General features: G+C 44.2%; 1 protein-coding gene across 3 annotated transcripts; it reads right to left on the reverse strand.

Moving 5' to 3' along the window:
- Positions 1 to 39168: 39168 nt before the first annotated feature.
- Positions 39169 to 96117, reverse strand: Znf652 (zinc finger protein 652). 3 transcript variants are annotated; one of them, XM_076935926.1, is made up of 6 exons: positions 96044 to 96117; positions 58838 to 59981; positions 55815 to 55962; positions 55364 to 55479; positions 54774 to 54918; positions 39169 to 48151 (listed from the first exon to the last, which is right to left on the reverse strand). In XM_076935926.1, exons 2-6 carry the CDS (start codon positions 59729 to 59731, stop codon positions 47631 to 47633), a joined length of 1824 nt encoding a protein of 607 aa, XP_076792041.1. In that variant the 5' UTR covers positions 59732 to 59981; positions 96044 to 96117; the 3' UTR covers positions 39169 to 47630. The 3 variants fall into 3 exon arrangements, with proteins under 3 accessions (XP_076792041.1, XP_034363905.1, XP_076792040.1); XM_034508014.2 differs by lacking the exon at positions 96044 to 96117 and adding an exon at positions 95585 to 95910; XM_076935925.1 differs by lacking the exon at positions 96044 to 96117 and adding an exon at positions 94662 to 94682.
- Positions 96118 to 119074: the final 22957 nt, after the last annotated feature.

Raw genomic sequence — 119074 nt, forward strand, 5'->3', positions numbered from 1 at the left:
GGCATTGGTGAAGGTACAGCCTCAGTTGGAGTTGATGACCCAGGACTGAAAGGGTCATGCAAAAGATGTAAGGCTTGGCACCATGAAGAGAGGCTATTGGTGAAGTCTAGTTGCAACAGAAGACTCCAGTGTATTGAAGATGCCAGTGCCATGGGATGATCACCAAGAACAACAGCAACAGTGGATTGAGCTTAGAGCACTACAGACGGCAGAGCTGGGGAAGTGATACAGGCCCTTTGGAGAGCCCAGAAGATCATGTGTGGATCCCAGACATTGAAACAAGAAGCTGTAACACTGAAGTTGCCTCAGAGACCTCAAGATGTTTGAGATGTCAGAGCCGTGGGCTATCTGCTGAGGAAAGCTGCTAACAGGGAGTGGAACTACCTCAGGAGAAAGAAGTTTGTTGCAGTCAACAAAGATGAAAAAGGAGTTAGAGACCTGAAGACTGCTTCTACATCAGACGTGGACATGCAAAGTTTGGAGTTTGTGCAGCTGGTTTCCTGTCTTGCTTTGGGGATTACAGTTAAGTGATTGGATGAATCTTAGAAGAGACTTTGAACTTTGGACTTTTAACATTGTTGAGACTATGGTGACTTTTGAAGTTGGACTAAATGTATTTTGAATTATGCTACATTTAGGTTTGATTCCCATAGACTCATATGTCTGAACAAGTCTATGGGGGCCAGAAAGTGAAATGTGATGCTTTGTATATGCTTGGCTTAGGGAGTGGCACTATTAGGAGGTGTGACCTTGTTGGAGTAGGTGTGTCTCTGTGGGCATGGGTTTAAGACCCTCACCCTAGCTGCCTGGAAGTCAGTCTTCCACTAGTAGCCTTCAGATGAAGATGTAGAACTCTCAGCTCTGCCTGCACCTTGCCTGCCTGGATGCTGCCATGCTCCCACCTTGATGGTAATGGACTGAACCTCTGAACCTGTAAGCCAGCCCCAGTTAAATATTTTTCTTTATAAGACTTGCCTTGGTCATGGTGTCTGTTCACAGCAGTAAAACCCTAACTAAGACACTGTGTATATATTAATATATATATGTATATACATATATATTGTATATATATAAAATCTATATATGTGTATATAATTTTGTTATTAGTGTATATAAAATATACATATATACTTGAAGACAGGATCTCATATAGCTGAGGCTGGCCTTGAACTCCTCAGCCTCTTCCCTCTCCCTTTCAAGTGAAAAGATTGGTGTGTACTACCACACCCAGCCAGCAAATCAGTTATCTTGTAAATTTTTTTCACTACAAAAAGTTTAAAAACTGATAGGTAAGTCAGGCTTGAGAAAAAAACAAAAACAAAAACAAAACAAAACCCCTGCTGGGTAATACAGGCTCTGTAGGAAAAACAGAAAACAGTCTTTGTGCACTGTCCTCTGCCTGCAAGGTCCTAGAGCATATGACCATCTCTGGCCCAAATGATAAACCTGATATCTAGGCCATGTGACCCAGCTAGGCACTGCCACCCCAGGGTGGCTTCTCTGGTTAGGCTAAGCAACACTCTAGGAAGACTGGCCGTGCACTCAGTCACTCCACGTCATAGCCCCCCCCACACTGTGATATCAGGGGGATGTGTGGGTCGTCCCCAGGGTGTGAGCAAACACTACTGAGCACGGTGGTTCCATCTGGAGGTGGGTGTGCCCTGCACTGTGGTTCTTGTTTACATCTGTGTGTATTTCCATCTACACAATAGGCCAGTGTGTTTCGGAACGTGCCTGCAGTCACACAGCTGGCTGGGTTGGTGTGGACTATAAGAGCACGTGGGGAGAACACTGGGTGCTTTAAGGTCCTTTGGGGATAAGTTCGGCTGCCAAGTCCCCAAGAGAACTAAAAATTAAACTACATATGATGATGCTAAAATGCTTCTGTCTGTCTGTCTGTCTGTCTGTCTGTCTGTCTGTCTGTCTGCCTTTCCATTGTCCCTGGCTAACCGCAAATTCTGCAAGCCAGACTTTGACCTTCTCATTCTCCTTTGGAATCCACGGGTCACAGATGTGAGTTACAGTAACAACAACTGTTTTCATTCTTTTTCTACCCATTTCCAGAGAGCCCTCACTGTGCCTATTGCATGATGCTGACAGAGGTGATAGTCTCCCAGAGGCCCTGGCATGCCCATTTTCTGGTGTCCATTCCAGCATGAAGTGAAGGTCCATCACTCCCAAGGCTGAGTTAGAAGGCTGTGGCTCTGCCTTAGCAGGCCCTGGGCCTCGGGCAAGCAAGCAGCTGCAGCCATGAGAGAAGCCCTCGTCAGAGAGGACCAGAGCTTGCTGGGTCTTCATGAATGAGCCTGGCCACAACTCCACCCAAGCTGGCCTTGAGAGGGTCATAATCCTAGGGGGACTCACACACCTTAGAGATAAATACTTGCTGGTGTGAGCTGCGAAATTTGGGGTTCCATTTGTGGTACAATAATAGAAAACTACATCAGAGTTCCATCTAAACGGAGTTGACTGAGCTCTGAGAGGAACTGAAAAGGAGATAACATGCAAGGGACACTCATCTAGGTCAACCCAGTGTGCCAGTCAGCAGCAAGCCTGGGCTATGTGTGTGAGACCTGTCTCAAACACACACACACTTACATGGGACGGGGGTGATGGCTTCAAGTGTGGTGATCCAGGAACACCAGGGAACATTTAAACAAAGACTTGGGCCCAACGAGATGCCTCATCCGGTTAAAGTCCTTGTTTCACAGTAGATCTGCTTAGATAGATTTAATTCCCAGAAGCCACAGTGGAAAGAGAGAACTGACACTGGGCGTTGTCCTCTGACTCCTACGTGTGCATCATAGCCCGGGTGAGTCTGTACTCATACACGCAGATATAACACGCACGAAAGGGTGATAGCATAAATGAATTCATAAACACCTGAAATGGTAGAATCAGTGCCCTGTGCCTGGGGTCCCAGCGTCTTAGAAGCTGAGGCCGTGGGATCCCTAAATTGAATTGCTTGGGGACAACATAAAAAGACCCTGTCAAACAGAAAGAATTAAAAAAAAAAAAAAGAAAGAAAGAAAGAAAGGCTACACAGAGAAACTGTCTTGAAAGATAAAAACAAAAAAGAAAAAAAGAGGGAAGGGGGGGGCAAGAAAGGAGCAGTCAGGAAAGGAGCGTGCTGGTGTCAGAAACAGCAAGGACAGAGGTCCTGAGATGCAGACATGGCTGGGTCACATGGCTCTTCTCACCTTATTTTGCCATCAGACTTATTGTCCTCAGTGGGCTTAGCTCTGACCGTCTCCCACCAGAAGTGGGAGGCAGGTGGCGTGCACAGGCCTTGTTACCCTTGTGCCGTTTCCCTAAAAGGCCTACATCTTGGCTCCTTGACTTTATTCCCAGCGTCTCATGGTCATAAACTGAGCAGAGTGGTGTCCACCTGCCCTCCTAGCACACAGGCGGGTACAGGAGGATCGTAGATCATTATACTTTTCATGGCAAAGCAAATTTGAGGTCAGCCTGAGCTAAATGAGACCCTGTCTCATGAAACAAACAGGCATATGAACATGGAAGTTTGGGATTTCCTAGAAAATGGAGGGTACAAAGTAACCCAGAGCCACCCCAAGTCTCCATCCCTGAGAGCCTCCTAAGAGACTCACACAGCCAAGAGTGGCCAGAGGAATCATTTATTTATTAATTTATACATATTCTTTCAAGATGTTCCTTGAAGGCCTATCGTATGCCAAGCACTAGGAAACAAAAGAAACACAAAAGAGGCGTCATCCGGGGCTGTTCTTAGTTGCCCAGGGAGACAGACCAGGGCACAGATGAGGCCACTGTGCCTCTGGGGAGCTTAGAAGGGATGCCCATCCCAGGTCAGGCTAGATGTGTGCATGTGCTGTGACGTCAGGCTAGAAGACTCCCATGAGAAGCAGCTTCTAAGCTGAGCTCCAGAGAGCAAGGGAGAGTTAGGTGAGGGAAGAGTGCTGAGGAGAGCGAGAGATTGTGGAGGGTGGTGGAGGACACACATATGAACACACATACTCACACATACACTCACATTCACACACACTCATACACACATATGCTCACTCTCATACACATACTTGTTTACACACCCACTCATTCATATGCCTGTCAAACACACATACACTCACACATACCTGTCACATACTCACACACTGACACGCCCATCACACACTCATACCCAAATATGCTCACTCTCACACACATACTTGTCATACACACGCTCATATACCAATCACACACTCATTCATATACACACACTCAGACTTGCTCACACACACACACCTGTCACACTCTCTCACACACTCACATACAATTATACACACTCATAAACACATATGTTCACTTTTATACACATACATGTCACACACTCATTCACACACATGTCACACATACACTCATTCACACATATGTCACACACTCATATACCAATCACACACTCATTCATATACACACACTCAGACTCACTCACACACACACACATACCTGTCACACACTCTCTCACACACTCACATACAATCACACACACTCATACACACATATGTTCACTTTTATACACATACATGTCACACACTCATTCACACACATGTCACACATACACACACTCATTCACATATACACTCACACCCATCACACACTCATTCATATACACACACTCAGACTTGCTCACACACACACACATACCTGTCACACACTCTCTCACACACTCACATACAATCACACACACTCATACACACATATGTTCACTTTTATACACATACATGTCACACACTCATTCACACACATGTCACACATACACACACTCATTCACATATACACTCACACCCATCACACACTCATTCATACACACACGCTCAGACTCACACCTGTCACACACACATACACACACTCACTTATTCACACATATTCATTCTCTCTCACACACACTCATGCACATACTCATATCCATCACACAAACACACTCACACACACAAATTTCTCTATTTCTCTGTCTCTCTCTGTCTCTCTCTCTGTCTCTCTCTGTCTCTCTCTGTCTCTCTCTCTCTCTTTTCTCCCTCCCTCCCTCCCTCTCTCTTCTCTCTGTCTCTCTCTCTCTTTGCCCATGACCCCATGGCTGAGCAAGCTGGAACTCTAGAGCATGGGCAGGGTGACCCAGTTCCTAGGGTGTGGGGTGTACATGTGTGCTGGGGTGGGGGCAGGTAATGACAGGTTCTCAGTTGCTCTGCACCCCACCCAGCCCAGCAGACATTGGGGTCAGACTTTGAGGATGCTATCCTTGTCTCTTGTGGGTAAGGACTCCTCAATGCAGCCCACACTGAGGCAGCTTCTCCCCGGGATCCTCCCAGGGAGGCAGGCCTCTTCCCAGAGCCCTAGTGTCTAAGATAGCAGGACAGCTTGAAAGCTGTTTATGCAAGGCCAGTTAGCTGAGGATGGGCAGGGCCCTTGGGAGCTGTGACTGTGGCTTCAGATAGCAAGTAGGGTGGGGGAGCGTGTGTAAATTACAGCTCCCAGAATAGAGGGGCCCACAGGGAGTGGCAGGGCCTCTTACCAAGGAAGTCCTGGCAGCCTGCCTGGCATGTCTGGGCTCTAGGCACTGCTGGAGGCTGAGTCCAGTGACCACATGATAGGCTTGCAGTATGTATGAAGAGCTGTCCCCTCATCCAGCCAGGTCATGGCAGGGAGACTTGTATGGGTAGAGAGAGACCTACCAGGTGTGAGCTTCTGGTGGAGGGATGAGTGGTGGGAGAGGGGAGGTCTAGGATGCAGGTGTGATGATGTCTTGCCTGCCCTGGGAGGTGAGGAGACTGTCCCTCAAATGTCCCTGTGGATACTTCATCGAAGTGTGAGATCCTCTAAGAGTAACAGGAATGACAGGCAGGCTACTAGTCACGTGTCAGGCTATTCTCCACAGTAACACACATCACAGTCTGTCCCCAGTTCTGCTGATGTGAGTGTTATTCTTATTTACAGACATGGACACCAAAGCCCTAGAAATTAAAAAAAAAAAAATGTATCAAGTGACCTAGGGTGGTAACTCAGACCGGAGCCCAGGTATGACAGCTGTTTACCATGCAGAGTCTCAGCTTTCTGCTGTCTCATAGGATCATGGTCACTTTCCTCATACTGGCCTTGGTGGTTTGAATGGGGATAGCCCCCATAGGCTCAAATATTTGAGTGCTTAGTCAACCACACAGTGGAGCTGTTTGAAAGGATTAGAAGGATTAGGAGGTGTGGTCTTGCTGGAGGAAGTGTGTTACTGGGGGGTGGGCTTTGAGGTTTCATAAGCCCATGCCAGGGCTAGAGTCTTTCTGCTTGCTGCAGATCAGGATGTAGCTCTCAGCTGTTGTTCCAACCCAAGTATGTCACCATGCTTCTCACCACGATGATCATGGACCACATCTCTGTAACTGTGAGCAAGCCCCCAGTTAAATGCTTTCTTTTACTAGAGTCATTATGGTCATGGTGTCTCTTCACAGCAATAGTACAATGACTAAGGCATTGACCTTCCAGAGCTGTGGCCATGCCAGGACAGTAGCAAGGAGGGCTACTGCTGAACAAGTCTGAACAGCAGTCTAAGACACATCTAACTCAGTCCAAGTCTGTTTCGCCATTGTAAGCCGAGGGAATTGTGGGTCTTCATAGAATCCTCTGGGAGTCTGATGTCATGCATGCTTTAACTATTTAAGTACTTTGTTGTTTTGAGATAGGGTCACATGTAGCCCAGGCTAGCTTCAAGTTTATTATATAGCCAAGTATAACCTTGAACTCGCAGTCCTTCTGCCTGTACCTCAGAGTGCTGGGATTACAGGTATGGACCACTACACTTGGTTTACGAAGTGCTGGAGCTTGAACCAAAGGCTTTGTACCTGCCAGGAAAGCACTGTGTCACCTGAGCTACACCCTTAGTCAAGGTACTGGAGTCTTTGAAGGTGGCCTATTCACAGTGCAACTTATGAGGAAGATAAATATTTTAGACTTATTGTTTCCTAAGTATGGGTGTGTTGTCTGTATGTACACCACATGTGTGCCTAGCACCTGTGGAAACCAGAAGAGGGCATCAGATCCCCCAAACTAGCATTGCAGATGGTTGTGAGCTCCCACATTGGTGCTGGGAATCAAACCAGGTCCTCTGGAAGAGCAGTCAGTGCTCTTAATTGTGGAGCCATCTCTCCACCCATGGAAGTTGAATATGAAAAGGGGCAATGATGCCAAGCTTCCCAGGGGAGCTCACCTAGGCCCCCAAGCAGCATCTTTAAAATGAGAAATGATTGCCTTTGTGTATCCTTATTTTAAACATTTTTATTATTTCATGTATGTATTTATTTAGTGTGTATGTATGTGCCTATGTGTGCGAAAGTGAGCCATGGTCACTTTCATGGTATCTGGATCGGAGTTGGTTCGATCCTTCTACTGTGTGGGTCCCAGGGTTTGAACTCAGGTTGTCAAGGTTTGGCAGCAAGCCCCTTTACCCACTACACCATCTCGCTGTCCTCTTCCCTTGTTATTTTTGGGAGATATTTGGGAGGTAGTTTCAAGCAGGGTACACACCTGTTTTCATTCTCTTTGAAGTTTTGTTTTGTTTTTTGCCTCTTAGCCAAGCTGCCGGGTTTCAGCTGAGCTTTGGGTTTTTTTGTTTGTTTGTTTGTTTGTTTGTTTTCTAGACTGGAGGCTTCACAGGCAACGACTGGGCCCTGGGTAACTCTCATCCTTGCTGCTGATGGCTTTAGAACCTCCTGCCCTCCTATGTGTATTTCTTAATGTCATATGTGAGCCGTTCAACTTCCCCTAGGGATGTGCTGCAAGAAACCCTAGGGGCTGGAACTTGCTGATTCATCTGGGGAACCAAGGACAGGTTAAGGGCACGGAGCCCGGAAATGGGCGGGGACACCAGGTCTGAAGCTTTGCCGATACTGGGTTCTGACAGCTGTTGCTGTTCTCTCATCCCCAGGTTGGTACCTGCGGTAAGTTGGCAGCAGAGGGCAGGACCACACCCTCTCAGTACTTGCTCCTCAGGAGCCCTGTGGCCCTCCCTTTCTGCAGTCAGCCTTCCTTCCCCCTCCCGCTGGGCTCCCTATCAGCCTCTTGGTGAGGAACTGTTTCAACCTGGCACCTGACACTGTCCTGTGAGATTTACCCTTGTGCCTTTCTAACTGCCTGCAGCCCAGTAACATATACCAGGAGTGCCAAGGTCCCTGAGACCAAGCTCCTGGAGCCTTGAGTGCCCGGGAAGAGTCTCTGTGTATGTGTTGGGGGAGGGGGCTTTTAAGGGGAGTCACTCATGTTATTCATGAGCCGGTTGTCAGAGTGAACCACCTGTATCTGGTTCTATCCTGGACACCAGGGAGCTCCTGTCCAAAGGAAAGTGCTTGGAGAGTAAGTAGATACCACATGATCACAGATACCGTGGGAACACGAGGCAGCCAAAGGCACAGGTGACCCTTACCTATCGGGAAGTAGAGGAACCTACCCTGACAGGATGCTGGGCGCAGGGGAGAAGTGGATGCAATCTTGCAGACATGAAGGGAGGTGGCTTTCTGCAAAGGGAAGTGCAAAGACTCAGGCAGGAACCCTCCAGGGGTGCTCAAGAGCCATGAGGACCCAGCCTGGATTTCAGAGAGTCATGGGGACACTGGAGGGATGGAGTTGTCACTTAGAGGAGATGGTGTGAGATCATTGTGAACTCTGACCCTTCTCCTCAAACCAGTTAGAAGCTTTGAGCTGGGGTGAAGGCTCAGACTCCAATCTGAGATCCAAAAGGGCTGGGCCATATCTTCTCTGCTTCTCATTTGGCCCAGCCTCTCTCTCCTCTCCTGTCAGAGCATCAGAGAACTTTCCTGCTTCTGTCTCTCTCTGGCCATGTTCTGACACCTGCAAAGATCATCGGTCACTTCTTTGTAGCTCTTCTCTCTCCAGCTAAACTGAGAACAGGAGGGGAGGCTGCAAATGGAACTTTTATTCTCCTGTATCATTTGTTATCTCCGAGGCTTACTGCTTCCACCTGCTAACCTAGGTCTAGGCCTGGAAGCTTCTGCCCTCTGTTCAAGCTTTTCTAGGCCTAGGATGTTTTCAGCCTCTGAGACCTGCTGCTGAATACCCTCACCCTTTCTTGTTCTTTCTGAACTCTGGCTGGCTGGTTCAACTCAGTTGTTCTGGCTCAAACTTCTCTCCAAGCTGACTGGTTCAATCTGGCTTCTCTCAGCCTCTGAATTGCTCTGCTTGGCTTCAAACTAACTCTGGCAGTCTTTTTTTCTAGTCTTCTGGCACCTGCTCATTCTCTTGCTCGTTCTGTCTTCACCCGTGTCTAGCTTGTTCTCTCTTCAGTCTGTCTCTGTAAAACTCTCCTGGTAACACTCCCTCTCTGCTGCCCTACTTTCCCTCTCAACTCCACTGCACTGCTCTCCATGAACTTTACTGCATTCCTGTGCTGCAGTCTCTTCTACCTGTACCATCTGTCTCTCCCTTAAGTAGCCTCCCTTTCCTCTTTCTCTTTGTGAGAGTTGGGCATATCCTATTTTGTCAAATCTTTCTCTAATTTGTCTCTCTGTCTGCCACTCAAATAGACATCACTTTCAAACATGGCTGCTTTCTTCTACAAACTAACTTTACCTTCATTATTTGGGATTAAAGGTGTGTGCTAAGGCTGAGCCATGCCCTAACTAAAAACAGCTTCAAATATCCTATAACAGGAGGAACTACTTTTAAACTTCTTCCTGAAGAAGAGTGGGGGAAAGGCAGTGCTTTGAGGACGATTGTCCACCCTGGTCACTGCAACAGAAGTGACTCTGCTCTGCTTTATTTCACACGTGTGTTACCAGGTCAACTCCATTTGGAAGAGGGGTTTGTTAATAAGGACCCCCCCCCCACAGGCATACACAGGGTTTTAATTGCTGTGAAGTGACACCATGACCATGGCAACACTTATAAAGGAAGACATTTACTTGGGGCTGGCTTACAGTTCAGAGGTTTAGTCCATTATCGCTGTGGTGGGAAACTTGGTGACATGCAGAAGGACATGGTGCTGGAGAGGAGCTGAGAGTTCTACATCCACATCAGAAAGCAGCAGGAAGAGAGAGACAGTGGGCCTGGTTTGAGCTTCTGAAACCTCAAAGCCCATCCCTTGTGACACAACAAGGCCTCACCTCTAATAATACCAGTCCCTCTGAGTCTATGGTGGCCATTTTTATTCAAACCACATTGATCAGGTGCAAAGTGCCAGTAACTTGGGTTCTAGAACAAGCATGAGTTTGAGCAGAGTTGGCTTCAGTCACCTTATGTAGAAATGGGGACCTCCAGAAATCTCTCCCTCTCTTCCCTACTGTAAAAAACCCAGCTGGCAAATTCTTTAAAGCAGAGTCTCTCTCCTTCTAGTGTTTGTGATATAGATGATTCTGACCCTGGTGCTCTGTGAACCACACACATACACAGTGATTGATATATATCTCACTCTAAAAGAGGGCCAGAGAGATGGCCCATGAGATAAACATACCTGCTAATAAGTTTGGGATCCCTAGGACCCACAGGATAAGAGAGGACAGACTCCAGAAATTGTCATCTTATCCACACAAGTATGCTGTGGCATGTGTACACACACACACACATACACACGAAATAAATATAATTTTTAAAACTTAAAAAAAAATCTCTAAAAAAGAGTATTTTTGGTTCTGCAGGGTCATTTAAGAAACCAGTAAGAATTATTACCTAATGGGAGTGTCGACCGGAGGCTGAGGGGAGAGTTAACTTTCCGTGTATTTATCCTTTGTACTGTTAGAGGGTTTTTGTTTTTTTTGTTTTTTTGTTTTTTTTTTTTGTTGTTGTTGTTGTTGTTGTTGTTGTTTTGTCTTACATGCCTCAATATTTTGCCAATAATAACATTGTCAATTTAGGGCTGGAAAGATTGATGAACAGTTTAGAACACTTGTTCTTCCAGAAGACCTCGGTTTGGCTCCCAGCACCCATGCTAGGCAGCTCAGAACCGCCTGTGACTGCAGCTCTAGGGCATCTGGCATCCTCCTCCGGCCTCCCCTCCTCAGGTCTTCCCTCCTCGGGCCTCCCAGGCAATGCTCAATCGTGGTGCACAGATGTAAACCACCGAAAAGAAATAAACCTTTATAACTGTAGATTTACTTCAATAATAAATTTGAAACTTTAAAATAGCTATTTATTTAATGGACCGGTGAGATGGCTCAGCAGGTAAGGGCACTTGTCACCCAGCCCCATGTGACTGAGTTCAATCCCAGGGACTCATACGATAGAAGGTGGGAATTGCTTCCTGAAAATTGTCCTTTAGCTTCCAGATACCCACTGTGCCGTGGCATGTACATCCCTGCACACACACAAATCAGTAAAAGAGAAATTATTTTTGTCAGTGTGCAAACTTGGGTATGTGTGTGTGTGTGCATGTGCGTGTGCGTGTGTGTGTGCGTGTGTGTGTGTGTGTCAATGTGTGGAGGTCATAAAGCAACTTTTAGGTATTGGTTGTTTCCTCCCACGAGGCATTCCAAGGTTTGAAGTGAAGTCATCGGATTTGCATGACAAATGCCTTTATCCACTGAGTTGTTTTGCTGGAGAAACTTTTTTTTTTTTTTTTTTTTTTAAATAGGATATCAAGTAGCCCTAGATGACCTCAAATCTGCTCTGTAGCAGCATCCTCTTACCTCGGCCACTTTTGGGATTATGAGTCTACACCATTTTATCTGGCTTACACAATCCAACCTAGAGCCTCACCCAAGTCAGGCCAACATTCTGCCAATGATCTACATTCGCAATCCCCACCCAACCCCATTTAAAAAAATATGTATCTTATTTTTGAGACAGGGTCTCATTGTGTTGCCTTGGCTAGCCTGGAACTTACTCCATAGATCAGGCTGGCTTCAAACCAGAGAACCACTGTCTCTGCCTCCCAAGTGCTAGGATTAAGGCATGTATCACCCACCATGCCTGGCAGTTTGTTAAATTGGTTCGTCTTACTATTTAGTCTAGGCTGGCTTGAAACTTGGTATGTAACTCAGGCCAGCCTCAAACTCATAGCAATCCTCCTGCCTGAGACTCTAGAGCACAGGGATTACAGGTGTGTATGAGTACATGGATATCATTTGAAACGCAGAGCTTTGTCCCAATCCAAAGCTCTCGACTTACTTCCAGGCGGTTGCTGTATTTATTCCTTTTTTTAACCTCTGTACACAGATAGAGAAGCTGAACTACAGGAGAACCAGTGAATATGCTCCCAAGACTTGGCCTGAGTCATGCAGAGTCATCCTACTGCACAAGGAGAAGAAGCTGGAGTGTCACCCAGTTGGCCACTGTCTCAGATAGGACATGCTGAGCCACGATGAATGAGGCTGTCAGTATCTCGTATCATATCTTGTGGCCTGTTCTTAGCCAAGTCAGGTACTTAGACTTCCTTATCTCTCAGACATAAGCCATTGTTCCTCTGCATTGTTCCCAACAAATCAGGGGACAATAAAGAACCAGGATTTCAAGTGGCCGTTGTGACAAGAGGCAATGAAGAAGAAACGGAGAGATTCTAGTACCCACCAGCCTCAGGAAACATCCTCCTGGCCTCCTCACCCCCACCCCCAGAGACTCATAGGGTCTTTCATATGGTTGATGGTGGTGGTGGTGGGGGGTGTCTCACTTTGTAGCCTGGCTGGCCTAGGATTCATGGAGACCAAACTGGCCTCAAACTCACAGAGATCTGCCTGCCTCTGCTGCCCAAGTGCTGGGATTAAAGGTGTGCACCATCTTGTTTTTGGTCATCTCTAGAAATTTGCTAACAGAAAAGGGATGGCCCAAGCGACCTTTGGCCTTCATTAGATACCTTCTATGAAGCTGGGCCTTGTGGTACAGGGCTGTAACGCCAGCTGTTCAGAAAGCCTAGGCAAAAGAATGGAAAGACAATAGGCTGGTTTGAAAAACTTAATGGTGAGACCTTGTCTTAAAAAAGATCTCTCATGCCACTGCCTCCCAAGGGCTGGGATTACAGGCGTGCTCCATCACAGCCAGTTTAATGATCACAATCCTAATCCCTCCCATTATAACCAGTAACAGACCCATTTGTCCCCTAGTCCTGTGAGCTCCTCAGAGAAAGAAAATTGACTTGGGCAGTGGTGGCGCACGCCTTTAATCCCAGCACTTGGGAGGCAGAGGCAGGTGGATTTCTGAGTTCGAGGCCAGCCTGGTCTACAGAGTGAGTTCCAGGACAGCCAGGGCTACACAGAGAAACCCTGTCTCGAGAAACAAAAAAAAAAAAAAAAAAAAAAAAAAAAAAGATATCTCTCTCTCTCTCTCTCTCTCTCTCTCTCTCTCTCACACACACACACACATACATGAGAGAGAGAAAGAGAGAGAGAGAGAGAGAGAGAGAGAGAGAGAGAGAGAGAGAGAGAGACTAGAGAGACGGTTCAGTGCTTGAGAGCACTGGTTGCTTTTCCAGAGGCCCCAGCTTCCAATCCCAACACTAACATGGCACCCTCACATGGCACCTCACAACCTTTGTTTTTTGGTTTTTGGGTTTTTTTTTTTTTTTTTTTTTTTTTTTTTTTTTTTTTTTTTGTTTGTTTATCGAGACAGGGTTTCTCTGTGTAGCCCTGGCTGTCCTGGAACTCACTCTGTAGACCAGGCTGGCCTCGAACTCAGAAATCTGCCTGCCTCTCCTCACAACCTTTGTAACTTCAGTTCTGGGGGATCTGATGCTCTCTTCTGGCCTCCACAGACCCAGATGTGCACAGACATAGAAGCAAACAAAACATTCATGGGCAGAGGCAAGGTGGATTTCTGTGAATTTGAAGCCAGCCTAGTCTACATAATGAATCCCAGTGTAGCCTGGGCTGCAAGGCAAGTGAGATTCTGTCTCAAACAAACAAACAAACAAACAAACAACAAATCCATACAAATAAGATAAGAAATGCAATAATAAAATATTTTTAAGAATACAGAAATCACTGGTACTTGCCTCGTATTCACAAAGTATAGGTCCAATCCCCAGTGTCCCAAAATCCTTATGCATTCATGTATGTGTGTAATTGCACATGTGGGTACAGGCACACAGTCACACTGCACATGGGGGGCAAGGGACAATCTTTGGTGGTGATGTTCGGTGCTCACCATTTTTATTCTTTATTTATATATTTTTTTGATTTATTTATTTTATGCATGTGAGTGGGGTCATTTTTGTTTTCTGAGACAGGGTTTCTCTGTGTAGCCCTGGCTTGCTCTGTAAACCAGGCTGGCCTCAAACTCAGAGATCCTGCCCCTGCCCCTGCCCCTGCCCCTGCCCCTGCCCCTGCCCCTGCCCCTGCCCCTGCCCCTGCCCCTGCCCCTGCCCCTGCCCCTGCCCCTGCCCCTGCCCCTGCCCCTGCCCCTGCCCCTGCCCCTGCCCCTGCCCCTGCCCCTGCCCCTGCCCCTGCCCCTGCCCCTGCCCCTGCCCCTGCCCCTGCCCCTGCCCCTGCCCCTGCCCCTGCCCCTGCCCCTGCCCCTGCCCCTGCCCCTGCCCCTGCCCCTGCCCCTGCCCCTGCCCCTGCCCCTGCCCCTGCCCCTGCCCCTGCCCCTGCCCCTGCCCCTGCCCGAGTGTTGGGATTAAAGACATGCACCACCACCACCTGGTTTCATGTACATACGAGGTCAGAAGATAGTTTCCAGTCTCCTGAAACTGATAGTTTTAAGCTGTCATGTGGCTTTTGCTAACCAAACCCAGGTTCTCTGCAAGAGCAATAGTTGCTCTTAACCACTGAGCTATCTCTCCAGCCCCTTATGGATCTTTCTGATACAGGCTCTCCCTCTGTCTGGAACTCACTAAGAATGCTAAGCTGTCTGATAAACTAGCAAGCCCCAGGGATCCAACTGTCTCTCCTTCACCAGAACGGGGATTACAAGTGTTAACCAGGCATGATGGTGCAGGCCTTTAATCCTAGCACTCTGGAGGCTGAGGTCAGCAGATCTCTGTAAATTGTGGGTCAGTTTATCGAGTTCCCAGCCAGCAAGAGCTAGATAGTGAGACCCTGTCAAAAAAAAAAAAAAAAAAAAAAAAAAAGAGGCAGGTTGAGTTGACTCATGGTTAAGAAAACTTGATTGTTCTTGCAGAGGACCCAGCTTTAGTTCCCAATGGCCACATGGTGGGTAGCTCACAACTGCTTGTAATTCCAGCTCCAAGTCATCTAACATGTCCTCTGACCTCCTCAGACTCCTGCACACAATGTGTGGTACACCTACATACACTCAGGCACACACATGCACATAGAATTTTTTTTTTTTCTGAGACAGGGTTTCTCTGTGTAGTCCTGGCTGTCCTGGAACTCACTCTGTAGACCAGGCTGGCCTGGAACTCAGAAACCCGCCTGTCTCTGCCTCCCAAGTGCTGGGATTAAAGGCATGCACCACCACTGCCCAGACAAATCTCTCTCTCTCTCTCTCTCTCTCTCTCTCTCTCTCTCTCTCTCTCTCTCTCTCTCTCTCTGTGTGTGTGTACAGGTCATGTCATGTATAGAGGTCAGAGGAAAACTTGAAGGAGTTGGCTCATTTCTAACACCACTGGGTCCTGAGACTCCAGCTCAGCCCATCAGCCTCGGTGGTACTAGCATCCTGAGGGCAGACAGCCTCCTGGGAGCCTCTGCTGTCAGCCTTTATTTGCTGAACCCCCCCCCCCCAAATCTTTTACTGAGTACAATAGGTGCACTGTGCTGGGGAAGTGAACCTAATCATGATAGAGCAGAAACGAAAAGAGAACCCCTTGCTTACGCCTGCAGAGAAAATTAGTGAATGTTAGTATCTTGGAATAACAGCGTTGGGAGGCATCTTAAGGGGTTAATCTAGTCCCTACATAGAAAGGGAAACTGAGACCTAACATACATCGCGTGCTTGGGATGCGTAAGCATCAAAAACAAAACAAAAAGATCCCACAAGAGAGAAGGGGCTCGCTCAAGTAATACACTCCGAGGCACTTAAATCGTTTTTAATTAGACTTATTAAAGAGAAACCAAGAACTTTGGTCCTTGGCTTCCAATTCTGGTAGGATGAAAGGGGAAACTGAGACCTAGGAAAGCTATGGACGTCCACCACCACATGCCAAGTGTTTTGTAGCCAAGCTATGGGTTCTGAGGAGTATTGGGGGAAGTCAGGGCAGGGGAGGGGGAGTCTTTTCCTAAACCTCTTCAGTATGCTCCAACAGGGGTCAGAGACCCTTGAAGCCTGCTCTCCCCTCCCCAGAGGCCACTGCCAGGTAGTTGGAGAGAGTTGACCCTATCATCCTGAGGACCGAGGGCATCCTGGGACCACCTGCTGTGAGCCCCACGCTTTGCCGTCTGTGAAATGGGGCTCCCCCTGCCACGTGTGCAGGCCCGCGCGGTTTAAGAACATCCAAAAGGCAGCAGGGTTATTATGCCTGGCTTTTCCTAAGCACAGATTCCTCCTCTCCTCCCCCAGGACCACGGAGGCGTCTGGAAATTGAGCAGAGCCAGCCAGTCTCGGGTGAACAATCAGCAGCCCCAACGCGGGGCTCCACCGAGACAGCGGCAGACGCGGGGGTGGCGCGGGGGCCAGGCGGTGCGCGCCGGGGTTGCCATGGCCCCGGCCCCGCTGCACGTGCCGTGGCTTCCCGGGGCGTTCCCGCGGTGGCCTCTATGGGCGGGCCAGTGCTGAGCGCCGCTAGTCGAGAAGAGCCCTGGATCCGTGGCGAGGACCCTCGTCCCTTGGGCAGCGGCCTCCGCCCAGCCCCGGTCACGCCTCGGAAGGCGCCAGGTCTCTGCCCGGCGCGTCGGGGCCACCGCGGCTGCCAGAGCGCCGGGGTTTGGGGCTGGACAGGGCGGGGACCAGGATCTCTGAGCCCGGAGCCCCTACCGCCAGGGACTAGAACTTGCTGTTGGACCTGGATGAAGATTCTAGACACTTGCTCAACTATGAGTTGGCAACGAGGTGGGGTGGGGTGGGGGTGGGGGTGAGTATCCCAGAACCCAGCAAGTGTGACCTCAGCTACAGTCCTCTGTACCCAACTGGGTCTGTTCTAAAGGATTTCTGGGTTATTATTCTCCTGTCTCAAGAGGATGGGATGTGGAATGCTTGGCCCTGTCACCCTTTGCCCAGGGATACACAGAGTCTACAGCTCGACCAATTCATTGTGTCTTGCTGAGGAGGAAACTGAGGCCCGGACATGCTTGGACTGAAGTCCCCCTGCTTTTGCCTCGAATTGCTGTCCCTTTTCTCAACACTCCACAACCCACCTTGCATTAAATCAGGAGTGGCCCGAGGCTAAGGACAACCAGACCTTCGCCAAGACTAAATTAGAAAAAAATGTCTGGGAAAAAAAAAAAAAACACGAAAGGTTTCTAATAAAAGCCATCTTCTTGGGCCTGCTCACCCACCGACACCCCGACTCACCTGCACAACCTTGCTTGACATTGCAGCCTGGCAGCTCCGTACACACACACAATGATACTTTCATTGGCATCTAGAGGTAGGCATGCCCAGAGACCTGATGTGACCTTACTCCAGGAGGGACCTTTTTCCTGTTCTCAGAATAGCTGCACCGTAGGGGCCTGGGAGGCTCCTGTGGTATCTCCTGACAGACTTAGTGTCTCTAAGAGGACCCGTTCCTAAGGTTCATTTATCTGTGCTACATTTGTGAGGGTTGCCAGGCAGGTGACTGTGCTCTTGTGTCAAGCCACAGAGCCTTCCCCCTCCCACCCCCTCCCACCCCCTCTCATACACCCCCACCCCTGCTTTTAGACAGGGTCTTTTGTAGCCGAGGCTGGCTGTAAATTCCCTATGTACTCAAGGATAACCATGAACCCCTTCACCTCTCGAGTGCTAGAATAAAAGCAAGTAACCCCATGCGCCGTGTATGGGATGCTGGAGTTTGAGCCTAAGACTTTGCTGTGTTGGGTAAGCACTGTATTAACTGAGTTAAGACTCTGCTGGTGTTGGGTAAGCACTGTATTAACTGAGCTAAGACTTTGCTGTGTTGGGTAAGCACTGTATTAACTGAGCTAAGACTGTATTAACTGAGCTAAGACTCTGCTGTGTTGGGTAAGCACTGTATTAACTGAGCCACATCCCTGGTCCATTATTGATTTCGTTGTTTTGGCTGAAGCCCAAAGCATCTCTCCATTGCAGCTTACACGAATCCTACAAGAGGCAGTGGTGGCACAAGCTGTTCATCCCAGCACTTAGGAGGCAGAGGCAGGCTCATCTCTTGAGTTCGAGGCCAGCCTGGTTTACAGAGCGAGTTCCAGGACAGCCAGGGCTACACAGTGAAACTCTGTCTAAACAAAACAAAAAAGCAAAGACAAACTAACCCCGACTTCAAAAAACAAACAAACAAACAAACAAACAACAAACACTCAACTCACCGCAGCCCATGTTTCTCCTCCTCCTTAAAAGAAATACTTAGCATGTGAAGATGTTCACACATAGTAGAAGTGAGTCCTGTAAGTTGTCTTCTGATTTCCATGTGCATACGGTGTGAAACACACACACACACTGCACATAAAGTGCCCAGCGTTGGAAGGTAAAGATGAGAGAGGGGAATTTTACTGTTTTCCTTCCTGTCTTCTGCTTCTAGATGACATTTTCTCCTTTCTTGCTTAAACATTGAATTGTGAATATGTACAAACGCCTGAGGAGCCCAGAGCACTGGATCAAGGAGCCCAGAGCACTGGATCAAGCCGAGGCTGGAGTCACAGGCAGTTATGAGTTGCCAGCTATGGGTGCTGGAAACCAAACCAAGGCCCTCTGCTCCCAATCACTGTGGCTCTCCAGCCTGCTAAGCCTCTTTATTTAGCCACTGATGGCCCTTATATTGTCCCATGTGCTGATTTGTTATTTCTCTCTTCTGCCTCGTGTGTGTGTGTGTGTGTGTGTGTGTGTGTGTGTGTGTGGTGCCGGTTGAAGGCAGAGACATTGTCTGCAACAGGGACGGTTTTTGCTTTTGCAAAGCAGGGTGTGATCGCTGTTTTCTTTGGCAGAATTAAGTCCATTCTGCCTTATGGCCTGGAATTGCCATCTTGCTCCTGTCTCCAACTGCAAAGGTCCTCCACGGTTATATTTAGACACAGCTTCATTTCCAGTTTCTATGGAGGGCTGAATTCCGCCATTACCCAAACACACTGGCAGTGTTCCAAACCACACCAAGGAGGATCCTCTACTTCCATGGCACTCAACAATAACTCTTTCTACATCCCTGCTCTGCCCACAAACAGTGCCCCATGGGAAGAGCTGCTCGATTTTGCGGTGGCTAATTGCCAACCCTAGGGTACTTAGGGTGACCTAGAGAGAAGCTAGGGTACCAGAGGAAGACTTGGGGTCTTTATATATGTGAGCCTGACTGAGCTATTGGTCACTCTTATTGTTTGAATGATATATTTTGGGGTGTGGGGGAGGGACAGAGTCTCACATAGGCCATGATGGCCTCGAACTCTCTAAGTCAAGGGTGACCGTAAACCCAATCCTCCTTCCACCTCCCAGTGTTGGGGTAATAGGTGTGAGTACTGCATTCAGATTTATACAGTATAGAAGACTAAATTGAGGACTAAGAGGCTGGAGCGATGACTCAGTGGTCAAGCATGCTTGTTATTCTTACAGATCTTTCAGAGGACCCGAGTTAGGTTCCCAGAACCCACACAATGGCTCACTATCATCTGCAATTTCAGTTCCAGGCATCTAATACACTCTTTGGAATTCCAATGGCACACACATCCACACAGGCAATATATTCACAGACATGAAATAGATACTAAATACTTCCCCCCTTTTGATTTTTCAAGATGAGGTTTTTCTGTGTAGCTCTGGCTATCCTGGAACTTGCTCTGAAGACCAGACTCTTAGTCTTTTGTTTTGTTTTGTTTTTGTTTGTTTGTTTTTTTTGTTCGTTTGTTTTTGTTTTTCGAGACAGGGTTTCTCTGTGTAGCCCTGGCTGTCCTGGAACTAACTCTGTAGACTAGGCTGGCCTCGAACTCAGAAATCCACCTGCCTCTGCCTCCCAAGTGCTGGGATTAAAGGTGTGCGCCACCACTGCCCGGCCAGACTCTTAGTCTTGAACTAAGAGATCCACCAACCTCTGCCTCCTGAGTGCTGGGATTAAAGGCATGTAGTACTGTCACGTTGCTATGGCTAGACTAAGGGACCACGAAGTCAATTTTCTTTCTCTGAGGAGCTCACAGGACTAGGGGACAAATGGGTCTGTTACTGGTTATAATGGGAGGGATTAGGATTGTGATCATTAAACTGGCTGTGATGGAGCACGCCTGTAATCCCAGCCCTTGGGAGGCAGTGGCAGGAGGATCAGGAGTTCGAGGCCAACCTGGACGACACGAGACTCTGTCTCAAAACAGACAGCTTGCACAAAACTGTGACAATTATACATAGAGCGAGGGGTGGCAGAGGAGGTACCATCTCTGCTCGGGAAAGAATCATCCGGACCTTGAGCTGAGCAGAGAAGGATGAATTGTTGACCCAGGAAGATGAAGTGGGATTCAGGATGAGAGCCCGTTTCCAGGCTACCATTCCTTCAGTACATGGTCTGTGCTGGCTAGTTTTATATCAGCTGGACACAAGTTAGAGTCATCAGAGAGGAGGAAACCTCAATTAAGAAATGCCTCCATAAGATGGGGCTGTAGGGAAGCCTGTAGGGCATTTTCTTAATTAGCGATTGATGGGGCCAGGCAGAGCCCATTGAGTGAATGCTAACCCTGGGCTGGTGGTCCTGGGTTCTATAAGAAAGCAGGTCAAACAAGCCATAAGGAGCAAGCCAGGAAACAGCACTCCTTCATGGCTTCTGCATCAGTGCCTGCCTCCAGGTTCCTGCTCTGGTTGAATTCCTGTCCTGACTTTTTTTTTTTTTTTTTTTTTTTTTGATGATGAACAGTGATACGCAAGTGTAAGCTGAATAAACCCTTTCCTCTTCCACTTGCTTTTTGGTCATGGTGTTTCATTACAGCCCTAGAAACTCTAACTAAGATACAGTCTTTTCCTAACACCTTGAGATGGCTTTCTGGGGAAGCCTCGGTGGAAAGGAGATACCGGCCAGGTGGAGAGACTTTCAGAGGCACTAGTGGGACAATGAGAGTTCTTTCAGCCCTGGCACAGCCTGATGGGAACCAGGGTGTTGGTGGTCTGGTTGCTCCATTTGTCCCAGGCAAGAGGAGGGGGGATTTCCACCTAATTCTCCGTCTGTAGGCGCCAGAAGTGTAGCCTGGCCAATCTGAACATTTGCTTCCTGACTGTGTGTGGTTCACTCAGGGGCAGAGAAAGCTCTTTCCTGACTTGCTGGTTCCTGCCATCTGGCACGGGGTGCTCAGAGGAAACCAATGTCTTAGCACAGGCAGTCCCAGCTTGGGAGAGAAGGTGTTGCATTCACCATGCAATTACAGGATGATGACTAGCCGCTAAAAAGGCATTTGGAACCATTTCCTCTCATGCTGGATCAGTCCCTTTTAGAGGAACAGGCAAGCATTTTTTGTTATCTGGAGAGTAGAAGAAGGGAAGACCCCAATATGAAGGGGACATGACAAACGTGGAATGGCTTCCCAAGTGGTGTAGCCTGGGCACTGGATGACTTCCTGAGGATTATAACCTCCACACTGTCCTGAACTCAGGGCTTTGCACTACAAGCTAGTGTGGTTTTAAAAATATGGGCATCCCAGCCTGGTGACACAAGCATGTAATCTCAGCTACTTGAGAAGTTGAGGCAGTAGGGATCACAAGTCCAAGGCTAGCCTAGGCTACTTATTTTTAAAATAAGAAGTAAAGAGGGCTACGGATATGCAACATTTCCTAGTGCCCACAAGGCTCTAGGTTCAACCCCCAATGCCAAAAAAATAAAATAAAATAAAAGTAAGAACAGTTGAGAAGCGTCCCTTGGGGACAGCCCTCATTAGTCTAAGACACGGGAGTGAGAGTCACTTCTAGGCACACGACACTTGAGTGGCATGGATTCTGGACAGGCGGAAAGGCCATCTGTTGGGGGCAGGGCTGGGGCAGCAGAGGAGGCAAAAAGTGCTGCAGGTAGTTCTACTGAACACCTCCCTTGATAGCTTGAGCAGTGGAATAATGAGAAACGCTTCTCTGGGATACCGAACTGAGGAGCCAAACGTAACTCGTGGAAATTACTTCTCTGCCTTCTTCAGCTGTGAGTCTGTGAAAATCAGATCAGCCACCCACCGTGTCCATGAACAGGAGGGCCAGTTTCACACTGTGGTTGATTTTCTGTGCATACTTGGGCTAGGTGAGATGGTATTTATTAGTTCAGGCCAGCACCTAGATGAACATCCAATGAAGGCTTTGGGAGAACGCCAACCCGCAGGCCTGGAGCTGTCGACTTTTCCAGAGCAGGGATGTAGGCAGGCCAGGGTTAGTGATGTGGCTTGGTTTAGCAAATAACATCCCAGACAATCTCAGACCACAAAATAGTGCTCACTCTGGAAAGCTCCGAAATTAGAACTTCAAACATTAGCTAGTTACAAATTAGGAGTCCTTTATTTACTCCGATCTCCCACAGTGGGCCACGTCTTGCTGTGAAGGTGGCCAAAGCAAAGAGAGTGAAAAGAATTAGTGCAAGTTACTATGCTGGGATGTGTTTGGGTTGGGTCTCTTCAGACTCACACCCCCCTCCTCTCCCCCCATCTTGGGTGAAAGAACAGGGACCTTCTCAAAGCTGGAGGCTTTTTCCACCTCTTTGTGATCCAAGTTCTTTTGACCCCAACCCAGGTCAAGGAAAGAGCTGGGAACTTGAAGCCCAGCAGACCAATTGCTGAGGATTGGAAATGCCAACTATTCTTGTGAATTTGCATAAAAGCTGTCTACAACTGACAGAGCAGCAGAACAAGCTTGAGAGGCAGGTGGGTGTGAGTTCAAGGCCAGCCTAGTCTAGATATCGAGCTTAAGACAGCCAAGGACTACACAGAGAGACCCTGTCTCAAAAACAAAACAACCGTGTGTGTGTGTGTGTGTGTGTGTGTGTGTGTGTGTGTGTGTGTGAGAGACGTAGGGGTGGGGGAGCATGTGCCATGGTGCCTGGGTTGAGGTCAAAGGACAATTTTGTGGAGTCGGTTTCTTACCTTCCAACATTACCAGTGTTCAGGTGGCTAAACACAGGTCACCAGGCTTTTGTGACAAGTCCCTTTACCACTGAGCTATCTCACTGGCCCTGTAATCACCTTTGTTTATATTAATATAGATAATATATAATATATATAATATATAATATATATTATATATTTATTATATGTATTATATATATTATATGTAATATATAATATATGTAATATATGTAATATATAATATATATAATATATGTAATATATAATATTATATTAATGCAATATATGTATATTATATATATTATATGTAATATATTATATTATAAATTATTATACATTATATTATAATATATTATTATAATATTATTATATTATATATTATTATAATAATATATTATAATATAATAATATAATAATGTAATAAATAATATAATGTAATATATAATATATAATATATAATATATAATATATAATATATAATATATAATATATAATATATAATATATAATATATAATATATAATATATAATATATAATTATATATTATATATAATAATATTAATGTAATATTATATTATATAATATATATTATATATATAATATATATAACAACTCTGCTTCAGCAGGATAAAAAATTTAATCCGAGTCAAATCTAAATGACGATGGCACGATAGCCTGGGAACATAGATTCTAGTTACTCCAAATGACATGTCCCACCATGCCAAGGTTGCGTGAGCACTGATTTTCAAAATATTGCACACGATTTCCTCAAAATATTGCAACATGCTCTGGAGAGTGCATCGTTAGAGCTCCAAGAGTCACAGACTCCACGGAACAATAACCTCTGTCTATCTAATGGCATAGTCACTGATGAGGAGAGAATTTGCCTAAGATGGGCTAGGCCAGCATGCTGTCACTAAATTACATCCGGAGCCTGACATGAACTTTTTATAGTTCCAGAAAGGAAACTCATGAATTAATGTGTTTACAAAATGGACAGTAACTGGGTGTGGTGTGCATGCCCATAAACCCAGCTCTCCCTGGATTGAATTCTGAAGGACTTGGGAAGTTCCTGGCTACAGCAAGTTCTAGGGCAGCTTGGGCTACTTAGAGATACCCTGTCTCATAAAAAAAGTAATAGCTGGCCAGGCGGTGGTTTGAGCTTGCCTTTAATCTTGGCACTCAGGAAGCAGAGGTAGGTGGGTATCTGTTCAAGGCCATCCTGATCTACAGAGTGAGTTCCAGCAGAGCCAGGGCTGCACAGAAAAACCCTGTCTTCAAACAAATAAAAACAACCAACCAACAAAGCCTGACCTTCCGGCACAGACCTATGGTCCCAGCTACTTGGGAATGTGAGAGAGGAGGGTTCCGAGTTCAAATGAGCTCAAGGATATCCTGGGCAAAGTAGCAAAACCTGAAAGGCAAATTGGGCCAGTGAGATGGCTTCACAGCAGGAGATTGAGCCCTGAACACCACGTGGTGGAAGTAAGGAGCCACTCTCAAAAGTTTTCTTCTGCCAGGCAGTGGTGGTGTACACCTTTAGTCCCAGCACTTGGGAGGCAGAGACAGGTGGATTTCTGAGTTCGAGGCCAGCCTGGACTACAGAGTGAGTTCCTGGACAGCCAGAGCTACACAGAGAAATCGTGTCTCAAAAAACAAAACAACAAAAAATTTTTTTCTATGACTCATGTATACATACTTTGAGATACTCACACCCTTGTGTATACACACACACACACACAAACAACAAATAAACAAAATGTAATAAACATACGTTAGCTAATTTAAAAAGGAAAGCTAAACACTGAGGAGGCAGAGGCAGGCATACCTCTAAGCTTAAGGCTAGCTACAGAGCTAGTTCCAATACAGCCAGAAAAACCCTGTTTTCAAACATCCCCCAAAAGGCAACCATTTGCCTAACATGTGCAAAGTCTTGAGCTTGAGTGTAGATGTCACTTCTTCAAAGAACTTCAGTTCCTTATTCATATATGACTGGCTCCAAGCACAGGATGAGGATGGATGCCATCTTAACAGGGGCTTGGCATGGAGCACTGCTATTGGTAGGTTGGCTAGTGAGTGGCCAAAGAATATCTCTTGGTGAGTGGGAGCCCATGCTGTTGGCCTAGTCACGGCTTTATTTCCTACAACTTCAGTACTGTCTTGGTTCTATTTCTCTTGCTAATAACACAGTATCCACAGCATGGGTGAGATGTAAAGAAAGGGTTATTTTCAGCCCATGGTTTGGGAGGCCCAGTGTTGAAGAGCAGTGTCTGGTGATATCCTTCTGACAGAGTCTCAAGACAGCACAGGTTAGCACATGTAAAGAGACAGAATACGTGTGTGTCTATTTCTTCTGGTCTCCACCCCCTAGCCCCCACCTCCCAGAGACAGGGTTTTTCTGTGTAGTCCTGGATGTCTTGGAACTCATTCTGTAGATCAGGCTGGCCTCGGGCTAGCCTCAAACACAGAGATCTGCTTGCTTCTTCCTTCCTGAGTGCTGAGATTAAAGGCATGTGCCACCACTGCCTGGCTGTCCCTCTTCTTATAAAGTCAGCAGTTCTCAACCTATGCATTTTGACCCCTTTGGGGGCACAGCAGATACCCTGCATATCATATATTCACATTATGATTTATAACATTAGCAAAATTAGTTACAAAGTAGCAATGAAATAATTTTTATGGCTGGGGTCATCACAACAGGAGGAACTGTATTAAAGGGTTGCAGCATTAGCAAGGTTGAGAACCATTGTTATGGGGCAAGCCATCAGTATTCAGTTATAGGAACTCCGTTCCCTAACTTTATTTAATCTTAATCTCCTCCCCAAGCCCCTACTTCTAAATACTATTCTCAGATTAAATTCCACCCCTTTCCCATTCATTCTTTTGTTTCTTCACTTTACATCCTGATTGCTGCCTCCCACGGTCTCTCCCCTCATATCTCCCTCCCCTCCTCCTATGAGAGGGAGGAGGTCCACCTGGCTATGTATCCCCCCCACCCGTGCACATCAGGTCTCTGCAAGGCTAGGTACATCCTCTCCCACTAAGGCCAAACAAGGCAGCCCAGTTAGGAGAACAGGATCCACAGGCAGGCAACAGTTTTAGAAACAGCCCCTGCTCTGGTTGTTGGGGGACCCACATGAAGACCAAGCTGCCCATCTGCTACTTATGTGTGCAGGGAGGGCAAATTCCACCTTCTTCATACCTCAGGATGACTAATTTCCAATATGCACCTCAGAGGGGGCAAACCATATTGAAATCACAGCACAAGCTGCATGCAGTAAGCTGCACAGCCACAGAGGCTGGCCGAGGCCAGTGGCCCAGCTATCCTACTTGGGTCTGTTGTAAGATTTCCCTGGCAGATGTTTAACACAGAGATCCTTGAATGTCACCCCTACAAGTCCGTCTGCAGCTCTCAGCCCTGCCTCCTTCCCCGGCAGTCCCATCTTTCGAGTCCATGGCCACTAGTCAAGCCATTTCTTCCTGGGCACGACTCTTAGCTTCTCTTCCCTCTGACCTTTTCCCAGAAAGTCTTGGCTGTGCCAGGGTCCTGGCAAAGCTCTGCCTGCTGGGAGGACTGGCTATCACGGCTATTATCCAGAGGGCGGCCAGAGTGGTACTGCCTTACAGTTGACATCTGTTCTTAGCTTGTTTCCACTGAGCCAACCCATCTGTGACCTAGGCTCTTGAAGGATGGCTACCTCCCTATGTGGTCAGGGCCATGGTGGAGGATGACATAGTCTAGGTCTCATGCCTGTACAGCCTGTACCTCTTATGTCCTGTTTTTCTCCAGTCAGTCCTTGATACACGCCTTCTCAAACCTCAGAGTACTGCTAGGCCCATGTGACTTTGTTGATTTCACAGAGTTGGACTCAGGATGGGCAGTTCTAGTTTCAGGGACATGGATAAACATGGTCACTGTTCCTCTTCTACTGGAGACCGCCTCCCTCCCCCCTCCCCCACCCCCATCCTTCCACAGTAGGGATTACATCTAGGGCTTGGCATGTGTATTGCAGTGCTCTCTACCTCTGAGCTGCATGTCAGGCCTTCAGAAGCCATTCAGCAAAATATGCACAGTGATCTTAAATATGACAGGGACCTGCTCCAGAGTTCTACGTGTCACCCACTTCACCAGCGTGCTCCATAAACTGCACAAAATGTCTCAAAGACATCACATACAATAGTTGTATGCCAGTGGCTGCCTGGTGGTAGTGCTCACACTACTACTACAGGCTGTGTGACAGGGGCCTGCTTCCCTACTTTAGATACTGTCAGCAGCTTCCCAGGCTGTGAATGGGGGCAGTGCTACTAAATCTGGGAAGATGCTTCTAGAACCCACAGGACCCCCCAGGCACTGCCTCATCCAATTATAATATGAATTGCAAACCTTAAATCTCATGTAAATATTAGCTCAAAAACAAACGAACCAAACAAAATTGGGAAATGGGGCTGGAGAGACCGGCTCCTCAGTGAAGAGCACTGGCTGCTCTTCCAGAGGTCCCAGTTTCAATTCCCAGCAACCACATGGTGGCTCACACCTGTAAACTCCAACTGCAGGAGATTTGGTGCCCTCTCCTGGCCTCCTCCAGTATTGCATGCACAGAGAGCACAGACACACTGCAGGTAAAACACCCATATACACAATAAAAAGAAATGAAAAAGAAAAGAAGCCCAAAATTTTGTTTGTGAGTCAGCTGTGGCTTACTTCTTTAATGTAAGCCCACAAGGAACTGCTGTAGGTAAATTTCTTCTCCACCTCTGAACCCATGAAGTTAAAGAAAAAATTTACAAGCCAGGCCTACAATGTCAGTTTCTTGGGACAATAAGACAAGATGGTTGAAAGTTCAAGACCTGCCCAGGCTGTTAGTAAATCTGAGCCTGGGGCTGGAGAGGTGGCTCAGCAGTTAAGAGCTCTGACTGCTCTTCCAGAGGTCCTGAGTTCAATTCCCAGCAACCACATGGTGGCTCATAACCATCTGTAATGGGATCCAATGTCTTCTTCTGCTGTGTCTGAAGACAGCAACCATGTTCTGTTCTCATATACATTAAATAAATAAATAAATAAACAAACAAACAAATAAATAAATAAATCTTAAAAAAAAAAAAAAGTAAATTTGAGGCTGTTCAGGGCAGTTTAGCAAGACCGTACCTCAAAAAGTAGACAACATGGGGGTTGGGGGGGCAGGGATACAGCCCAGTAGCATGGATGAGGGCTGAGACTTTTTTTTTTTTTTTTTTTTTTTTTTTGGTTTTTCGAGACAGGGTTTCTCTGTGTAGTCCTGGCTATCCTGGAGCTCACTCTGTAGACCAGGCTGGCCTCGAACTCAGAAATCCGCCTGCCTCTGCCTCCCAAGTGCTGGGATTAAAGGCGTGCGCCACCACTGCCCAGCAAGGTCTGAGACTTATTTTCTAGAACTAAAAGAGATTTAGTATGTCACTGAGAGTCACAATACACAACGGTGGGACAGGATAAATGGTTATACTTGGTTCAACAAGGGAGAAATGCCACAGTACAAGCCAGTTTCCCCAGGACATAGGCAAACTCATGGGTTTTAATTCTGAGGATGGTTCTTTCCAGACCTTGCCTGCACCTTCTGGGCCCTGTAGCCGGCTCGTCATCCTTTATCCTTCATGAAGGACCTTCAAGTTTGCTGTCATGTTATCAACCTGCTTCCTGGCAGCAACATTTTGGGGAGCCTGGAATCTTCTTCCATCTTGGGTACCATTCCACGTAGTTAACGGCTACTGAGCTCCGCGGGCATAAAGCTTTAAAGAAGCCTGCGCATCAGCACAGGCGTTGCAGGGACTCATTGGACTCGTCCAAATGTTTTGCAGATTTTCCCAAAGTGATTCTTCCTGAGCCAGGCACAATATTTCCAGTGCTGGGAAGCTGAGACAGGGAGAGCATCAGGAGTTCAAGGCCAGCCCAAGCTACTCCACAGCGTTTTCCTGTGTAGTCCCTGGCTAACCTAGAACTCACTCTGTAGACCAGGCTGGCCTTGAACTTGCAGATCTACCTGCCTCTCCCCAGTACTGGGATTAAAGGTACATGCCATCATGATGGATTCTATCTTCAAAAAAGGAACAAAAATAAACTAACATAAACAAGCCTGGTATGGTGATGTGACACCCAAGTCCCAGCACTTGGGGGGCAGAGGCAGGAGGATCTCTGTGAGTTCTAGGCCAGCCTGATTTTACAGAGCAAGTTTCAAGTTCCAGGAGAGCCAGGGAGCCTGGTGGTTTCTGTTGTTGGTTTTTCTATTTTTGTTGTTGTTTTAATTTTCTTTTTTTGAGATGAGGTTTCTCTGCATAGCCCTGGCTGTCCTGGAACTCTCTGTAGACCAGGCTGGCCTCTGACTCAGTAATTTGCCTGCTTCTGCCTCCTGACTGCAGTGATGAAAGGCGTGCACCTCCACCCTGTAAATCCTGTCTTAAAAAACAAGGCCAAGGCCACACGAGTTCCTTAGAGTCCCCTAAGACTCTAACTGGCAGGTGTAAGAACAACTACTCTTAGCACAGGCTACATTCATAAGGCAAAGTCATAACCCCAGGCACTTAACTCAGCCTGATTAGGAACAGGGCTTCACAGAAGTCGTCGGTTAAGATGAAGTCGAGGACTGTGGCTGAGTGACAAGAGCAGATGCCCAGCAAAAGCGAGGCCTGGCTTCATCCTTAGTGCTACAAACATGAATGAATAAGTGAAAGAATGCAGGGACACATCCATAATCCTCTCCCTGGTAAACTGAGACAGGAGGATTACGACTTCAAGATAAAGCCAGGTGTTTCGGCCCACACGTTTAAACCCAGCACTCAGGAGGTAAAGGCAGGCAGATGTCTGAGTTCCAGGACAGCCAGGGCTACTCAGAAAAAAATTCAAGACAGCCGGGCTTCCATGGTGGAGACTGTCTCAAAACAAACAAAACAAGCTAGCCAATGAACTCAGCGGGGGAGTAGGAATAGGGTGGACCCTTGATCTACAATGACTGGGGCAGTTTGGGTACAGACACGTGCACAAAGGGAACCTCTCCTCGGGGTGAGATCAAGTAGACACTTTTGCAAGCCAAACACTATTAATGGCTGCCAGCAAAACTGCCAGAAAGGAGTGGCGGGGAACCTGTTCTCACAGAGCAGACAGGGGCTGTAGCGTGGCAGGCACCAGAACCGTGAGGCGACTGGTCTAGGCTGGCCTCAGATTCACCAAGAATCACCTTGAAACCTTAATCCTCTTGCCTTCAGCTTTATTATTTTTATAATTTAGTTTTAATTTTTCTGAGTACTGAAGATGGACCTAGAGCCCCAGGCACATTAAGCCAGAACAATCCTAAGCTGTAGCCCTACTTGTAGCTCTGGACGCAGGGTTTTGCTAAATTGCTAAGATTAGCCTTGAATTTGCTGTCTTCCTGTTATAGGTCCCCACTTTCAGCTTTCTTTTTAAAAGAAATATTGCAGTGGAGGGATTTTTTGTTAGCTCTGGAGCTTGAATTCAGGTCCTCAGGCTTAGCTCTGGAGCTTGAATTCAGGTCCTCAGGCTTTCGGGACAAGCACCTTGCCCACTGAGCCATCTTGCCTCTTCCTCTACCCCTCACACAGCTTAATTTTTTTTTTAACAGTTCTTTCCTGCCATATTTCTTTCCTTCTTCTCACACATTACCGTGAGTAGCAAAAAAGCATCCAGGCTTTGCCCTGGAAGTCATTTTAGCATTTGAAAACTCTGTTTTGCATAGAATAACCCTACACAGTCCCACCAAGCTGACCACCAAAGGGACATTCCTCTCTGGAGTGTCCACTGAGAGTATCCAGCTGCTTCTACCAATGTCTCTTCCTCAAGATTCAAGATTTCTGCTGGGTGTGGCCTATCATCCAGTACTCAGGAGGCACAGGCAGGATTGGTGTGAGTTCAAGGCTAACCTGGTCTACACAGTGTGTCCCCAGGCTAGCCAAGGTGGCACTGTGAAACTGTCTCGAAAAGAAAACAACAAATGATGATGTCGTCTCTAAGGCAGTTTAAGATTTTTATAACAGCTACAGCAGTTGGAATTTTCACTTTGGCTACCAGTGTCACTAGCTTGTATGAATTTTTTTATTTTATTTATTTTTTTATTTTTATTTTTATTTATTTTTTTTTTTTTTTTGAGACAGGGTCTCATTATGTAGCCCTGGCTAGCCTGAACTTTCTTATGTGGACAAGGCTGGCCTTGAACACCCCCTGCCTCTGCTTCCTGAGTGCCAACAGCCAACATACCCAGGCCAGCTTCAGTATTTTTACCAAAGGTTGATCAAGGCAATCTTCCCCCCCCCAAAAAAAAAAGGAAAAAAAAAAAAAAGAAAAACAATAATGATATTTTAAAATCAAACTTCACAAAGTTCCTCCATGTCCCCTCTCACCTGCCCACTTCCAGGGCTGTGACTGTAGGTGTGTATCATACCAACATCAGGGCACTTACATTCCAGTTTTCTGCTGGATAACATATAGCAGTTTGTTTGTTTGTTTGTTTTTGAGAGAAAGAGGGTCTTACTATGTAGCTCTGGCTGTCCTGGAACTCACTATGTAGACCACTGGTTTTCAACCCAAGGACCCTTTGGGGTTTGAATGACCCTTTCACAGGGGTAACATTCTGTACACAGATATTTACATTATCATTCATAACAGTACCAAAAGTTACAATTATGAAGTAGCAATGATATAATTGTATGATTAGGGGTCACCACAACATGAGACATTGCATTAAAGGGTCACAGCATTAGAAAGGTGAGAACCACTGCTGTGGACCAAGCTGGCCCCTGACAGACAGCTACCTGCCTCTGTCTCCCAAGTGCTGGGATTAAAGACTTTTACAAGGCTCAAATACAGTGCCTTTAAGCAACTCAGAGCCCTGTGACCTTTACACTTATTCCTCCATCCTCTGCCACCATGGGTGACAACACACCCACAGCCTCTCTTCTTCCTCCACTTTCCCATCTGGCTCAGCATGAGTCCCCAGACAGAACTTCCCTGGCTGACCCTGTGACCTGCATCCAGGGCACTGCCCTGCTGAACACTGCCCTATTTTAACCATGCTCAGTGGCTCTACCACCAGGGAGGAGACAGTATTACTAGTTAGCTAGCAAGTCCCATACAAGAGCTGACTTCCTCCAGCCCTTCAAAACACATCAGACGTTCTGGGTACTGACACCAGCAGCCAAAGCCAAGAGCTGGTAAGTGAAGGAAGAAGGCCAGGTCAGAGGTCATGTTGGAAATAGGGCAGGTCAGAGGTCATGTTGGATATAGAGTCTGGCTGTGATGCAGTCACAACAAAGTCTGCAGATGATGTCACAGGAGTTCAGTAAAGGGGAACTCTTGATCCCATCCCATCCAAAGCAAAGGGCTTGGTTTGTATACCAGCAGGAGGTAGGCCTCCCCTGGGGAGAGGGGGAGATGCTGAGAGAACAGGGCGGAGTGACTGACCCCCTTCATCCTGGAGTGGAAAATCTGGGTACAAGCCACAGAGCTACTGCCATGGTTGTTTTCAGACCCTCTTGATAGTCCATAATGGTACTTTTTAAAAATTACATTTATTTATTGGGTGCGTGCCTCTGTGTGTGTGTGTGTGTGTGTGTGTGTGTGTGTGTGTGTGTGTGTGTGTGTGGTGTGCCACAGTGCATGTGTGGAAGGTCAGGTCAACTTTCAGAGTCAGTTCTCTCCTCTCTCCATCCGGGTCCCAGGGATCAGATTCAATAGACAAACAGATATCCCTATGTGATATGTGTATGTAATTCACAATTCTCCTCAGTGCTGGGTTTACAGTTGTATACTACTGTGTCTGGCTGTCATAATTACACCGTTTTTGTAGAGACATGGTCGCATATATACAAGGTTGGCCCCAAACTTGCTATATAGTCAAGGGTGAGCTTGAACTCCTGGTTCTCTTGCCTCCACTTCCCAAGTTTGAAAATTACAGGTGTGTGCCAGCCACCATATCTGATCTATGTAATGATGGGGGTTGAACATAAGACTTTGTGCATGCATACATCCCTGGTCCTTGCAATTATACTTTATTTATAACAATTTTTTTTTTTTAAGTTTTTCAAGACAGGGTTTCTCTGTGTAGCCCTGGCTGGCCTCGAACTCAGAAATCTGCCTGCCTCTATCTCCCAAGTGCTGGGACTAAAGGCGTGTGCCACCACCGCCCGGCTTATAACAAATTTTTAACAAATTAATTTATAACAAATCAGCCCTAGAACCAAGCCTGCAACCCCAGCTTCTTGGGAGGCTGAGGCAGTGTGATCTAAAGTTAATGGCTTGTATGGACTACAGAGTGAGGTCAAGGCCAACCTGGGCAACTTGTTGGGTCTCTGTCTCAAAATAAAGAACAGGAAAGGCCAGGGCTGTAAGAATGTGTGCCCAGCATGCACGAAGCTCTTGATTTCCAGTGCCACTCAAATCCAAAACAAAAAACAAAACTGCCCCCTCAGAAGTTAGTGGCTAAAAAAATCACATTACCTCAGTTTCTGTTGACACGAGTCTGAGCTTAGCTTAGTTGAGTGTCTGGTTCCTGGGCTTCCGTGAGACTGTTATCACATGCCCAGCCTAGGATCTCAAGGCTCTGCCCTGACTGGAGAGCCCTCTTCTAACCTCAAGTATGTGTCTCCTGGCAGGCCTTAGCTGATCTGCTTCCAAGTTTACTCTCGTGGTTGGCTTCAGGTCTGTGGCATCCTCCGTAGTTGCCTAAGAGCCCTTATGACTCAGCAGCTAGTGACAGGATCAAGGCTACATCCTGAAGTGGTTTTGTTTTTGAGATAGTGTCTCATATAGCCCAGGCTGGTCAGATCTTACTAGATAGCCCAAGGATGCCTTTGAATTTCTGATTTTCCTGACTCTACTTTCTGAGAGCTGTGATCACAGCCATGTTTCTAGGGTTCTTTATGATTTCACCTTGCCTGTCACCTCTGTCACAGTGCACTCACCAGGAGGAAGTCACTGAATCCAAGCCACATAAAGGAGGGCTTCACTTACGGGAGTGACTGTACCAGGAAGTGGCCTCATCAGAGACATTTCTGAGTTCCGTGTTATTGGGATCTGGCAAACACTGATCTGAGCCTTTTACCTGCATGGCCTCACTTAATCCTCATGCTGACCTATGGCAGAGGTTAACAGTGCTACCACTTGCAGACATGGGGACAGGCTCCAAGTGGCTAAACTACTTGCTCACGCCCATGGACTATGATCCAGCAGTTCGTAACCTGTGAGTCACATGTCAGATATCCTCCATATCAGGTGTTTACATTATGATTAATAACAGTAGCAAAATTATAGTTATGAAGTAGCAACGAACTAATCTTGTGGTGGTGGGGGCACAACTTGAACTGTATTAGGGGTTGCAGCGTTAGGAGGAAAGATGTACCCTGTGAACAAACCTGTATTTCCACGGCCTTCGATGTAGGGGCTCCTTCTCGGGAGCCTTGAGAGGAATCAGGGTTGTGCAGATCCAGTGGAGCTGAACTGGTGCCAGTCAGAGGGTTGGAAACCCTGAATTTCCTGAATGCAGAGTTCAGGATCAGGGCTGGGAAGATGGGGCACGTGCCTGAAGGGAAAAGGGAAACTTGAAATGGCTGGATGCGTGAAATTCTCCCTCCTTCCCTGAGGACAGGACAGAAGAAGCAGGGATCTGGAAGCAAATCTTAGTGCTGACAATTGCAATCAGAAGTATTACACTTCACTGGGCACGCCTACTATCCAGGCCCTCAGGAGGGAGAGGCAGGCAAATCTCTGAGTTCGAGGCCAACCTGGTCTACCACAGAAAAAGTTCCAGGACAGCCAGGGCTACATAGAGAAACCCTGTCTTAAAACAAACAAATAAAAAAAACAAATAGAAAACAAACAACAAAAAGTACTACACTCCTTGTACAGGGCTGTGTAAAGGTAACAGGTCCTAGCAACTATTATACCAAAATCTGTGGGCCGTTACAACGTGGACATATACAACATGCTGTCCTAAGTCTTACTGGCCTGAAACAGGAAGATTTCTCAGCTTCTGAAGGTGGTTTGGGTTGTTATTCTGCTTGTCTCATTGGGACTCTCTAAGCATGACATTAGCTGTTGGTCAGCGGAACTGGAGCATTCGAGACCTCACTTACTGGAATTTGGAAGGGAAGCTGGGAACTGTCTATGCACTTCCAATCCTTCAGTGGTCTAGCCTGAGCCTTTTTTTTTTTAACGTCTAGGCTGTTCTGAAACATATGTAGTTGAGGATAACCCTGAACTTTTAATCCTCCTGCCTGCACCTCTGAAGTGATAGGATTAGAGGTATAAGCTGCCACCATATCTGATCATACATAGCCTGTGTACCCCCTTCGTTTTTCATGTCTGTGTATGCACAGATGCATATGTCTGTGGAGGCCTGAGGCTGGTATCAGGGATCATGGTCCATTGCTCCTTCATTTATTCATTGAGTCAGGAGCTCACTCATCAATATGGCTGGTCTTGCTAGCCTGCTTGCTCTAGGGACCTGCCGGCCGCTCAGCATGTCTGTGGGTGTAGGGGACCTCACCTTTGGTCTCCATGCTTGTACCGTGAGTGCTTTAACCACTGCCATTTTCCATGTCTGTCTGTCTTTACTGGGAGTCATGTTCCAAGTGAACAAAACCAGAAGCTGCCAGATGGCTCCAAACACAGAGAATCTGATGGAGGGGTAAGGACACATTATAAAGGCTGTGGACATAAGGACATTTTTGGTTTTTTACTGAGATAGGGTCTCACTGTGTATCCCCGGCTCATCTGGAACTCTTTGTAGACCTGGCTGACCTAGAACCCAAAGAGATCCTCCTGCCTCTGTCTCCCGAGTGCTAGGATTGGAGGTGTGCACCAGCATGCCCAGCACAAGGAAATTTTCTAAGTCACAATAACTTGCCTTGGGGTCCTCAAAAAGACAAGTTATGAAGGGCCTTGAAGGTAGCTAAGTGGTAGAGTACTTGCCTAGGATGTGATGCCCTCGGGTCCGACGCCCAGTACCCATTTCCCAAAAGTGGGCCTATGTTTGAATTACGAAGAAGTACTTAAGTTAGCTACCTATGATGGTACTAGTACTGGGTCCTGGGCTCCAGTGAGAAAGGACTGCAAAGTGTCTGAGAAAGGGTCTCCACTGCAGGACACTGGGCTGAATAATGGCCAGTTTTGATGCAATCAGCAAGAGAAGTGGCAAAACTTAAAACACTGGAAAACCCAGTTAAAACAACCTGACTGTCTATGAAATTGAATTTAGGCTGCTATTGCAGAGGGATTGAATAAAATTGTGGACATATGCTGTTCTAAAACAGGGTTTGTACTCCAAACAGAACTCATTAGTGAGCCTCAAAATTAATTTAGGGGCTCATGATCCACATTTAAAAAAATACTAAAGCCAGGGGCTGAGGAAGATAGTTCAGTCTGTAAAGGGCTTGCCTTGCAAAAGAGTCCCAGAGTTCATCTGAGAACCCACATTAAACAGCCAGGCGTCGGTGGCACTTCACTGTTAATCCCAGGGCTGGGGAGGTAGAGACAGAAGGATCACTGGGGCTTGCTGGCCAGCCGGACTAGCCTAACAAGTGAGTTCAAAGTTCAGTGAGACACTGTTTCTCAAGGGAGGTGGATGACGTTTCTGAGGATGACACCTGAGGCTATCCTCTGATAAACACACACCACACATAATGCATACCCCACACTTACATACACCTCACCTACACATACCACACACATACACAAGCACAGATACACATGCATCCGTAGGCAGATAAGTAATAGTACTTGAGAGGCTGACATTGGAGATTTGTAAGTTCAAGGCCAGCCTGTATTATATCATGAACTCCAGGTCAGCCAGAGGTACATGGTGAAACTCTCTCAAATAAATGAATGAATAAAAGCACAGCAGAGAAGGCTATCTTTCTTGATTTTTTTTTCACTTATATACATAAATGTTTACATGTGTGTTAGATAGAAAATACCAGTAAATATCTTTCTTAAAAGTTGTGGTCAAAGTCTGAAAGCCACTGGTGTAATGGGTGCTGGTGGAGGTGGCTCCAGGATATACTAATAAGAAACATCTGTGGCTGGGCCTGGTGGCGCACACCTGTAATCCTAGCACTTGGGAGTTGGAAGCAGGAAGAACAGGAACTCAATGTCACCTCAAATATACAGCAAGCAGAACACAGCCAGGACTACCTAAACCATACCCATCCCCAAAACAAAAATAGCCAGGCATGGTGGCATACCCATTAATGCCAGCACTGAGGAGGCAGAGGCAGCCTGGTCTTTATAGAGAGCTTCAGGCCAGTCATGGCTACTGTGAGACTCTGTCTCAAAATCAAAGCCAATCAAACAAACAGAAAACAAAGAAAAGAAACTGTGTTGATATCTGTGTTGAGGGCTAGAGAGATGACTCAGCAGTTAAGAAATCTCAGCACCCACACCAGGCAGCTCACAACCACCAGGAGCTCCAGCCTCCAAGGCATCTGATACCCTCTTTCTGGCCTTCTAGGGCACACGTGTGTGCACAGACATACATGTAAACACACACACATACATATAAACACACACAATACATACCTACACATACACACCATACATACACACACCATATACATGCCACACACACATACAACACACACACATATTCCACACAAATACATACCACACCCACATTCACACACTACATGCACATATACACTACACACATATGCATGCACACACACACACAAACCTTAAAAAAAAAAGAAGAGAATAAAAATGGCAGTTCTGTTATCTGTTCAGTTCTGCTCTGTTCTACGAGGTTTCAAACAGAGGGAAATGTGAACAATAAGGTTTCCTTCCTAGACACTAAACTCCCTAATTGGAATCCCGTAAAAGGAACAAACAGGGTGGATGTGAGCTGGAAAGGCTTGTGACAGAGCTGGCTTATCTTCCAGTTGGCACAGCTCTATCTCAGAGGGCAAGCTTCAGGTTTCAGGGATCCATATCACCTGACACCAAATTATATAAAATTTTAAATATGTGTGTGTGTATACACATATGTGTGTGTATGTATATATATACACACATATATACATATATATACATGTGTATATATATGGATATATATATATATATATATATATATATATATATATATATATATATATATCTCCATTCATGTGTCCCCCTCCCCCAGTGCTAAGGATGGGCCCCAGGACCACCTTTGTCATGCTGGGTAGACATTCTCACCCAACACCATCCCTAAATCTCTCCAGTTTTGTAGTGAAAACAGGGTCCTACAGGTTTCCCAGGCGGGCTTTGAATATCTGATCCTCTTGCTTCAGCCTCTCAAATGGCTGAATTAAATACAGGCCATGGCTCCAGGCTTAGCCGACATAAATCAGCAAAGCAGCTTTTCTCCACTGGAAAGCATGTTTTGTGAGTGTGGGCTCCCTGTAGTACCCACTGCTCACTCTCTAGGCACTAGATCAGCACCTCCACATGAGCTATGATTGGCTGGGGGACTGAGCCTGGTGGGGGTGGGGAAAGGAGCTGCCTCCCACTGACTATATTTGATAAGCTGTTTGCACCTGGGTCAACTCTTCTAGTTGGGTCCTACCCCATCCTGATCCTTTCCCCAAATACCCCTCTCAGAAAGTCTGCTGTTACTACTCAGTTAGACAGAGCAGTGTTACTGCAGCTCAGGGGCACCAAGGCAGCAGCACTGTAGAGGTGAGATCGGGGTCACTGTGGTAGGCAGCCTTGGAAGTACCTCGTTGCTCACACAGATCTGGTAGTAGTCCAGGCCTGTGACCCAGGTTTTTCAGGAAGCTTGAGACAGGAGGACAGCAAGTTAAAGACCTGTCTGAGTTCCCAAGTGAGTTCAGGGCCAGCCTGGACGACTCAGTAAGAGCCTTTCTCAAAACACAAAGAAGAGGATGGAGGATGTAGCTCACTGGTACAGCTTACCTACTGTGAACAAGCCCTAGACTAAGTCACTAGAACTGGGCGGGCAGGTAGAGGGCAGGAAGTGTGTTATTCTTAAAGGATCAGGCTGGACTTGGGGTACACACACCAATAGCACTGGAGATACCAATACTACAGATGTGGGTTACAAGATTACATACAATGAGCAGTCATTAACCAAGGGGTCCTCAAAATGTCATCTGAGCTTAAGGAAGAAATGAAGACACATAAAAATATGGCTACTTTTCTTTCTTTTTTTTTTTTTTTACTTTGAACATTAGCATGAAGTTGGTTACCGTACACATCCAAAGGCCCAGCAAGTTGGAAAAAAATCATTAAATGGCACACCTTGTACCAGAGTCTTAATAAGAATAAAATATACAATGCTACATTGAGTGGTTAAAAATACACAAAAAAAGTAGTTTTAACAATCTATAAATTTTTATACTTAAAATCATGATTGAGTTGAAATAAAAAAAAGTGCATTTCCATTGCTAAAAAAATAATATTGGTATAGTTAACACAGGGAAGAAAATCATCACACCGGGGATCTGACAGGATGCTAGGAAAAAAGATGACTAAGGGAAGCCAAGCATTTTGGACCAGTTCAGAGTCCACCTAGCTCCATCCATCATGCAGCCCCCTGGGCCAAGCAGCCCTGCTCTCCCTTCTTCCCATCATAATAGACTCTGTCCTACTGACCACTCACCCCCCCAACCCCAACTAATCTTTACAACATGACAGGTGCCTTCCCTCACTGAGTCCCAATTTGACCTTCAACACCCTCTACAGAGGTAAGGGAGAGACACTGTCCCATTCTAGATTAGACATAGTCTTAAATCTTCTTGACCTTTTGCAAGCAGGACTGGAACCAAGCAGCTCCTGCCTTCTGACACTCCTCTGGACCAACATTCAACAGCAAGCTTTGTAAACCTAAGGCTAAGGATTCCTGGCAAGAAAACTGGACTTCCTTTAAGAAATGAGAAAGTGCAAGTGACTTCAGGACTGAGGGGACAACACCTGGCCACCTGCTACCCAACCTGGTCATAGCTTCCCTTCCACTTCTGCCTGGGCTGAAATTACAAGAATCCCCCACTCTGCATCTGGCATTGCGCAGGCTCTTGCTGGGGGAAAAGGGACCAGGAAGCAATCAGTAGGAGAGGCCCTTCCACAGGTAGATGCTTCTTGACCCTACAAGGTAAATGTTCTCAGGCTGGTGTTTTCCTGAGTGGATATCCAACTGTTCCTCTGAAGACACTGCAATGGGCACAATCAAAATTCCCAGAGAGCAGAAGAGGGGCAGGAGCCCAAAGACAAGCAACCAGTGCAGAGGGCCAGGCCTGAGGGGTGCCTGCTCTGGGATGCCTTCCCACCCATCCTAGTGGAAGACCTGCTTTTGGTGTCAGATAGCCACCTGAAGCAGACAAAGTGAGAGAGTGTTTACTCACACATATGCCAGAGGTCCCCACTGCTGTCACAGATGTGACAGGGCAGGCTGGACTGCAAGAGGATTTGGAGGGTGGAAACAGGGAGGAGGGTCACTTTAGCTCTGCATTTAGTAAATAATGGAGCCTTTATGATAAGGGCTGGCTTTCAGTCTCACATAACCAATATTAACAAAGGCTTGTTGGTAATGCTGCCCAATGAGCCACACGGACCTCAGACACAGGACTCCATTTCTGCTCTCATCACCTTGCCTGAGTAACTGCTCAACTTAGTGGTCCAATATCAGTGAGCCAAGGGATAGCCCAGAAGAGACTTAAAAGCTAAGAAGAAAGTACTTCATCGCCCCTTATGGCCAAAACAAGTACTGCAGAGGAAACAAAAACCAAAAACAACCCCCACCCCCCCACCCCCCATATTCTGGAAGATAATTCACCTGGTTTTCTGAGGCCACGTTTCTAGTAATACCATTTGAGAAGTAAACACAGACATTACACTACACCGTTTATTTCTTCTCAACTTAATCCAAGTGAGTACTCACGTATATTTTCCAATGCAGCCAGAGTCTCAAGTCTATGCAGGGTGTGGGTGAGACCCTGTGTCTGGCTACCTGGCCCCCTACATGGTAAGGCAGATGGAAGAGGCTATGTTCATTCAGGGGAGCCAGAGATACAGAAACAAGCCACTGCTTTCTTCTTAGACCACACAGGTAGGCTCTTGCCTTCCTCGACTGAAACCATCAGATTTCCTTTCGACATTAAGCAGAAACCCAGCTTCCATCCCCTTTTGAGCATCTCTATTCCTATAAAACCATTTTCAAGTAATTTGTCACATCCTTAATCTCACCAGAGAAGCTCAAATAGGATGAAGGTAACCGGGAGTTAGTGACGAGGGAACCTCTGAGGGCAAAAACTCTCTGATATTTGACCAAAAGTATCCTGATGAAGACACAAAACAACAGCCATCCTTCTCAGAGGGTATTCATCTTCCCAGTGACAAACAGATATGGTTCTTCACTATCCAAATGCCTGGGACACTGGAGAGAAAAGTAACCAATTTAAAAGCAGATACCCAGTTCTCAAGACTGACTGTTTAGTCAGCAATGGGCAACGGCAAACATGAAGAGTCCTTTGGAAACTTGCTAATGACTCCTGCAGTACAGACTCTACCTCTTACAGTCTGCACACTGCTCTCAATCTAAACAGCCAGTGAACCATCCCAATGTCTCGACTTCTATATTTTCAAACCAATTCTCACAATCTGGTACTGTCCCACCAATCAACCCCTGTCTATTCCCAGACAAAAGGATGAAAAAATGTATCAACAGCCTGCCTTTCAAGACTCCTGCCTCATGCAACCGTCAGTCTTGGATGCCTTAGTACTAATAACTGGAAGGAAAGATGCAAGAGACTGTAAGTCAGAAAGCAAAGACTTTGACTAAGGTCAAAATACTCATTAGTGTTCATCTGCCTACAAAAAAACCAATCCAGTTTCCTCACTAAAGAGTTCATCTGTTCTCACTTTAGGCGGGAACAATCAACCCATTACATAGCACAAACTTTAATTTGGGATATGAAGACCAGCCAGCTGCTAGAGTCATTTTTATCAACGAAGTGCACACACTACACACAGAGCACACCTAAGCTCCCCTTTCCTCTGTCCTTCATATATTAGACATCAATCACACTTTTTAGAAAAGAAAACAAAAAAACTGGGTTTACGGGGGGGACAGGTGGCTGACGAGAGGGGCTGATCAAACATCAAGAAAGGACTTTTGTTAACCCCAGAGAACACTTTTCTATTCCCATGACTAAGCTAACATCATGGGAAGAACCCTGTAAATGTTTATGAAGGAGGATGTGCACCCCAGCAGCAGTCTGCATTCCTTTAGTTTGAAGGGTAGGAAGACTTCAGAGGAGAAAAGGATGGCCCAGAGACACACTGAGTGACCTTTGATTTGTAAAGGAACAGCTGGTCTGTGGTCAAAGACTAGAAGGTGAAGGACAGATGGCTCTAGTCCAGAGGTATTGTGTTGGGGGGAATAAGATACAAAGAAGCTACAAAGGTGACCCAGTGAGTGACAAGGGGCAACAAAACACAAATGTGTTCACAATTCTCAGCCAGGTTTTAGAAAGTTTGTAGTTAAGTCCTTTGGAATAGGGTCAATTCCAATACTCATGGAGAGCGAAGCAATCAGAGGTAGGATTCCGACCAGGACAGAGGTTCCAGGGTATGGGCTTTTTGAAGGCACTGGAGAGCAGAGTGATTGAGACAGTAGGGGATCAGACAGACAGGTGCTCAGGTCTCTGTGCTACAGTAACAGAAACAACTCCAGGAACACTGTCCTGATACACATCAACCAGGAGCCCTGAGTTAACAGGTGGAGAGAGGCCCACTTTATAACAACATGTCCTCTAATAAGGGAACAAAAAGAAGGAGTTTGTTTTCAGAATATGTAGGTCTGTACAGTAGTTTTGGATTAAACATGTAATTTTTTGAATGATATGGCATCTGGTTCTTTAAACAAATTTACTGAAGCTAGAGCTTCAAAGTTGGAACATTAGAGGAATTTGACTTTCCTTGGAGTCTTGGGAACACTATCCTCTAAGGGGAAAGGTCTGACTATAAGTCTATAAAAAGATCTAGTGAGTACAGAAGTACTCAGCTGCGAGGGTGGACACACTGACGGCTTTTATGGCTTCCATACAAAGTGTAGCAAGGGTCTCTGGGCTGCTTTATCGAGGTAGTTCCGGGCTGGAAGGTCAGCATTGCTTCTCAAGAATGCTACAGATAACAGAGTCAGATTAGCTAGTGAGTTGTTATTGCATGACGATGCCACTGTTTCTAATGGCTTATGATCTTTTATTCCTGAAAAAGAAAAGAAAATGGAGAGAGAGAAAATTCTCCTGGAAAATTTTCTAACTTGGTTTAAGTAAAGAAAAAACTTAAAATCTGATAATTCTTTGCTCAGCTTTAGAATTTTAAGAATCCCAACTGATTTTTTTTAAGTTGATAAAATGGTTAGATCTAACATGTCCTCTCTTTTTATGATGGCCTCTACATGCAGAACAGCACCAAAGTCTCTGTCATGTGGACCACCAAAGTAACAGAAGTGGTGTTTTTCATACAGTAACTTAAACAAAGGGGCTCCTTTAACTTTTAATGGTAGATTTAGTTTTTCTCTCTTTAAATACAAAAACTCGCTTATTATAGTGTTTTCCTAACCAAAATCTCCAAGAGGGTGTAGATCCATATATATGTATGTGCACATTCATGAGTGCATGCGCGTGTACACGTACACACACACACACACACATGCACACACACATGCAAACATGCCTCTGCAGTGGAGTTCTTTCTCTGCTTCATTGTCTCAAAATTTAAATCTTCCAGGGAAATAAAGATGAAACTAAACATATGTCTACTCAACAATAATAAAACTGAAAAAGATTTTCAAGAAGTTAAAAATTCAAAACTTCAAAGATTTTGCCTCTGGTTAGAAGAAGTGGGGGTGTGGGTGGGGGTTGGGGTATATGGGCTAGGGGCTAGCTCAGAAAGATACTGTTGACAGATGAGGGTGTCAGACTGGACAGTTCTGGAAAGGTCCATGCTGAAGGACTGATTATGAGGGTTATTAAGACAGTACCTGGAAATGATTTTCAAAGGTTTCTTTGAACCTTATTAAAGTTTTATGTGGAGACTTCCCCATTTGCTAAAAATAAGAATCAAGTCAAAATAATATACAAAAAAAAAAAAAAAAAAATGAAGCCATGTGCCTTTAAATGGTTCCTCTTCTTTTCATTCAGTTTTAAAATATAACCCAGTATGAGCCTGACTCAATTTGAGAGCAGCAGCCTTTCATTAGGCTAAAAAAGTTTGTATACAAATGATAAATCTATGAGAAGAAAACAAAAGATGCACAACTCAACCTTCAAAAATGTAATGCCAACACAAAAACATTCTTGTGGAAGCCAGGCAGGGTGGAGCAGGTACCCATAAGCCCCCCGCTCTTGGGAAGCTGAGGTGGAGGGAGTCATGGTTTGAGGCTAACCATGGTCCACATCCACTGGGGAGTTCAGCTCCAGCTTAGGTATTTAGTGAGAGATCCTTTCTCCAAAAAAAAAAAAAAGAAGAAGAAGAAGAGGAAGAGGAGGAGGAAGAGGAAGAAGAAGAGGAGGAGGAGAAAGAAAGAAAGGAAGGAAGGAAGGCAGGAGCAAATGAAGGAAGGAAAGAAAGAAGGAAGAGAACAAGAACCCCAACAACAACAAAAATCCTGGGTGGGCTGATTGTTGGAAGTAACTCTCCTTTAGACTCAGCACTTAGGCTGTGAATTCAAGGCTAGCCTGGTCTACGTATAAGTAAGTAATCCTTGCAACAACAAAAGCCTTTGAAGATAGTACAGAATGGTGTAATGAGAAAGCCTTGATTTAAAATCTGTATTCTGAAATGTGGTGATGTATTTATGAGATAACAGTACAGACACGGGCCTAGAACTCAAACTCTTCCACGGTCTTCTTTCTTAGACAGGCAACAAGAACAGAACAGGTTCTACAGAACTCACGGGGCACCTCTGCATATGTGGGCGAGCGCAGCACACATGGCGGCTTTTACCTTAGAAGCTAGCAGACCCCAAGCACACTGTCAACCCTGAGTTTGAGTCTTCAGCACGTTAAAGCTGATGCACCTGCACGTTTAAGGCATGATCCTGTGGTTTCTGACTCAGAAGCATTTGTTACAGATCCCATTTGCATATGCCCATTATTCGTACATGACACTTTTGAGAGTCATTTTTTTAGAGCAGGCTTCTCGAGTCAGGGAAGATATACTTATCCAGAAAAAAACAAATTGGCATTTCTACATTGTTTCACATTTCAGTAAGAATGACAGAGTGTAGTAGGGATAAGCCACTGTTTTAAATTCTTTTTTTCTGCTTCTGTTAAGGATGGCGATGCTTACTGACTTGCTATTGGGTTTCCTATGAAGAGGACAGTTTCTTATGGCTATAGTCATTTGAATAAAGAAGTCAGAATTGACTACCTGAATTTTTCAATGATTATTCATAGTATAACCATAGAATGGTTTTAATTCAACAGCCTCAAGTCTAGAATTCAGAATCTCTGCCTCATATTGTAAAATCATTTAGTATAAAATAAGGTATAACCAATTAACTTAGCTACAATTTATACCTTTTTGATAAAAAATATTTTAATATTTTAATCATGAAATATTGATATGTCTAGATGAAAGTGTGGATTTGCAGACTTCTCACAGGAGGCAAAGGAAACTGTGGAGGTAAATGGGGGGTGACTTCTAAGTCACGACATTCAAAAAAGGAATCTGCTTCCTTGTTTGCCTTGGGTATATGAGGGCTCCAAGAATGTATATAAATATTAAAAATACCATTCATTAAAATTCATAGCTAGAAACTGTAGGGAAAGTGTGTCCTGAGATACTTTCTTGACTCGGCACACAATTTTTCCTATGTTTACAGAAGACAAGGGCAAAACTGGAGTAAATCTAGAAATAGTAAACCAAAAAAAAACTAATTTAGAGTGTGATACTTAAAAGCAGGAACCTAACCTCAGTCCAGAGTCTGTGTGTCCCCACTGCAGAGTTAAGTAGCCAGAAAAAAAGTGCGTGACGTATATCTGCACATTTAATATCAAAGATAAATAAATAACAGCTAAGGTTCTGATTTAGGAGCCTGAGGGTAGAGAGATGAGGAGAGGGGGAAGGCAGTGACCATTCTTGGAACTCAGCCTCTGAGGAGAAGAAGACGAGCACAGAACATGGAGCTGTGCCGTGTACACGGCAGCTGACTGAAAATACCATGTTAGCCCCTCTCTTTGGCCTTCCATATAATCCACTCCAGAATGACCACGCTCTGTGGAAGTGCCCTAAGTCTTGACCAAGTAAGCTGCCACTCCTCACCTAAGATGCTGCGGTCTCCCTCCTCTGCCGAGGCAGGCAGCAGTATCGAGGGTTTCCTCTCACTACAGTTTAAATGGCAGATACTCATCAACTGTGGACATCCACACTTTAGAGACCGCAGATGTTTTAAAACTCAAAAGCCAACTTGTCTTCTCATCCACATTTCTCAGTCACTATCAGCAATTATGTTTATGATTTCAATTCACCATATTAACTTCTTCTAACAACTCTTGGAAAACACAGGAACCTCAAGTAAGAGATTCCAATTCATCTTCCCCTAACAGCTGAGCACAACACAGTTCCTAAGAAAAGCGAGAAACAGATGTGATCCAAGGAAACGCCACATCCTCCTGAGGGTACTCATTCACAAATGCCATTCACATTTGCAAACCCGGCTAACTCTGGGTGACCCTATTCCCTCGCACCATCCCGCTGAATCCACAGTGTAGTCCAAAGGGACACCAGTGTTGGGTGTATCCATGAGCCCAATGGACTGAATGTCCAGCAGAGGCTTTCAATTCACTGAGGACTGACTTTGTACTGAACCTTGCTTTTGTACCTGATCTGCTGACCTGCTCAGATCCATCCAGTCTCAGAAGCACCTTTGAGTTGTACGGATGTAAGAATACATTTGAAATAGAAGTTATTATATGCATCTTTAAGAATCACATTTTGATGATTATAAAAATTTATCTATTTTACAACATGGGTTTAGCTACACTGAAAAAATTACACAGCTTATTGAAATACATCTCATTTTAGAAACAGACTACTAAAGTCTATACAAAAACTCTAAAATAATTTCTGTAGTAAAATAAAGAGTGTGTTAAAAGAGCTACACAAAGAAGAAAATTCCCATCTTCTCTATAATGCTTGATATTGTGTGAAACGCGGCCAGCTCGACTCTGCAGCCAGCACCAAAAGCTGAAAAGAATTCATTACAATACACAGTGATACAGTTAATGCTCCAGATTAATCTCACAGCCTTCCCGATTAGTATAAAGGAAACCAGGCCCATCCCCTCTTTGAGGAGAAGACCGGGATATAAAAGCAAGCATACCTCATCCGCTGATATGAAATTATAAAATCCCACAGTCACAGTATCTGAAATTTATAAAAGTCATCAGAAAATGCAAGCAAATTGGGCTTTAGTTCGGTGGTTCCCCTGGTTTCAAGGGCAGTCTTCTTCTTCACTCCCTCAGGTCAGTCTGATGGCTCACCAGGACAATGGTGAAGGCCCTGAAGGAGGCCATGGAGACAGGAAGATCCCAGAGAAGTACAGCTGCACCCCTTCTGCCAACTCACCGCGGGGATGACACTGGCTGGTGCTAATGATGCTGGGCCTGGGCTGCGCTGTTCTTCTCTGCCAGGTGCCTGAGAAAGGTGTCCTCGCTCTGGCTTCTGTGGTTTAGGGGCTCACTCTTGAAGAGGGCTGGAGGTGGGGGCAGGTGAGGCACAGGAGGGATGGGAAGGTGGTGCGGGTGGTGTGGATGCGTGTGAATGTGCAGGTGCGAGAACGGGTGCGGGACAGGTCTTGAGGGAAGCGCGCCACCCACGGGGTTCATACTGACTGCAGGGGCTGGACTGGTGGGAGTGTTGGCCACGGCTGGAGCGGGAGCAGCTGGAGCTGAGGCCAGTGGGATCTGGACAGCTGGCGGCACATTCACTGGGCTGGTCACTCGGAAGCACTTCTCCTTGTGGGCCTTTAGCATGTTGGAAAAGCGGAACCGCTGACCGCACACATCACAGGGGTAGGGCTTCTCGCCTGTGTGAGTTCTGCGGTGCCTCTTCATGTTGGGTCGACTGGTGAAGCTTTTGCCACAGATTTCACAGATAAAAGGTTTCTCTCCTGAGATGAGCACAGACAAACAGGGTTGGTATTCTAGGTGTAAAGATGGGCACCTGCCAATCATGCTCTCCCTGGAGCATTTTGTCTCCCAAACTGACACTTTGCATGTTACAGCAGGCACATACACAACTTATAAGCTAACATGCTGGTAAGGAAAGAGGAGGGAAATCAGTGTGGATGTTGCAGGTATGGCGTGCCCTATGGCCATGGCCTATGGACACCTTGTCTGAAATTTTACCACTTCATGTGCCAGTTCACTGTGGCTTCAGCTACCACCCCATTCCCTTACAACAGGCTAACACACTCTAGATTGTGTATTAAGAGTTATTCAGGGAACCTGGCTCTATTTCAATCACTACATCTGGTAGCTTTCCATTCTCACCGCAACTATATAAGGTAGTACACTATCCCTATTGTCTGAGGGATAATATCTTGCCCAAGGTGATCTGTTAAACACAGTCAAAGTTAGGAACACTGAAGTCCAGCTCGACATAGAATCCACAGCACTTCCTACCCTACTTCTTCTACATGCATGAAAGAATCCATTTTCTTACATTTTTTTCCTGTAACTCCCATAACCAGGAGCAAACACCTCTTTACCCACACCACAGTTCAATCTTTCTCTTAGTCTGGAAGAAAGCTGGATCTCTTTCTTATTCTAGAAGAAAGTGGATCTCCTATTGCCTCCTACAGAATCTAGAACCCTACCCTACCCTACCCATCCACTTACAATTCCTAAGAGACACAATTCAAGAGTCAGATGGGGCCAGCTACCCCTTGCTGAAGGACCTTTCCTCCCTATGACTGACACATCTTTCTGGTTGACTTCTGAGTCTAGCTTGTCTCCTTTTTAATCCATTTCTTCCTATCTTTTCTTTGTCCCATTTTATTTTATTTTACTTTATTTTGAGACAAGGTTTCATTATGAATCTTAGGCTTAGAACTCAAGACCTTACCTCAGCTTCCAGAGTGTTGGGATTCCAGGTATAAACCACAGTACCTGACTCCTCTAATCATCCCTTTAGAGACAGGGTCTTGTGCATCCCAAAAGCACATCTTAAATGTCCTATGTATGAAAGGATGACCTTGAACTTCTAATTTTCATGCCTCTGCCTCCCAAGTGCTGGTATTACAGGCTTTTGTCACCATGCTCAGTTTTCCTTTAATTATCTTAGACACCTCAAATATGGCCAGTGAAGACATATGGGTGAAGACACTTGCTGCCCAGCCTGAGCACTGGGTTCCCTGACCACTACAAACGCTCCACAGTACAAGTTCATCCCCACCCCCAAATAAATATTTGTAATCAACAGTCAAACAAACAAACAAACAAACAAACCCTTCAATCTGTCTGAGAGAACTGCCACTGGAAACAACTATATATAGTATAAAAATATAACTATTAACATTTGATCTGTATAAAGACATCTATAATCTATTAGTAAAGTAAAACAAGCACATTAGGAAAGTATATGCATAGCATTATCCACTCTGATGTAAGATGTGCACAGAAAATATATGGAAAGAAATACATTGTATTGCTAAGATTACTTCTAGGCAACAGAATTGCAGATGGCCCTTTCTTGACAGCATCTACAATGTAGGTAACAGAATTGCAGATGGTTCATTCCTGTGTTCTTGCTTTCTCTCTCTGTTTCTCTCTGCGTGTCTCTCTCTGTTTTTCTCTGTGTGTTTCTCTCTCTCTCTCTCTCTCTCTCTCTCTCTCTCTCTCTCTCTCTCTCTTTCTCTCTCTCTCTCTCTCTCTCTCTCTCTCTCTCTCTCTCTCTCTCTCTCTCTCTCTCTCTCCAGCATCTCACAATGTAGCCCTGGCTGGCCTATAACTCCCTCTGTAGACCAAGTTGGCCTGAAACTCACAGAGATCTACCTGCCTCTGAGTTCCAAGTGCTGGGATTAAAGGTGTACACCACCACACTCAGCCTTATTTTTTTTATTATTAGTTCTTATGTGTGTAAGGGTTTTGCCTGTATGTATATTCCACAGTCATGCCTGGTATCCATAGAAGCCAGAAGATGGTATCAGATCCTCTGCACTGCAGTTACAAATAGTTGTGAGCCAAAATATGGGTGCTGGGAACTGAACCCGGGCTTTCTGCAAATGTATCAAGTGCTCTTAACACTGAACTCCAGTTCTCATCCTTATTTTTAATACTTGTCTGTACTTCTGGTTTTGCTGAAATAAATATGACTTCCTTATTCAATAAAATGCTTAATTTTTTTCAGATAGGCTGGCCTGATAATCAGTATGCAATCTGCGCTGGCCTCAAACTCACTGCAAAGCCTCCTGAGTTCTGGAAAGCAGGATTGTTTCCTAGTAAAATATTTAATAGCACAGGTGTTTGCTAACTTCTTCTTTTTTTTTTTTTTTTTTTTTTGGTTTTTCGAGACAGGGTTTTTCTGTGTAGTCCTGGCTGTCCTGGAACTCACTCTGTAGACCAGGCTGGCCTCGAACTCAGAAATCCGCCTGCCTCTGCCTCCCAAGTGCTGGGATTAAAGACGTGCACCACCACCGCCCGGCGTTTGCTAACTTCTTAAGCCCTGAATTCCTGTCCTATCAAAGTCAGTGTCTTCATTTGAAGCAGCCACAGGAAAGCAGCCTAAGACCCCAGTCTCCGACCCACTAGTCCAGCGAGGGCATCTACTTCTTTACCTGACTCACTGACCTTGTACCCACTTCACTCACAAGCCGCATATACTGAAAGTTCACTCAACAGAACATGCTCATCTTTCTAGGCCTCTTTGATCATGTCCATTCACAATCTCCTGGGCTATGTGACTTGCCATAGGGAGCCCCAAAGGAATTAAGGATGATAACAAATCTAATGATTCAAGCAAAAGTCTTACTGCATTAATAATCTTTCACTTACTTAATAATTTCTTCCCCATGCCTTCACTTGACATAAACCTATCACCCTACCTACCTCCAACTCACTATTTATTTGGCCCCATTGCCTAATTGTGCTTAATGGTTAATGTTAAGGTTACTCTGAAATTTAGGATAAAATAGAATGTAACATTTGAAGTCAGCCACTGTATCTTGCTCTGCTTTAAAGACAATTGGGAAACATGAGCTAGAAGACACAAGAACAGCTAAAGTTACAAGATAACCAGAAAAGCACACACATTAACTCATCAAGAGACCTGTCTACCAGACAGAGCTAACCCAGCTCTAAGAAGCAGTACTGTAAAGCTTAGAGAAGGACATCGTAAATGAAAAAAATCTTCGGGTAAGACAGAAGAGGACAGGGCCTGGGTGGTTATCTTTTTGCACTGTGCACAGGGAAGAGCAGTCTATATCTTTGGGTGGCATCATAGATCCACCCGTCCATCTCATGAAAATCTCCTTGAGCTTTAAATCCTTTCTCAAACTGCTTCTTGGATATTTCCACTTGAATGTCCCAGAGATCTCAAAACTAACAAAAGAAAGTCAAATTCATTATCCTACCTAGCAAACTACTTCAGTCTCTACTCTTTTCTACCTAAATACTACTATTCTAAAGGTCCTGAAACTAACCCTTAATTCATCTAACTGGTTTTACCATCTGTGTTCTTGATCCTCTTATTATCCACACTGGAGCCAAAGCAAACTCTCAAAACACTTGTGGCACATACAACATAAGTCCAAAAGTTTCATACTGGGTTTAAAAGATTCCTTATGCTGTAGTCTCTGTACACAATGCTCTCCAGCATCGTGTCTTCTACTTCTTGCCTCTGCACATTCATTGAACTCTCATCTACAAGCATCATATGCTTGCCTGGTGAAGAAGCCAGATGCACAGACATACAGGCAGGCAAAACATTCATACACATTAAATAATAACAGTAATACTACTAAGCCTTCCAAACTACTTGCTATTCATAAATAATAAACAAGCAACATGCTATCATCAGGACCATGTAGCACACATAAGAACCTCTGATCCTGAGCGGCTAAGCACACTGAACAAATCCGAGAATCAGACCCTGTGATGATGCTGGCCACACCTATGATGGCCTATACAACCTGTTTTATTACTTGCTACATTAAATTGACAACAGAATCACCAAGTGTCCGGTCGAGAGTAAGGCTGCCTGGAGCAAATTATTTACTCTTTTAGCCTCAGCTTTCTCATGAGAAAAATAAAGATAACAACCCCTACAGAGGTCATTGTGGAATAAACGCAAGCCGGGGTTTAGAGCAGCACCCAGAACACAGGTGCTCAGTGTGCGGCAGCCTCTGTTACTGTATTATCACTGCTGTTATTCTGTGGACCATGGACTTCTACAGGACAGAAACCAGGTCTTCATTCATCTTTTGTCCTTATGCATGTGATATAAGGACAATTAGCAAATATTCTGCTTTGAACTTACCCTGTGCTCAGACTGTACTAGGAACCCTGCCTGATGGTGGCCAGCTTCCCTAGGTAAGGTCTGCCTTACTTCTCTTTAACTGCAAAGAGATAACTCAATCAACGCCAGTTCCTACAACAGGTATGATCCCACTCAAACAGACTGCTGCCTATAACTGTCACCTCATCCAGCCTTTCTTTCTTTTCCTCTCTAAAGCTCTCTTACCTTCTACTCTCTCAGACACTACTACAGTCACTCGTATTTGATACCATACTAGACTAGGCCAACTAGTAAGGTCTGTTCACATCTACCAGCCAGTTAGTTGTTTTTCCAGTTTTTTTGTTTTGTTTTTTTATTTGGTTTTGTTTTGTTTTGAGATTCTGTGTAGCTCTGGCTGTCCTGGAATTCACTCTGTAGACCAGGCTAGACTTGAACTCAGAGTTCTGCCTGCCTCTGCCTCCCAAGTGCAGGGATTACAGCATGTGTATCACCACTGTAGGTTAAAAATCATGTTGTGGGGGAGGGGCCCAGTAGTTAAGAGCACTTGTTGCTCTTCCAGATAGCTGGGTTTGATTCCAAGTACCACATGGTGGCTCACAACCACTTGGGACTCCAGTTCCAGAGGACTCAATATCCTCTTTTGATCTCCAAAAGCACCAAACATGTACATGGTACACATACAAATATGCAAGCAAAACAGTTATAAAATTAATTAATCTAAAATTAAATAAGTAAAAGCAGATTACAACAGAATACAAAGAGCCAAATGTACCTTATACAGGAACACATGACCATTTTAGGCATAGTACTGCCCATAACAATATTAAGAACTGAAAGTTTTGTTTTGCTTGTGATGCTGGCTATGGAATCTGCACTTGCTAAGCAATGCCATACTGCTGGGCTACACTCATATATAGATTAAATCTTGGCTGGAGAGATAACTTGGTGGCTAAGAGCACTTAGTTCTTGCTGAGAACCCAGGTTCAGTTAACAGAAATCAAATGGCAGTTTACAAATATGCTTAATTCCAGTTCCAGGTGATCTGGTGCCCTCTTCTGGCCTCCAAGGGCATCAGGCATGCACACAGTGCACATACATGCAGGCAAAAACATGCATACACATAAAATAGAAATAATAAATCTTAAAAAAAAAAAAAAAGGTTAAATCAGCCAAAATGTTATTATTTGATTAAATGTCATTGCTCTCTCTGTAGTGAGATTTTATTCCGTTCCTAATTTTCATAGCAGGCTATATAGAGCAGGCTGGCCTTGAACTCACAGAGATCTACCTGTGTCTATCTCTCAAGTGCTAGGATTAAAGTCATGTGCCACCATTCCTGGCAGGTCCCTTCTAATATATTTTAATAAGTATGTGTTACTCTGATAATGGGGAAGAGAAAAATCTAAGTGAATTAATTGTATTCTTTTGGAAAAAACATTCCTTGCCTATTGGCCAAAAAATACTGATCATAAGATTTTACATAATAACTAGAATAACCACAAACTAAAATGTTTGGAGCCACAGATACAATCCAGTTGGTAGAGTACCAAGGTCAGCTGTGGATAGTACTAGTGTTTGTAAAAGGAGTTGTTATATTTTAGCCAGTTCTCCAAAAGCTAGATAATTAAATGTTTATAAGATCCCTTATCAATGCTATGGAGCATATATACATACAGACAGACAGACAGACAGACAGACAGATTCTCTCTATATATCTATATCTATAGGTAGAGAAAAGGCCAGCTTGGTCTACAGAGATACCATGTCTCAGAAAATAAGACAAAACAAACAAATTATTTACAGTTGGGCATGGTCACATACACCTACAATCCTAGCACATGGGAACAGACGGCAAGAGGATTACTATGAGTTCCAGAGCAGCTTGTGCTACAATAATAGTCTGTCTCAAAAAACAAAATACAAAAACAAAAACCACAAAAGGCATTCACATAAATAATTCTTTTAAAAATAGTTATAAAAGAGAAAATTTTGGTACTACATTTATTTATATATCTCAGGCTTACTTAAAGCAAGATTACAATTGCAAATGTGTACCAGTCACAGTGGTATACACTTTGGACTTCAGTACCTGGGAGATTAAGACAGGAGGATCGCTGTGAGTCTGAGGCCAGCCTGGGCTACATAGCAAGACTTCATTTCAAGGCAAAATAAAACAGGAAAATAATGCAAATTTATGGTTGGATTTAAAGACAGACCAGCAGAGGGCTAGCAACAAGCACTGGGGGCTATCCCCACCCTCCCTGAGAAGCCCTCACCAGTGTGCGTCTTCATGTGCTCGTCGAAGTACTGCTTCATGTTGAAGTCCTTGCCGCACCACTGGCACATGAACTGCTTGTGCCCGATGTGGATGCTCATGTGTGAGCGGAGCTGGTACTTGTACTGGAACCTCTCGTCGCAGTTCTGCAGTGGACACATAGGACAGTACTGGTTGCCAAGCACAGAAACACCACTCCAGTCCACCCTCAGAAGCTTATAGGTTTCTTGTCATATTCAAAACACAGCCTGCTTATGACAGCAGTTTGTATTCACTATGTTCCTGCAGCTGAGTTATCAATACAAGGGAGAATTTCTCATGTAATTATTCTGGCTCATCCTCAACTTTTCTGAATCACTAAGAAAGATCAGCTACTGATCTTGAGTGCACATCACTCAAGTTATCCCAAGAGACTCAGCTGGGTCCTGATGGGACATCTCTTTTCTCAGCAGTGACAGACTACCAAACGCCTGGCATGCGGAAGCTCCGGTGTGACACAGCTTTGTGCTCTGCACCCGCACTCCATCCCCCTACTTCATCATCCACACAACCCTAGTCGTGGACTGGGCCTGGGTGTAGCCCATCCCTTACCTCACACCTGAAGGGTTTCTCTCCAGAATGCTGCAAGGAGTGCACCTTGAGTGACATACTGCGCTTGAAAGACTTTCCACAGGTCTCACATGTAAATGGCATGTCTTTTGTGTGTGCTGTAATAGAGAATGCATTTAAACTCAAAACAATTCCACCAAAACCCTCAAACTGGAGAAGACAGATGCCATAAGGTAAGGAAACTATGCTGTCTTAATTTCGACCTCTCACTTTTGACAGTAATGCTTCAAAGAGAGAACAAACAGCACTAATGAAAAGAACTCTAGGTAGGGAAGACTACACTGTCCAACCTGGTCATGCTTACTAAAGACAAGCTACATGTCTCAACAAGCTAAAACCAACTGCAATATGCTGGCTCTATATATCCTGCCCAATGTGGAGCACAGAGGACTCCAGGAGTCCGCAGGTGGAGAACAGAGGGGCGGAGACTCACCAACCATGTGTTTCCGTACATGAGCCATGGTATAGAACTTCTTCTCGCAAATCTCACAGGCAAATTTTTTTTCTGCATATCCATGGACAATCTTGATATGTTCATGAAGGGACCAGAGTTTCTTGAAGGATTTGTTACAGGAGACACACTGAGCAGGGTAAACAGAAAGGACCTTTATTTACTGAGGCTTCTGGAGGCCATCCTACCTCCTTGCAGATGAAATGGATCTACTTTAGATTCGTGGCACAAGGCCAGAATCCTGACAAAAACAGTTCCTGCAGGGAGTCCATCTTCCAACACTAACAGCTGTATGTTCTATTTTCCAAGACTCATCTTTTAGATACCTTGGGAGCAAGGAAACAGCAGCAAAATCTAAGGCAAGAAGTAACAAGTTCACTAGCGACACAGGACTAATTGCTATTACCACTCCCATGTCCCACTGAGGAAAAGAACATCCAACATCCACTTTGGTGTTTATGTAATCTGTTGTTGTTGCTTGTTTTGAGATAGGGTGTCTCACTATAGAACCACCCTCAAATCATGAGCCACTAAGGCCAACCTCAAATCATGATCCTGCTCTAATCTCAGGTTCAGGGAGCATAAGTACATACCAGCATACCTGACAGAACCTTCAGGCATGCTATGGCATAGACCAGCAAGCATAGCTGCCTCCTACCCAGGCTGCCATGTGGTTAAGATGTATTTACCAGAGAAAATATAAATAAATTTGAAATTAGCACAACCAAAGACAAGATATATAAGCATTATAGATCTGAAGGGTATAAAATGTCCTCATGTCTTAGAAAACACATTTTGAAGAATTTCTGTAACAAATGCTCAAGATTTACTAACTTTCCCTAAATTTAATTTAGTCTGTTGCCATTTCCCTCTGACAGAAGCTAATGAAACCTCTTAAACCACTGACCATGCCCCTACCCACCCACCCCCAATTCCAGCCCTCCTTATATCACAATGCCTAGTTCTCCAAATCGTGGCTCATTAGCAGTCTGGACTATTAGGCATAAAGTATAACTAAATCAACCAAACAATAGCAGAAAATCATTGATAATGGCCAGGCTCTGAGGAATGAACAGTGAGAGAACTCAGTCAGTCACTACAGCCCTTGAGTGCCACTGCAGAAGACAAGAACCAAGAACTAAGAGACAAGCCCCTGGCTGGACATTGCCCTGAAAAAGATCAGATGACCCCTGTAAGCCACCATTTCTACATGGATTAATGTTCTCTTATCATGATATTCTCAGGATTATCAGAAGCTGTATGAAGACACACAGCACAGATTCTTTAGGAATGGGAAGGTTTTTTTGTTTTTTAAAAATATTTCTTTATGTACTTGAGTGTTTTGCTTGCTGTATGTATGTATACTGCATATGTGCCTGGAGGACAGAAGAGGGTATTAGATCCCTGGAACAGGGTTCTGAGCTGTCATGTGGGTGCTGGGCACCAAGCTCAGGTTCTCTGCAAGAGCAGCCAGTGCTGAGCTGCACTGTGGAGCAGCAGTGTTCAGCTATCTCTCCAGCCTAGGAATCTGCAAGGTTTTCATTCAGCAGAACCCACACAACATTAAGTACCAGTATGAACATACTATGATTAGGAGAAGCACAGAAGCTTACAAAAAAAGACCTGTTGTTTTCTGTTACTTAAGCAAATTCAAGTTAAAGAAGAAGGAGAAGGAAGAGGAAGAGGAAGAAGAGGAGGAGGAGGAAAGGAAGGAAGGAAGAAAGGAAGGAAGGAGGGAGGGAAGGAGGGAAGAAGGGGAGGAAGAAGGGAGGGAGGGAAAGAGGGAAGGAGTGAGGGAGGGAGGGAGCCCTCAAAATAAGCAGGCCATAGAGACAGAAATGAGGAATGCCTTTTCAGCAAAGAGCCACTGTAAAATCCAAGTGTGACCTCTAGGTGGCAGCACTGGACCATGCCCCATTAGACTGACCCTGCAATCAACTTCTACCCAGGCACCTGCTGGAGAACATGGCAGAGTTTTCTTTTATTTACCCAGCATATCTCTATCATGTCATGATATACAAGCTAAATCAGTGGATTATAAAAAAAACAAAAAAACAAAAATCACTTTAAAGAAAGGCACTCAGTTATTGATTAAAAACAATTGTCAAGAAGAGAAAATTAAAGGTGCTCACCAATATTAGTAGTTCCCAAACCAAAAGTGAAACAATTTATCTTTTAAAAAGTTAGCGTCAATATGGTAATTATTATATACATTGTATGGAAACATAACAGACTTACCATGTATGAATATCCATTAATACACAAACATGAATACACCAATATAGCTACAGTACATTTAATACCTCTTAACCTGTCACAATACAGTCTTTCCAAGATACCAGCCTGGTTTGAATAGCATGCTTTGTGACATCAGCAGCTGTACAGCAACATTATGTAACCCTAGTGCCAGGTAAGCAACATTTTCAAACAGCTCAGCCTCTGTTTAAGGTTTGCATATTCCCAAGGGCTTGCCTCTTGACACACTTAGTGTTGCCATCTCTCCACGGTGTAAGGAGATCTTCCATTTCCACAGGTCTGAGTCATTACAGTCTCTGTCCCCATCAGCTGCACTAGACTCTGGCATCCTTCTAAATAGAAAAGAACTTTCTCTACGCCTGACCTTCACTCAGCATACCTCCCACCATGACAGAAGATGCCAGAACGAATTATCTCACAGGTCCCACAACAGAGACTCTCAGTGCAAAGTCGGCGCTGACTTTATATCCCAGTCAGTCATCTATAACCAAATCCCCGTCCAGTGTACCTGGGTTCCCACTAATCCATCATCAGTTAAGTGTAATACTTTTGAAATACAGGATTAAGCCTTGGTTTTGAAAAGACCCAAGCAGCAGAGTGATAAATTGGTGATAAATTGATAAAGTGATAAATTGGTGAAATCTGTCCCTTCAGCCTCTATTCTATTTATTCTCTTGGGCAGACACCAGATGCCTCTGAACAGCCAGGTTCTATCCTGGAAACTTTGCCCTCTCGCTGAGGAGACCTACCTGAATGTTTTTTTCACAGTCTGTTTGCTGGTGAAGGGACAGCTCACTTTCCAGGACAAACTTCTTGCCACATTTATCACAGATCTGCATGCGCCTGTGAGTAACGTTCATGTGCTTCTCCAGGTACCAGCGAGTATTAAACACCCTGGGGCACTTCTCACAGGTGAGAGTCTCTTTCTCTTCACACTTAGCTTTCTGTACTGGCGCTTTAGGCTCCTTAGCAGCCCGCTTCTTCCTCTTGGGTAGCTCTGCACTCTTCCTACGGCCTCGAGTTGTGCGGGGTGTAGGGGAAGTGGTAGCTGCGGCAACAGAGGCAGCTCTCCGGGTTCGCCTTTGTGTAACCCTGACTTTCTCCACTTGCTTCTCCTTTTTCTTTTGCCGTCCGTTCTCTCCGTAGTCACTGCTATTATCTGTGGCCTCCTCCTCAGTCTCTTCGTCTTCCTCGCTGCTTGTCTTAAGAACAGGAGTCTCTTTGGACTGAGAAGAGACACCCTTTTCCCCTTTAGATACATTTAACGTTTGATTATTAAGGTTTACCTCCACTATGATCTGCTCCCTTTTGTAAGAGACTTCCTCCTCCTCTTCCGTGTCATCAGAATTCTCCCGGTCTTCCTTGACAGTGTGCACATCAGACACTGCCCTTGGCTCCCTGAAATATGGCTGCTCCTCGGTCTCGTGGAGATGTGGTTTGCTCATCTTGGTGTCTGCCAGCACAGAGTAAGGGCTTCCAGACTCCCTTTTATACACTTTGGTGGACAGGTCAAGCTCCTGGCTGGCACCATGGTAGAAGGTGGGTGGTGCCTGACTTCGATGGCTCTCTTCCTGGGCCATTCCTTCTGCATGCACTGCACAGGGTTCAACCAGCTCCTGACAAGGACTGGCTGTGTAGCTCATGGGGAAATGACCCAGTTCAGACTACACAGAACACCTTGAAAACAGGACAATTAAGACTGGAATCTTTCTCCATCCACAGAGCACTAACTACTCAAGAAGTGATAACAAGAAACTCCTGGGCCTGCATGCAGTTCTTCCTGTGTCACAGCACCAACAACACGTTAAGTCAAACAGAGCTGTTCTTACGGCAAGAGCAGAACACTCCTGATCTTCTTTTGAAGAAAACTACAAGGGACTTGGAGCATTTTGTCTATAAAGAGAAAAAAAATGAGGGAAAAAATTATACCACCATTTTCTTCTTAGGCCACAAAATTTCTCATAACACACAAAATTTGAAGTCATTACACTCCATACACTTTGATTCATTAGACGCCTCAAAATAGTTTGGGATGGATATTATTTTACAGGCTTGCATGAGTCCCCAATTTCAGTTAGAATGTAAATGCCAAGAGACACAGCGGTCAAGTTCACCAAAATATCTTTAGATAGAATACAATAGTCTGGGCATATAGCATGTGTTTGATGGATAAATACCTACAACTACATGATGTCTGTCACACTGGATGCTGCAGGATCTGCTGGTATCAGTCGCATGATACAAGAGGCCATGAAATACTCAAGGCAGTCATGCAAGCGGTCTCCTTCATCAGTCACCACACCTACCAGAGTGAGAGCCCACAAACAGAGGCGGCAACATGGACACTGCAGGCCACAGAACTAAAGCAGCCAACTGGCACAATCACACAGGAAAAATGGCCTAACCTTTAGTAATTATAAATGAACTGTAGCCATAACTGGCTTCAGCTATGGGAGCACAGCGAGGCATTTTGACACTTGTTGCACAGCTCACTACATCTGTCCTACAACCCGGTGATTTTTCATGTGTCAGTTGCAGAGAAGTCAAAATTCTGAGAATCAGTAACCACCAGGTCGATGTGGTTCTAAGAAAACTAAAACCATCCAGGAAAAAAAAAAAAATGAAGGGCATACAATTTGCTTTCAACATGCGTATACTGCTACTTAGCCAGCCAGCCATCCAACAGCTGAGTCACACAAATAACAACGAAGGATCTGTACAGTCTAGCTGACAACAGGAAGGAAAACAGTATTTACTGGATGCCTGTTGTGTGATGGGCACCGGAGACATTTTAATTATTCAGCATCTACTTAGTACCTACTGCAAAACTTTGGGGTTGGTTTTTAATTAATTAAAAATAAGCAAAGGTTAAATTTCCCCTTTCTTTTTATTGAGACAAGGGTCTCACTATGTAACCTGGCTGCCCTGGAACTTGTTATACAGACTAGGCCACCTGGTCTCACAGAGTTCTGCCCCTCTGCCTCCCAAATCTTCAGATGAATGATATGGCCACCACTTCTGGCTTTTTCTTAATATATTGGATCTACTTGCCTGAAGTGAGTGAAATCTTGCTATGAAATAACCTAAGTAAGAAACTCTTCAGTACACTTGACACTGAACTGCTATGTAACCTTAACAGGTAACAGGAATCACTTAGACCTCGCTGAGCTGTTCTACATAAAACAAATTACACTATTAGGGAAGACAACATGTGACCAATGAGGTTCATAAAGGGACCAATAAATAGGGTTAATTTCCAAGCTGTTTTTAGTACTGTCAATCCTAAACTGTAGCAACAATCTATACCTTAATAGTCTACTAATGCAAAAAGTGGGAACCAAGGCAGCAAACTACAAAACTGTAAAGCTTGGCCACATCTTTAGTTTATAAAATAATGAAAATGATTTGCATTTATGCAAAGTACTTCATCACATCCTTGTTAAACACTTAAGTGCTTCCCATCCATTAGATACTATACAAGTTATAGTAAGCTAGCTGTACGAGGACAAAGCAGACTTGCTCTCAGCTACTATCTGAGGACTTGCCAGCACAAACAGTCTCCACACAAGGACAAAACCGAATATGTATTACTCACCACAGGCCAGCTGAAGCATTCACCTTTTATCAAACAACCAAACCCTAAGTAAGCTGCTTTGCAAGACCTACAGGATCCCAATGGGCATTCAAAGCATTTTCCATTATTCAGTTCTATCCACAAACATCATCTAATGTAGAAATAAATTTTAAATAAAAGGAACTCTTTATTTTTAAGGTAAGAAGCTTTGTGTGTGTCACTGAGATATTTTTTCTATTAAAATCCAACACAGCCCGGGCTCTAATAAAATGAGATATTTTTTCTATTAAAATCCAACACAGCCCAGGCTCTAATAAAATTCAACAGCTCTCAAGTACAGAAGAAATGGTACTTGGCATGGTTCTGCCCACATGTGCTCCCAGCAGGGGGGCCAGCAGAATATCTCCAAAATCAAAGTCATTTTTAACCTACATATCAAGTTTGATACTAGGGTCTAGGGAGGGCTCGGTCTAGCCATGACCAAGAACTTTTCTAGAATGTAATTTTTAATACAGTAGTCTATCTTTAAGATGGCTAACAAAAAAGAAAGTCTACGCAGATAATGAAAATAAGTGAGAAATGTCCTCTTTAAACAAACAAACCAGGTTCTCACTATGTGGCCCTGACTGAACCAGAACTCTCTATAGAACAGGTTGGCCTGCAACTAACAGAACAGAGATCTGCCTGCCTCTGCCTCCACAGTCCTAGGATTAAAAGTGTGCATCACCATGCCTGACCTTACAATTCTGTATTTTACAAAAATTAAAAGTCACAAATACTTTATTAATTTTTTCTTTTTTAAGATAGGGTCTCATACAGTCCAGGCTGGAGTCAAACTACGTAACATTGAACTTCTTTTTTAAATTATTTTTAATTTTATGTGCATGGGTGCTTATGTCTGTCTGTAGATCTCTGTACAGTGAGCACAGCTGATGCCTAAGGAAGCCAGAAATCGGCATGAGATCCTCTGGGACTGGACTTACAGATGGCTACAGGCCACCATGTAGGTGATGGAAACTGAACCTAGCTCCTCTGGGAGAGTAGCCAGTGAATTAGTCCCTGAGCCTTCTCATCAGCTCCCACCTTGAACTTCTGATCCCCTTGCCTCTACTCCCTGAGTGCTGGGATTACCAGCAGATGCCACCACTTCCAGTTTTATGTGGTGCTGGGAACCAAACTCAGGACTTGGCGTGTGTTAGCCGGTCTCACTACATAGCTAACTGACCTCCATCTCAAGCTCCTTCCTCCTCTGTCTCCCAGGTAACAGGATTACAGGTATGTACCACTTTGGCTCACATATATACATACAACTTACTTTACATATGTGGAATAGTGTCAAGGAATGCTAATCATCTGTTATTTTCTCACTAGTAAAATTTTTTGGTCTTTCAAAGAGTAGCCCTTGGGGGAGGGGATAAGAGTAGCCCTTGGGGGAGGGGATCTTATCTAGTCTTAGGCCAACAGGCATAAATAGTCTAAAACAAAAATATTTGAACCAGATGGAAAGATTTACTCCAAAATCTTAACATACCCAAAACACAATGAGAAAAGATGAACTGCAAACACATCCCCCTGCCAGCAAGCCTACATTTATCTCTTCTTAGTAGTAATTCTAAAACACTATAAGATTCTTTTAAAAATTAAAAATCTTCTCACTACTCAGAAACAGAGCAGAGAGAATTTCATATGCAGTTTCCAGGTTGTTGCCCATTTCTAAGAACCCGTCAGTGACTCCCAAGAGCCCTGAACTCCAAACTAAGAAAAGAGATCTTGTTCTTTCTTCTCTGTACTGTGTATTTAGACAAAGCATAGAAACAGAATTTGTTTTTACCTTTCCCCCTTAGCTCCCTACCCGTTTTTTTGGCATACTTCTATGACACATACATGGGTCAGAAAAGAATTAACAACGTAAAAGGAGACCAACTTTGAAGTCATATACAGAAAGGTTAGCACATGTTTTACAAACAAGTATGCTGTATTGTCAGGAAGGAAGCAAGGTACAGCCTCAAGAGCTTATTGTGTAAGCCAGTGTGCTATTTACACAGGTCTATGACCCCAGACAAGGTGATTCACATATAAACTCGTTCTCAGGGTGTTACACAGAGGCCTGGGTGCTGGCTTCTTTTCCCACTCTGCTTGCTTGAGGGCTTTTCTGAAGAGGTTAGAAGTGAGAATGATACATCAGAGGTTTAGGTACCGTATGATGCACAGCCTTTGCAGAGTGAATGCCAAAGAAATAAAATAAGAAAAAGAAAAGTTTAAAATGAAAAGGTAGAGGCAGGGAAGATGGTACAGTCAGTGAAATCCCTGCCACACAAATCTGAGTTTAGTCACTGTACCCAGGTTTAAAAAGCTAGGCACAGTAGTAGGTGTCTATAATCCTAGTACTGGGGACACAGAGACAAGAGGACTCTGGGGCTTGCTGGCCAGCCATCTAGCCAAATCAGTAAGTTCCAAGTTCAGTGTCTCAAAAATACAGTGGAGAGCAGCTTATGAAGGCACTAGTGATAGAAATCTGAACACTCACACACACAGGCCTGGAGACACAAATACCAACTAAGTGAGAGTTGCTGGACAAGGCCATCATGTGCAAAGTAGAAATGGTCAGCCCAAGGTCGTTCTCGGCGAAGAGCAAATTCACATATAGCCTGTGTTCCAGGAAACCCTGGCCTAAAACACACACACATCACATACACACACACACCACACATATACAATACACACTCACACATCACATACAGACACACATACATACACATCACATACACACACACTAACACACATACATACACTCATACTTGCTCAAGTAGCACTCTGCTTGTATCAGCTCCCTAGCTGCTGACACTATGTGACTAGCTACCCAGCATCTGGCTAGAAAACCTTCCATGTCATGACGGAGTGTTTTCCCTTGGACTTAAGCCAGAACAAAGCTCCCTTCCTTACACTGCTTCGGCCAACTGATTTGTCACTGCAACAAGCAAAGTAACCAACACAAAAAAAATTTTCTATGGAGAAGGGCTTCTGCTATGAAAAACCCTGACTATATGCTGTCCACTGGTCTTAGGAGCTGGCTTAGGAAAGGAATGTGGAGGAGTTGGCACCATGTGCTGAGAAACCCTAGAATGCTATAAACAGTCCAATGAGCCAGTCTAATGGGAGCCTAAAAGACCAGTATGCCAATGCAATCAATGAATGTCTGGTCTAGGGGAACTGGGCTAATGCCCTTTTCTGTTACATTCAGGCAAAGACTTGGTTACATTCCTCCCAGTCCTGAAAATCTGAATGAGATGGATTCAAATGAACAAACTACATTGTTTTGAGAAAGCAATGTTAAGACTGCAAATATCCAGGCTGTGGCACAGTTACCAGTTACTTCTCTTAGTCTTATAAACAGTAAGAGAAAGCAGAAAAATATGTATTACTTGAAAGGAGCTATAAGTTTAAGAGTACAGACAAGGCAGGTGTAGAAAAACTGTTAAGGAGATTAGCACCACTGAAGCAAAACCTGCTCTGCAGTGGGACAATAGGGAAGGTGATTCAGGGCAGGTCCATCTGAAAGGTGAGGCTGGAACTCAGACTGTTGCAGAGAATCCCCACTCTGGGAAACAATCTAGAATATGCTTTCCTGGGATCAGTCACTAAATGCACAGGAAGCCAAACCTAGTAAGAAACCAGGATGTTGGAGATGCTAGAATGTGGTATAGCTGCTGAGTAAAGCCACAGGAGGGATGGTACCAACAGAGGAAAGAAGCTATGTGCTACTCACAGCACAGCAAAAGCAGGGCCACCCACAGTCACTGGAGCCCACAGGATCCAATCCCAAGCTCCAGATACTGTGCTTGTCCTACTGGGTTTTGTTTTGCTTTGGTCTAATCTTTTCTTAGGAAGGTTTTATACTGTGCCTTTGTTTTGTTTTTGTTTTTAAGATTTATTTATTTATCTATTTATTGTATGTGAGTACTCAGTACACTGTCACTGTCTTCAGACACACCAGAAGAGGGCATCAGATCTGTTACAGATGGTTGTGAGCCACCATGTGGTTGCTGGGAACTGAACTCAGGACCTCTGGAAGAGCAGTCAGTGCTCTTAACCACTGAGCCATCTCTCCAGCCCCATACTGTGCTTTTGTATATTGGAAGTGAATAACTTGTTTTTTATTATATTTTATCATCTCATAATTAAGGCATTTCTTTGAATTTTAGAGGAGACTCTGGACTTGGGTTTTTGAACAATATTAGAATTGTTAATACTTTGGGAACTTTTACAGATGAGTGAAATGCATTTTGTATTATAAGAGAGTCATAATTCTTTAAGGAGGGGTGGAAAATTATGGTTTAATCGTGATGTGTTCAGGTGTCCAAATTAACAAGGACAACAGATAATTTTTACTGTTGACTTTACTACACTTGGAATCACCTGTGTGTCTCTGGGTATTTTCATCTGGAAGGTGGGTGGGTGGCAGCACTCCATAGAATGTGGTCCCCAACAGAGATTCACTCTCTCTACTGACTGCAGACAGTGTGGCCAGCCACCTCATGCTCTGTTCAGATGCCATCTCCCCCATGATGAACTATGTCCCCTCACATGGTGAGCCAAACTAAAACATGATGGGAAAAAGAGGGAGAGAAAGAGGAGGGAGAGGTGGGGAAGGGCAAAAGAAAAGAAAACCTACAAACTCCTGACAAAAAACTACAAATTGGGGCTGGAAAGGTGGCTCAGGGGTTAAGAGCACTCACTGACTCTTCTAAAGGTCCTGAATTCAATTCCTAGCAACCAAATGATGGTTCACAACCATCTGTAATGGGATCTGATGCCCTTTTCTGGTGTGTCTGAAGACAGCAACAGTGTATTCATATACATTAAATAAATAAATCTTTTTTTAAAAAAAGAAAAACTACAAATTGAACTTTATTAAAACTAATGGCTGCACAGCAAGGAGGATATCAAGAGAATAAAATCAACGCATAGAATCAGAAGAACATACTAATAAAATCATAGACTTGATAAAGGTCTGGTATCCAGAATATATAAAGAACTCCCACAACTCAACAATAAAAAGACAAATAAAAATAAAACAGCAATACAGGCTAGAGAGACAGCTCAGTGGTTATACTGGCTGCTCTTGCAGAAGACCTGGGTTTGATTCCCAGCAATCTATGCAGTGGTGTACAGTCATCTTAACATAAGTTCCTGAGATCCAAAGCCTTCTTCTGAATTTTGCCTGACACCAGGTACACACATGATGCACAAAGACATGTAGGCAAAACACTCACACACATAATATAGTGACAACTTAAAATTTAATTTTTCCTATGAGATCCAGCTGTAAGGCATTTTTTTTTTTTTTTCCGATTAGTGAGGGAGGGCTCACCGCATTGTGGGTGGTGCCATCCCTGGGCTGGTGGTCCTGGGTTCTATAAGAAAGCAGGCTGAGTAAGCCATGTGGAGCAAGCTAATAAGCAGCACTCCTCCATGGCCTCGGCATCAGCTACTGCTTCCTGACCTGCTTGACTTCCTGTCCTCACTTCCTTTGGTGAAGAACAGCAATGTGGAAGTATGAGCTGAATAAACCCTTTCCTCCCCAACTTGCTTTTTGGCCATGATGTTTCATTGCAACAATGGAAATCCTAAGGCAATAATCCACACTGAGATTCTGCGTCATATTCACTAAGACAACTTTGATTTAAAAAAAAAAAGTGAAAAAAAAAGTTAGAGAGGTTAGAGAGGATATGAAAAAAGTATAAGGTCCATACATTACTGGTGCATTTAAAATGGCACACTTCGGAAAATAGTGTGGTAAGTCCTAAAAAGGTTAAGCAAAGAATTCCTAGATGACCGAGTAGTTCCATTTCTAAGCATATCTGGGACTGGAAAACATACTCACATAAAAGCTTAAGACACAAACATCCATAGCAGCATCCCCAACAGCCCAATGTGAGGGCAACACAGACCTATGTCAGCTGGGAAACAGGTACATAACCTACAGTCGGACATTATCAGGCACCCGACAGGGAGAAGCTCTGATGCCTACTCTAACATGCATGAACCCCAAAAGCATTATACCAGATACAAACATCCACACAATTAGAAGATTCTTTTTATATGAAATGGCCAGAATAAATCAATACACACACACAACACACACACACACACACACACACACAGAGTAACCAGCAGGAGCCATGGGCCTTGACTAGGGAGGTATGGCAATCTCTGTTAATGGACTCCAGTCAGTGAAAATGTTTCTGAATTATGTATTGGTGATAGTTATATGAACACAAACACACAAAACTGTATATTTAAAATGGTTCTATGGTATATGAATTATACTTTGAGAAAGGACTAGAGACATAGTTCCGTGGTAATGAACTGCATTGCCTAGCATGTGTGAAGCTCTGGCTTCACTCTCCAGTATTGAAAAACAAATCAATAAAAAAGAAATAGAGGCCGGGCGGTGGTGGCGCACGCCTTTAATCCCAGCACTTGGGAGGCAGAGGCAGGCGGATATTTGAGTTCGAGGCCAGCCTGGTCTACAGAGCGAGTTCCAGGACAGCCAGGACTACACAGAGAAACCCTGTCTCAAAAAACAAAAACAAAAACAAAAACAAAAACAAAAACAAAAAAAACAAAAAGAAAGAAAAGAAAAACAAAAACAAAAGAAATAGAATATCTGAACATAAACAATCCAAACATTATATAAAAGTAACACAACATTTCACATAAAAAATATTCTTGGTCCTGTGGATAACTCATCAAGTATAAACTACATGACAACACCACCTGGGCCTGAGACACTGAAAAACAACAGCCACAGCACTGAGAGGCACAGGACATGATTGGGCCCTTCACATGTGAGGCTCTTCTGAACTGTGGGGCAGCCAATACTACATTCCTAATCCTCAGGTTTTTGTTTTGTTTTGTTTTTAACATGAACTTAAGGAATTCCATTCCACTAACATTTACTGTCCCACAAAATAATTCATTTGGCCATCTACTGCCACGCAAGTAATTTCCAGCCTCTAAACTTATTAAGCTATGACATGCTTCCTCTTTTCCCCACCATGCCATGCTTTTGTTTTGAAAACCTCTATGTGTATGTATATGTGTATCACTAATAAAACAGCCAGGCACTATATCTTAGTTTGACTGTAAAGTGTTATCATGACTTCTATTTGACTAAAAAAATTCATTTATGAATCTCACTTTGGGGACTCCAGGGTTAAGATAATAGAATAGTCTTGAAATAAATATGCTTAATGAGACTGAACCTATACCATGGATAGGTACATTTTCCCAGAGACAGTACTGGGTCTACCTCCAAAGGACAGACCTGCCCACTCTCAAAACCACCCCTTAGATGTTGACACTTAAACCTGTACCTTAATCAGAAGGCACTAAAGACAGGAGGTCAAGGGAGAATGTATAAGACAGTCACAAAGCCTCAATAACTCATAGTTATTGCAACTGAAAAAAGGGGTGGGGGGTTCTCTCCCTCTTTTTTTTAAAAATGTAATTCATAAAAGGCTAAGTGAATTAAAACCTAGCAACACTGTCAAAGCCACATCAAAATGCAAAGCAAAAATATCCAACAACCTCATAAGCAGCTTGAGCAAAACCACCAAAAATAGGTCTTCCCTAGAGGATGCTGGGAAACAATCCAACGGCACCTTTCCCCTTTGGGGGAATACAGGTTAACACAGAGCAGAGGTTGATACTGAGATCTGAGGTATTATACTAACTATGATTAATCTTTTTAAAAAGATTTTTATTATTACCTATGTGCATTCCTGCATGTGTTTTATGTAAGAGAATGCTACATATGTCAGTACCCGTGGAAGCCATAAGAAGGTGTTGAATCACCTAAAGCTGAAGCTACACATGACCGTGAGCCAACCCTTGTTTGTGCTAGGAAGCAAACTTGGGTCCTCTGCAAGAGTAGCAGGTGCCCTTAACTTCAGGGCCATCTCTGCAGGCCCAGTGATTAATAAATCATACACAATACTGGATATCATTGTGATGGAACTGAGATATTGTGATAATACTGAAATTGGTGCCACTCTGCCTACGGCATAATGCAAGGCCAGCTACACCTTCTCTTTCCTGCAAACAGTGACTTTTTAATTCCCTTGTTATAAAGGTAAAGCTATAGATAGGATGGGTTTATACAGCAAGTGCTTCCTGCTCCATTCCTGAACTCTATGCTTTGACTACTGTCTATAAGGGGAAGATGTTTACTTATTTATTGCTGCAAATAAGTATTATATTTATTTGTGCACTTTTAAGACAGGAACTCCCTATGAATAACAGGCCAGCCTCAAACTCAGAGAGACCTGCCTGCCTCTGGCTCCAATGTGCACCACCACAACCAACTACTATGTGTTGTCTTAACTTTTACAAGCTTCAAGTCTGTCAGGAAACAAATTCTATGCAAACAAAGTTAGTCACGATTGCCAATGATGTATTTAAGGGGTAAGACAGAATGAACTGGACATGATGGGAAGCTGTGTGGAAAGCCTGAGACCCAGCTGCATTCTCAAGAATGGAGAGATCTGAAGGCAGAGAAAATTAAAGGATGTTCCAGGCAGAAGAGCCTCAGAGAAAGCTGCCATGTTCTTGATGAAGCATAGTCTACTTAGGAAGAGAGATGAAGAACATGGATCCACCTAAAGAAGCCCAGGACTAGTAGGAGATATGGTTACAAAAGTAGAGCAGGGACAGAGACTGGAGGGTGTGTGTGTGTGTGTGTATGTGTGTGTGTATGTAATGTGTATGGGAGTTTGTGCCATATGTAAGTATGGAGGTCAGAGAACAACTTAGTAGTTGTTACACAGTAAACACCTTTACCTAAAGAGCCATCTTGTCTGCCCAGAACAGAGAGGGTTTAGATGGAGTCTGAGAAATAGGGACAGTGAAGGTAGCAGAAAGAGCAATAAAGCAGAGATGTATGAGAGACAAGGTAAGCTTGGGCAAGAGTCCAGTCAGCCTAAGCAACCAGAGAGACTGTCTCAGACAATTAGGAATGACACTCCTGCCGGGCAGTGGTGGCGCATGCCTTTAATCCCAGCACTTGGGAGGCAGAGGCAGACGGATTTCTGAGTTCGAGGCCAGCCTGGTCTATAGAATGAGTTCCAGGACAGCCAGGGCTACACAGAGAAACCCTGTCTCAAAAAACAAAAAACAAAACAAAACAAAAATTCCACTCTTGTATTTAATGGAAAAAAAACAGGCGGGAAAAATAATAAGTTAAATTATTTTTTATTACTTTTCAAATACATCTCAAATTTAAACACAGCATCCAATTCTACCTTTTATATAGAGTATAAAAAACTGAAGTTATTTGTTATCAGTACAGGAAATTGGGTCTAGGGCTTTGTCTATGCTACAAGTGCTCTACCTAGCACTAAGCTATGTTCTCAACCCTCTTTTAACCTTTTTGTTTCTTTTGGAGCCAGGGGTTGGTTCTCTGTGTTGCCTTGGCTCGCTCTAGCCCAAGTGGGCTGTGAACTTAATTCTCCTGCCTCCATGTCTGGAGTATTCTTGTATCACAGGCATGTGACACAGCTCTGGCTTAAAAACTGCTTACCCATCCTTGCACCCTTTGCTAGGGACTGGTCTGAAGGTGACCTGAGGGTTATGCATGATGGGATCTAAGTGGAACTCTGATGAAAGACTCCTAAGAAAACAACGGTGTGACTGTCCTACAAAAAGCATCAACAGAGGAAGAAAAGTACCACCGACTTCTGAAGGCCATCTTGTATAGAAGTGATAACAGGGGCTGGGGCACCATCTTTCGTCCATGCTGGGCCTCAGAGAGAGGACAAAGCATGCTCTCAAGTTGCTGTGGCAGAAAACTGGGAAGAATGGGTTTTAAATTTTATCATTTAAAACCCATTTTATCATTTAGCAGGAATCAAACCAATCCACGACAAAGACATCCTGTTAATGAGAGTAAATTTTCCTTATTTTCATGTTTCTTAAAATGGACTATTATCTGAAGCTCAAAACATCCAAGTTCACCTAATCATGTCTGCAATATAAACTAGATATTTCTGAAGAGCTGTCAAGCAGTCAGTGGACAAACAAGTCTCCAGATCAAAGAGAAATCAGGGTTGTGTGTATATACTGATAGTCTCTGACTTACAATAACAAGATTTTTTTCGACTTTATTAAGACACAAAATGCATGTTCAATAACCACATAAGACAAAATTAAAATGCTAGGCATTGTAGTACCTGCATTTAACCCCAGCACCCAGGAGGCAAAGGCTGGCAAATCTTTGTGAGTTTAAGGCCAGCCTAGTCTACATAATGAGTTCCACCTCAGCCAAAACTATGTAAAGAGACCTTGTCTCAAAAATACAAAAAAAAAATTTGAAAAATTCTAAAATTTAAAACTACTTGTGCTACTCTGTGATAGACTATGAGGACTTTTGAAGTTGGAATGAATGCATGTGTGTGTGTGTGTGTGTGTGTGTGTGTGTGTGTGTGTGTATGTGTGTGTATGAATGCCTCTGGTTTAGTGATAAAATTTAAGACCCATTCTTCCCAGTTTTCTACCTCACCAACCTGAGTATGCTTTGTCCTTTGCACAGTTCCTAACTCAGGTGCAAGATGGTATCCCAGTTTCTGGCATCGATTCTATAAGCCTATGGGGGCCAAAGAATAGAATATGGTGGTTTGAATCAGGATGGCCCCCATAGGCTCATATATTTAAATTATTTAGTCACCAGGGAGTAGAACTGTTTGAAAGGATTAGAAGGATTGGGAGGTATGGCCTTCTTGGAGGAAGTGTGTCACTAGGAATAGGCTGAAATTTCAAAAGCCCAAACTACTCCAAGTATAGCTCTGCCTATAGATCAAGATGTAACTCTCAGTTATTGCTCCAGTGGCTGTCATTTTCCTCGCCATGATGATAAAAGACTAAACCTCTGAAACTGTAAGCAAGCCCCCAATTAAACGCTCTCTTTTGTAAGAGCTGCCATGATCATTGTACCTCTTCACAGCAGTAGAACAGTGACTAAGACACTTTAAAATTAAAATATGACCACTTCAAAGTCAAGGGATATGACAACTCTCAAAGTCAAGAACAAGACAGCTTTTGATGCAAACCACTGTATTTTGCAGAAGTAGTAACCTACTTTCTTTCTGAGTGGAGCATCTGATGCCCTCAAGAGAGCTGCAACTTTCAAGCAAGATTCCCTTCATTACACGCCAGATAACAGGTAAAGAGAGGAACCCGGGAGGGCCAGCAACACATTCCTATGCTGTAACCTTATTCAAGTCTTCTGTCTGGGGGAAAAAGCACACTTCCAGAAAACACTCACACATGCATACATGCATGCACTGACAAGCCTCTGTTCATTATTTCTGCCCTAATGCTGAAATGTAACTAGAGGTCAAAGGCAGGACTTGTGATGGCTTAATGGGGTGGGAGGATTCCCCTTGGTACAGGGATCATTCTTGGCAATTTGTTTTATCCACAACTGCTCCATGGATAACCTCATTCAGGACACCTGATGATGTTTGAACACATAAGGTTTTATCCACATGGCCTTTTTTTCTTTTTACACATATGGGAATTTTGTTCCATATGTATGTCTGTATTGCCACCTGTGTGCCTGATGTCAGTGGAGCCCAGAAAAAGGCATCAAGTTGGGGGTTGTGATGCACATCTGTAATCTCCTCAGGAGGCAGAGGCAGGCAAATGTCTACAAATTCTTGGCAAACCTGATCTACATAATGAGATGCTATCAGGCAAGGCTCTCAAAAGAAAAAAGGGGGATGGCTGCCCAACCTTTATCCTTAGAACAGGGAATTAAATCCCTGGAACGGGAGTTACAGATGGTTGTGAGCTACCATGTGGGTGCCAGGAATCAAATGTAGATCTTCTGGAAGAGCAGCCAGTGCTCTTAACTGACAAGCCATCTCCTCAGACTCTATTCTTTGGTTTATAATTGCGGTGCTAGAGATAGTTCTAGGGTTTTGTGCATGACGGGCAAATGCTCTACCACTAAACTGCATCCTCAGCCCTCCACAAAGAATTTTCACCTTTCCCCAAAACATTTCACTAAGACAGAAGTCTTACACACCTGTATTTCCAATTGGACGTTCTATTTATTCCATGACCTACCTCTTCATACATCCCAAAGAAATTGCTTTCAGAATATAAGATGTATTTGTTAGTAAGCACCCATTTGTTTTAGATATTTCTATTTTAACTGTACAAGAATGTCTAAAAAGCATCAATGAGCCACAAAGGCACTGAGCCAAGAGAAGTGAACAGACACTCCTGGCCTGCAGACAGGCAGGTGGAAGAAACACTTACTGGGAAAATGGTTTTTACGTTAATTGTTGTGATTAATACAGTGCTTGTACTAAAGAAAACCCTAACTTCTCACAATGCATGTGAGTAAACACAATCAGTAGAAACTTTCATGTTTTGATTTTTAAAAACTTTGGATTTGTTTCATCTCGTGTGTGTATGCCAGCATGTGTGCCATGGCACATGTGTGGTGGTCAGAGGACAAGCTGCAGGAGGATAAAACAGGTCATCAGATTTGGTGGCAGGCACCTTGACCAGCTAAGCCATCTCACAGGACCACTTGCCTTTGTTTTACAGTTGATTTGTAATAACACAACCTAGTTCATGGCTAAACATAAAAGCAATGATGTGAACACAGAATGTGCCACCACACCTGGCTTGCCTTCATTAATGAAGAAGAAAAACTTAAGTGAGTAATGAGAATTTTTACTGTAATATCTTTAAATACAGTTATCTTCCTGAAACCAAAGTATTTTTTTGTTTTGTTTTGTTTTGTTTTTGAGACAGGGTTTCACTATGTAGCCTTGGCTGTCCTGTGAGGTAGACCAGGCTTGCCTCAAACTCACAGAGATCCACATGCCTCAGCCTCCTGACTGCTGGGATTAAACATGCACCACCACTACCCGCCCAACAAGAATTCTTACAGTAAGTGAAAGCATGGGAATTTCTTCTTTAAAAAAATTTTTTACACATTGAACTGAAGAGATGCTGGAGCAGTTAAGAACACTGGCTACTGAGATGACCTGGATTTAAGTCCCAGCGACCTACAAGGCAGCTTACAGCCATTGATAATTCCAGCCCCAATGGATCTGATACCTTTGCCTGGTGTCTACAGGCACCAGGCATGCACACTGTGCAGATATATAGACAAAATATCCATACACATTTAAAAAAAAAAAAAACCTTCTTAAATATGCCTGAGAGAAAGAGGAAGAGAATGAATGAATGAATGAATGGATGAATGAATGGATGAATGAATGAATAGATGAATGAATGAATGAGAATTTGAGTTAAAGTGCTTTGTGTGTGTGGTGCCCTTGGATCTCCTGGAGCTAGAGTTACAGGTAGCTGTGAACCACCTGACATGGGTACAGGGAACCAGCCCAGGTCACCTGAAGAGCCACAGCACTCCGTCTCTCTGCCTCTGGGAATTTTCTAGCACTGCCTTTTATTACATTTTCAAAAAACAAAGCTGAAGCAGAGAACAATAATTCTAACTGCAGAAACAGTTAAAGGAGTCACTTCTTTCCTGACCTCAGTCCTCAAAAACACATGGATCTAGAGTGGCACAAGCCTTTAATCCAAGCACTTGGGAAATAGAGGCAGGAGGATCTGTGAGTTCAAGGACAGCCAGGACTACACAGAGAAACTCTGTCTCAAAAACAAAACAACCTGATGCATTAAACTCCACAAAGTTCCTGTCAAATAAGTATTCTTCATGAACTGAGGAGATGAAGGCCCACTGGCTAGAACACGGGTCAGAGGGACTAAGAGCTTGTCCTGTACGCACTGTTCTCCCCAACGATGAAATCCAACTAGACCTTTCCTCTTTGCTTTTAGAACTGAAGTGAGGAGTGATGATCTAGTAATCCAGATTTATATTTATTTTATTTTATTTTATTTTATTTTGTGTGATTATATGTGTGGGGTTTGTGTGTGGGCAGCCAGAGGAGAATGTTGGGTGTTCTGCTTCATTATTCTCCACCTAATTCCCTTGACAATGATCTGGAATTAGGCTGGCAGCCAGCAAAACCAAGATCCACCTGCTTCCCCTTCCTGCCACCAGTACAGGACTGGAGTTCCAGATACACTCCAACACACTTGCTTTTTCATAGGGGCACTGGGAAATTTGAACTCAAGATTCTCATGCTTGTATAGAAAATGTTCATAGATTCTGAGATAACTCTTTAGCCCCTAATTTTCACATTTTGTTTTCTTTTTAAATTATTGTTGTTGTTAAATTATTATTATTGTTTGTGTGTGTTTCTTCACAGCAAACATGCATTGTTCCTACAGTAAGTGAAACAATTCATTCGCACCCAACCCTATAAACATAAATGAGCCATTACCATCTTCAGATCCCATGTCTAAAGTTCATTAGATACAAGCAAGCATTTGTAAGATTAAAAAAAAATACAATTTAAATATAAGAGCCACTTAAAATGTACATCAAGCTTCAAAATATCAGTGATTTTATGAGCAGTCATCAAACATCTATTGAGCACCTACTATGCATCATATGTCACAGACACAAATATGAGACTAGCCAAGATCCTTGGTTTCTAAAGGCTAACCATGAGAGCAATACAAAACAACCCGACAACAATGGTTATTCTCATTTGCTTTAGTTCTTGTTAATGCCTGATTCTCCCACAGTAACTTTTTTAAGATTTATTTCATTTTTGTTTTTTCAAGGTAGAGTTTTTCTGTGTAGCCCTAACTGTCCTAGAACTTGCTCTGTACATGGGGCTAGGCTTGAAGTCACAAGAGATCCACCTGCTTCTGCCTGCAGAGTACAGGGATTAAAGGCATGGGCCGCCACCACCACCTGGCAAGAGTTACTTTACTTTCTATATATGGGTGGTTTGTCTGCACATATGTATGTGCACCATGTGTGCACAGTGCCCAGAGGTCAGAAGAGAGTGTCAAATCCCCTGGAACTGGAGTTTCCATGTGGATGCTGGGAATCAAACTAGGTCCTCTACAAGAGCTGCCAGTATTCTTAACCACTGAGCCATCTCTCCAGACTCAACCACAGTAATTGTGAATAATGCCCCTCTTAATATCTCTCAGAGGGGATATCATACAGTTATTCTATTTATTAAAAATAACAACCATTGGGGCTAGAGAGATGGCTCAGAGGTTAAGAGCACTGGATGCCCTTCCAGGGTCCCAGCAATCACATGGTAGGTCACAGCCATTTGGAATTCCAGTCCAGGGAATCTGATACCTTCTCTGACTTCTTAGGGCTTTAGCACACCCGATGTACATGCACGCACTCAGTTGCATACACACACATAAATATTTTTAAAAACTAACTACTGTTCCTATAGGGTAGTGGTTTTCAGCCTTCCTAACCCTTTAAAGTTCCTCATGTTGCAGTGACCCCAACCAAAGAATTATTTTCATTGTTACTTCATAACTGTAATCTTGCTACTGTTATGAATCATAATGTAAATAGCTGTGTTTTGCAATGGTCTTTAGTAAAAAGGTCATTTGACCCTAAAGGGATTGTGACTCACAGGTTAAGAAACACTGCTATAGGGACTCAGGTTTGTAAAACATTCATCTATTTTTAAAGACAGGGTCTCACAATGCAGCTCTTGCTGGCCTGGAGCTTATGATATAGACTAGGCTAGCGCCAATTTCTCCCCCTCCCCCCCCCCACACTCATACACCTCTAAGTCTGCCTCCTGGGTGCTGGGATTAAAGGTGTATGAACCATGCCTGGTTTTCTTTCATTTTTTAAATTTTTATTTAAAATTTTAAAGAACTGTTTATATTACTGTATGTGTATGAGTGTTTAGCCTGCACGTATGTACACCACATGCATGCCTGGTACCTGCAGAGATCAGAAGAGGGCATCAGATCCCCTAGAACTGAAGTCACAAATAGATTGTAAGACACATGTGAATACTGAAAACTGAACCTGGGTCCTTTGCAGGAGCAACAAGTGCTCTTAACCACCAAGCCATCTCTCCATCCCTTTTCAAAAATTTTTTTAAAGATATAGTTTTATTTCATGGCCCAAGTTGAGCAGTTACTATGTGACCAAGGCTAGCCTCAAAGTCCTAAACTTCCTGCCTCAGTTTCCATGTGCTGGGATGACAGACATACATCACCACACTTTAATTACTCTACCTACCTACCTAACATTCAGTTATTAAGGCAAGGTTTCTCTATAGCCCAGGATGACCTTGAACTCACTATTTAGTCAAGTCTGGATTTGAACTCTTAATCTACCTGGCTCCATCTTTTGAATGCTAGATTATCATGCTTATCTTTAACTTCAGTTTTTAGTTTACTGAGATTTTTTACTTCTTCCTTTTGCTTTTCTTTTTTCTTTTCTTTTGGTCTTTCAATATGTGCTGGGGGGTTCAAATCAAGGTTCTGGACGAAGTTAGGCAAATACTACAATACAGAACAACTAACTATACATGAAACTTCTCAAATTATATAATAATTTTGACACATACTCACTTTGACACATACACATGCATATATACATGCGTATTATATAATGAGATCAAACCTTTGCTAGAATCAAGAATAAAGTCTTTGGGGACTGAGGTGACAGCTGAGTTGGTAAAGTCCTACCTCAGCATGGGGATGTCAGTTCAATCCCCAAAACCTGTGTAAGATTCTGGGTTTGGGGGCACATGCTTATAATCTCAGTACTGAAGAGGCACAGACAGGATGACCCCTGAAGCTCACTGGCCAGCCAACCCAGCCTAATGATCAGTGAGCTCCAGGTCCCAATGAAATACTGTCTCAAAATACTAGGTACATGGCTCATGAAGAATAACACCCAAGATTGACATCTATCCTCCACATGTATGTATACACACACACACACACACACACACACACACACAATTCAATCCCTATCTACCTCCATATATAAATAAAATCTGATTTTGATTATATCAAAATATACATAAAGCAATTAGTTTAAAAACTTTTAAAACTCAAAACTTTACATAGTATAAATTCCTTGAGGCTTGTAGGAAATGCAATTTACCAGTGCTACACAGGCTGCATATTGTTATCTGCAGTTTTGAAATAAATTAATATCCTCAATTAATTTAGAGACAGGGTCTTACTATGTAGTCAAGCTGGTCTCAAACTTGCATTCTCCTGTTTCAGCCTCTTCTGGGCTTACAGAGTGAGCTAGTACAGCTGATTAGAAATTTCTTTTTTGGTATTCCAGATAATAAATGAAGGAGGAATTATACAGTGGTATATTGCTTGGCAACTGCTGATGAAGAAATGCCTGGGCAATGATAATTAAGGGTTGGATAAAATCACCCAAGAGAAACAATGTTTCCTGCTAGAACTGCATGCTATTGCCTATAAAATAGTCTTCCCCCAGGCAGGCAAGAATTGAACAGTAATCTGATCAAGCATAGAGAGCTAAAACCAAATTGCAAGTCATGAAGAAGCATGTCACATGACATCAAATGGATACAATCAGCAAAATTCAGACAACAGGAAACTATACAACAAATGACTGGACTCTTCAACAAAAGAACTGCAAAGGTGGTGGGGGAGGGCACCTCAGCCAACCAACCTAGAGCTCTAAAGCGTTTACATGGATTAACTAATCTGCAGCACCCTTTCCTCCTGCTGCTGCTTCTTTTTTATTTTGAGACAAGGTCTCACCATGTTACTCTGTTGGCTTGGAACTCTCTTTGTAGAGCAGGCTAGTTTCTCCCAAGTGCTGAGATTAAAGATAATCAGAAAATTTGTTTTTGAGCATAACAATAATGGTAGCTGTCCTTTTCATTTGTTTTTTAGAGTCAGAGTCTCAGGTTGCCCTGGCCGGCCTAGAGTTAGTTCTCTATGTAGCCAAGGATGACCTTGAACTTCCTATCCTCCTGCCTGTTTCCCGAATACTAGAATTATGAGAGTGTGCTACTAGACCCAGCTTTATGTGGCCCTGAAGATCAAACTCATGGCTTCAAGCATGCCAGGCAAACATTCTATCAACTGAGCTACATCCCCAGATTGGTAGTTGTCTTTTTTTTATATACTTATAAGCAAATACTATCTGAAATTGCTTCAAATTAATGATAGGAGCTGTAAGTTGAGAAGTATAGTGAGCAAGAATATTCATAAGCAAAAGTAATTCCATATATGGATAAGTGAAACTGGCTACATGGATATGTTAAGTTGAGCCCTTTCTCCTCCCACCAGCCCCATTCTTTCCAGGGAGAGGACCTTACTCTGTAACCCAGTCTGACCTTGGACTTGTGGGGATCTTCAGGATGCTGCTACCCTCTACTCCTGCATGCTGTGATTACAGACATGAATTACCAATGACTAATTTATGTTTCCCTCTTTTCTTATACTTGAGCACTTTTTGTAATACAAGAGTTTTATTTTTTTGTTTTTTCTCTGTTTACTTGTTTTTAGTTTTGTTGTTTTGGGATTTGGGGGTTGTTGTTGTTTTTTAAGCAAACTCACAATCATTTTATTCTCTTGAGCTAGCAATATGCCACTCCCCATAAAAAGCAGTTATTACATTTATTTATTTATTTATTTATTTATTTTGGTTTTTCAAGACAGGCTTTCTCTATGTATCCCTTGCTATCCTGGAATTTACTCTGTAGACCAGGCTGGCCTTGAACTCAAAGATCTGCCTGTCTCTGCCTTTAGAATGCTGGGAGATTAAAAGCATGTGCTACTATTGCCTTGTTTATATAATGCCTTTAATCACCAAACACTGGGGAGACAGAGGGAGGGGATGCTTTGTGAGTTTGAAGCCAGCTTGGTCTACAGAGTGAGTTCTAGGAAAACCAGGGCTACACAGAGAAATTCTGCTTCAATTAATGAATGAATGGATTGATTAAAAACCCATGCACATAAAATAAAAAATCTAATTATATAAAAAAATCTACATCTGAAAGCTAGAGAGTTGGCTTAGTAGTTAAGAGCACCTGTTTACTCTTGCAGAGGTCCCATATTTGATTCTTACCACGAAGCTCATACCATCTGTGACTCTAGTCCCACGGGATCGGATGCCTTCTTCTGGCCTCCACTGATCACTACATGCATGTGGTACACGTATATACATATAGGCAAAACACTCATACACATAAAAGTAAGTCTGGGGAAAAAGGCCACATCTTTAACCTGTGAGATGGCTCAAAAGGTAAAAGTACTTGGCCTCCAAGCTGACAAATTTGTGTTTGACCTTTAGAACCACATACATAGTGGAAAGAAAACTGACTCCCCAAAATTGTCTTCTGGCCTCCAAACATACAATAAATAAATAAAAATATAAATTTAATTCCTTTTTTTAATTCCTTTTTTCTCTGCCATAAACTCATCTTAGATGAATGATTTAGATTAATTTAGTGAGTCTAGATACAGTCCACCTCAGCAGGATTCTATGCATTGAAATCCATGGTATTCTGCCTTAAGACCAGCACCACCCAGCAGGGCTGTGAATGAGGGAAAACCCTGTCTAGAATGCTTACGGCCCTGGGTTCAGTCTCTAGTTCTAGAAACAAAACAACTCGCCTTTCTGAGTTTGAGGCCAGCCTGGTCTACAGAGTGAGTTCCAGGACAGCCAGGACTACACAGAGAAACCCTGGCTCGAAAAACAAAAAAACAAAAACAAAACAAACAAAACAAAACAAAAAAAACCTCAAGATAATTAACTAACTTAAATAACAGTGATGGCACCCTACAGAAGAGCCCAATGACTACCACTCTCAATTGGGTCAACCTCCTAGAAGTCAAAGTGGCTATTTTCCCTATGCTCTTGGAGATGGGAGTTTCTAACTCTTCTGAAAAAGGCAGCACTGTGTATGAACCACACAGGTGATTATAAATCATGTTTCTACAGGAACACAAGAAGGGTGGAGAAAGTTCTTGAGCCCTTCCTTAAAATTGCCCTGGGCAGAACTGTCTAAGAATGTTCAAAGATAATTTTTTGAGATATTAATGTTAAAGATAACATTTGTTTAAACAAGTAGAGATCCATAATAATTATATAACATTTATGTATATAATAAATGTTATAAAATTAATCTATGACAAGGATCAGGAATTTAATGTTTAGAAGCTTAATTTGTTTTCAAATAGAAAAAGTCTCTATGTTGAAAACCTAGTGAAATTTGAACTCTGAGATCTAGTTAAAAGGAACAGAGCAAAGCTGGTTTCTTAGCTCTGAGAAACACTGTTGTTACATAGACTTTATCAGTAGAGACACTGAGAAAAGTGCATGTGGCTTTTCCAGCTTTTCTCTTCCCTCCCTCCCGCCACCTCCTCCCTCACTAGGGTCTCACTAGGTAGCCCAAGCTAGCTTCCTGAATGCTGAGATTACAGGTGTATAACTCTTTGCAACTTTTCTGTAAACATAAAATCATTCAAATACATCAAAAATAACTTACTGCAATAGCATATATTGCATTATAATCACCTTAAAAAGTTTTTTTTCTGCTTATAAAAAAAAAAAGGAATCTGTTTTGCTTGTTTTTCTCAAAAGAGACATTTTGGTTTTTGGTTCTAGTATGCCTCTTCTAGCCTCCACCCTGCACTGGAAATGAAACCCAGGGCCTCACCAGTATGAGTTTACCACTGAGATATATTCCTAGCCCTTTTTTATTTTGAGACAAAGTCTTGCTAAGTTTCCCAAGTCAACTTTAAGAAAACTGGTGGTTTTATTTTTTAAGCTTTGATGTTTTTAAATATTCTCTGTTTATTTGGTAAAGATTATCAATGAGCAAATGGGCTTGGTTTTTCACCAGAATCCATGTACCAACATGTGTAAATACGTTTTATGGCATAAATCCCCAAGTGACTAATGCCAAGATAACCTGACTGACTTTTGGCATTAACTGGCATTGCTACCTACAGCTCATGAACTGAGAATCGGGAACAACTTGCCTGAGTGTGGTTCAGTGCTTTTCCTAATTCTGAGGGGTACCTGCTTTTGGAGCCAGGCACGGAAGAACTCACTACCACAAGCATATAAAGACATGAGTGGGGACATCCTTATAGCATTATCTACTGTAACCAAAACTTAAAACAACAACAAAAAAATGGTGTATATATAGATACAGAGACATTATAAAACTACCTGCATTTATGATATAAATATATATTAACTGAAACAGAAATAGATCCAAGTGGGAAAAGAGATTTCAGAATATATGAGAAGGAACTCATGCAGTTTCATTATACACTACTACAAGCATACTTCCTGAGTCTGGAGCCTGCTGCTAGCTGTGAGTCCCTGAGACCCTCCTCCTGTCTCTACTCTGTAGCACCATATTCTCTCTTATACTTAGACACCATACACATGCAATAATGATTAAATTTAAATTAAAATGTAAAAAAAAAAAATCAAGAGACAGACATGGTGGTTCAGATCTACAATGCCAGCATCATTTTACATCAGAGTTCCATTTAACTGACCAGTGCTACAGTTAAAGTCTGTCTCAAATAAAATAAAAGTTCAGGGAAAACCAGATATGGTGGTACATTTATAGTACTTAGGAGGCTGAGGCAGGAGGGACCTGAGTTTGAAGTCAGACTTGATTATACAAAAGCCTATTTTAAAAAAAACACACACACAAATAAACATAGTACTAGCAGACAAGCCTGTGGCTTTTTATAGCAGTAACATACACGTCCTGTGACACAGTGGTCCCCCCAAACCTGCCTGTGAATATTTATAGTGGTTCTGTTCATAATCATCAAAAGTTGTAACCAATCCAAATGTCCTTCAAATGGTGAGTGATTAGTGGTATATTCAAAAATAGGATGTTACCTGGCAATAAAACTCAGCAAGTAGCTGATATGCATAGAAACCTACATACACCTCAAGGACACTGCATACAAGAAGTCATCTTTATAGGTTACATTCTGAGTGGTCCTATCTCTATGATCTTCTCCAGAAGACAAAGCTACAGTGATGGGGTGGGGGTTGGGGAGGTGAGGGATGATGCAAAGGGAACTGGAGGGAGATTTGGGTGGGAACTATACTCTATCCTGATTGTGGGGATATAGCTACACAGGTGTATGCTCATAATGACATTCACAGTTTTCTAAAAGCCAGAAATATTTATAGGATTTAAACTTTTATATTACTTTTTCAATTAATGAGGTTAAAATAGTTTCAAAGTTCTTTTATTAATGTAAAAAACAGTCAACTTGGAACATTAACAACTGACCTACAGCCGGGCGGTGGTGGCGCACGCCTTTAATCCCAGCACTTGGGAGGCAGAGGCAGGTGGATTTCTGAGTTCGAGGCCAGCCTGGTCTACAGAGTGAGTTCCAGGACAGCCAGGGCTACACAGAGAAACCCTGTCTCGAAAAACCAAAAAAAAAAAAAAAAAAAAAAAAAAAAACTGACCTACCAGAAATATAGAATGATATAAGACAATATAATACTACTTCAAAAGGTCCTAAGATTAACTAGTAAACTGGTTACTAACTAGTAACTACTTACTTAGTTAAATAAATATTTATACACAGTATATACAAATTTGGGTATAAAAATTAAAAGACCGGGGCTGGAGAGATGGCTCAGTGGTTAAGAGCACTGACTGCTCTTCCTAAAGGTCCTGAGTTCAATTCCCAGCAACCACATGGTGGCTCACAACCATCTGTCATGGGGTCTGATGCCCTCTTCTGGTGTGTCTGAAGACAGCTACAGTGTACTCACATACATAAAATAAATAAATCTTTAAAAAAAAAAAAAAAATTAAAAGACCAGTCCAACCAAGAAATTTTGTCCTTTGGATGACCAGGTTCTGATTATATTCTTTTCTGGCATAGGGTCTCCATGTAGCCTGGGTTCACCATGAGCTTCCTGAGTACTGGGTACAGGTCTGCACCATACTGTCCAGCGTGATCACTGCTTCTGACTGAGCTGTCTCTGAGATACTAAGTTCATACACAGACTTCTACAGAGGTAAATGTTCACTGCTAGGTTCTCATGTTTTTATTTTGTAACCACTGTACATGTAAGCTGCTGCTTAACAGGACCGGTATTAAAGGAGTTTAAACTACAGTTTTTAAAAGTCTTCTGTGTGCTGGCAACATAGCTTAATAGGTAAAAGTGCTTGCCTATAAGCTTAATGACCTGAGTTCTGTCCCCAGAAGCCACACAGTAGAAGTAGAGAACTGACTCCGACTCCTACCGGTTGATCTCTGACCTCCATACGTGCACCAAGGCAATACAGCACGCCCACACTACATATACACACATACAAGATTTTAAACATCTTCCCATATATTCATGAGCTCTAACAATTTAACCCAATACAACAGGTTCCAGGATGTGACTGTGTGTGTGCATGTGTATATATCAAGTAATGTTAAGCATATAGTTTTACAGAAGCTCATTGTTTTAAATGTGAGACAAAATGGCACTCAAATTTAAATTCCATTTTGAAAAAAAATTTTTTTTTCGAGACAGGGTTTCTCTGTGTAGCCCTGGCTGTCCTGGAACTCACTCTGTAGACCAGGCTGGCCTCAGAAATCCGCCTGCCTCTGCCTCCCAAGTGCTGGGATTAAAGGCGTGCGCCACCACTGCCCGGCCCATTTTGAAATTTCAAATCTTGAAAGAACTGCCACTCTATGTGGGATAAGATCATACACATAATGATTTTTTTAAATTATGTGTATGTGTGTCCATGTGGTGCTATGAGCACATGTGCATACAGTGCCTGAGGAGGCATGAGGAGCGCGTTGGAGTTATAGGCAGGTGTGTGTGGGCCTGGTGATATGGGCACTGGGAACCAACCTCAGATCCTGTGCTAGAGCAGTAAACACTCCTAACTATTGTACCATTTCCCCAGTCCATAGATACAATAATCATATGATTTTTTTTCCCATTCCCTTTATCTGGTGAGCAGCTGAGCCTCTATTTTAAGAACATTTTTTGTGAAACATACAGAGGAATGGGTTTTCTTTTTCTTTATTTTTTTAACTTTTACCTTCATGTTATAAGTATGGGTATTTTGCCTGCATGTATGTCTGTGCACCATGTAGATGCAATATTGTGGAAGCATTAGGTCCCCTGGGACTGGAGTTATAGGCAGTTATGATCCACCATGTGGGTTCTGGGATTTGAACCAGGTCCTGTTAGAACAGCAGTGCTCTTAATAGCTGAGCCAGCCCCAGCAATAGCTTTTCCAAACTGTCTGCCCAGTCCAACTCAATTTTTCTAAATGAAGTAGCCCTGAATAGAAACAGAGTACCCACTGACCTGAGGTCAGATCCCCAGAATGCACACCATCTGTAGTGCCAACACTCTTATGGTGAGATGGGAGGAAACAGAAAACTCCTGGGGCCCATGGGCCAGTTAGCCTGGCATATGCAAATGTGAACAAGAGACCTGTCCCAGGATGAGACCAACATCTGAGGTTATCCTGTGACCTACGTGCATGCACCCCTGCACTCACACAAACACCAATATCCATGAATAGACTTGCCAGGCGAGGCACACATGGCTTTAGTCCCAGTACCTCGAAGGCTGAGAGGCAGGTAGATCTCAGAGGACCAGCCTGATCTACAAAGTTCCTGTCTCAAAAACAAACAAACCAAACTTGTCCACTACACCTCATACTGCAGTCTTTCTACTTAGGACTGCTTTCACTCAGAAGAGGACCTACCTGATTTCTTCCCTCAGCTGAGCTGAGTGCCACCCTCCTACTCATTCAATCAAGTTGCCTCCTAGCATCAGCTTAGCCACTGCTTCCTCAGCCAGGGCACTGTAAACATTCGAGTTTACAGTGGTGAGGAGTCCTATGTACTGGAGGGTTAGCAGCACCCAGTAGCACATTCCCACCTCAGTCCCAAAATTAAAACAAACAAACAAACAAACAAACAAACCCTTTCTAGACATTGCCAAATGTCTTCAGCAGGAAAAAGAAATCACCTGGTTGAGAACTGGCTTTACAGATTTATATACTTCAGTCATTTCTGCATTTGAGCAAAGGGGCAGGTGTGGGCAACATTTCTATAATAAAGAAAACCATGTGATCAAACGTGGCTTTTAATGGGAAAAGAAACACCTCAAGATTTACTCAAGTGTGTATTTATTGCATTCCATCAGCCAACAGGCTGACAAATCTAACACATCCTAAAATATTCAGAGCAAGATTTTGCTACATTGTTATATTTTATGCACTCCAAAATATACTTTACATGCGACATTTATAAAAGTTATATTAGCTGGGTGATGGTGGCACATGTCTTTAATCCCAGCACTTGGGAAGCAGAGCCAGGAAGATCTCTGATTGAGGCCAGCCTGGTCTACAGAATGAGTTCCAGAATAACCAAGGCTACACAGAGAAACCTTGTCTCATAAAAACAAAAGAAAGGTTGGTGAGATGGCTGGCTCAGCTGCAATTCTAGAGGTCCTGAGTTCAATTCCCAGCAACCACATAGTGGCTCACAACCATCTGTAATGGGATCTTCTGGCATGCAGGTACATATGCAGATAGAACAGGAACTCACACACAGAGAGACACACTAAATCTTTTTTTAAAATTATATTAAGCAAATATTTTAATGTCCAGCAAAGGAGGAATATAGAGAAACTGATTTTTTTTTTTCTTGTAACCCAAGAAGGTCTCAATCAAACCAGGTAGTAAAGAATGACTTTGAACTTCTCCTCCTCCTGCCTCTACCTCCCAAGAGCTGAGAATATGGATATCAATATCATGTCCAGTTGTGAGTTTGATACATAAGATAGCAAAAGAAATGTTTAGAAAATATAAAATACATCTTTCAGGTATTGTAATTTTTTTGTTTTTGTTTTTTTGTTTTTTTGAGACAGGGTTTCTCTGTGTAGCCCTGGCTGTCCTGGAACTCACTCTGTAGACCAGGCTGGCCTAGAACTCAGAAATTCTCCCAAGTGCTGGGACTAAAGGCGTGAGCCACCACTGCCCAGCAGTAATAATAATAATAATTTAAAAAAAAAAAAAAGACAGAGTTTATGTTCACCAGGTAGGCTTGAACAATCCTTCTGCCTCAGCCTCCCCAATAGCTGGGACTATATAGATGTCTACCTCCATAGGTAGCTCAGCTGTTGTACTTAAACAACATTTCTCATCATATTATTTGAGAATCAGAATACCTTCAGGGGAGCAGCAACTAGGAAAAGCAGGTTTCTGGGACTTTAACCATCTATCTGCTTCTTAGCTGGTCATGGTAGCAGTACCTACATACCAGCTGCTCAGAAGGCTGAGGCAGGAGGATAGCTTGAGCTGAAGAGTTCAAAACCAGTCTGGACAATACAGTAAGAGCTTTTTGTTTTGTTTTGTTTTTTCGAGACAGGGTTTCTCTGTGTAGTTCTGGCTGTCCTGGAACTCACTCTGTAGACCAGGCTGGCCTCGAACTCAGGAATCCGCCTGCCTCTGCCTCCCAAGTGCTGGGATTACAGGCATGCGCCACCACTGCCCGGCCAGTAAGAGCTTTAAAAAAAAAAAAAAAAAAAAAAAAAAAAAATCCCCAAATCTGAGGGATGGCTCAGAGCATTTTTTGCTCTTGCAGAGGAGCTGGTTTGGTTCTTAGCACCTTACAGTGGCTCACAGCAATCTATAACTCCAGTTCCAAGGGACTCAACACCCCCCTTCTGATCGCCACAGTACAAGGAATGCATGTGGTGTACTTATATACATGCTGGCAAAACAGTTGTAAACATAAAATAAATAAATTAAAATAATTTTATCTTAAAAATATTTCTACTCCTGGTGCACATAAGAACAGAGACAGGAGGATCTCTTTGAGGTCAGGCTGGTGGTCTACATAGGGACTTTCAGATCAGCCAGAGCTACACGACCCTGTGTCAAAAACAAAACAAAACAACAACAAAACAATTTCCTCTTTTGGGTACTGATTACACAGAAAAAAATTCAACAAACAGTACACCCATGATTTTATCTATTTTTCTGTGTGCACTTTAGTAAAAATTTTACTTAAAAAAAAAGAATATATTGAACTAGTTACCTTCAATTCAGGTTCTCCAACATTCAATTTAATCCCCAACAGACAATCAGTATCATTAGCTCTTTTGGAAACTACTAAATTTTTGTAAGTTATTTTTACTCAGGAAAATTCCCTAAATATAAACAGTGACACACCCAGAATACTATTCTGAGCCTTTAGGTTTTGTTTCTGTTTTTTTTTTAAACAATTTATTTATTTATTAGTAGTAAGTACACTGTCTTCTTCAGACACCCCATAAGAGGGCATCAGATCTCATTACAGATGGTTGTGAGCCACCATGTGGTTGCTGGGATTTGAACTCATGACCTCCAGAAGAGCAGTCAGTGCTCTTAACCGCTGAGCCATCTCACCAGCCCTTGTTTCTGTTCTTTAAGACTGGGTTTCTTGTATCTCAGGATGAAACTGGTCTTGAACTCTTGATCCTCCTGCCTCAGCCTTCCAAGTGCTGGGATTATAGGCATAAGTCACCACACTAATTTTCCTCTGGCCTTTCAAAGGTAACACTAATATATATAGAATGTTCCCCAACAATATATAGTATCCTCTTTCTTTGTTGCAATTATGTATTACCTTACTATGTAAATATATGCTAATTTAATTAATTCTGTACCAGTGGACATTGAAACAATTTCTAAACTTTTTTTTTGGGGCATAGGGTTTATATGAGTTCCCTGGCCTTGAACACCTAGAGTTTTTTTTTTTTTTTTTTTTTTTTTTTCTTCTGAGTGCTTCTGAGATTTGCCTTCTGGGTGCTGGGATTAAAGACTTCCATCACCACACCTGGCTGGTTTCTGAACCTTTGATTAATTAATTTTCATTTAAATGACTATACGCTAAAAAGAGATGTACAAGGCTTTCTACAGTGAGTAACCATCAAGCAAGGTACTTTCAAACTACAATCATGTACTAACACCAGGAGAAGTCCTGGCCACTCCAGGTCTGCTCATTATGTAGGCCACATAGTGTAAGTAGTAAGTTCTGTTCTGATACCTAGCCCGAAAGAGGCCAAAGCCAAAAGGCAGAGATATGCTCAAAAATACATTCTGCAACATCGAAACTATGTCTTTGCTTAACCTTCTGATGTCACATGCACTGTGTGTGTGTGTGTGTGTGTGTGTGTGTGTGTGTGTGTGTAAGGGGGGGAGAGAGATTCAGACTAGCTGTGTGCTAAACCATTTGATTTTAGTGACTCAGGGAAAATATTGCTTGTTTGTTTGTTAAAGCATCCCTCCCAGAAAACATTTACTCAGAAGCACCTACTACAGTTCATCAGAACATGTAGCCTCGTTCCATTCAGTGTGCACTTTCATTCCGGGCACACTCCGTGCTAGTACTATTACCATTACGTCCTCAGTGTGTAGCAAAATCTATGGCAAGTCAAGGACCATTGTTTGCCAATCCCTCTTTATCATAATTCAAAGCTAGTGACTGATTCTACCACTAGGCAAGCCACTAGGCAGCTCAATAATAAAAGAAAATAAGGATTAGCAGATTCCCTTGAGGTAAATCCTAATGCATTGCTGATATGTGTCCTCCTTATCTGAAAAGTCTCTGGGTAACTCTTGTGGGCTCAGACACTTACCACAAAGCTACCCTGCAAAAAGTGGCAGAGTTAATTTATTCTACAATAGCCAAAGAGTGTCTACTTTAAATGTTGCATACAGCAAATAAAATTACATACATGACCTTAACTAAACCTATTTTTCTTAATTTTTTCTTCTTTTCTTTCTTCCTTCCTTTCTTTCTGTTTGTTTGTCTGTTTTCTTTTTGAAACAGAGTTTCTCTGTATAGCCCTGGGACTCATTCAGTAGACCAGGCTGGCTTCAAACTCACAGAGATCTGCCTATTTCTGCCTCCTAAATGCTAGGATCAAAGATGTACACCATCACAGCCCAATATTTTTCAAAGCAATAGATAATCTATCTTTAAAAGGAAATAAGATGTCGTGTTTTACCATAAAACTGCCTTTTCTTTTTTAGCTAATAAGCAAGACTACACACCCAATCTATAGCACATAGTTAATTAAATTTAACAGGTGGAAGACCTTACTTTTCATTCCTTTCTCCACTAAGGTAAAAATGTATAAAGCATACACAAACCTAGAGTCCTATTGACAGTTCATGATCAAAATCCAGATGAGCACTGGGATTTCTCACAAGTATTTTCACAAAATATACACAAGTATTTTCAAGTCAAGCATAACTGCTATATAAATAAACAGATTAACTAAAATAAGCATCTGATGTCTCTACTAATTCTACCAAGCACTTTATGGCTTGCATTAATCATGAGAACTTACACAAGGCTTTCCACATGATTTGACTTTGACATAGAACTCATTAAGATACATTAATGTCCTAAAACACCCCCCATTTAATGATTTCTTTATTTTTATTTCATGTCATTGGTAGTTTGTCTGCATGTCTGTCTGTGTGAAGGTGTTACATCTATTGGAACTTGAGTTATAGACAGTTGTGAGTTGCCATACGGGTGTTGGAAATTGGAACCTAGATCCTCTGGAAGAACACCTAGTGCTCTTAACTGCTGAACCATCTCCCCAGCCCCGCAAAACACACCCTTTTAACCACATAAGCTCTGAATAGGCTTAAAAACAAGCACAGCCTGTAAGGTAACGTTGCAGAATTTGGAGCTAGGCTTGTTGTCTTTATGAAGCTTGATCAGCTAACAAATCACATACACTAACAAAACAACTTTCTAATAATCATGCTGCACCTGCAAGAAACAGGCAGGCTCCACGTCAAATATTTGCAATTTTTTCATCCTAAATCTATGCAAACAGAAGAAATACACCAAACTTCCCAGTCTTGTCATAGTTAAAACAATATTCACTCTAGTTTCACGACAACATTCTCCAAATCCCACCATTTACCAAGCTCCTAACATGAACATATACCAGGAACTTACTGTGCTCAGACTTTGCATACTTTATCTCTAATCCTCACAAGAAATCTCATTGTACTGATGAAGAAACTGAGGAGGAAAAAAATCAAAATGATTTCTGCAATGCCATAAGGCCAGGAAACAGTGGGACTGGAATATCAGCCAGGTTACCTGATTCCAAGCAACTTTCTTTAGCTAAGGTCACCAACTGAAATGCCAGTTCATCCCTATCAGAGTCAACACACACACACACTACTTGTCTAAAAAAAAAAAAAAAGCTGAGAAAAGCATTGTACCTAAAAGAGTGGCACAAACCCATGAGTGACACAGGAGACATGGTCACCTAGTCCAGAAGAACTAGTTTCAAAGACTATTTGTTCAAACCCTAAGACAATACAGTCTTTCCTCCACTCCTTTCTGTCTCTCAACTGACTTTTTAGAACAAAGGTAAAGAAACTCAAGTATATACTCCCAATTTTGGTACAATCATCAAAAACCTATGAGAAAAGAGAGAAAAGTATAGTTCACTTTATAGTTGGTTTCTTCTATATGCTTCAGGTTGGTTTCTTCTATATGCTTCAGACATGTAAAACCAAAAATCCCATCAGTCAACTACTAATCCATCCATCTATCTATCTATCTATCTATCTATCTATCTATCTATCATTTATCCATACTTCCTACAGACTTAAAAAGTCTTTCTTACCACACCATAAGCTTACTTCCCAAACTTCCAGCACAAATGAAAACAGCTCTTCTGGGTGTTTGGAAGCAGATCTGCAACACTTGCAGAGAGGAGCTGAGCTGCTGGTCTGAAGCCTCCGAAGGAAAGGCTGTCTGAAGAGGAGTGTTGAAGAGACTGAAGCTGCCGGTACTAATGAGGGTGAGCTGCTGGCATCACTACTGCTCACTCCAAATGTCTCCCTGCTATACTGTGCAATTGTTTTTCCAGATTCCATGTTCTGAAATCTGGCAAGCAGAGAGAGAATGCTGTTCTCACCGCCTGAAGTATTACTTGATCAGCTGCTCCATGGTATGTGGGTGTTTAACTAGTTAAGTGACTGGTTACGATGGGCGCTGCAAAACTAAACCAAGTAAGCACACTGTTTCCCTGAGACTCCTGTGGTCCTCCTCTAACATTACATTCACTAACAAAGAAAAATAACATGTCTGCAACTTTGAAGTCCTTTGCATCTAGGCTAGGCAAATAATTCAGATGATAAAACTACAGGCGTGCCACCAACAAAAAATATAACCTGTAATATAAGTCACTTCAATCATGCATATTAGGTAATAAAAACGCAGCACATGCAACTTCAGCATACTTTCAAACATCACAGCACACACTGCATAATTATTAGAATAAATGCTATTCTTCAGGTGTGTGGAACAGGTTCTGTGCAAGATCCCAAGCCTCTTTTGCTTTTCAAAATGCTAGTTAATACCAGGAATTCCTTAAGCTCTCAGAACCCCAATTAATTTTTTTTTAAGTGGAAACTGTACGCTCCTAGAGAGCTGGGGACTGTGGTTGCTATCACTGCCTGTCACAGCACCATCATAAGCTGGAACACAGGTCTTTTGGCTGAAATATGATCAAAAGGCGAAGGCTGGATGCAGAGATGTAAACGCGCACACACAGACTGACATTATCAACTGCTGTTTGATAGAATGGTGCAAAGTTCATCCTCAGCTCAGGATCTGAATATGGAGAGCAAATTTTCCAATTATATCAGAAATTTACCCATTAACATGGATGGTTTTGATGTACCATGAAATCAGATTTAGCAAAGTAGGAAAACAGCCTCAGCTCTGGACAGGCGCTCCACCACGGGGTGACAAAGAGATCTCAGCTCAGTCTGTAAGCAATGGACAGGCCCATGCAGGTGCTTTAAACACATTACACACTGGCCTGTTGACAGCTTCTACAATTAGAGTATGCCAGAAAGATAAAGATCAATTGGTCAAATGTAGATGATTCTGTCTCTAGTTTTAATTTCTTCTGAATGATTCTCAGGCTTCTTACAGGGAAGATAGGAAAAATATAGTTTCTAACTGGCCTTACTTCAAAGAAACCAATACCAATAAGCCACCTGAGAGACGGCTCAGTAGTTACGAGCACTTGTTGCTCTTACAGAGAGGACTCAGATTCTATTCCCAGCACGAACATGGTGACTCACAACCACCCTCAACTCTATTTCCAGGGGTCCTGCCACCATTTTTTTTAACCTCTGTGGGCACCAGGCATACACATGGTGCACATACACACAGATAAAATATTCATACACATAAAATAAAATCTAAAAAAAGTTTTCAATTTTTAAAAAAACCTACAATGATACATATGCAAGCTCCCTTGCTCTTTATTCCTGGGCCAAAGTGAGTCTAATGCTTCAGAGAAACAAAACACAAACTCAAACTGCTTTCACTTTTGCATAACACAGATCTTAACCTGAGGTCTCTGGACCAGATGATTGTGTTGCATACAAAATCATGGATGTATTTCACTGCAGAGGGCCCTAAAGACTTCCACAGCCCTAGTGAAGAGTTTAATTTAGTGGTGAATCTTTATTCTAAAGACAGTATCTATGTGAACACATGTGCACAGTGGTGATTCAAATAAGCAAGCCGTTGACACAAGGCAACATACCCACCACAGACCAGCCCCAGCGGGGAAACATCACGTGGCACATCTGAGCAGCTTTCCTTTCCTAAGCAAACATACATGCTGTCAACAAAGCATGTGCTCCCTGCCTTTCTCAGAACAATACGGACCCGACCATCCTTTGGAAAAAAGTATATAGCCCTTCATCCCAAAAGACTACACTACTTACACAGGCCATGCCTTGTTATGTTAAACGTCGCAGCAACAGCAACAACAACAACAAAACCGATGAAATTACTGTGTGCAGTGGATATCTACTAATTAACTGGGAGTCGGGGAAGACCATCGTTCCGTTCAGGTGATACTGAGAGTGCCTGCAGAAGCATATAGGGGAAACACCATGAAGATGCTTAAACATGGGTAAGATGCGGGGGGGGGGGGGGGGGGGGGGGACCAAAGACTGGGTGACAGAGATACATACTGTAGCTTGGTTGTGGAAAACATCTTCCTCTAAAGGCACATTCCTTTGATGGGCACAAGCCATTTCTGACAATGGATCCGCAATGACAGGGGCCGTTCCGCAATCAGGAAGTGTGCGAGTGTGCGTGTGCATATGTGTGTTTGTGTGCTTGCTCGCTCGCGCGTGTTCGTGATGTTGTTGTTGGGGGAGGGATGAGCTAGATGTCATCAAAGACTGACTGACCCGCTTCAAAGAAGAGCATATAGGATCTTAAATCCTAAAGACTGACTTCGAGGCAAGGCAAAACATCTATCATTTCTACAAGAGACATCCCTCGACAACGAACATGTCTCATTGAGATGTAACAGGGGTATCACTCTCTTTGGTGTCTCCGACCTGGGACGCTTCAGTAAAGCCTGATTGGAGGGGAGAACGAAGTGGGCTGGAGAAAGGTCTGCATCGCCCACTGGGCTGAGTGTGGTGCTGCCGGTGGCGACTGTACATCACATGCGTGTTATCTCCGGGTGCCACAATAACTCTCGAGGGCTGGAGGTTTGGGCGCAACCGCAGGGCGGGGGAGGTAGTGGGTGCAAGCCACCAGCTGCAGGGCAAGAGAATGCTCTCCTCAGCCTGCTAACCCGTGCACCCCGGCCACCCCTTCAGGCCTCAAGGCGAGCCCACTCGCTGCAAAACTGCAGCCAAGCTGGGGTCCCGGAGAGAGGGGGCGGGGGTACGAAGCCGGCACCCCGGGCCAAACTGGGAGTCGCAGGCGCGCAGCGCCCAAGGCCTGCCCGCCGGATGGGGGCTGCTCCGGCCTAGCGCACACAGCTGCCTCAGCGCAGGCTCCGCCGGCCCCGCCAGCCCGGCCGAGCGCAGAGGAAACGCGGCTGCCAGGGCGCCGCCGCGGCGGGGGGCGAGAGCGCGGGGAAGGGGCTCCTACTCACCCGGGCCGCCACCGCCGCCGCCGCTTCGGCGGCCCATCCCCGCGGCGGGGGCCTGTCGCCGCGCCGCGTCGCTCCAGTCCCCACCGCCCGCCGGGCCGGCCCCTCCCCCTGCCCAACGTCTGCGCTCCGGGCCGCTCCTCAGACCCGGCCTCGGCCGCCGCCGCCGCAGCGCTACGTGGCCGCCGCTCCGACGTCTCGCGACTCCCTTCCGAGCGCGCGAGGCCGAGCGGGACCGCGGAGCGGGCGGCGCGCGGGGCGGGCGGCGGGGGAGGGGGTGTGCTGTAGGGATGTGTGCGCGAAGGGGGCAGGGAGGCCGGCGGGAGCGCGCGCGCGCGCGCCCCTGCACTCGCGCCCCCCCCCCCCCCCCGCGCGGTCGGGATCCCGACACCTCCCCACCCCCCCATCCCCGGCTGTGGGGGTCGACGCGCATGCGCGGCTCTCGGCTCGGCCCGGGCGCACCTTTTCTCCCTCCTGCCACAATGTGAGCGCTCAGCCGAGCAGATAACCGCCGGCTGCCTGCTCCACCCCCGGCCCTCGCCCACTCCGCCCACTCCCGAGCGCCCAGGTAAAGGCGTAGGCTGCGCATGCGCGACGCCTAAGGGATTGGGGGGCGTGGTTTTCAGAAGGAAGCCTAAACGCTGAAGACGAAGTGTCTGTGGGCAGGGGTTAAGATCGTAAGAAGTAGGGAAAGCTAAAAGTGAAAAGGGGGGAGAAAGTGGAAAAGTGGATCAGAGTGAGATTTGGAAGTAGATGTCTTGGACTTACGGAATACGGTTCAAAAAGAAAAAACCGTAATTGCTGACCACCTTGTTAATAGAGAACAGTGAGTGACAGAAATGGAAGGGGAGACACACTTATAAGCAGTAGTCATCCTCCAGATAAATGGGATAGCTGATAACAACTAGGGGAATTTAAAAACTGCCACAATGGTCAGCAAACAGGATGGAATGCTGAGCTTGTCCTGTGGCCAGGAATAGGGAAGAGTGTGTGTGTGTGTGTGTGTGTGTGTGCGCGCGCGCGCTCGCGCGTGTGAGCACACGTGCAAGAGAAAGAGAGAGTCTCAGAACTGTTGCAAGAAAAGAAGGCTCCACTGGAAGAAGCATGACCACATTATGACTAATTAGCTATTAATCATTAATATAATTAATGGTACTATTAGCTAACAAGGTAGCATTTATCCGAGCTCAGAGCCAAGAGAGAGTGTCTGCAATTGAAAGTGCTTAGGGTACAGGGAGAGGAAATGACTTGGCAAGTGAAGTCTCCATGAAAAAGACCCAAGGTGACATCCCTAAGGTCGGGATAACCCTTTCCCAACAGAAAGCAAACTTCCAAACTTAACTCTACAGCTTAACTGGAACTCCTAACATTGTTATTTTTTATTGTTGGGTTCTACTACATTTTATATTTATTTATTTTACATTATGTGTATGAATGTTTTACCTGGATGAGTTTATGTGCACCTGTGACATTCGATGGATTCCCCTGGAACTGGGGTAATGGGTGATTTGTAGAACACTGTATGGGTGCTAGGAATTGAACCCAGGTCCTCTGCAAGAGTAAGTGCTCTTAACTTCTGAGCCATGTCTCCAGCCCCCTTCTTCTATCATTCAGAACATAGGATATCAATGTTCTTTCACGAAAGCTGACTCCCACATCATAGAAATAATTTCCATATAGATGCAGCTAATTTTTTCTCCCAGAGCAGCTAGCCATAACTCCCACTGACCCAAATCTTCCAGGGAATAAAATGAGCTGAGTCTGGGACAAAGTTACGAGACTGAAACTTTTAAAAGAGCCGACTCTGTCTTTGGCCCCTTCCAAGAACAGATGTTTGGGTTCTTGTGCTTGCACTCCAGACACGAGGAATCAGTTTTGGAACTTTGGGCCATGTTCTTCGATAGTGAGCACTTTCAGTGGATAAACACTAAAGTCTATATCACACTGCCACAGGTAGAAAGAGAAGATCTTCAAGCAGAACAGGAGAAAAATAAACATTTGTAATAATTAAATTTAGTGTGAGAATGAGCTTGGGTTTGGTGAACACAGAATGTCTTCTTGGACTCGTGATCTATTCCCCCACCCTGTGCTGGTCAGACTGTCCTGCTTGGACAGGACACGTGCAGGGTGACAGCCAAAAATTAAGGCGACCTTTCTAGTGTGCTAACGCTTCATCCGTAGGCCAACGCTCCTGATGGCTCCTAGTAATCACAGTATTATATTAATTCAGCTTTCCATTTCAACAGTGCTTTGTGGGCTTTTTTTAAAAAAATTATTACATTTTTATTATTTATGTTTATGCATGTGTGTAATCGACCACTCCATGTGTGTAGAGGTCAAAGGACAACTTGTGGGAGTCAGTTCTCTTTCCACCATGTGGTCCTGTGCATTGAAATCAGCTCCTCGGGGCAGTTTTATTCAGTGAGCCATTTCGCCTGCCTCTCTGTGTCCTGCAGGAAGTTTATATCTATTATCTCCTCAGATCTTCCGACAACTGTGAGGGCAAGCAGAACAGGTATTATTTCCAATAAAGGAAATTTAAGCCAAGGAATGTTTTGATGGCTTAGCCAAAGTCATCCAATCCAGTAGACAACAGAGCCAAACCAAGACCCAAGTTCCCTAGTTCCCACCGTGCTAGTCTGGGGCCAGGGGTGTTTGATAACCTTACTCTAAAAAACTGTCACATACTCTTAATATATATTATAAGCATTAGTGTTTTGCATGCATTAGTGCATGCATGTCTGTGTGGGGGTACCAGATCCCCTAGAACTGGAGTCACAGACGGTAAGCCATGTGGGTGCTGGGAGTTGAACCCCAGGTTCCCTCTTGAAGAACACCATCTGGTGCTCTTAACTGCTGAGCCATTTCTCCAGCTCCTCACATATTTTTTTCTTCCTTTCTTTCTTTTCGTTTGTTTTGTTGTTGTTTGTTGATTGCTTTTCAAGACAGGGTTTCTCTATGTAGCCCTGACTGTCTTGGAACTAGCTCTATAGACCAGGCTAACCTCAAACTATCTATATGATTTATCTATATGCCTCTGCCTCCCAAATGCTGGGATTAAAGGTGGGCACAACTATGACCAGCTTCTGCACCACTTCTTCTTCTTCTCCTCCTCCTCCTCCCCTCCTCTTCCTCTTCCTCCTCCTCTTCCTCCTCCTCCTTCTTCTTCATTGCATGTGTATTGTTGTTTTACCTACATGTATGTCTGTGTGATGTTGGGTTCCCTGGAACTGGAGTTACAGACAGTTATGAGCTGCCATGTGGTTACTGGAAATTATATTTCCTCTTGAAGGGCAGGTACTTAACACCTGAGCCAACTTTCCAGTCTCTCCATCACATATTCTTTCTCTTTTTTTTTCTTTTTCTTCTTCTTCTTTTTTTTTTTTTTTTTTTTTTTTTTCTGGTTTTTCGAGACAGGGTTTCTCTGTGTAGCCCTGGCTGTCCTGGAACTCACTCTGTAGACCAGGCTGGCCTCAAACTCAGAAATCCACCTGCCTCTGCCTCCCAAGTGCTGGGATTAAAGGCATGCGCCACCACTGCCCGGCTCCATCACATATTCTTTTTTGTTTTGTTTTGTTTTGTTTTAAAGATTTATTTCATGTATGTGAGTACACTGTTGCTGTCTTCATACACACCAGAAGAGGGCATCAGCTCCCCATTACAGATGGTTGTGAGCCACCATGTGGTTGCTGGGAATTGAACTCAGGACCTCTGGAAGAACAGCCAATGCTCTTATCCACTGAGCCATCTCTCCAGCCCCTCCATCACATATTCTTAATAAGTGAAAACTGGTACTTTTGGCACATAATAGAAAGGAATCCTAATATTTAGGTCTATCTCTGTATCTTATGTCATTTTTTTCCTTTTTTTTTTTTTTCTCCCTTAAGTCCTGGGACTTGCCTCTAGAATCCCTTACTGACCAATGTTTGGCAAGCTTCTGGGATTCAGGCCTAGCTAACCAGATCCAGACAGAGAGCCCAGTTCTGCTCTTCTTTCACTCCTTTGCAGGCAGGGGGTTTCCTCCCAGTGGTACTAATCCTGCAAAACACACACACACACACACACACACACACACATACACACACAGACAGACAGACAAAATGGCAAGATGGGGTAGCCGGGCCTTCCTTATCCAGTGGCCACACTGATGACTGACTGAGTCACTTCAGCATACATCCACTCTGCGTTCTTGGTCTTGGAAGACTCTTCACAAATTTTGTTCTTTAAGATTGTGTGTAGAAGTCAACAGGAACCCACCCCACTTCTCTGGGACAGAATCTTATACAACTGATCCTGGCCTCAGAAACTCTAGGTTGATAAACACCTGAACTCACTATGTAGTCCTGGCTGGCCTAGACTGGCTGTGCAAACCAGGCTGGCCTCAAACTCATGGAGATCCTCCTGCCTCTACCTCTGGAATGCTGAGATTAAGGGTGTGTACACTACATCTGGCCCCACATTAATTTATTTTTAACAGTCAATAAAAGTGAAGCCCTAATTTTAAGAGTCACATGGGTAGAGCTAGAACCTGGGCTGCCAGGGTCCAAGTCCACGACTTCTCCAACCCCACCCTGTAGCTCTTTGCTGGACACCATACAAAGCAAATTGAACAGATGTGGTCTCTGCCCTCTGAAAGTTTGGACTCAACTGGTCAGCCAGGATGCTGACAAACATAAAAGAACAAAGTGATTTGTAGTCAACACATGCCAATAGATGAATGAGTTAACAGGAGAGCTATGTTTATCTGGTCTACTAATATTATTTTAATTCCAGTCAGGCAAAAAGGACAATATTAGTAATACTGAGGGTTAGGGCTTATCTCAATCTGCCAACTTACTTTTCACAGATGAAAAAATATTTGTAGGGGATGGAGAAACAGTTCAGCAGTTAGAAGTTCCGGCTGGGTTTGATTCCCAGGACCCATGCAGGCACCAGGCATGCATATGACGTAGATATACATGCAAGCTATATATATATATATATATATATATATATATATATATATAATCAAAATAAATGGGAGTCTATAAATAGGTATATATATATATAGATATATATACCTAATTATATATACGTAGATATACATGCAGGCCATATATATATATATATATATATATATACACACACACATATATATATATGTATATATATATACATATATATATGTATATATAAAATCAAAATAAATGGGAGTCTATAAATAGTTATATATAATAGGTAAATAGGTGGTTCACACCTTTGATCAGCTGTAGCATTAGGGAGGCAGAGGAAGGCAGATTTCTATGAGTTTAAGGTTTGAGGTCAGCCAGATCTACATAGTGAGACCTCTTTCTCCAAAACCAATAAAAAATAAAACAACAAATAAAAAGGAAAGCAGTGGGGAGGAAGGAAGGAAGGAAGGAAGGAAGGAAAGAAGGAAGGGTGGATGGATGGATGGATGATGGATCTCTGCCTCCTCTCTACCCAGTCAGTGACATCTTCAACATTATTCTCCATGCAAGGTCTATAGTAATGGCAAAATGATAGATCGATTCAATATTCATTTTAGTGTTGGAGCACACAGTAAACATTCATCCTTATTTTTGCCAAAAGGCCACTTCCTATAATGGAGAGATAGACTTTTAAATCTGAGAGACTTTGGTTCAGGACTAAGAGAAATGCCTTAGGAAATTGGGCCAAGGTCCTCCTTAGGGTTTGGCCTCGAGGTCTGGCTAAAGCAAAGGGTTCCAAGACCCTTTCCAAGGCTGCAGTTGATGTGAGTTTTCCGAGAGAATCATGCACTGTTTTAGGATTAATTGTTTTTATGGCTTGTTTTGTTTTGTTTTGTTGTAATTGATGTGACATGTGCCCCAGAGGCACACATTGAGGTCCAGTTGAGTTTTCTTTTAATTGGAATTAATTAAAGAGGGCAGCTGAGAGGGGCTAGAGTCAGTGCCAAACTCTGTAACCCTAAACCAGCCAACCCACCCAACCGGCTGTACCACCTGAGAAGCATCCGGAAGTTCTCAAGAAGAGACCTGGAAAGCGGGGCAGGAATAGGGGACTGCTAGGGAATTCTGGGCACCTCAGATTTCAACCCCCTAGAGGCCTGACTCTTGAATCGGAAATCTGGTAGCTGCAAAAAAAAAAAAGGAGAAAGAAGGTCAAAGGAGATAGGTGAGATTACCAAACCCGGGAGCAAGGGGGCTGGAAGAGCAGAGATTGGCCGGAGTAAAAATAAAGAAGAGGGCCAGGTGAGCGGAGTCAGAGGAGGTGGAGCCTGCTTGAGGAGTTGTGGGGGTGGACAACACGTTGCCCGAGGGCTCAGCCTTCAAAGGTATTAATTAAACCCAGACCTGAGGTTGTTAACAAACCTGTGGCAGCTTTTCATAGGAGTTGGATTAATAACAATAACAATAACAATAACAATTAAGGTGAGGAGACCTTATCTGGAGCAAGTTTTTCTTAGAGGTTGTACCAGTCTTTAACTTCCCTGCCCCCTCGTTTCCTAGAAAGTAAATAAAGGTTTAAAGTATATCTGTTGCCTTTGTGCACCTGAGGATGCATCTGTAATCCCTGGCCAGACCCCAAGGCCTACTGCCTGGGATAGGTGGCTTTGTTCTTTACTCAGGAATAAAAGACCAGGATTTAAGACTTCATGCTTGGGGGTGGGGATTCTGGGGGAGGGGGGAGTTGGGGAGGGTGTAGGCTGGAGGGATGGCTCAGTCAAAACATTTACTGCTTTTGAGGAGAACTAGGATTTGATTCCCACCACCCACCACGTGGTAGTTGACAACCACTTGCTAATTCCAGGTCCAGGGTTTTTGACACCCTCTTCTGGTCTCCACAGATACCAGGCACTCATGAGACACACACTCATACATGCAGACACTCCTGCATACCCGTAAAATAAAAGTAAACCTTTAAATAATAGCTGTTAAAGTATTCTGCATGGTTTAGTCTCAGAAATGATACTCAAAAGGATAGAAATGGAGACATCGACACCACAAGGTGGCTGGACAAGGCTGATGCGAACGGAAGTCTGTCTGAGACTGTGGGACAAGACTAAGACATACTTGGAGTGGAGAGCCAAGAAGTGCTCTTGGGAGTGGAGGGGTTGGTGGGCTGCAAGGAGAGGTCTGGCTGGCACTAGCACTGAACTTTTGGCCTTCAGTCATGATAACCTGGGCCAGCATGGTGGTACGCCCTTTTATTCCTAGCACTTGGGAGACAGAGGCAGAGGCAGGCAGGAAAGTCTGTCTTTACAAAAAAGAAAAGAAGATAAAAAGATATTGGGATAGGAGGGGTATCAGGCAACGAATCCACAGACCATGGAAGGAAATTTAGAATGAGAAATTGGGGGTGAAGTGGGGAGGGGAGGAAGGGGGGAAGGATGCTAGACTGGGGGGGCATGGTGTGGGGGACATGGTGTTGGGGGAGCATGGTGTGGGGGACCATGAGGTGTGGGGGTAATGGATCTTTGGAGAGAAAGCTTTTTTGTCAATAGAAAGACCAATCTTGTATATTCAAACCATAGCTTGTTACAACAGATCACATACTCCAATCTAATACATAGCCCACAGGCGGGAAGAACTGACATTATTATCCTAGGCTGCAATGTAGAACATGCTTTGTGCAGCATACAGGTGGCTTGGTTGATTCCATTTTGAAAAATGGTCTTTCTGTGCAGTTCAGGCTGGGCTCAAACATGAAATCCTCTGCCTCAGCCTCCCACTTGTGGGATTTTACACATATGCGCCATGACATTCAACTAGCGCCTGTTTTCAAAAGGAAGCAGAGCAGCAATCTCAAAATACTTCAACAGAATGAGTATCCTGTGTGCTCTTTAGACCCCAGGGAGCCAGGCTGAAGAGGGGCTTGCCTGTGTGCGCTGTAAAACACAGAACCGGGCAACAGAAGCATCTGTGTCATGAGACAGTAGGGACCAGTGCCCAACCTTCTGACCACCATCCCTCCAGAATAGTCTTCCCTCTCTCTTCTGCTTTACCACAGAGAACTATATGAAAAGACGACATTGAAACTTTCGGGGCTTGGGTACCAGCTTACCTTGTAAACTGTATCAGGGAACAGTTAAGTGTTACTTGGTGATGCTGCAGAATGGACTGTTCCGTTTAATCAAATAACTGGTTAATGATGCACTATTCGACAGGCAGTGCTATTTGGAATAAACTTACATTAAACTTACTCATTGTTCGTCTGAAATCCAAATTTCACTGGCCAAGCTCTGTTTTATTTGACAACCCTGCTGCTGGGCAAACCCCTGGATCTGCATTCATGGGGGGCACTTAGAGAAGAAAGCAACAAAGGAAAGAGAACAAGGAGATTGTTGGTGCCATAGTAGGAAGTGGGGACAAAGGAGATGGCCGAAGGCATGTAAGGGCATCTAGAAAACCAGAACAGGTCACTACCAAATCAGCCGAGTATGTATCATCACACCAGGTACCTGGCTGAGACATTACCAAGTTTTCAAATGGCCAAATGTCACATACAGCGTTGCGGAAATCTCGAGGGGGTGGGGGGAGGGATTAAATAAATAAATAGCATTAAAGAATTAAATTAGTATCACAGATGGTAGTGGCAGCTCACGTTGGTAATCCTAGCACTTGGGAAGCTGAGGAAGGAGGATCACCAGGAGATTAAGGCCAGCCTGGGCTACATTGTAGCTCCAGGCAAGCCTTATAGAGAGAGGCAGGTGGATCTCTGAGTTCCAGGCCAGCCTGGTCTACAGAATGAGTTCCAAGACAGAACTACACAGAGAAACCCTATCTTGAAATACAAACAAATAAACAAACCGTTTACTCTCTAACACCCAGAACAAAGCAGAAAGGAGAACAGATTAGGCAGCTTCCAGCCTTTGTTTCCTTACACAACAGCGGAAGCCGGCGAGAGTCATCCAGAGGATTGTGGTGTCACGTGTTCTTCGTGGCAGAGAATCCCTGGTGCTCGGTGTCTCCTTCCTTCCTGTGCTGGTGAGCTTTGTAGTGGGCTGGGTTCTGTGTTTAGCACTGAGCATCAGGATACTTGCAGTTTACTGAATGGTTCCTCCTGTCCTAACTTTCATCATGTTACCCCATATAACCTGAGCAACTATAGAGAAAGCAGGGTAGTTTCGTCTGTTTTACAGACAAGAAAACCCAGGTACAGAGAACATGACTCTGAAATGGCATAAAGTCACATTGTTCTTACTGGCAGAGGCAAGAGTGAACTGGGGTAGTCAGAGCCACACCAGCTTTTTTTTTTTTTTTTTTCTCCAAGACATTTTTGGTTTTGTTTTTTTTTTTTTTTTTTTTTTTTTTTTTTTTTTTTGAGACAGGGTTTCTCTGTGTAGTCCTGGCTGTCCTGGAACTCACTCTGTAGACCAGGCTGGCCTCGAACTCAGAAATCCTCCTGCCTCTGCCTCCCAAGTGCTGGGATTAAAGGCGTGCGCCACCACTGCCCGGCCGACATTTTTTTTTAAAATGTGGATACCATGAGAGCCCACATGTATGTATGTGCACCATATGCATCCCTGGTGCCCAGAAGAAGGGGGTCAGATCCCCTGGAGCTGGAAGGATAGCTGATTGTGACTCACCACATGGGTGCTAGGAATTGAGCTCCGGTCCTCTGCAAGAGCAGACCACTGAGCCATCCCTCTAGTCTCCACACCAGCTCCCTTAGCCACAGTGCTGTGCTACCTGGCACCTCAAGCTTCGCTCAGGCTTCTTCACTGTTTCCCGTCATGTCATGTATGTACAGCATAGTGCCCCCCCAAAGATCCATATCCACTTTTCCGAACCTGTGAATATGCCACCTTTGCGGAAAGGGATTTTTTGCAAAGTGCCTGAGTTCAGGGGTGTGGTGCTTAAACAGATTCTAATGGACCTGGTACCATCCCAGGAGCCCCATGAAGACAGAGGCAGAAGAGTGCTGGAGTCTGAGATACGTTAGGGAAACAGGGTTGAAACCATGTGATGCTGGCTATGAAGATGGAGAAGGATGTGAGCTGAGGATTGTGGGCTGCCGAGAGAAGCGGAAGTGAGCGAGTAAGGGATCGTTTCTCCCCAGTAGCTATCCAAGGGGAGATGCCTTTGTCCACTGCAGCCTCGCGAGACTTGAGACTTCACATTTGTGTGGTTTTATGCTACCTACAGTGTGTGACGATTTGCTAGAGCACTCATAGAAAATACATGCAGCTCTCCATAGCTTACATGGGAACCCAAACTATTTTGCAAGGTATTCTGGGACCTGCCCAAATGTGGGGTCAATTTCACTGCCCCTGACTCTTCCATACTGTACATGTTGACCATCTCCAGCATCTACAACAGGCCATGCTCTTATCTTCCACCGGGAACACCCATCCGTTCTTGTTTACCTAGCAGAGAGCTGGTCCTTTACATTTCAGCTCAAATGGCCGCCTGCTCTGCAAAGCCTTCCCTACTTCCTCAATGGGACCTTGGGTCACTTCCCCTGTGTTCTGCTACATCTGTATTCAGCCTGGTTAAAGCAGGGCCTCCCTGGATTATAAACTATTTGCGGAGGCTAGGGTTTCCTCCTTCCTCTTTGGTATCCTTTAGCAGCCATAAAATGAAGGCTGCCAAGGACTAGGGCTCTTCCTTGACTACCAGTGTGCCCTGGCCCATCAATATGATACTCTGACTCCATTTTCCCACCAATAGCGTGCCCTGGGTAAACTGCTACTTTCTTCTTTAACAAGAGATGGTGATAAAGAGATGGTGCTTCAGCTTTAAGAAAAAAAAAAAAAAAAAAAAGGCACTGGGCTGGGATGCAGCTCAACTGGTAGAATCCTTGTCTAGCAAACACAAAGCCATGGGTTTGATCCCCAATGGTGTATAAACAAAGTGTGGTGGTGCACGCCTGTAATCCCAGTACTTAGGAAGTGGATCCAGGAGGATCAGAACTCATGGGACCCCCATCTCAAAAGAAGGAGAAGGGGGGTGATGATGATGATGAGATTAGAATAATGCAGCAGTCCCCACTGTACATACAACTTCCTCTCCAACTCTCAGTTCCTCAGACTGAGACATGATTCTGGAGATAAGCTTCACTACAAAGAGACATATCTGCTGTGTTCCTTGTATCTTGATATATATATATATATATATATATATATATATATATATATATATAAAATATTGGCATGCATTATGTAATATTAATATATTATAATATAAATAATATATTAATATTAATATATTAACATGTAATATTAATATATTATTATATATTAATATATTATATATTATATAATTGTATATATTATATTATTTATAATATTTTATTGCCGGGCGGTGGTGGCACATGCCTTTAATCCCAGCACTTGGGAGGCAGAGGCAGGTGGATTTCTGAGTTCGAGGCCAGCCTGGTCTACAAAGTGAGTTCCAGGACAGCCAGGGCCACACAGAGGAACACTGCCTCGAAAAACCAAAAATAAATAAATAAATAAATAAATAAATAAATAAATAAATATAATATTTTATTTATATATTATATAATTATATACAATACATATATATATGATTATATATAATATATATATATATGTATATATGTATATATATATATATATATACATACACATTAGCATGCAGGGCTTGACCAGCTAGGCTTGACCAGATGGCTGTGAACAGCGGAGATGTATCCTCATGTGGGGACTCGATGTTCGATTGCACGGGGAAGCCAAAAGGAAAAGGGCAAGGGATGGGGAGGGGGAAGAGGAAGAAGAGGAAAGAGAAAAGAGGAATGAGAGAAAAATGGAAAAAGGGAGAAGGGAAGGGAGGGAGAAGGGGAGGAGCTCATACACTTGTAATGACCTACCCTTTGGTTTGGGAAACTCTACACTTAGGGCAGCATTTCGGCCATGTTATTTCACACGCCTGCCTCACTGTACAGCCCTACTTTTCAATGTCGCCAGGCAGATCTAAAAAAGACTCCTCTCCTGCTCGGCTTCCTGGGCACAGGATCTTTCTTAGCATTTGAGAGCTATCGCAGTTTCATGACCAGGAATTCTACCCCCTGGGCTAAGGTGCCTTGAAGACAGAGCCACCAAGTTGTGGGGAGAGCCCCCATCATGAGAGGAGGACCGGGAGAGCAGTCAAGCATGTTCTGGCTCCCACTTGCGCCCTCATTATCACATCCTTTCAAAATTATCCATATGAAGGTTGGTGCTTAAGGAAATGGGGGTGGTGATCAACCTCAAAGGCCACATGTTGGTTTACAGGAGCTGTGCATTCAGAGTAGAAAACGGCTCATAACTTGCCAGGTGGTGTGGGGCAGATAAGAGAAAAGGAGGGATTGGTAGCATCTTGCCTTGGTGAGGCAGTTGGAAGCCTTTTCTTCTGATTAGCTTGGTTAAGCATCTGCTCAACGCCAAGCAACCGCAGGAGGATAGTTAGAGCCTCCCTTCATGGACAAGTCTCACAGACCCACCTACCCCTGTAGCTAAAGCCAAGCACAGCGGATTTCTTTCCCCACCAGATGACTGGTCAGGGGATGGGAGCTGTTACTTCCTAACTAGGTGGAATGGTGTGGGCCTTTTGCAGCCATTCATAACTTCCATTGTTTGAAGGGTGTGAGAGTAAGGTGAACATGTTCATGCAAGCACACACACACACACACATCAAAACTGAGTGTCTTCCTCTGTCATTTATCATCTTAGCTTCTGAGATAGGGTCTTTCACTAAATCTAAAGATCACTGTCTTGGCAAGATTGGCTGACCAGCACACCCCAGACAGCTTCTGGTCTGTGCTTCCCCCATCCTGGACTGGAGATTAAACTCAGGTCCTCAGGCTTGTTTAGCAAGTATTTTACTCACCAAGCTCAGTCTCCGAAGGGCTTTTTAAAAAACAAAAACAACAACAAAAAACTGAACAGATATTTTAGACTCTAATTTCTGTATCTATTTCCTGTATCACTTCCAGAGGATGCTGACTGCAGGAATGGAGGAACTTTTTCCACTGCAGAAGAACAATGTGGTGCCTACGGGAACATGCCATGTGAACATTCTCCATTCCTCCCATCGAGGCACTCTGGACAATGTGAAGAGCCCAGCAAGGGAAAGCTCGAGGAGACTATGGTGGGCAGCAGAGAGGGATTTGGGAAAACCGTGAGCATTGCTCTATCCGATCCTCAGTACATCCGTCTCCTTCAGTATCTACCCGCCCTGCTCAAATGTGCCCCTCACTCACTCCATGACAACTGGCCTATCTTTCCCCCAACATCAAAAGAGCTATTTCAGTGACTGTCACCATACCTGGTCCATAGCCTCTATTCTAAATGTGCCTGTCAAATTAATTGGCTATAAACATGGAAAGGTTTCTCTTGAAAAGGTTTATGCTGTTGTTCAAATGTTGACAGTTACATTACCGATATTTGTGTGCTGAGGATGTGAAGGGACACTATTGGGGACAAGAAGGGACTCTTTGGGGGATAAGGAGAGACTCTGTTGGGGACAGGAAGGGGCAGTTTGGGGGATGAGAAACACTGTTGGGCAGTAAGAATAAAAACCTGTGGCAGGGCCCTGAAGATCCCCCAGAAGCTCATATTATATCTAATTAGCTTTGAGAGTCTGCTGTGGAGTCTTTGGATCACCAGGAGAAAGCAAGTAGGTGGAGGTCTTGTAGGCAGAAGGGTGTGTTTGATCTGATAGGGTCACAGTGAGCCTTATGTAGTCTGACACAACAGGAAGCCTAAGAGATGACTTTTGTAGCTGAAAGCTGGGTGTTCTAGTGAAACTTGCTTGTGTGTGTGTGTGTGTGTGTGTGTGTGTGTGTGTGTAACTCCATAGAACTGGCAGACTGCTGGCATGGGTAGAGCGGACACAACCACCAACAGGGCAAAGATGTCTCTGGACTCAACTAAGAGTCAAAGAGAAAGACCTGTCTTTCTCCGGAGAGCCTCCTGAGAGCAGAGAATGTATCTCATGTATTGAACCACAGAGCCAAGTAGCCTGCCTTGCTCACAGCAGTTGCATTATAAATGCTTTACCTTCATGAATGTGGGTCCTGGGAGCGCTCGTGGAGGCTGCTGGGATACTGCTTATCACCTTTTCTCCTCCAGCGTCCATGGCCTATTCTGTGTTGACCCACTTTCCCTTTAAACCAGAAGATGGTTCCAGGGGCTGCTACTCACAGGGACAGGCACTGGTGGAGAAAGGGCCTCAGCCTGTAGACTACTGGACTGCTCCCTTCCTTCTCCAGAGGGTGCCCAGTGGGCCAGAATCCATGTGTTTTGTAGTGTTCCACTCAACCCCTTACCTAAGTCATCAGTCTGCTGTTCACATTCCCTTCCAGTCCTTCTCCCTTTGATCTGTCTCAGCAAGCAGTGACATGTCCCCACTGGAAGCTGGTGTTAACAAACATACACACAACACACGCAGATGCACATGACACACAGACACACACACCTTTCTCAGTCTATGAGCCTTTGTCTGGTCCTTTGCTCCTGGGCCTGACCCATCTTTATGAGATCTAGGCTCTTCCTATTCCAGGATGGCTGAATCTAGTCTCCACTGGGACAGAGCTGGGCATTTTGCACGTCTCCAGCCTTGCCCTCCCTTGGGGGCTTGTGGAAGATCCACCCAAATAGCAGAACCTTCCAGAGAGACTCGAAACCAGGCGCCTGACCTCATGATGCCCGAAGCACCTGGCACAGAGGGTACCAGCTCTGATGTCCTGGCCCCAGCCCAGTTCTCTCTTCTAGAATCCACACCTTCTCTGGCTCTCCTCCAGCCCTGCAAGAGCAGCCCCAGCCTACAGAGAATAAACATGACCTTATAAAGGACATAGTGAGGGAAGGAGGGGTCTCCACTGAGGGACCTCACCAACTCATTCATTGCTGGTGTGTCTCAGTTTCCCCTGGCGAAACTCTGTCCATGGTTATAAAGGAGCTGGGAATGGCCGGAAAACCCTAGTTACATCTTGTTCCCTTGCTGCCAGGAGCTACCTGCCTGCCCCACCCCTTGCTAGTCGGTGACGCTTGCCCAGCCAGGCAGGGTCCTGCAGGATGAAAGTTCCAAGAAGCCCGAGCAGGAATAATAATGATACTCAGTCAGCAGTGGCGGCGCGTCTCAGCCACCTGGGAATGCAGGGCCCCACGCCCTGTGCCTCACACCCCAGGACACTGCAAGGGCTCCTTTCCCTAGATTTTATTACAGGGATCCCACACTCAGCCATTCCCAGCCCAACCCATCTGAGTTTCCAAGAGCTTCAGTCTAGCTACCAGCCCCGTCCACCACCCAGGCTCCATGGGAAGATTTAGCTTAACAAGACCCAAGCCAACAGAGGTGAAGGACGCCCAGCCGCTTGGAAACTTGGGTTCCAGGGTTTCTCAGAGAAGCAATCCACCTGCCCTTGGCCCAGGGCACTTTCCCACAGACCCATCTGTGTCTGGTCAGTACAAAGGCCTGAAGCCTTGCATCTGAATTGCTGTTCCCATTGTAGGGCTCTGGACAAGTTTTGTTTTCATCGTTACTCACCCAGAAACTTTCCAAAGCTTGTAGTGCTCATGGGTGATAAATGGGGGGAGGGGGAGCAGGAGAGAGTATCGCTCATTCCCAAAACACGTTTGCAATCCTAGTCTCCTATATTCTTTCTTTGCCAGAGTGAAGTAACTACTCAGCTCACCACATGTGTCCCACGCTTCTCCGTTTGTGGGGTTGGCTCGTTCTTTGGGATGTCAGTATCTCCATCTCTACTTGATCAGATTCTCTGACCTTTCAAGGCCTTGAGCCATGCATGACCCTGTCTGACTCTCTCTGGTTCCTCTACATCTGAACCTCTTCAAGCCCCTATCCATTTGTGTCCTAGTTATCTGCAAATCTTAGCTTACCCACAAGGTCATCTGTGCCCTGGCATCTCCCCCGTGCTGTCTTGGTACATGACGTAAGCTCAGTGAATATGTATTGGACATCAATTGTGGAGAAGAATCATTTTTGCCCTGTTAAATTCCTCACACAAATGTACTTTTAAATAGAACACATACTTATTTTACTACAAAATGCAATTGGTGTAGAAAGAGACGGGAGGAGAGGAACCCCACCCCTAGCTTTCTTGCCAGGTGGGCTGTAGGCACCCACGCCCCAGTGAGGACTTCATCCCCATGACTTTGGCTCCAAGGCTGACACCTGTAATGCTTTCCATGACCAGCCACTGGCCCAATTCACTTTTGGTCTCTGTCTAGAAGGAGGTAGGCTCTTCCTACCATAGGGAATGACAGTTACCCCTCGCCCCCGCCCCTTCCCTTTCGAACTTCAGTTTTTCTAAGCCCCAGAAGTCTTCATTCCCCCAGGACTCATATGCCACAGGGACCCCTAGATTCATATGGTGTCAGGAGAGCAAGAGTTGGAGTGTTTGCTAATGACCCCTGGTCTGGTTGTTCACTGGAGCCCCTCAGAGGCACACAGAGCACAGCTGCTAGTGTTGTTAAAGAGTAACAGTAATTCTGCAACGTCCTGTATTTACCTAAGGCTTTTCTCCAGGAAGCTTGACTAATCTTTCTCTCATCTCCAAAAGGAAGGGAAGGACCAAGGCGATGAAGGACACATGAGCCATTGCAGCCACAATTCCCGAATACAAGCATCCTTTGTTCTGCAGGATAAATACAATCCCTAGTATTCTGGATGTGGAGCACTGAGGAAGTAGAAAGGTAGCTCGTTCTCTGGGATCCAAGACCCAGGATTTTAAAACTTTTGCTGAAATTACAGTCTTTGTGAAGTGACAATCCCCCATAGCAAAGTACTTACTTACATCTTGTTGTTGTTTTAAGACAGGGTCTCACTATTTGCTCTGACTGTCCCGGAACTCACTGACTGGCCTCAAAGTCACAGAGAGCCACCTGTCTCTGTCTCCTGAGTGCTGGGACTAAAGGCATGCATCACTATGCTTGGCTAAGGTATTACATTTTATCTGCAATAACATTTTAATTATTTCATGCACGCGTGCATGTATGTGTATGTATGTATGTGTGCATGTGTGCACAAGTTATATGTCTGTGTGCTTGTTAGTAGAGGCTAAAGGAGGAAATTGACAGTCCTGCTTCATTACTTTCCATTTTTTTCCCCTCAAGACAGGTTCTCATTGAACCTGGAGAGCTGGTTGGTAGTTAGCAAGCCCCAGTCATCCACCCGTCTCCATACCCCTACCCCAGCATGGAGGTCCATGGACTCAGCCACACGCAGCTTCTTACATAGTTGCTGGGATCCAAACGAAGGCCCTTGTGCTTTCAAAGCAAATGCACTTTCTGAAAGGCTTTCTGTACTCCAGGCTGGTCTCACATTTGCTATGTAGCCAAGGCTGGCCCAGAGCTCCTGACCCTCTTGCCTTCCAAGACATACATCACACCTGGCTAAGCTATTTCTAACACGCTGCCAGCAATCACAGCTCAATGAGTCTCATTTTTTTTAAAATGATTTATTTATTTTATGTATATGAGTACACTGTAGCTGTCTTCAGACACACCAGAAGAAGGCATGAGATCCCATTACAGATGGTTGTGAGTCACCATGTGGTTGCTGGGAATTAAACTCCGGACCCTCTGGAAGAGCAGTCAGTGCTCTTAACCGCTGAGCCATCTCTCCAGCTCCGAGTCTCATGGTTCAACAGTGGCACAACTGTTGACTTCAAATTGTTGCCTTAACAGTGTCAAGAGTTATTTCCGCCATATTCCTGTTAGACTTCATTAAACTCTCACTCTTTTAGCATCATAATGGAACTATGATGGAGACAGATGGAGAAGAGGCCAACTTTGCTCTTTCCTTCTTCTCTTATCACTTCATTTCCATTTTTCACTTGAAAAAAACATTTAATGTACATGTGGGTGATGTGCACATGTGTCTGCAGGTGATGTGCACACCTGGAGGCCAGAGGAGGATGCTGCGTGCACTGTTCTATTACTGTCCACATTATTCTTTTGAGACAGGATCTCAAACCCTGGAGCTTGCAGATTCAGCCAGACTAGCCAGCCAGAAAACACCATATCTACTTCTTTGGTGCTAGGATTATGGGCTTCTGTTCCCCTCCCCTCTAATGGATCTTGGGGGGTCAAACTCAAGGTCATCACAGCCAATACCTCACTAACTAAGCTATCTCCTCAGCCTTTCTCTCTTTCTCTTTCCCTCCGTCCCTCCCCCCACTCTTCCTTCCTTTTAGCAGGGTCTCATTATGTAGCCCTGGCTGGCCTGAGCTTTGCTGTGTAGACCAGGCTGGTTCCAAACTTGTAGTGCTCCCTGTTTCTCTGGGTGGAGAGAATCCAGGCGTGCACCTCCACACCTGGCTTGCCATGTGTTGTGTGCTAGCATTTCCTGAATTCCCATGATCTTTATCTGCCATGTCTTGGCAAGATCACCTTAAGTCATTTTTCTATTTTGTAAAAATAATTGATTTAGCTCAGGCCCAATAATAATGCATATGTCATTTTTGATGCAGTGTAAACTATGGCATTTTATCATCTTTCTGACTACAAATTAAAGAGCAAAAAGGCTTGTTGGCCCCTCTGGGATGCCTCCCATCTCCTCTACCTGAGGAAGTTTCATCTACCACACAAAACCAGTGACTATATCCAGCTATACATTAAAATCATAGTAGGGGAGGGATGGAGAGATGGCTCAGTGGTTAAGAGCACTGACTGCTCTTCCAGAGGTCCTGAGTTCAATTCCCAGCACCCACATGGTGGCTCACAACCATCTGTAATGGGATCTGATGCCCTTTTCTGGTGTGTCTGAAGACAGCGACAGTGTATTCATATATACATAAAAATAAATCTTAAAAAAAAAAAACTCTACCATGATTGGGAAAAAAATCATAGTAGGGGCTCAGTGGTAGGGTTATGAGTTACATAACAACTAATCTTTAAAAATATCAGTGATTATGCTGGGCGTGGTGGCACGTACCTTTAATCCCAGTATTCAAGAAGCAGAGGCAGGTGGATCTCTGTAAATTCAAGGCCAGCCTGGTCTAAATGGTGAGTTCCAAGACAGCCAGGGCTATCTAGAGAGACCCTGTCTCAGATAAATTAATAAAGTTCCAAGACAGCCAGGGCTTATCTAGAGAGACCTTGTCTTAAACAAACAAACAAACAAAAGTAATTATTGCTCAATTCTGAAGGGAGCCATCCTTCTGCCAGCTCACCTTACTTCTGCTGTTACATCTATCACCCTTGGCATGCCCACCCCCCTACCCTGACACCTGGCCATCTCGCCCTCCTGAAACCTGCTATTCTATACAAAGATTCTATGTAACCCTTTCTCTCCCTTTATCCCTGATGTCCACTAAAGGACACTACTACAAGTCCAGGCGAGGGACCACACACCATGGAGATGTCTTCTCTCTCCTTCTCTTCTCCTTTTCGTCGGTCCAGTTACTCTGCTTGCTAAGAGCTTTCTTTTTGTCTCTTGCCTGGCATAGCAGGGGCCGTCTGACTGCTGGCCTCCCTGCCACAAACCTCTTCCCCTCTCATTTACGCTCCACAGCTGTGCCAATGAAATCTGTTCAGCGCACAGATCAAGTGCCACCTTCAGATCCCCTCCTTTTGCCCCGTGCCTGGACTATAAGGTGCTGTTGTCATTGTCACAGTGCTGGAGTTCTAACTCAGGGCCTCAAGCATGCTAGTGTGTTACAGGAGGGGCATCTGTCTTTGAGCTACATCCTAGTTGCTAAAGTGCCAACTTGTTTTATTTATTTATTTATTTATTTATTTATTTTGAAACAGGGTTTCATAAATGTTATACTTCTCTATGTAGCCCTGGCTGTCCTGGAACTCTCTATGTAGACCAAACTCATAGAGATTCACCTTCCGAGTGCTGCTATTAAAGGTAGATTCCAGCATGCGTGGCTATATTTGATTTCTTTTTCTTTTCTTTTCTTTTCTTTCTTTCTTTCTTTCTTTCTTTCTTTCTTTCTTTCTTTTTTTTAAGATAGTCTTGTTATGTTTTTCAGGCTGAACCAGAACTCATGATCCTCCTTCCTCAGTCTCCCAAATGCTGAGATTACAGGTGTGATCCGCTGGACCGGACCAGAAGCAAGTTCTTAATGAAGCACCCGGGGTCTGTCCCTGTTGACTCTCCCACTCGCTCCTGCTGCTCCAGAGATGTCATCCTGTGTGCACACTCCTTTTTACTTAACTCTCTTCCCTTGGCTTCCTTCTTGCCAGGACTAGCTAGCCTGGCCCCCTCCCCACACTAAGGACAAAGGGTTTAGCTTTGCCTCCTGGAGGTTGGCACAGAATACTCTCCTGCCATGTTAAAATATGATTGCTTGGTTGTCCGTATCTGCTGGGATGCTTGGGTCTGTGCTGTATTTACCACAGATCGTATTTTTTGCTGCTTCCCTTCTGGTCAGGTAGAGAGCAGGCTTCCTGTGAAAGGCCACCCGTCAGCGTTGGTTAAGAGAGTGTCTCTCCCTCATGCACCTCCACCACACCTTCCATATCCAGCTTTAAGAAGCAACTTGTAGGGGAAAAGAAACTTTGATTGGCTTACTTAATCCTCTCTGTGATGCTACCAGGCTACCACCTACAGCCGTCTACTTTCCACAGAGAAGGAGACAGACACATGCACAAATCAAGCAGTAGACCAAGGTCATTGCAGCTACTACAGGGAGAGTCAGGTTCCCTGCACCCAGAGCCTCGATCGACATCTCTGTGGCACAGAGACACTATGCTGGCTCCATTCAGCTCTGATTCACTGTTCTTCCTTCCCCCAAGGTGTGGGTGAGGTTCCAGGCCAGCTATGTACCCTTCCCAGTCTCCCCAGGGTGGAAGGTCTGCTGGCTTAGTGACTTTTCCCAGACACAAGTGTGACGAAGGGCTTTCCTCCGAGCCTCTGAGTCCCACCAACCTGGAGGTGTCTGCTTGTCAGTCTCATACCTGGGTTGAGACGTTTTGTGGGGATTCAAATCCTGGTCTCTGAACACAAACCATTTCTCTGTGAGGGACTGCCTGAGTGGCCTGCCCACCAAGGATAGCCTGAGAGCATGGACTCTCCAGCCGACTCACTCTTAGCCTTCAATACCACCTTCTTCTTTGGGGCTTTTTCTCTAGACTGCCTCCCCGCACTTCCTTCCTGTGCCTATTTCTCTTTACAACAAATTGGGTATTTTTAACCTGAGGGTTCCATTTATCTCATCTTGTCTGTCTGATGGGGTCTGGGCTAAGTTGGGGGATGCTGGCATGCTGACAGGGCCAGGAATGTCTGGCCAGTTATCACTACTGTGCCCAGCTTCTGCCCTGCTCTCTGGACAGAGCTTTTGTGTATGGCTATGGGGCAAAGGGTTGGAAACTTAGTAGGGCACCAAAGAAGCTCACACTGTGCTGTTGGTAAGACTGTATGTGCGGCTAAGTGAAAGACCAAGGAACACCTTGAATCTCATGGGCATGCATCCTTGGGACAATCACCAGGATGTGCCTCTGCCCACTCTCATGATCTTCATTGTGAGCATGGTACTCCTTAGGGACTTTCAGAGCAATTGACTCAAGGATACTTCCCTCCTCCCCCTTCTGTTCTCTAGTGATGGAGAATTGAACCTATAGCCTTGAGCTCAAGGTCCTGCACCAAGCTACACACCCATATCTTGCTGCAGTTTTTTGTGGCCTAGGTCTGAGAACACCATGCTCCCTCCTAGGGCCTCTGCAAACATCTGCTTCTATATTGTCCCATCTCAGCCCCATCATGGCATGCTGGTCATTTTCTACTGCACTTTGTCCTCCATCCCCACCTGCGTGGGGTCCCCACCCTTCCACACCTGGTCCCCACTATCCACACCTATCTCGATTCTCTGCACCCATGTGCTTAATAAAAAAATTTTTATTCAAAGTCCAAACAACCGCAAAGAAAAGATGACTGGGTATTTAGAGTCTTGTAGTGTGTGTGTGTTTGTGTATGTGTTCTTTTCTTTCAGCACCTAGTTTTATTAAAAAACAAAACAATAATAACCAAACAGTTGGTAGCAGAGGTTTCTTCCTCTTCCTCCTCCTGCTCCTCTTCCTCCTCCCCCTCCTCTTCTTTTTCCTTCTCTTCTTCCTCCTCCTCCTCTTCTTCCTCCTCCTCCTCTTTTCTTAGTAAACGACAGTGACTCAACCCCAGCTGCCAGGCCCACATCTAATGTTCTCCAAAGTAGTTGATAGTCATAAAGATTGCCCAGGGCTCGACGGTATCCTACTTTATACTCTGAGTCACACTGTAAAGGATTAGATCAATGTTCAACATTATGTTTATGTCTGACAGTGGCCTTTTACTTTTAATTGATCCATTTATTTTATGTGTATGGCTGTTTTGTGTGCTTCTCTGTTTGCGTACTGCATGCATGAATGCCCACAGAGGCCAGAAGGAAAGTGTTGGATGCCCTAGGACCATTCTAGAGTTCTAGAGGGTTCTTACCCAACATGTGGGCACTGGGAATGGAACCAGAGTCCTTCAAAAGAGCAGCAAGTGCTTTCAACTGGTGAGCCATCTTTCAGCCCCTCTGGCAGTATGTGTAAAAGTCCGAGTTCTTTTTGAACGGTCGCCTCCTCTCTATCTGATGCCTTAGGGGCTGGCAGTTAGGCAGTCTATCTCTTCCCATATGTGCTGACCGCATGCAGGACTTGTTGACTGTACCAAATATCTGTAGTTCTCATCTCCAGCCTCCATTCTGGCCATACCTCGTTTTCACACTTGTAACTGTCCCCACCACTCCCTCTGCTTCAGCTGCCCCATGGTCCCATGTAGCAATGCTTTCTGGCCCCATCCGGAGCCAGCTCTGTTTGGTGCCCCCTTCTGTGATTGCTTGTATAATCTGTGAACATGAATGAGCATCCAGTGAACAGGGAGAGCTGTGTGGGGTAGACACTGAGAAAGGCACAAGAAAATGTGTCAGTGCTGCCTTTAGGGACAGCACGTTCTCATGATTGTCACCTAAAGAGCTGCTTCATGAAAGTTCAGAGGTCAAAGTGGTAGAGGCTAAGGGGACCCAGGCAGGGTTGTGTTTATAAGAAAAGCCTTCCCCATGGCGGAGATTGGAGCTAGACTTTCTTGTCAAGAAGGCTGGCCAACCTAGGCAAATGTATCCAAGTAGAGAACCTCGTCCTGGCAGTGGGACCAAAATTCCTTGTGATCTCTAGCAGGAAGTTGTTTTCTGAATCCTGGCTGCTCCTTCCCCTCTGGGCTAACAAGCTGATAAAGACTAGGGGCCAGCCTCACCAAAGAGGAAGTGGACTGGTTTCCTGTTTGTTTGTGACTCTCAGAGCTGCATGGCACAGCCATGTACAGCAGTCGAATAGAACAATCTGGTTCTGAGGAGCCTGAGTCCTGAGGAGCCGCTGTGGAGCACAGCCTCCACAGCTGGGAGTCGGTCTCAGCACTCCATCCCAGAGCAGTGGGTGTTCAGGAGAGCAGGCCCACAGCAGCTAAGCTTGCAGATCAGAAAAGAGAGGCAGCAACTTCCCTCAAAGAAGACAAAGCCATGGATTCTCAATGCTAAGTCCCTGGGAAGCTAAGGGCCCAGAGCAACCGTCCTCCTTACCAC

The sequence above is a fragment of the Arvicanthis niloticus genome, chromosome 6, assembly GCF_011762505.2.
Source record: "Arvicanthis niloticus isolate mArvNil1 chromosome 6, mArvNil1.pat.X, whole genome shotgun sequence".
Lineage (NCBI taxonomy): Eukaryota > Metazoa > Chordata > Mammalia > Rodentia > Muridae > Arvicanthis > Arvicanthis niloticus.

What these genes read in the sequence shown, in the direction of transcription:
- Znf652 (XM_076935926.1), bottom strand. Translation starts at nt 59,731, where the DNA reads ATGAGCTACACAGCCAGTCCTTGTCAGGAGCTGGTTGAACCCTGTGCA. An exon ending in ACTGTGAAAAAAACATTCAG is followed by an intron (nt 55,963 to 58,837) that starts GTAGGTCTCCTC and finishes TACCCTGCTCAG; the next exon opens with TGTGTCTCCTGTAACAAATC. An exon ending in GCACATGAAGACGCACACTG is followed by an intron (nt 48,152 to 54,773) that starts GTGAGGGCTTCT and finishes TGCTCATCTCAG; the next exon opens with GAGAGAAACCTTTTATCTGT.